This window comes from Castor canadensis, chromosome 14, assembly GCF_047511655.1.
Source record: "Castor canadensis chromosome 14, mCasCan1.hap1v2, whole genome shotgun sequence".
Lineage (NCBI taxonomy): Eukaryota > Metazoa > Chordata > Mammalia > Rodentia > Castoridae > Castor > Castor canadensis.
The window spans coordinates 5,157,811-5,282,546 of NC_133399.1; the positions used below are offsets into that span (position 1 = coordinate 5,157,811).

The 124,736-nt window shown below is 42.5% G+C and overlaps 2 protein-coding genes and 2 pseudogenes across 2 annotated transcripts; 1 reads left to right on the forward strand and 3 right to left on the reverse strand.

The window, feature by feature from the left end:
* Positions 1-7,240: 7,240 nt before the first annotated feature.
* On the reverse strand, positions 7,241-14,474 carry LOC109703306 (uncharacterized). The gene is made up of 4 exons (XM_074053693.1): positions 13,261-14,474; positions 10,902-11,028; positions 10,278-10,374; positions 7,241-8,918 (listed from the first exon to the last, which is right to left on the reverse strand). The coding sequence occupies exons 1-4, from the start codon at positions 14,152-14,154 to the stop codon at positions 7,895-7,897; spliced, it is 2,142 nt and encodes a 713-aa protein (XP_073909794.1). The 5' UTR covers positions 14,155-14,474; the 3' UTR covers positions 7,241-7,894.
* Positions 14,462-52,942, reverse strand: LOC141416625 (putative KRAB domain-containing protein ZNF788). The gene is made up of 3 exons (XM_074053702.1): positions 52,832-52,942; positions 16,553-16,679; positions 14,462-14,581 (listed from the first exon to the last, which is right to left on the reverse strand). Exons 1-3 carry the CDS (start codon positions 52,832-52,834, stop codon positions 14,472-14,474), a joined length of 240 nt encoding a protein of 79 aa, XP_073909803.1. The 5' UTR covers positions 52,835-52,942; the 3' UTR covers positions 14,462-14,471.
* Positions 52,943-67,557: 14,615 nt separating this feature from the next.
* LOC141416326 (anaphase-promoting complex subunit 15 pseudogene) lies at positions 67,558-68,296 on the reverse strand (annotated as a pseudogene).
* Positions 68,297-113,228: 44,932 nt separating this feature from the next.
* On the forward strand, positions 113,229-113,989 carry LOC109676914 (anaphase-promoting complex subunit 15 pseudogene; annotated as a pseudogene).
* Positions 113,990-124,736: the final 10,747 nt, after the last annotated feature.

The following is a 124,736-nucleotide window of genomic DNA, read 5'->3' on the forward strand; positions in this document are numbered from 1 at the left end:
TGATCATAATTTATACTTCTGTCACCATAGAAAAAATACATCATGCTGACATTAGTGTCCTCTTGGTATAGACCACAAGGACCATACCTTTGGTCAAATAATATGCAATATAAATTGTCCTGATAAATCTCTCCACACACCAGAACTGAGTGCAATCTCCATTCTCTTAATGCCTGGATAGGCATTTGTTTTGGGGGGATCAATAGCTATTAAATATAGTGAGGTGTCCCCCTCTCCTGGATGCACTGAAGACATGAATGCAAGTCTACCTTTGGGAATCATAATCATTCTTTCCTAGAAGGCTGTAATAGTCCAGAGAAGGGAAACCTAATTCTTGAGAAGTCCCACTCAGTTGCATTACTGAGAAGAGGACAATTCTGCTCCCTTTTCTCTCTCAGAATGTATTGTGTTTGACGATTTGGAGTCACATGTACAGGATGTCTTTGTCCATCCTATTTACTAAGGAGCAATATCTACCTTTGGAGGTGTGTGATGTGTCTCAGGCCAATTCCAGTCCTCCATAACCAATTTTCCAATTATGACTTAGTTCTGAACAGTTAAGTAATTTCTAGAATGCAGTGGATGCTGTTTTCCCACTAGTACCAATGCTTTTCCATTTGGTGCTGTTATATTGCCATAAACCCATGGTAGATGAATGTACACATACACAACCTTAGTTGACAATGCACAGAATACACTGAAGCACCAATCTTAATGGTAAAATAAGCTTACCCTCAGTGTGCTCAGATCACTCACATGAGGCTAGTTAAGCAAAATCACCTAAAGCACTAAGTACTGTATACAAAAGTGTTGACTATCACACATAATTGCTTCATATGGAATACTGTAGTGATACTTCATCTAATCCCATGTAATACCCTTATTCCACAGATTACTACAAAGTTGGACTGGTGGAGTGGCTCAAGAGGTTGAGAGTCTACCTAGCAAGCATAAGGCCCTGAGTTCAAACCCTAGTACTGCCAAAGTCCCTTAACCTCATCACTAGTTAAAAGTCTCACTTCTGAATGGCTACATTAGAGATGTAGTCTCCAACATATGACCATTGGACACATTTACTCTCATTGATGGTTACTGATTTGAAGCCTACATGACCCAGAAGAACAGCCACAGCAGACAGAAGTTGCCACCTACCCAAGGTTCTTTCATGAGAAGATACAAGAGCCCTCAGCCCCATCAGGCAACATTTATTGAGATGGAGACCAAGACCAGGGTAGGACACTCTCCTCTGGCATCACTCGGTTTACTTATGTGAAACAAAATGTTCTAACAGGGTGTGTGGCTCAAGAGGCAGATTGCATGCTTTCCCATTAGTCATACTTTACAAGTCCTGGATTGAAACCAGAGTTTTGTACATTATCGTATGGAAATCTCTGATGAGATTCTCCTCAAAGTATTTAACTGACTGATGGGTATATCACGGGATGTACATATAACATGTCTAATAACTGTCATATCATCCCTCCCTATTATGCAGTTGGTGAACAATGACTCTCTGTGGCTGGAACACTGTGCCAAGTGTAGCATTACACAGGGCACAGTGGGAAGGAGGGGTTGGAGTGAACCAAAAGCATCTGATGCTGCCCTTTTGTTCCCTTCTCAGTAAAGCTTTCTACACACCTCAGGTCCTGCCTGGTCTTTTGCAAACCTACACCCAGTGATTTTTTTCCCATTGGTGGGACTGGGGTTTGTACTCAGGGCCTCATGCTTGCCAGGCTGGCAATCACCAATGAAGATTTTCCCACATTGCTTTCATGCATAAGGTCTCTGTCTTAAATCATCCCAAAGATTTCCAGGAGGAATAATGGGACTCACAGCACTGGGCATCTACAATCAGTTCGTAAGCAGTTCTCATTATATGGTTCCTCTTACAGGGTCACTCCATGTCCTGATCATTCCACTTTCCCCTCTATCCATACTCATACCCTGTCTCACAGTGATCCTGATACTACAGAAAACCGATTTACAATACAGCAGACATTTTACAGCAGTACAAGAAATCAGAATCCCCCTTATTTACCGGGCAGGGACAAACTGGTATGTTCTTTTTGGAAACATGCACGCGTTACTCTTTTCCACAGACAATGTCAAATTGTACTTAAAACTTGATATACTGCTGGGCCCTGGTGGCTCAAGTCTGTAATCCTAGCTGCACGGGAGGGAGAGATCAAGAGGTTCATAGTTACAGGCCAGTACAGACAAATGGTTCTCAAAACGTTTATCTCCAATATAATTGGAGCAACAGGGCACCTATGTCTCACATCTGTAATCCTAGCTACTCAAAAGGCAGAGATCAGGAGGATGGCATTTTGAAGCCAGCCAGGGCAAATAGTTCTCTAGATTCTATCACAAAAAAAAAAAAAAACCACAAAACAGGTCTCAATGAGGCCCTGAGTTCAACTCTAGTAACACCAAAATAATAAAGGAAATAAATAAGTAGAGCAAAATGGAATAGATGTGTGGTTCAGGTATCAGTACCTGCTTTTCAAAGCAAAGTTCAAACCCCAGTCCCACCACCCACACAAAAAAGAGCCCCTGTGGAAATATAAAACTTGGTCGCCTTGACAAGCAGTACTTAAATACCTTTGGGATGAACAAATAAAAAAAGAAAATGATATAAGAAGCAGAAATATATGGGAGAGGCTGGCTCAGGGATGGCAGAATAGAGACTAACTGCACACTCTGGAAACTCAGGGAACAATTCCTGCTGAGTGCAGCTCTGACACCTGCAGCACCTCAGGTGGCTTAATTTCAATTTTCAGTTGAAAATAAATCTTTTGAGGTCAACATTGCTTTCGCCTGTTGAGAGATGAAAGGAAGGATGGTCCAGCTTGCAAATTGTTCATATGACCCCACAACTCCAAAATAACCAGAGCGTAATGCACTGAGGTATGGCTCAAGTGATAGAGTGCCTGCTTTGCAAGTGAGAACCACTGAGTTTAAACATCAGTCCCATTGACAAAAAAAGACATATGCTTGAATAATTAGATGGTTAAACCCTGAGAATCATTGATATTGTCTATTACATTTATCTACAACAAACCATGAATTTCCCCCAATTTGTATATAACATTTGATGCCTTCACACTTGGGGGCAAAAGCAACATGATATTGGCAACAGCATCAAAAATAAAATTCAGCCAGATGCATGTGGCTAATGTGTGTAATCCTCTCTACTCAGGAGTCAGAGATCAGAAGGATCTCAGTTCAAAGCCAGCCCAGCCCTGCAAATAGTTTGAGAGACCCTGTCTGGAAAAACACCCAGCAAAAAAACCTGCTTGCAGAATAGGTCAAGTCATAGAGGCTTGTCAAACAAGCCTGATGCCATAAGTTCAAACCTCAGGACAGCCAAACATAACTAAATAAATTCATATATAAATAAACAAACATTAAGCCAGTCAATCCACAAGGTCTGGGATAAGCAAATCCATCTGGTGGAACAGACATCACCCTGCAAGCAGCCCCTGTGCAGCAAAGAACAATTGAGAAAGTTTCTCAGCACAGTATTAATGGCATAGGAATGGAACTCTTGACTTCTTGAAAATCTGAAGGAGGCAACACAAATCAACTCTGCTTTGTGATAACTACAGGGTAAAACTAGAAAGAGCATCAAGATTTAGGAATAATACAAGGAAAAGAGAATGTCATAAATGTCACATGGTGCCTGAAGTCTATTTCCTTGGAAGTCATTGCTTAAATATAGTTTTGAAGTATTTGTTTTAAAATATTGCATATCTTTGTTTTATAATATATACATTGTTAACAAGGTAAGAAATGAGCTTATTTCAACAATAGGTGTATGAGAATGATGAAGGAATTTTAAGTTAAACTAAACATAGATCTGCCATATGATCCAGCAATACCACTCCTAGGGATATACCCAAAGGAATGTGACTCAGATTATCCAAAGGCACCTGCACACTCATGTTTATTGCAGCACTATTCACAATAGCCAAGTTATGGAAACAGCCACGATGCCCCACCATTGAGGAATGGATTAAGAAAATAGGGTATTTATACACAATGGAAATTTACTCAGCCACAAAGAAGAATGAAATTTTGTCATTCACGAGTAAATGGATGGAACTGGAGAACATCATCTTAAGTGAAGGTAACCATGCTCAGAAGACCAAAAATCATATTTTCTCCCTCATATGTGGACTTTAGACCTAAACAAATGTAGTAATATTATTGGATATGGGTCACATGCTAAGGGGAGAAGGCATACAATAGGAATAAGGAAACTTGAAAGGGTTTAATGTGCCCACTGTAAAGAAGTGAATAAAGTAATCTTAAACTGGACAGAGGACACTATGAGAAGGTGACCGGGAAGTAGTGAAGAGATCTGGTAGAGATGAACGAATTTGGGTTGAATTATACATGTGAATGGAAGCAATGCTACGAATTTCTCTGTATACCTATCTTTATCTCAAGCTAGCAAAAATGATGTCTTTCTTATTATCTCTTGTTTTCTCTTCAACAGAATTGAAGAACAAGGCAGAACATGTTCTGCCTGGAAGTGAGGGGGGTATGCACATATGAATAATTGAATAAACAATAATAAATAAATAAATAAATAAATAAATATTTTAGTCTCTGAAAAGAAAAAAAAAGAATTAATTAAGAATTTTGGGTATAGAGGAAGATGAGACCAGAGATCGCAGAAATGACATCAATCTAGATATTGATCTAGAGGGTAACTCATGGCTGCTTCCATTCTTACTTAAACTTACCATGAAACAATTTCAAGAATTCTCTTTGCTTCTCCAAGTCTCCTCATCACTGAAGTTTCAAACTAAAAAATTAAACTCTTTCATGCAAGTCATGGAAGAAAATTCTGAACTTCTTCACTACAGTGGAATGTTATGGCACAACAATACTACCAAGGCAACAAGAGGGAAGCAGTTCAGGAAGCAGCCAGCTTCATTCAGAGATCACAGGGAGCCACATTCAGAAGATAAAATGTGTTCCTCCTGAGCCTGTAATCCCAGCTCCATGGGGGCAGGCTGGAGCACTGAGTTGCAGGTTTTCAACTCAACTATGATACCACCCAGAGTTAACAGATCCTGTAAGGTCAGGGCTCAGTTCCCCACATTGTCCCCACTGCAGATGCCAGTCCCAAGCATGTGATTTCATCATAGGGTAACCAGTCCCTCTCATGAAGCTCTCAAGGGGTCTGCAGTATAATGTCATTAGCATGAACTCAGGTGTTGTCTGAAAAAGAGTTGGTTATGAACAACCAAAAGCATTCCTATCACTCTGCAAACTCCAAGGTCTCTAGGACCTCAGACCCACATGTTAGAGGGCTAAGAGATCAAATATATTTCCATTATACCACAGACCTGCAGAAACTATGAAGTTCAGAAAGCATTTGTTCCACTGGCAGAACCCAAACCTGTCTTTCTGTGCCCAACACTCAGATTTTCTCAGTGTGCACAACTTGCATCCTGACTCTGGCAACTCTGTGGAAACACCAAAGCACTGACAGTTCAATTTTACTCAACCTTACTGTCCTGGTAAATAGGAATGAGAAAAGAAACCGAGTCTCCTTACTGTGAGAAGAAACATCTCACTGCAATTGGATGGTGTGTCCTGCCCTTTACCCTGCAATCTAAGTCAAAACCAGGCAAAGGCTAAACAAACATTCTTCACCTTTCTCACCTCCCACAGGTCTCTGATTTCTGACCACTCAGTCTAGACAGCACACAACCCTATTTTTACTGTCACACACAGGACTGGTGACCTCAGGGACATGTCCTTTGTCTAGGAACTGATGCTTCCCCTCCATCACCCTCCTCTCCTTTCTTTCTCCTGTTCGCTCATCCCTAGAAAGCACAGCCCTGCTCGGCCTTGCCCTTGAGACCCTGCAGATCTTGCAACTGGGGCTGTCCCACCTTTTCACTAAGTCAGGTTCTGATGCCATCTGCATATCCTTTGTAAACACTGTCTACACACAGGAAAGGAGGACACCAATTATGACACAGAGAGCTGCATCTCCTCTTCTGCTCCCCCATGTTCCCTTTCTCATGAGGACCATGTGAGAAGTCCCTGAAAACAAGGGATTTCTTGCTGTTCTCTGAAGGCCTGGCTCAGGACCAGGTCACAGTGGAAATGCCAATTCCATCAGGAAACTTGAGGCACTCAGGTGTGCTGCTGGGATAGGGACACACACATGAGGATCACGAGGGGAAAAAAAGCTGTGTGGTCACAACCATCCAAATTGAAGAGGGAAAAGCAACAGGATACAAAATGGTGGCTTCACTAGACACACAGACGATGAAGGGGAAAGAAATTGTCACAACATCCCTATGGTTGAGCCATCAGCCCTGGTCCAGGCCCCAAGATGGGCACAGCCAATGCTCACTGCAATGCATGGGTGGCAGATGGCCACACAACAGTCACAGCAAATGACCATGAGCAGGCTGAAGTCAGATTATCACAATGTGAAGGAGAAGGAACTGTGTTCATCACAGGCCACAGGATGGTGGAGTGAAGAGGGCACTAGGATGGCCAGCATGCAAGAGGTGACTGGATCAGCAGAAAAAACTCTGAGATGGAGAGGGTACAGAGGATGAGGGACATGGGTGGGAGTCTGTGCTCAGCCCAGAGAACAGCCATGATGAGTGCATTCCCAGAAGTGTGCACAGGGACCAGCAGGTAGGATGGGAAGACGGGTGGTGGCAACTACCTTTGAAATGCCCAGGAAGCCAAGAAGGAAGAATAATGCCCTGGGCTCCAGCCTGCATTTGTGACATCAGACCTCAATAAATGCATGGTGAGCACACAGATTCTTGCACGGATCAAATGACAATTTAAGAACTTTGAGGGATTTTTTGGAGAGGGATGAGTTTGAATTCTAGACTCCATGCTTACAAAGCAGGCACTCATATTGGTTGAACCAGTCCTCCAGTCAATTTTGGTATGGTTATTTAGGAGATTGGATCTTGAGAACTATTTGTCCAGGATGGCCTGAAATCTCAATCCTCCCAATATCAGCCACAGAACTAGAAAGCATAACTGGTGTGAGGAATAAGCACCCAGTTCAGTGGGAATTTCTTAGGTTGTCAGGGATAATAACATGTGCAAAGTGATTGCTGAGAAGTGTCCTAATTCTGTCAGAACTCTCATGTCCTATGGTCCTATGTTGTGTTCAATGTCTAATACAAGGAAAGCATAGGAAAGGGGAGGGGAGAAGACTTAAAGATATTACACTCATGCACAATTGTCTAAACCTCAATATAATTAATCACTTCAATAATTATTTTTCTACACAAATTACTTTGAATGAAACTCTTTATATCATTAACATTTGTAGCATTCAATTGAATGAGGAATTTTCACAGGACTTTGAAGTCACTTGTTGCCACTGACAAGTTTGTTTTCCACACTCACAAATTTTGGGCTAGAGTACATCTCACATGTTTGCCATTAGGACACTTGTCCATCTCTTGTAATCAAGGCATGTTGCCAGAGTATGTTCGTGTGTATCTGTGGAGGGAATTATATTGATGTAATTCCTTACATAATACATTTTCTTGACTGTGAGTAAGGTCATGATATTTAAGTGTTCTATAAATATAGACAATTTCCCCAATATCAGTAACTGCATTTTTTTCTACAGGACTTGGAAGAAATTAAATTCTTATTTCGCCTTCCATACATAGGGTTTTCTCTCCAGTGTGAATTCTCTCAGGTAATTTATGAGAACCAAAATCAGTGAAGGTCTTCCCACACTGATTACATACATAAGGTATCTTTCCAGTGTGAGTTCGTACATGGCGTCGAAAGCTACTTGGATAAATGAAGGCTTTCCCGCATTGCTTACACACATATGGGTTCTCTCCAGTGTGACTTCATTCATATATTTGAAGGTATTTTAATGAATGCAAGGCCCTTCCACATTGCCTGCATTCATAGGGTTCTCTCCAGTGTGAATTTGTTTATGTCTCTTAAAGTTACTATGATCAGAAAAGGCTTTCCCACATTGCTTGCATTCATAGGGTTTCTCTCCTGTGTGAACCCGTTTATGCCTCTTAAGAGAACTACGATGGGCAAAGACTTTCCAACATTCCTTGCATTCATAGGGCTTCTCTCCTGTGTGAACTCGTTTATGTTTCTGAAGAGAATTATGATTGGCAAAAGCTTTCCCACATTGCTTGCATTCATAGGGTTTCTCTCCACTGTGAGTCCTTTTATGGCATACAAGCGAATTGTGACACACAAAAGCTTTCCCACATTCCTCGCATTCATAGTATTTTTCTCCACTGTGAATCCTTTTATGCTTTAGAAGTGAATTGTGACTCACAAAGTCTTTCCCACATTCCTTGCATTTATAGGGTTTCTCTCCAGTATGAATTCGTTTATGTCTCTTAAGGGACTGGGCTCGACCAAACACTTTATTGCATAATGTACACTTGAAAGGTGCTCCTCCACGATGAGTTACCATGTGTGTACGAAAATCTGTGAGCGTCATGAAGCCTTTCCCACACTGCTTACACATACGCACTTTCTCTCTAGCATGAAGTTTTGCATGTATCTGAACATAGCTATATCTGCTGAAAGCTTCTCCACATTGCTTACATTTATACAGTTTCTCTCCACTGTGAGTCCTTACATGCTTCAGAAACCATTCAGGGTGACGGAAGGCTTTCCCACAATCATCACATGTATGGGTCTTCTTTGTATATTCCTCATACTTGTACGATTGCTGTTCAGTCTTAACTGTGACAACCACATTTGAAGATGAAGCACCAGTGAGGACTTCTCCACACACAGGACTTTCCCATGGTTTTACTCCAGTAGGAGTTTTCCTGTTCGCTTTAGGATCTGAAATCCAGGTGCAGATTTGTCCACACTGACTCTCTTCTGAGGGTTCACAAGGTCTCTTGACTGCTTCACATCTGTGCAAAAAGGGAAGCACATTACTAAGATTTTGATTATTATTCAAATTACTGGTTGTATGCCCTCTTAACAATTCTTAAACATGAATGAGCTCAATGCTCTTCAGAACAGCCTAAGAACAGCTATTATGAAAAACCCTTACTCAGGTATTAGGGTCATAGCTCAGGTGGTAGAGAGCTCAGGTTGCCTAGCAACCATGAAGGTCTGTAAAAAATCTATGAAAACTCCCCCCCCTCACACACATACAACACACACACACACACACACAAGAAGGGGTTTTGGAACACAGTTTCAAGGTACCTACTTTGCAAACACTGAATGGCTGTTATTGCCTGTTCTCATCTCAGACTGTATGTCACTCAGTCTGGTCTCAAACACATGGCTCATGTGTATTAGCCTGTGACAACCATAAATTACAGGTACCTGCCACCAACCCTGATTCCCTATGTAATTGTTTTTAAACTGTTACCATGAATTAATTTCATTTAGGAGATTCATTGTGTATATACACAAATGTATTTAATGTAGATTGATCAAATTCACCCTGTCAATATTACTTTTTATCCACACGTCATAAATGTACAAGTAAAAACATTGTGTACCTTGAAATGTTTGCAAATGTAAAGTAAGATAGTATGACACAAAATTATCTTATTTTTGGCAGTACTGGGGGGTTGAACTCAGGGACTTGCACTTGATAGGCAAGCTCTGGAGTCACTCAACCACCTGTTTTTGCCTTGGTTATTTTTTGGGGGTGGGGAGGAGTAATATTGAGGATTGAACTAGGGACTCTGAATGTTCAAGAAAGTTGCTCAACTGGAGTTGGCTGTTTTTGAGATACTGTCTGTCTTTATGCTCACTAGTCTGGAACACAATGCTCCTCTTTGTGCTTTTTGGGATGCACATATGAGCCGTGTGCATAGCCTCTGCTTGAGATGGGGACACCACATAAATTATTGTCCAGGCTGACCTCAGAGAGCAGTACTATCTCTGTCTCCCAAACAGTAAGATTGGCTTGAGCCCTCGTGGCCTGTTGCAAAATTCAATTTTGTGTCACACACACTTTATATGCAAACTCTGAGAGTAAAGTCATAACTCCATAATTTTGTGAATGTAACAAAATTTGTGTACACTGAACCAAAGATGTGTGACATACAATCAGTTTTCAATAGTAGAACAGTTCAGATTTTGATTATTTCTGTAATATATGGTTAACCTGTATATAGTTTGAAGGAAAATCATCAGAGACTAAATCAATTTTGAAGCTGAACTTTTTATATCATTGACTTGCTTTTAAAATTTCTTGGCACTGCAGTATACTGTGGACACACTGCTTTATTGTGCTGTTTGCAAATTACCTTCGATTTCCCCTGCAGCTTTGGTAGTGACATGCAATATTTTTGTCTTTCTCTTTTTTTTTGTCTTTCTCTTTTTTTTTGTCTTTCTCTTTTTTCCCTAAAATGAGAACAGAAAAAAAAAATTATTGAAGTTCTATCGATTATAGGCAGGTTACCATTGTATAATGAGACCATGCTTGTAGGTTCACCAAATTTTCTTTACTTTTCTTGTTCTTTTTATTTTTTTAAACTGACATGGTGGTTACACTCAGGGCTTTGGGCATGGTATGCAGGAGCTCTACTACTCGATCCACTCTGCCAGCACTTTTTGTTGGTTGTTTTTGATTTTATGTGTGGGGTGGATAGAAATACTTCTATTTATGCTTCCCCCTTATACCTGGGATGACAGGAGCACACCACCATGTCCATTCATTGGTACATATCAAGTCTAGAGAACTTCTGCTCAGGCCAAGCTCAAACTGTAATCCTCCTGATCTCTACCTCACAAGTAGCAAGTAGAGGCTTGGAACATCATGCCCAACCCAATTTTCCCTTCTACATGCCAAACTATGGAACAGCACAGATGCCCACAAATCACTGGTTCTCTCACTGACTGACTCATTAAAGAAACACTGTCACCCTTACCTACAGCATCCAGGTTCCTCAAAGTTTCCCTCATCACATCTCTGTAGAGATTCTTCTGTGAAGGATCCAGTAAGGCCCACTCCTCCACGGTGAAGTTCACAGACACATCCTCAAAGGTCACTGACTCCTGAAACATCACACAGATTTCCAGGAGGAAGAATGAGAGTCACAGCACTGGAAATCTACATTCTGTTCATGAGCAGACCACTTAATGTGGTTCTCCTTATGGGGTCACTCCATGTACTTCTCCAGTCTTTACCTCCATCCATACTCACACCCTGTCTCATAGCAATTCTGATACTACTTGAGAACTCTGAGGTAAAATAACACAATAGGATCACCCCAACCTCTGTACACTAGGTCTATAGCATCTCTCATGATAAAGTCCCGCTACATAGTGAGCACAAGAGCATAACCACCAGCCGCCCAGAGATGGCATGTTCTTACTACTGCCTGAGAACAATGTTTGACCTTTGCCAGCATATTGGATCTACATAGGGATGGATGTCATCAGCCTGACACGAGGGCTCAGTGTTCCAAAGAGTTTCTGCAAGTAATATGCTACTTGTTTAACTCTGAAAGGCTTGTAAGTTTCTAACATGCTCAATAGAGGGAGCCCAACTGATTGACCCGCAAAATACACACTGGAAAATGACCCTTTAATGAGCTGGTGTAATAATAGTTAACACAGCTTTTCTTTTTTGATGCTGGGGTTTGAACTCAAGTCTTTTGCTTGCTAGGCAGGTAATCTCCTACTTGATCTACTCCAAATATAGTTTTAATTGTGTTGGGCATTTTGGAGCAAGGATCTCAAAAAATTATTTGCCCAGGCTGGCTACAAATCACAATCCTCCTGATGACTGCCTCCTCAGTGATTGCAGGCATGAGCCCACTGCTGTTTGTCTTTATTTAACACATCTTGTCACTACAGTGTTTTCATTATTTATGTAGTTTCAATTTTTAATATTCTTGTTATTTGGCCAAAAGTTCTCACTTCTAACTTATGAATAAGTGGATCTGATATTAAAAGAAAAGCACCACTCATGTGGCAAAGACAAAGAGGGAGGGGGATTATGTTTCATATAAGATGTAAGGCCACCTGGGAAACCGGAACAATGCCAGATGTGACCAATATAAGGAAGACATATTTTATAGAAATGCTGTCTAATAACACAAAAATAAATCACTTCAAGTGTTGGTGAATCACGTGATAAACACATTCATGAATGGTAGGATGATAAATACATATACTTTCACACTTTGCATACTAAATTTGATTTTGCCCATTGTCTACATAAGAGCACTTTCCCCTTCTGTAATAAAAATCTATTAGGCATTACCATTTAGGTATAAAAATCAAGGTCACCGACATCATCAAGCATGCATGTGTGCTCATGCACACACACACCCCAACAAACAAATAGTTGAAGCAATCAAACTACCTGGGACAGTGAAATGATCCATGTGAGCACAGCCTCAGACACCATCATATGTGGAATTATAAATCAATGACAGCAGAAGTGAACCCTTTCTGCAGAACCTAACTTTACATGTATGGTAGTATTACATCTCAAAACTCGAGACAAACCAAGTAAAACTCCATGACAGACACATGGTAAAAGAATAAACCATGTTCATTAACCCATCTTTGGTCACCTCTGGGTGCACAGCAGGAAGAGAGAACACAGCCCACCAAATTACTGTGGCCTACGTATTCATCTGCATGTGACCCCATTGTGTTTATGTTTAATTTAAATTTAGTATGAAAGATTTTTTTTCAAATATTCTCTGTGCTTCTAAGGACCTCTTCATTCTATTCAGTGAGACTGGGGGTGCTTTACAAATTGGCAATCAAAAATCTGACGAACGGCCTCCGCAGTGAATTATCCAAAAGTATGGTCCTGCCACTAGGGCAGAAGATGGGTCTTGGGGGTATCGCTTCCCTATATATATATGCTTAACCACATCATCAGGCTAAAGGCTGTTGTTGAAATTATAACTAATGAAACTTCAAGAGCTCTCTATTTGCTGGCAAAACAAACCACAAAAAAGCACAATGCTATCTATTAGAACTGCTTGTCTTTAGATTGTATGTTGGCCTCTGAGGGAGGTGTTTGTGGAAAATTTAACCTAAGCAACTGCTTCTTACAGATTGATGATGAAGGAAAGGTCATACAAGAGATAACAGAGAAAATGAGAAAACTTGATTGCAATGTAACTGCATTTTTTCTGCAGGATTTGGAAGAAATTAAGCTCTTATCTTGCCTTCCATACATAGGGTTTTCTCTCCAGTGTGAATTCTCTCATGTAATTTATGAGAACCAAAATCAGTGAAGTTCTTCCCACACTGCTTACATACATAAGGTGTATTTCCTGTGTGAGTTTGCACATGTCGTCGAAAGCTTCCTGGATAAATGAAGGCTTTCCCGCATTGCTTACATACATATGGCTTCTCCCCAGTGTGAGTTCGTTCATGTATTCGAAGGTATTTTAATGAATGCAAGGCCCTTCCACATTGTTTGCATTCATAGGGTTTCTCTCCACTGTGAATTCCTTTATGACATTGAAGTGAACTACGACATGCGGCTTTCCTGTATTTCTTGGATTCATAGGGTTTCTCTCCACAGTGAATCCTTTCATGGTATACAAGTGAATTGTGACAAACAAAGGCTTTCCCACATTCCTTGCATTCATAGGGTTTTTTTCCACAGTGAATCTTTTTATGCCTTAGAAGTGCATTGTGACGCACAAAGGCTTTTGCACATTCCTTGCATTCAAAAGGTTTCACTCCAGTGTGAATTTGTTCATGTCTCTTAAGGTTACTATGATCAGAAAAGGCTTTCCCACATTGCTTGCATTCATAGGGTTTCTCTCCTGTGTGAACTCGTTTATGTCTCTTAAGACAACTATGATGGGCAAAGGCTTTCCCACATTGCTTGCATTCATAGGGTTTCTCTCCACTGTGAATCCTTTTATGGGATTGAAGTGAATTGTGACTCAACAAGGCTTTCCCACATTCCTTGCATTCATAGGATTTTTTTCCACTGTGAATCCTTATATGGCATAGAAGTGAATTGTGACTCACAAAGTCTTTCCCACACTCCTTGCATTCATAGGGTTTCTCTCTGGTGTGAATTTCTTTATGTTTCTGAAGGGACCTGGCCCAACCAAACAATTTATTGCATACTGTACACTTGAAAGGTGCTCCTCCACGATGAGTTACCATATGTGTACGAAAATCTGTGAGCGTCATGAAGCCTTTCCCACACTGCTTACATACACGCACTTTCTCTCTAGCATGAAGTTTTGCATGTATCTGAACATAGCTATATCTGCTGAAAGCTTCTCCACATTGCTTACATTTATACAGTTTCTCTCCACTGTGAGTCCTTACATGCTTCAGAAACCATTCAGGGTGACGGAAGGCTTTCCCACAATCCTCACATGTATGCGTCTTCTTTGTATATTCCTCATACTTGCACAATTGCTGTTCAGTCTTAACTGTGACAACCACATTTGAAGATGAAGCACCAGTGAGGACTTCTCCACACACAGGACTTTCCCATGGTTTTACTCCAGTAGGAGTTTTCCTGTTCGCTTTAGGATCTGAAATCCAGGTGCAGATTTGTCCACACTGACTCTCTTCTGAGGGTTCACAAGGTCTCTTGACTGCTTCACATCTGTGCAAAAAGGGAAGCACATTACTAAGATTTTGATTATTATTCAAATTACTGGTTGTATGCCCTCTTAACAATTCTTAAACATGAATGAGCTCAATGCTCTTCAGAACAGCCTAAGAACAGCTATTATGAAAAACCCTTACTCAGGTATTAGGGTCATAGCTCAGGTGGTAGAGAGCTCAGGTTGCCTAGCAACCATGAAGGTCTGTAAAAAATCTATGAAAACTTCCCCCCCTCACACACATACAACACACACACACACACACACACACACACAAGAAGGGGTTTTGGAACACAGTTTCAAGGTACCTACTTTGCAAACACTGAATGGCTGTTATTGCCTGTTCTCATCTCAGACTGTATGTCACTCAGTCTGGTCTCAAACACATGGCTCATGTGTATTAGCCTGTGACAACCATAAATTACAGGTACCTGCCACCAACCCTGATTCCCTATGTAATTGTTTTTAAACTGTTACCATGAATTAATTTCATTTAGGAGATTCATTGTGTATATACACAAATGTATTTAATGTAGATTGATCAAATTCACCCTGTCAATATTACTTTTTATCCACACGTCATAAATGTACAAGTAAAAACATTGTGTACCTTGAAATGTTTGCAAATGTAAAGTAAGATAGTATGACACAAAATTATCTTATTTTTGGCAGTACTGGGGGGTTGAACTCAGGGACTTGCACTTGATAGGCAAGCTCTGGAGTCACTCAACCACCTGTTTTTGCCTTGGTTATTTTTTGGGGGTGGGGAGGAGTAATATTGAGGATTGAACTAGGGACTCTGAAAGTTCAAGAAAGTTGCTCAACTGGAGTTGGCTGTTTTTGAGATACTGTCTGTCTTTATACTCACTAGTCTGGAACACAGTGCTCCTCTTTGTGCTTTTTGGGATGCACATATGAGCCGTGTGCATAACCTCTGCCTGAGATGGGGACACCACATAAATTATTGTCCAGGCTGACCTCAGAGAGCAGTACTATCTCTGTCTCCCAAACAGTAAGATTGGCTTGAGCCCTCGTGGCCTGTTGCAAAATTCAATTTTGTGTCACACACACTTTATATGCAAACTCTGAGAGTAAAGTCATAACTCCATAATTTTGTGAATGTAACAAAATTTGTATACACTGAACCAAAGATGTGTGGCATACAATCAGTTTTCAATAGAACAGTTCAGATTTTGATTATTTCTGTAATATATGGTTAACCTGTATATAGTTTGAAGGAAAATCATCAGAGACTAAATCAATTTTGAAGCTGAACTTTTTATATCATTGACTTGCTTTTAAAATTTCTTGGCACTGCAGTATACTGTGGACACACTGCTTTATTGTGCTGTTTGCAAATTACCTTCGATTTCCCCTGCAGCTTTGGTAGTGACATGCAATATTTTTGTCTTTCTCTTTTTTTTTTGTCTTTCTCTTTTTTCCCTAAAATGAGAACAGAAAAAAAAAATTATTGAAGTTCTATCGATTATAGGCAGGTTACCATTGTATAATGAGACCATGCTTGTAGGTTCACCAAATTTTCTTTACTTTTCTTGTTCTTTTTATTTTTTTAAACTGACATGGTGGTTACACTCAGGGCTTTGGGCATGGTATGCAGGAGCTCTACTACTCGATCCACTCTGCCAGCACTTTTTGTTGGTTGTTTTTGATTTTATGTGTGGGGTGGATAGAAATACTTCTATTTATGCTTCCCCCTTATACCTGGGATGACAGGAGCACACCACCATGTCCATTCATTGGTACATATCAAGTCTAGAGAACTTCTGCTCAGGCCAAGCTCAAACTGTAATCCTCCTGATCTCTACCTCACAAGTAGCAAGTAGAGGCTTGGAACATCATGCCCAACCCAATTTTCCCTTCTACATGCCAAACTATGGAACAGCACAGATGCCCACAAATCACTGGTTCTCTCACTGACTGACTCATTAAAGAAACACTGTCACCCTTACCTACAGCATCCAGGTTCCTCAAAGTTTCCCTCATCACATCTCTGTAGAGATTCTTCTGTGAAGGATCCAGTAAGGCCCACTCCTCCACGGTGAAGTTCATAGTCACATCCTCAAAGGTCACTGGCTCCTGAAACATCACACAGATTTCCAGGAGGAAGAATGAGAGTCACAGCACTGGAAATCTACATTCTGTTCATGAGCAGACCACTTAATGTGGTTCTCCTTATGGGGTCACTCCATGTACTTCTCTCTCCAGTCTTTACCTCCATCCATACTCACACCCTGTCTCATAGCAATTCTGATACTACTTGAGAACTCTGAGGTAAAATAACACAATAGGATCACCCCAACCTCTGTACACTAGGTCTATAGCATCTCTCATGATAAAGTCCCGCTACATAGTGAGCACAAGAGCATAACCACCAGCCGCCCAGAGATGGCATGTTCTTACTACTGCCTGAGAACAATGTTTGACCTTTGCCAGCATATTGGATCTACATAGGGATGGATGTCATCAGCCTGACACGAGGGCTCAGTGTTCCAAAGAGTTTCTGCAAGTAATATGCTACTTGTTTAACTCTGAAAGGCTTGTAAGTTTCTAACATGCTCAATAGAGGGAGCCCAACTGATTGACCCGCAAAATACACACTGGAAAATGATCCTCTAATGAGCTGGTGTAATAATATTTAACACAGCTTTTCTTTTTTGATGCTCTGTTTTGAACTCAAGTCCTTTGCTTGCTAGGCAGGTATTTGATTTTTAATATTTTTGTTATTTGGCCAAAAGTTCTCACTTCTTACTTATGAATAAGTGGATCTGATATTAAAAGAAAAGCACCACTCATGTGGCAAAGACAAAGAGGGAGGGGGATTATGTTTCATATAAGATGTAAGGCCACCTGGGAAACCGGAACAATGCCAGATGTGACCAATATAAGGAAGACATATTTTATAGAAATACTGTCTAATAACACAAAAATGAATCATTTCAAGTGTTGGTGAATCACGTGATAAACACATTCATGAATGGTAGGATGACAAATACATATACTTTCACACTTTGCATACTAAATTTGATTTTGCCCATTGTCTACACAAGAGCACTTTCCCCTACTGTAATAAAAATCTATTAGGCACTACCATTTAGGTATAAAAATCAAGAAGGTCACCGACATCATCAAGCATGCATGTGTGCTCATACACACACATACCCCAACAAACAAATAGTTGAAGCAATCAAACTACCTGGGACAGTGAAATGATCCATGTGAGCACAGCCTCAGACACCATCATATGTGGAATTATAAATCAATGACAGCACAAGTGAACCCTTTCTGCTGAACCTAACATTACATGTATGGTAGTATTACATCTCAAAACTCGAGACAAACCAAGTAAAACTCCATGACAGACACATGGTAAAAGAATAAACCATGTTCAATAACCCATCTTTGGTCACCTCTGGGTGCACAGCAGGAAGAGAGAACACAGCCCACCAAATTACTGTGGCCTGAGTACTCATCTGCATGTGACCCCATTCTGTTTATATTTAGTTTAAATTTAGTATGAAAGAATTTTTTTGAAATGTTCTCTGTGTTTCTATCGACCTCTTCATTCTATTCAATGAGATTCCAAGCAAGAAATTCTCCATCTTACTCCCAAGTTATCAAGAAAATTATTATTGCTTTTGTAAATAAGGTTTTTTATAAATCTCCCAGGATGGCCTGGAAACTGAAATCATCTTGTCTCAACCTCTGCAGTCCTGGACTATAGGTATGTACCACCAAGCCAGGCACCAAAAAATGTTAAAATAAGAAAAAAAACTCCTATTTTGCAGAAACGAAATTATAGAAAGGAACTAGAGGGAAACCACATACGGAAGCAGCCTGCTACACCCACAGTTCATAAGGGACCCACATTCAGAAAGTTAAACAGGATTCCTAAGATTAGAGATCACCTGTCACTGTGCAAAGGCAGTCTAAGATGGCCTATTTCCAGGGGTGACAGAAGAAAACTGACCAGCCCCAATATTTCATCTGAGACTTTCCAACATCCTCCTTTCCCCTCCTCCCAGCGAGAAAATGCTCCTCCTACACAGAGTCAGATCTGTCCATGAACACTCTCCCATATTTAGCTGAAGGTTCTGACCAGTGCTGTTTCTGATATCACTTCTGACACCTAATCTATGCTTTTTACTGCATGCCAACCAATTCTCAAACATAATTCAAGCCTCCTGTCCCAGTGTTAGCAGAGATCCCACAAGTTCAGTGCTCCATTCAACCATACTGTCCCCACTGCAGGAGGCAGGCCAAACATGTACTTCTTCAAGCCTGTTCACCATTCCCTGATCTCAAAGTAATCTGGGGTGGCACCCTGAGTGACTACATTTTCATAAATTCAGATATTGCCTTATAAACAAAGACACATACAATAAACACAGACATTTCTCTTGCTAGGGAATATCAAGACGTTAATGTTCTCTGTGCTAAAACTGGACAAAGACAAAACAAAATTTTTATAACACTCTACACCAAAATGAAGCCTCCAAACCATAAACAGTTTCTCTGGCTCACTTAACCTGATAGTGAATATTTCTGTCTATCCTTAAGGATTTGTCATTTGGCACAAATGACATGCTGTCAAGAACAACCACCTGCATGCAAAACAACAGCTGAAGATACTAAGTTTTACTCAAGCGCTGGAATCATATTTAAACAGCAATGGTTAAAGAAGTCCCTCTTCACAAAGCTTTCTGTTTTGGGGAAGCACCAAGAGCAAGAAAACACCTGCCTGGGAACTCAGGGGAAGACCACTTTTTTTAACCTGCATTAAGGACATAATTTTCAAAATCCCACTTTCTGCATCAAAAGCATTACCTCAATTGATCAGCAGAAACAGAACTCTTAATAAAAACTTTACTGAACTTTCTCTCCTTTCAGGCCTCTCATCTTTGACCACCCCAGCCTAAGCCAGCATATGAGCCCTCCTTTATTGTCATCCTAAGGACAGGTGACCTCAGGGACACGCTCGCGGTCCCAGGAGCTGATGCTGCCCCTCCATCACTCTCCTCTCCTCCTTTCTCTTCCTCTTTGCTCTTCCCTAGAAAGCAAGGCCCATGCACTTGGGGCTGTCCCACCTCTGCAATTAGCTCAGGTCCCGCCGCCATCAGCGTTTCATTTGTAAACACTGTGTGCACACAGGCCAAGGACGACACCAACCATGTCAGAGGGACCCGATTCCCCTTCACATACACCCAACATGTCCCCTAGGTCCCTTTCACATGAAGGCCATGGCGGATGTCCCCAGAACTGAGGTATTTCCCACTGGCTCTCAGAAGACTGGACTTAGGTCCAGTTTGCAGTGGAGATGTGAATCCAACATCAGGAAACTCGGAGCTGTGGGCGCGGAGGGACAAAGGGGCTCCAGCGGGGACAGGAAGTTGGGTCTTGGTGGCGGCCTCGCCCGTGGAACAAGGGGACAAGGGGACTCTGCTCAGCGCCGACTGGGCTCAGGCTGGCGGCCCTGTTGCTCCACAGCTGCCTCCAGCCACTCTCAACAGCCCTGCCTGCCCCAGCTCACAAATCCACCTTCAATGCTCACCATTCTTGGCTGCCGGGGTGTCCTGCTGTCCCACACCTGCTCCTGGCAGAATGTGAGCCATTGAACATTTCACAACTGTCAGGTTAGGGACACAACAATGGTGGCAGAAAGGAAGCTCACTGACTAAGAAATCAGAGGCCAAAGGCATAAATGTATTTCCTTTATACAAAACTTATAGAAATGATGAAATTCATAAACCATTGTTCTCCAGGCATCATCCAAAGGTGCCCTTCTGGGTCTGACCTTCACACTTTCTCAATGGGCACAACTTGCATTATGACTCCACCAACTCTATGAATGTAAAAGCGGTTCAATTTTACCCAACCCTGCACTCCTGGTAAGTACCAACAAGAGAAAGCAAAGGAATCGAGTCCTGTCATTGTGCAAGGAAACACCTTCTCACTTTACTTGGATGATTTGTCCTGCCCTTCAACCTTTAAATCTAAGAGAAAACTGGGCACAGGCTGAGAAAATGTTCCTGTCCTCCCTTCTGATCTCTGATCTCTGTCCACACATAGCACGAGCTAGAAAAAGATGCCACCTTTACTGTCACCATAAAGACAGGTGACTCAGGGACACTTCATCTGTCCCCGGAGCTGATGATGTCCCCTCGTTGCCCTCCTCTCCTCTTGTTTAATCCTCCTTAGACAGCACAGCCCTAATCAGCCTCACCCTTGACACCCTTGACACCCTTGACCTTGCACTTGGGGCTATTCAGCCTCTTCAATAAGCTCAGGTCCTGCCTCCATCTGCATTTCATTTGTAAATGCTGTCTACACACAGTACAAGGACAACACTAATTATGTCAAAGACCTGAACCTCCCCTTCCACTCTGTCATCAAATATGTCCCATGGGGGATACCGCCGGGTGTCCCCGGAATTGAGGTATTGCTTGCCCGTTCTCAGAAGCCCAGCTCAGAACCAGATCACGGTGGAGACACAGCTCCCAACATCAAGAAATCTATGCGTTCAGGGATTGGGAGACGGGGATCCCATCCTGCTCCTGAAGTCAGTGGTCACAAAGTGACAGAAACTGAGCCACCAGACAACTCACAAATGCCAAGTCAGCTGTACAACTAGCAAGGCAGAAAGGAATCTCCTGAACCTATCTCAGCCAGGGCTCCTGACTGGACAGCTCCAGTGGCCCTGATTGGCAAGTGCTCAAGCTGAGTGACAAGAGGAGAGAGATCCCTACCTGGAGAGGAGGCAGACACAATTTATCCACAGCTCCTCCTGGGCTTCCTCATAGGCCTGGACCTGGCCACACCTGGGGGAAAAGTGCATTGAAGCTGACCTTCCTCCTGGCTCTCCAGAACGGCCTCCTGATCTTTCTGAACTGTGCTGGAAGTGGAGGCACGAGGGGGAATTTCAGACACTGGCCAATGAGGACATCCTTGGCAATGGCAACAAAGGCAAGCCAAGCCAGGTCAGGCCCCACACTGGAACAAGAGGAAAGGTCTGGTATCACACTGAGAAATGGGACATGAGGCAGTGGCTTCATGGACAAGGCTTTGTCAGCACATTTTCTAATGATTACCTATTTTCAGCCAAGGAAAGAAAAATAGCAACAAGGGACTTTAATTACCCAATGCATGGGGAAAAACTAGTTATATGGCAGCAATATCCTACAAAGGAATCCAGAGGAAGAAAAGTAAACATTGGAACCAGCTCACACAGGCAGCCTCTGCAGCCTAGTCAAAACAAAAACTGGAAAAAAATTCTAGTTTAATTGAGAAGATTAAACTCAAGTAGCTCAAGTGGTACAGCACCTGCCTTGCAAGCACGAGGCCCTGAATTCAATCCCCAGTACTTCAGACCTACAGCACCAGAGTAATCCATTCCTGGGCTGAGGCAAGGACCCCTAAGAATATCACTCTGGATGTCTTGGTGCATGCACTCCTTCCAGTGTCCTTCAAAATCTTAAAAGTCTCCAGAAGGAAGCTTCACTTGAAGTCACTTAAGGTCTCACCAAGGCAAACTGTCAAATTCATGAGCTCTTTCTTCCAGGGCAATACATGAATGAAACCTTCTCCAAGGTCTACCTTTATAGATTATCTGAACCTACTCAATTTAGATTGATCAGAGCACCTCTAACCATGGAAACACCAAAACAATGTCCAGAAAACAGTTTCATGACAACCAGGATCCATCTCAAAGATCAGAACCTCCAAATGCATCTGCTTGGGAGTTTCCTGCTCTCCACAGCTTCCCACTGTCACTCCTGTCCTCCTTCTGATCACATGGAGGCCACATGAAGGAAAGACAGCCAGCTGTCTGGGAAGCACCAAGGGGACTTCATGGTCCTCCCTTTGCAGACTAAAGATGGGCCTCAGCCAGGAATCACTGGCCTCTAACCTGAGCCCCTGATTCCAATTTATTCAACCACTTGACTGCAACATTGATGGGTGAAATGAGATGAGAAAACCGAATCTAATTCTTTGCATATGAAATGAGGACAATCTTACTTTCCTTCAAGGATGGTGAATACATAGAGGTGTTGGAAAATTGGGACCTCCAGGTGGGACATGCAAGGTCTTTACATTGCCTTGTCCTATGCTCCTGTTCCATGGAGCTGTTATCTTTTTTTCATAAACTGCTGATTAAGTATTGTCTGAGTCTCACTACTGATTTTAGCAATTAGCAAACATGAAGGGGTAGGATTGTGAAAGTGACAATGTACCCATGTTGTACAGAAATGTGTGTACTCTCAATACACAATGCTTTGACTGCCATCTGATGCCAGTGTGGTCTTGGGGACTGAGTCCATAAACCTTTAGAATGAGACACCAATGAGAGGTACTTTCAGAATTCAGTGGAATTTTTGGATACAGTCCACTGTGGATCTCTTCAGACTGTTGGTATAGAAAGAGCCCACACATTTGAGTCAGAACTGTACTGGGTAAACACAGCTTGCTCCCTCACTCCCTCTGTGCAATAGGGAACAGTGCTCATTCAACCTCTGGAGTCAGTCACAAATCTGATTACAAACCACATTTGAGAAACTCACACCTATGACAAAACACCCTGGATCTCTGCCAAACCTCTACAATTTAGTCTCTTCCCACCAGCTACAGAGAACTGTGTACACACAGGAAAGTGGCTACATATGCATGCTTAAAACCAAACCAACACTTTGGAATACTGGAAGTATATCTTCCAAGTTGGTGGAGGCCTTGCTATCATTCAACCATTACACTTCTACATTAAGACCCATTTGAAAATATTTAGGATCTCCCACAGTCTAGAAAGAAACCCTCCAAGTGCCCTTCACTGTCATGCATGACCTTGGGCTCTTCCTGTGTGCCTTCATGCCCCAGTACTCCCTCAACCACTTCCAACTGGCCAAGCTCAGTGAACTCAACCTGGTCCCTAAACAAAGTGGCCCCACACTTTCCCTGATCCTTCGCACTCACTATCATCTCTACCCAGAAATCTTTCATCCCCTTGCTTCCTCATCTGAATCAAAACTACACATTCCTTAGGTCGCACTTTAGACATCACTACCTCCAAATGCCATTTCTAAGCCCCGGTCTGGGCTGCTGAATGGCCCCGTGGTCTTGCAGACAACGGGTCTCCTCCAGGGCACTGACTACTCTAATAGCCTCCCAGGAAGAACCCTGAAAAGCTCAGGGCAGAGGATACCACTGTTCATAGTCATAGTTCACTCCCAGACCTACAATATTTCTATAGCAAATGAGCATGAAACTCACATTTGCTGAACCCCTGAGAAAACAAGATCACGATGCTTTGAGAACATGGCTGGGATTATAAACCCTAGGGTGCTTTGGGGATGGTTCTGAGTATGAAGAGACGGAAATCCAGAAATACAGATTGGAGACAGGTGGTGATTGTGCTTAAAGGCCCCAGGGAAGGAGTAGTACTGAGTCCACAGGAGCCCAGGTAAAAGGGGCATCCCACAGGGTGAAGCTAGATTCCACTAGGAATGAGGGAGCCATGACATTTATGTCCTCTAACATCCAGAAAGGTAAAATTGCCCTAGATCTACATTTGTCGGGAAACAGAATTTGCCTCATGTATGTTCACCGTGTGTTTGCTCAATTCAGCAGAACCTGGAAAGGACTGAGAGGGAATCAGATCCTAGGTCAAAATGACAATACTGGGCCTCATGATGTCACCATTTATTGATGCTCATGGTATCACCAGTGCTTATGGTACCCAGAAACCCAAGAGGAAAGGTATCTGGGCTCAGGCAGAGGGGTGCTGTGGAGATGGGCTATGGGGCATGATGTATCTGACAGATCTACTTTCCTGGGTACCCCCTCCCCATAGCATGTGATTCCCATGATCCCAGTAGAGAAAATGGATGCTGCTGGTTCCCTTAGGTTCCTATTTTTGTGAAAGACACAGACAGCACTAGGCTGAAGAAACATCTTTGTCTTGACTCAAGGATGACAAAGCTCACCTTTTCCCACCAAAGCAAGGATCAAGTCCCTTGGAAAGTTACAATGCCAAGGAGAATGTTAGCATTGGCTCCTATCTCAAAGGATCATCTGGTCAATCTCACTTACTTTGCAGAAGAAACTAGAAGCTCAGAAAGTGTGAATAATCAGGCCTAGTTATCCTGGTATGACTGCAGGGTCCTGGAAATACCATGGCCGCACTGTGGCCCCAGCTCTGATTGACTTGCACCTGGTTGTTGCTCCACCTATCATTTTGGTACAGTTGAACTGGCTCTGAAAATGCCTGAGTTTGGGGAAAGGCTTGTGGAGTTGGACAAGTGACAATTATGCTCTTGCTAACATCAAGGTTTGCAAATAAATGATTGGTATATAAGGATATAATATTCATTGCATATAGGACATATGGCAGAGAGTAAGTGATTTGTGTGACAATTGTGTCCCCTCCCATTCCCTCTAGTAGCACATATTTTTGCCAGGTCTACAGTACTCATTCATTTGAGATAATTCTCTGTGCCAGTGACTTCATGAGACATAGAAGTAAACCAGATCCTCCTAACTTTCAGAAGTCTCAATCCAGGGCTGAGTACATGGCCAAAGTGGTGGAGCACCAGCCCAGCAATCACAAGGACTTGAGTTCAAACCCCAGTACAAGAAGAAAAACCTTCTCAAGCTATAGGGATATGACCACAGACCACAGTGATAATAATAGGGCAGTCAAACTGGTAGGAAATAATTGTGAACACAGCCAGGTGCCACTATCTCAGGCCTGCACTGTGAGCTATGCAGGACGCAGAGATCAGGAGGATTTCAATTTGAAGCTACCCCACAGAAACAGTTCTTGAGATGCTATCTTGAATAAAACCATTATAAAAAATATGGCTGGTGGTTTGGCTCAAGATGGAAGTCCTGAGTTCAAACCATAGTACAGCAAAAAATAAGCAAACAAACAAACAAGAATCTATGAATATGACAGAGAGTAAGGTTGAGGGAAATACACAGTTTTACATATATTTATCAAGCACTGCATCCCAGAAAATAAACTGGGCTGGTGGCTCACTGGTGGCTCCCACCTGTGATCCTAGTAATGGAGGAGGCTGAAATCAAGATGATGCAGTACAAGGCCAGCTGGGAAAACAGTTTGTAGGATCCTTAAAAAAAAAAAAAAAAAGAAGGAAAAGAAGAGAAAAGAAATTGAACATCAACATGTGGCTAGTGAAAAAAAAAAAAAAAGGACTAGCAGCCAGCCATGGTGGTGCACACTTATAATCCCAGCACTCAGGAAGCTGAGGCAGGAGGATTATGAGTTCAAGGCCAGTCTGCCTACACAGACAGACCCTTGCTCAGAAGCAAAAACAAAGTGGGAATGAACAGACAATTCAAAATCAAGTATTGGTAAAAATGAACAAAATTTGGAACAAGGAGGATGTGCAAGAGCAAAACAGAAAATGAAAAACTGGCAATAATGACAAAGATCTTGGATCTCTTCAAATAAATTTTAAAAAACCTCTCACATAATGCTTTTATAAATTTGGACTATAGATGAACACAATGTTAGAAAAATATAAAATTCCAAACTTGATCCAAGTGCAATGAGGGTTTCTCACCAGTGTGAGTTTGTTCATGCTTTTGAAAGTGACTAGAATCAACAAAGCTTTTCCTGCACTGCTTTCATGCATTGGATTTCACTCCTAAAACATCCCAAAGATTTCCAGGGGGAAGAATGAGACTCACAGCACTGCAAATCTACATTCAAGCAGTTCACGTGATGTGGTGCTCCTTCCACAATCAATTCACGTCCCGATCATCCCAAACTCTTACCCTCCATCCAGACTCACACCGTGTCTCACAGTGATTCTGAAACTACATTAGAACTGTGTGGTGAAGCAACAGCACAGCAGGATCACCCCAACCTCTGTGCACTGGGTCCGCAGCACCTCTCATGACAAGGTGGTACTCTGAGCGCAGAGCATTAACAGCAGCCATCCTGAGAGGAATTCTCATGAATGCCTGAGGACAACGCTCAACCTTTGCCAGTACAAGGGAACTACCACAGGGATGGAGCTCATCAGCCGGAGTGTAAAGAAGGGCTCAGTGTTCCCAACAGTGTATGTCCACAATATGCTGCTTGTTGAACTTACAAGGCTTCAAAGTTTCTGCACACTCAATAGATGGAACCTACCTGATAAACCCTGAGGAAAGCCCGGAGCCCCATGTATTATGACCAGGAAGGCCAAATACAAGGAGGAGGACCGGTACTTGTCTATCAGCCCTTTACTACCACAGACCTACTCAACTGGAAGCATCATACGCCCTCCTTCACAGGAAAGCCTGAGGCTCTGATTGATCTGATGTAATCCATCATCCAAACTCACAAACCACCTGTACAGACCGTCAACAGTTCTCCTGATGCTATTCAATACTGAAGAGCAGCGCCATATAACACTGGCAGCTCTAAAGTGGCTAGAAGATTATGCCCCTGAGGGCACCCTAAATGCCCAAGCATATGCTCAGGCCTATTTCGCTTACCAAGACCCCCATTGCAACCCCAAAAATACCTGAGATTCCCAGCGACTTGAATGGTATCAGGAGGCATTATTGGTAGGCATGAAGGAAGGAGGGGAAAAGGCCATGAACATAAGCGATGCATCACAAGTCTCCAGGAGCCAGAGGAGAGTCCTAGCCAATTTCATGAGCATTTACATGAGGCCTTCCATTTATACACCTGCTTTGACCTGGAAGCCACTGAAAACTACAGGATGATAAATGCTACTTTTGTTGGCCAGGCCCAGGGAGACATAAGGCAAAAATTGCAAAAGCTGCAGTGATTTGCTGGAATGAATGTTAGCCAGCTCCTGGAGGTGGCCTGAGAGGTCTTTATCAACTGAGGTCAGGAGGCTAACCGGGAGGCTGACAGCAAGATGAAAAGAAAAATGGACCTCCTTGCAGCAGTCCTTGCTGGACAGTCAGGTGGGCCCAGGCAAGCAAATCCAGGCAGAAGCAAAGGTAATCCCTGAGGGAGACGACAAATGTCTTCAGGACACCACCACCCTGGGGAGGAACTAAGGTGAAACCAACATGCCTACTGTCAGCAGGAAGGGCATTAGAAGAATAAATGTCCCAAGTGGGCTGAGGACTCCCAAAAAGCCCCCAAGGCTAGAGGAAAAGGCCAGGTCACTGAAGGAAAATATTAGCCTACCAATAAGTGACCCAGCCCTGGGGTGGAAAATATTGTCGGTCTGGAAGGTCTGGAAGGCTATGAGGAAGCCTAGGACAGACTGGGCTCAATGCTACTGGGCCCCTAGGAGCCTATGGTCCAAATGAAGATAGGGGGCCATCCCGTTGATCTCATGATGGACTTGGGCACTGAACATTCAGTTGTGACCAAACCAGTGGGTCTTCTTTCCAACAAGCATACAACTATTATTGGGGCTACAGGGGACTGGGTTGGCTGCCCCTTCCTTATGACTAAACAATGCAATCTAGGGAGTGATGAAGTAAGGCATGAATTCCTCTATCTCCCAATTGTCTGTTAGGCAGAGACGTGCTACGAAAACTGAGGGCACAGATAACTTTTCATTCAGGTGGCACAGCAACCTTAAAGTTGAGAGGACCTGAGGCAAAGACTTTAATCCTCACAGTTGCACAAGAGGAGGAATGGTGCCTCTATGCCCCTGAAGGGAGGCCTCTTGAAATCCCAGAAATCCCCTTCAAGATTCCAGGTGTGGAGAATTCCAAGATGGCGGCTAGAGGTAGAAAGCAGAAAGCGACCCTCCTATAGTGAAATCTTGGAGAGATGCTGGAGACACACTTTGCAGGCATAATCACCGAGAAAAGGCATAACTTTGACTCCTCCACATCTCCAGCCGGCGCAGAGAATCTCCACTTCACGTTAAACGGAGAACCGAGGAGGGCCCCTGGGGCCGCCAGTGGCCAGCGCCCATACGGCTTGGGAAGATGCGGACCAGGTGAGCTTCGCGGTACCGCGGTTCCCCCACAGACAAGCCTGGGCCAGAGCAGCATAGCCCCCTGGACAGACTGACCTCCACCCGGGAAAAAAAGAGAAACTGAGTACTAAGCAATAACAACAATTAAGACACGCTGGAAAGAGGGTGGGGTGCCCTGAGCGCTGAAGATTGGGGGAAGGGAATCCTTCCCGGGACTGTAAAATAAACAAGCCGGGCGGGCCGGAGAGCCTCTGGCGGGAGTGGGGCGCGCCCAGCAACCAGGAGCGGGGACACTTGTGAGAGGAGGGAAGACCCACTTCCCACGTGAACTATAAATAAACACGCAGGCCTGACAACGCGGGGCAGTGTCACCTTTCCCAGTGCTTGGAAAGGGGAAAGCCTGTAGCAGAGACCCTCCGCACAGGAGAACTCTGAGCAAACAAAGCCTGTGGGACCAGGTGAGTGCTAAGCTCACCCAAGAGATCTGCATAAATAATGCCGCCAGCTACAGGCTGAGAGCAGCAGGCAGGCAAGCCACAGTTGCAGATACCACCCTCAGAACTGCCTCCAGACGCTTTTTTTTCTTTTTCTCCCTACCTTTGATGAGAGAACAACCGAATTACACCTGCAACCTGAAAAACTTACTGAAACTGTATTGCATTTGAACTGGGGACACCTGGTGGGGCTTTTTTTTTTTCTTCTTCTGTGTGTGTGTGAGTGTAGTTTTGTTCTACTTTATGCATACCCTTTGATGAGACAACTACAGAACAACATCTGAGGCACCAACTCCAGGAATGGAGATTGAGACAGACATCCAAATTATTAAGACTGAAATTGCATTGTATATAAACTTGGAAGTTTTTTGGTTTTTTTTTTTTGTTTTTAATTTTCTATTTTCCATTTTATTTTAATTCATTTTTATATATAGATATTACTTTCATTTACTTATTTTTTATTTTTTTTATCTTTGATTTTCAATCCTCTCTCTGTCTCTCTATTGTCTGTTCAGCTTACTGTCGATTAGTACACTAACACTCCCTGTTTATACCTTTTAAACTCTCTTGTCTGATACCTTGTTCTGCTTTCTCCCTCTTGTCTGTATATTTGTTTTCCACTTTTCTTTAACTTCTTGCTTTCCATCTCAGCTCACTCTTCCATTCTCAATATTACCATTGTTATTATTACAAGCTAGAAAATACTTAATTACACACAGTACAGGGACAGTAACAACACCAAGGACAATGACAGGAAGACAGAAAAAACAAGGAAACCAGTTTCCCCACAGCAAAAAATTAGTACAGGAACCAGAGGGGAATGAAGAGAACAGAAACTCAGATCCAGACTCCAACAAAATGAAGATAAACTATGCCAAAGGACCCAATGAAGCCCACAAGAATAATTTAAAAGAAGATATACTACAAGTACTCAATGAGAATTTTATAGAGATGATACTGGATAGGGTTAACCAAAATGTACAGGAGACACTCAAGAAATTCCAAGACAATAAAAATAGAGAATTTGAAAAAGCAAAAGAAGAAATAAAGGAAACCATAGAAGCACTGTATAAACACCAAAGTGAAAGAGAGAACACAATGAATAAATGGATAAATGAACTCAGGACAAAAATAGACAACAATAAAGAAGAAAACAGCCAGGATATGGAAAACCTCAGAAAAAAGAACGAAACAGAACTGCAAAACAAAACGGAAGGCCAATCCAGCAGAACAGAACAAACAGAAGACAGAATCTCAGAACTTGAAGATGAAATGGTGATTAAAGGAAAAATTGAAGAACTATTAATTAAACAACTCAAGACCTGTGAAAAGAAAATGCAAGAACTCACTGACTCCATCAAAAGACCAAACTTGAGAATCATGGGCATCGAAGAAGGAGAAGAGGTGCAAGCGAAGGGGATGCGTAATATATTCAACAAAATAATAACGGAAAATTTCCCAAATCTAGAGAAAGATATTCCCATACAAATGCAAGAGGCCTCCAGGACACCAAACAGACCAGATTAAAATAGAACTACTCCACGATATATCATCATTAAAACAACAAGTTCAGAAACTAAGGAAAGAATATTGAAGGCTGTAAGAGAGAAAAAACAAGTAACATACAAAGGTAAACCCATCAAAATCACAGCAGACTTCTCAACAGAAACATTAAAAGCAAGAAGAGCGTGGGGTGAGATCTTCCGGGCACTGAATGAAAATAACTTCAATCCCAGGATACTCTACCCAACAAAGCTATCATTCAAAATAGATGGAGCAATAAAAGTCTTCCATGATAAGCAGAAACTAAAACAACATGTGACCACAAAGCCACCATTACAAAAGATTCTGCAAGGGATCCTGCACACAGAAAGTGACACCCAACTTAACCAAGAAAAGGCAGGCAGCACCAAACCACAGGATAAGAAAAAGCAAGACAGTAGAGAGTAACATCAAGTTAGGTACACACAATCAAACCTTCAAACAACTAAGATAACTAAATGGCAGGAATCACCACATACCTATCAGTACTAACACTTAATGTTAATGGACTTAATTCACCCATCAAAAGACACCGTTTGACAAAATGGATTAAAAAAGAAGATCCAACAATTTGTTGCTTACAGGAGACTCATCTCACCGAAAGAAATAAGCATATGCTTAGGATGAAAGGCTGGAAGAAGATTTACCAAGCCAATGGCCCCCGAAAACAAGCAGGAGTAGCAATGCTTATCTCTGACAAAGTAGACTTCAAACCTACATTGATCAAACGAGATAAAGAAGGACATTCCATACTAATAAAAGGGGAAATAGACCAAAAGGAAATAATAATCATCAATCTGTACGCACCCAATGTCAACGCACCCAATTTCATCAAACATACCCTGAAAGACCTAAAAGCATATATAAACGCCAACACAGCGGTTGTGGGAGACTTTAACACTCCATTATCATCAATAGATAGGTCATCCAAACAAAAACTCAATAAAGAAATCCAAGATCTAAAATATGCAAAAGATCAAGTGGACCTAGTAGATGTCTACAGAACATTTCATCCAACCTCTACACAATATACATTCTTCTCAGCAGCCCATGGACCTTCTCCAAAATAGATCATATCTTAGGGCACAAAGCAAGCCTCAGCAAATATAAGAAAATAGAAATAATACCATGCATACTATCTGACCACAATGCAGTAAAAGTAGAGCTCAACAACAAAAGTAAAGACAAAAAACATGCAAACAGCTGGAAACTAAATAACTCATTACTTAATGAAGAGTGGATCATCGATGCAATAAAAGAGGAAATTAAAAAGTTCCTAGAAATCAATGAAAATGAAAACACAACCTACCAGAACCTATGGGACACAGCTAAGGCAGTCTTGAGAGGAAAGTTTATAGCCATGAGTGCATATATTAAAAAGATTGAAAGATCCCAAATCAATGACCTAATGATACATCTCAAACTCCTAGAAAAACAAGAACAAGCAAATCCCAAAACAAATAGAAGGAGAGAAATAATAAAAATAAGAGCTGAAATCAACGAAATAGAAACCAAAAAAACCATACAAAGAATTAATGAAACAAAAAGTTGGTTCTTTGAAAAAATAAACAAGATCGATAGACCCCTGGCAAACCTGACTAAAATGAGGAGAGAAAAAACCCAAATTAGTAGAATCAGGAATGCAAAAGGGGACATAACAACAAACACCATGGAAGTGCAGGAAATCATCAGAGACGACTTTGAGAACCTATATTCAAATAAATTTGAAAATCTAAAAGAAATGGACAGATTTCTAGATATGTATGATCATCCAAAACTGAACCAAGAGGAAATTAATCACCTGAATAGACCTATAACACAAAATGAAATTGAAGCAGCAATCAAGAGTCTCCCCAAAAAGAAAAGTCCAGGACCTGATGGATTCTCTGCTGAATTCTATCAGACCTTTAAAGAAGAACTGATACCAACCCTCCTAAAACTGCTCCATGAAATAGAAAGGGAAGGAAAACTGCCAAACATTTTATGAAGCCAGTATTACACTTATCCCAAAACCAGGCAAAGACACCTCCAAAAAGGAGAACTATAGGCCAATCTCCTTAATGAACATTGATGCAAAAATCCTCAACAAAATAATGGCAAATCGAGTTCAGCAACACATCAAAAAGATTATTCACCACGACCAGGTAGGCTTCATCCCAGGGATGCAGGGGTGGTTCAACATACGAAAATCAATAAACGTAATAAACCACATTAACAGAAGCAAAGACAAAAACCACTTGATCATCTCAATAGATGCAGAAAAAGCCTTTGATAAGATCCAACATCATTTCATGATAAAAGCTCTAAGAAAACTAGGAATAGAAGGAAAGTTCCTCAACATTATAAAAGCTATATATGACAAACCTACAGCCAGCATTATACTTAACGGAGAAAAATTAAAACCATTCCCTCTAAAATCAGGAACCAGACAAGGATGCCCACTATCTCCACTCCTATTCAACATAGTACTGGAATTCCTAGCCAGAGCAATTAGGCAAGAAGAAGGAATAAAAGGAATACAAATAGGTAAAGAAACTGTCAAAATATCCCTATTTGCAGATGACATGATCCTATACCTTAAAGACCCAAAAAACTCTACTCAGAAGCTTCTAGACATCATCAATAGCTATAGCAAGGTAGCAGGATATAAAATCAACATAGAAAAATCATTAGTATTTCTATACACTAACAATGAGCAAACGGAAAAAGAATGTATGAAAACAATTCCATTTACAATTGCCTCAAACAAAATCAAATACCTAGGTGTAAACCTAACAAAAGATGTGAAAGACCTCTACAAGGAAAACTATACACTTCTGAAGAAAGAGATTGAGGAAGACTATAGAAAGTGGAGAGATCTCCCATGCTCATGGATTGGTAGAATCAACATAGTAAAAATGTCGATACTCCCCAAAGTAATCTACATGTTTAATGCAATTCCCATCAAAATTCCAATGACATTCATTAAAGAGATTGAAAAATCTACTGTGAAATTTACATGGAAACACAAGAGGCCACGAATAGCCAAGGCAATACTCAGTCAAAAGAACAATGCAGGAGGTATCACAATACCTGACTTCAAACTATATTACAAAGCAATAACAATAAAAACAGCATGGTACTGGCACAAAAACAGACATGAAGACCAGTGGAACAGAATAGAGGATCCAGATATGAAGCCACACAACTATGAGCAACTTACCTTTGACAAAGGAGCTAAAAATGTACGATGGAGAAATAGCAGCCTCTTCAACAAAAACTGCTGGGGAAACTGGTTAGCAGTCTGCAAAAACCTGAAACTAGATCCATGTATATCACCCTATACCAAGATTAACTCAAAATGGATCAAGGATCTTAATATCAGACCCCAAACTCTTAAGTTGATACAAGAAAGAGTAGGAAATACTCTGGAGTTAGTAGGTATAGGTAAGAACTTTCTCAATGAAACCCCAGCAGCACAGCAACTAAGAGATAGCATAGATAAATGGGACCTCATAAAACTAAAAAGCTTCTGTACATCAAAAGAAATGGTCTCTAAACTGAAGAGAACACCCACAGAGTGGGAGAAAATATTTGCCAATTATACATCAGACAAAGGACTGATAAACAGAATATACAGGGAACTTAAAAAACTAAATTCTCCCAAAACTAATGAACCAATAAAGAAATGGGCAAGTGAACTAAACAGAACTTTCTCAAAAGAAGAAATTCAAATGGCCAGAAAACACATGAAAAAATGCTCACCATCTCTAGCAATAAAGGAAATGCAAATTAAAACCACGCTAAGATTCCACCTCACCCCTGTTAGAATAGCCATCATCAGCAACACCACCAACAACAGGTGTTGGTGAGGATGCGAGGAAAAAGGAACCCTCTTACACTGTTGGTGGGAAAACAATTTGGAGGCTACTTAAAAAGCTGGACATCGATCTACCATTTGATCCAGCAATACCACTCTTGGGGATATACCCAAAAGACTGTTACTCCAGAGGCACCTGCACATCCATGTTTATTGCGGCACTATTCACAATAGCCAAGTTATGGAAACAGCCAAGATGCCCCAGCACTGACGAATGGATTAAGAAAATGTGGTATCTATACACAATGGAATTTTATGCAGCCATGAAGAAGAACGAAATGTTATCATTCGCTGGTAAATGGATGGAATTGGAGAACATCATTCTGAGTGAGGTTAGCCTGGCCCAAAAGACCAAAAATCGTATGTTCTCCCTCATATGTGGACATTAGATCAAGGGCAAACACAACAAGGGGATTGGACTATGAGCACATGATAAAAGCGAGAGCACACAAGGGAGGGGTGAGGATAGGTAAGACACCTAAAAAACTAGCTAGCATTTGTTGCCCTTAACGCAGAGAAACTAAAGCAGATACCTTAAAGCAACTGAGGCCAATAGGAAAAGGGGACCAGGAACTAGAGAAAAGGTTAGATCAAAAAGAATTAACCTAGAAGGTAACACCCACACACAGGAAATCAATGTGAGTCAATGCCCTGTATAGCTATCCTTATCTCAACCAGCAAAACCCCTTGTTCCTTCCTATTATTGCTTATACTCTCTCTACAACAAAATTAGAGATAAGGGCAAAATAGTTTCTGCTGGGTATTGAGGGGGGGAGCAGGAGGGGGTGGAGTGGGTGGTAAGGGAGGGGGTGGGGGCAGGGGGGAGAAATGAACCAAGCCTTGTATGCACATATGAATAATAAAAGAAAAATGAAAAAAAAAAAAGATTCCAGGTGTATGGGCTGAAGATAACCCCCCAGGTCTGGCCCGAAATGTGCCTCCAGTAGTGGTAGAATTAAAGCTGGGAGTCACCCCCCTCCCCCACCCCACTCAGCCAGAAACAATACTTCATTCTTTGGAAGGCCCAAGTTGGAATTCAAAAAAACTTTGACAGACTCTTATTATGGGAACCTCCAACCATGTCAGTCACCCTGGAACACACCCTTATTACCAGTCCAGAAACCAGGGACTGAGGATTTCAGGACTGTTCAGAACCTCCGGGCAAAAATTCAGCAACTGTCACTTTGCACACCATAGACCCAAAGCCATACACACTTTTAGGCCTTGATCCACCTGAGGCAAAGTTTTTTACTTGCCTAGATCTTAAAGATGCAGTTTTCTGCATCTGCCTGGCACCACAGAGCCAGCCCGTTTTTGCCTTCCAATGGGAAAACCGTGACACTGGGGAAAAGGGACAGCTAACCTGGTCTCCGTTGCCTCAAGGTTTCAAAAATTCACCCACTATTTTTCGAACTGCCCTGGCATCTGTCCTAAAAGCCTTTTCAGCTGACCAGCACAGCTGCATACTCCTCCAGTACGTAGATGATCTTCTGCTGGCTGGCCAACTTAGGAGGACTGCATGGAAGGGACATGCCTTCTCCTTCCTCTTTTATGGGAGTCAGGATACAAAGTTTCTAGGAAAAAGGCCCAGATTTGCCAAAGCACTGTCAGATACTTTGGCGTCCACATGTCCCAGGGGCTATGCAAGCTCGGCCCTGAGAGGAAACAGGCTGTATGTTCCATCCCAGCCCCTAAGACCCAACTGCAGACAAATCAGAAAATTTTGGGGAGCTGCAGGTTTCTGTCAAATCTGGATCCCTAACTACTCTCTCTTAGCCAAACTCCTCTATGTGGCCACAAAATGGGGAGGACAGGAGCCTCTGGTATGGGAAAGGCAACAAGAAAAAGACTTTAAACAATTAAAAAGGCACTCACAAACACCCCTGCTCTGGGCCTGCCAGATGTGATGAAGCCCTTCTTCCTATATGTACATGAGAGTCTGGGAACAGCTGTAGGAGTCTTGACCCAGCTGCTAGGATCCTGGCACCACCCTATTTATCAAAGCAACTTGATGGGGTATCTGGAGGCTGTCTGTGGGCATTGGCAGCTACCATAGCTATGGTAACAGAAGCAGATAAGCTCACCCTGGGGCAAGAACACAAAGTCAAGAGTCCCCTACTCTGTCCCAACACTTATGGAGTATAAGGGAAATTATTGGCTGACTAACTCTCAGATGGTCAAATACCAGCGTATGCTTTGTGATAACCCACACATCTGGCTAGAGGTTGTTAAGACTCTAAACCCAGCTATTCTATTGCCAATTGACTCTGCTCCCCCGGAGCATGACTGACTGCTTAGATGTTATGGATGAGGCTTTCTCAAGCCAGCCAGATTTACCCGATCAGCCAATCAGCAATCCAGATGTTGAATATTTCATAGATGGCAGCAGCTTTGTCCAGAACAGCACACTCTTGCCTGGATATGTGGTGTTAACTTTGGACTCGGTAATTGAGGCACATTCACTGCCAGTAGGGACTTCTGCACAAAAGGCTGAACTTGTTGCCCTCACGTGGGCACTCCAGCTTGCTGAAGAGTACAGGTGAACATATATACTGACTCTAAATATGCTTTCACAACCATTCATGCTATCGGGATTTTGTATAAAGTGAGATGACTCATTATCTTAGGAGGAAAAAGTATCAAGTATGGGCAGGAAATCCTGAACTGCTAGATGCTGTGTGAGCACCTAAACCTGTGTGGCAATTACGCACTGCTGAGGGCACCAGAAGGGAGATAAAACAATTGCTCAGGGAAACTGAAAAGCTGACAGGAAAGCCAAAAAGTGGCCCTCATGAGGGGACCAGCAACAACTGTTCTGACAGCTGCCTTTTTCCCATGCTCCCTGGCTGAATGGGACCCACGGTACACAACACAAGAACGACAATGGTTTAAGACTGAGGGAGGAAATTTTCTACCAAATGGATCATGGAAATTTACTGATAATTGTATTGCTATCCATGAGACACTGGCCCCTACATTTGTTAACAAGTTCCATGAAGGAACTCATTCAGGGAAAACAGCCCTTGAGACCACACTGGCCCATATTTGTATGCCCCTAGTCTCTCCAGCATAACTAAGACAGTATGTAAGAGATGTGCCTTATGTGACAAGGTCAACCCCAGACAAGGGCTAAGAGCACCCCCTTGTGCCAGAGTCTTGGTGGAACTCCCCTGGAAGACTTAATCCTGGACTTCAGTGAAATGCCATGAGTTCAAGGATACAAACATCCATTGGTGTTTGTTTGTACCTTCTCAGAATGGGTGGAAGCCTTTCCCACACAGACTGAAAAGGCCCTGGAGATGGCCAGAAGTCTATTAAAGGAAACCATCCCTTGGTTTGGAACACCTGTGTCTACTGGGTCAGATAATGGGCCAGCCTTTGTAGCTGAGGTGGTACAGCTAATGGCAAAGGGCTTACAAATCACCTAGAAGCTGCACATGGCCTACTGCCCCAAGAGTTCAGGAAAAGTGGAGCACATGAATAGAACCTTAAAATCACAGTTAGGGAAACTATGTCAGGAAACCAATCTGCAATGGGATCAATTACTGCCTATAGAATTACTAAGGATTAGATCTAATCCCAAGAAATGGACCGGGCTCTCACCCTTTGAAGTCCTCTATGTATGCCCATCCCCCTTAATCAAGGGCATAAGGGGGGACCTTAAGGAAATAGGTGACCTCACCCTGAGGCAACAGATGCAGGCTCTCGGGTGAACTCTTTCAAAGATTAATGACTGGGTCTAGGAGAGACTTCCCATTAGCATAACAACTCACACACTCCCATACAGGCTAGGACATGCAGGCACGGAATATCCAACCATTAAAGCCTCATTGGAAAGGCCCTTTTGTTGTTATTTTGTCTACTCACACGCACCTAACATAAAGTAGCAGACTGCTTCTTGGAGAACCACAGTCAAGTCAAACCAGCTTCTCTCAAGTGGGAGTGCATCCCTCATCCGGCTTCACCATGTAGGATCACCCTCCAGAACCTGAGTACCCTCCCTCAGCAGAACTCCACTTCCCAGGAAACAACAGGGGACCAAGAATGGCACTGAACTAGTCATTCCCCAGAAGCTGACTAGTCTATGCATGGCAGAAGCTTGAGAAGTCGACTCCCCAATGGAACAAATGGACTGTTTTATACCACTTATCTCTCTGTGATGCATTGTCACCCCTTGTTTGTATCTGTTGCTGTAATTCTCACTATAGTCTTTGCCATAGGCTTGGCAGAAACTGACCCCTGCTGATTGGTCTCATGGTGAAAGGTTTTTATTTGCTTTCTTGTATCTCTTTAGAAGGATACACAATTGCTGTTTATTGTTACTGATGTGGTTTCCTTTCATGGCCTCTGCCTCCTCCTGTGACCTATATATGCACACTACAATGGCAGAAATATTGTCACTAGGACTTTGCTATTCTATACTTACTATTCCTGTGCAGGGACTGTCATTGGGTCATGCACTCACAACCATATCATCTATTCAGTGTGTTCCCATAGTAATCAGTGTATTTGCTTCAACCATACTTTCTGCCCTCGGGAGCAATGGTTACAGATCAGGAGTGTCCAAAATCCTGGGAACCTTATCAGCCGCACCCAGGTGTTTAGCCCTGACAAACCACTGTCAGTGTTCTTTGATGCATGTGCAGGCATAGACAAGGGTTGATGTGGAAGTATAGGCTGTAGATATGAGGGACCACCTTGGGAATGAGCCTATACATCAAACATTAAGTATATATGTGGAGGAGACAACTCTTAGCCCTGTGATGATGTGGGTTCTTATTTTTGCCCTTATTGGGGTTGTGTTTCATGGGCCACATGGCAAAGGGCTAAATATACAGCCCTCCTTCACAAGGGTAAAGCTGCCCCTGACTGCACCTGTGGCACCTGTAACCCTGTAAACTTCACTGTACTTAAGCCGTCCGATTGGACTTGGGGACATGTAATTAGCATAAGGATAGATGGAAAGGGCCTTGACCCTGGGAGTGTGATGCACCTCAAATTAGTAACTATTACCCATGAGAGCTGCTCATACCAAGTTTTCCACTGCTTTTATGAGGAGATGAGGAGTGAATTTTCCATCTCTGCCAAAGCTAAAAACTTGTTACTCTCACTGGCTGAGTCTACACCCTAGATACTAAATGTCACTTCATGCTGTGTTTGTGGAGGGACCAACATGGGAGACCACTGGCCTTGGGAAGCAAGCTAGACCCATGGGAGTCTTTTAATGAGACTGTCTTTCCAAGACACAGGAAAGGCACCTGGGTCCTAAAAAGTTCCATCATCGGAAATAATTGTATCTCCCTCTCAGAAGACCAATTCTCCATCTCAGTGGGGGATTTAACTTGTTTAGTACAAAAGCTTTACAATGATACTGCCCAAGAGACCCAATGGAGGAGAGCTCAAAAACATACAGAACCCAATTCCCACCCACTGGCCAACTTTTGTAATCTCTAGAGAGCATGGAACAATTTTACCACAAACACAGTTTGGCAGGCACCCAGGGGGCTATACTGGATCAGTGAGAACCAAGCTTATACGGTGCTACCTAGCAACTGGTTTGGATCTTGTGTGCTAGGCTCAATCAGACCATCTTTCTTCTTGCTTCCCCTCAGACAAGGTGAAAAACTGGGAGTCCCCATATATGAAGAAAGGTTAAGTGCACAAAAACGGAGTGCTTTACAAATTGGCAATTGAAAAAATGACGAATGGCTTCCAGAGTGAATTATCCAATACTATGGTCCTGCCACTAGGGCAGAAGATGGACCCTGGGGCTATCGCACCCCTATATATATATATATATATATATATATATATATATATATATATATATATATATATATATATGCTTAACCACATCATTAGGCTAAAGGCTGTTGTTGAAATTATAACTAATGAAACTGCAAGAGCTCTCAATTTGCTGGCAAAACAAACCACAAAAAAGCGCAATGCTATCTATTAGAACTGCTTGGCTTTAGATTATATGTTGGCCTCTGAGGGAGGAGTTTGTGGAAAATTTAACCCAAGCAACTTCTGCTAACAGATTGATGATGAAGGAAAGGTCATAAAAGAGATCACAGACAAAATGAGAAAACTAGCCCATGCCCACGTCCAAACGTGGAGATGATGGGATCCTAATGACGTGTTTGGAGGATGGTTTTCTGCCCTAGATGGATTCAAAACTCTGATAGGGGAAATAGGCCTAATCCTAGGAGTAAGCTTAATATTGCCTTGTCTGTCTCCCCTGGTGCTATGGCCTATCAGGACTATTATGGAGGTCATTATCGAAAAACAAAACAAAACAAAAAAAACGGCCACACATGTAATGATGCTATGGAAATACAAATCCCTAGATCAAGATGATGCTCTTTGACCCTGGGTGGGTCCGAGCATCAAAGGGGAAAATAATGTAGCAAGAAAGGGGAGGCTGGACAAGAAACAGACAGGCTGTGTTCTGAGGATGAGACAGGGGGAGGGGATCACAAAGTAGAGAGATAAAACTTAAAGAGTTGAAACATGAAGGTCACATAGCTCTGGAGAAATGAAATTGCCAATGATGTCACATACAGCCACATGTGGGTTGAGCTTTGCTTTCTGCTTCTGTAACCTGCTTGCAAGGGAATAGAAGGTGAGACCCCTTTGTTCTGGGGGCTCAGCCTTTGGACATGAGTCTCTGGGTCTGTGCCAGCACAATAAACCTTGCTTCCTGCTAATCTGCCTCAGAGTCCTTTCAGCTCATAATTTCTTGCAACAGTTTTCCTCAGCTATCTTCTCACAGTGACAGAAAGCTAACACAATTCACTACTGAAGACACTTTACTATAATATATGGACTAACTTGTAGACCACGGAGAAAGAAAATGGTCTTCAGTGGGTCCACAAGTGAACAGAAAACTGATTCACAATACAGTCACAGATATTGCACAGCAGTAGATGTCATAATCTTCTTTGTGAAGACACAGGGTAGGGACAAACTAGAATATACTTTTTGGAAACATACATGTATTCTTTTCCACAGAAAACAATAAAATTATACATTAAAACAGGACATATTGCTGGGTGCTGGTGGTTCTAGTCTGTAATCCTAGCTACCTGGGAGGGGAGCCAAGAGGTTCACAGTTGCAGATAGTTTTCAAGCCCTTATCTCCAATATAACCAGAGAAACAGGGCACCTGTGGCTCACACCTCTAGTCCTAGCTACTCAGGAGGCTGTAATCAGAAGGATCATACATTGAAGCCACTCAGGGCAAATAGTTCGCTAGAATTGTTTCAAAAAAAACCAACATAGAACTGGCCTGGCAGAGTGGCTCAAGTGGTAGAGTGCCTGCCTAGCAAACATGAGGACCTGAACTCAAACCATTCTACTGCCAAAATAAATGAATAATTAATTAAAGAACAAAATGGACTAGGGGTCTGGTTCAAGTGGCAGAGCACCTGCTTTGCAAAGTGCAAAGTCCTCTGTTCAAGGCCAGTCCCACCAAAGACAAAAAGGGTCCATGTAGAAATATAAAACTTGGATGCTTTGGCAAGCAGTAGTTAAACACCTTTGGGATGAAAAAATAGAAAAAGAAAAGGACATAAGGGGCAGAAATATATGGGAGAGGCTGGATCCAGGATGGCAGAATAGAGATGCACCCTGGAAACTCAGGGAACAATTCCAGCTCAGTGAAGCTCTGACACCTGGTGCATCCCATGGGGTACAGTTTAGGATTCTAGACACAAAATAACTCTGCTGAGGTCAGCATTGCTTTCCCCTGTTGAGAAGTGTGGCAAAGCGATTTTTTAGCTTGCTATCCACTCCAACTTCTTTTGTGGAACCTGAGGGAAATTATAACAAGTTCTACCCCAATACCTGGTAGAACTCAACCTCAGAAAAACTGGAGAAGTGTTTCCAAGCAACTCGCCTAGGAGGAATGGAGTGCTCTACCACTTGAGATTTTCATTTCTATTGCTTATTTTGCTGCCACTGCGGTATGAACCCAGTGCCTCCCGCATTGTAGAAAGGAACTTTTACTGCTTGAGCCATTCTGCCAGCCCTTTTTTGAGATAGAGTCTCTCAAACTATTTGCCTGCTCCTGGCTTCCATCTGTAATACTCCTGATCTTTTCATCCTGAGTAGATAGGATTACAAGAGTGAGCCACTGACCCTGGCATCATTTTCATTTTGTCTTTGAATAGGTAACTGCTAACTTTGCCCCAGCTGGCCTCAAATTTGTGATCAATCCATCAGCCTCCATCTCCCAAGTAGCAAAGATTACAGGCATGAACCACCACATCTGGCCAATAGGGAATTCTTGACTCCTCTTTCCATCTATTCTCTTTTTCATTATTCTTATTGCTAACTTTTATGGATTTTTTTTTATTATTTAATTTCAGTTCTCTCATTTTTCCCCTTTTTTTTCTTTTTTCTTTATTTTCCAGTCCATGTCCATTTTTTTCTCTTCATTTTCCTTGGAAAACTACTTACCATGACCTTGGCACCAGTGGCTCATTCCTATAATCCTAACTGCTCAGGAGGCAGAGATCAGGAGGACTGAGGTTCAAAGCCAGGCCAAGGCAAATAGTTTGCCAGACCGGATCTCCAAAGTACCCAACACAAAAGAGGGCTGGCTGAGTGGCTCAAGTGGTAGAGGGCCTGCCTAGCAAGCTAGAGGTCCTGAGATCAAACCTCAATACCAAAAAAAAAAAAAACAAACAAAAATTTACAATGGTAGGTGATGACTGTAATCCTAGGTCCTGTACGACTGAGAATGGGAAGGTCAGGGTTCAAGGCAAACGCGGATAAATAGTTCACAAGACTCCAGCTCCAAAGTAACCAGTTCAAAATTAACTAGAGGTTTGGCTCAAGTGGTATAGCTGCTTTCCACATATGAAACCAAGTTCACACCCCAGTCTCACCAAAATAAATAAAATACTTATCTATTTTCATTCTCCCTTGATTTTATTATTGCTCTGTCTTTTACAACCTTTTCTTTCAGTGATGGGGATTGATCCAAGGGCCTCAGGACACTGTGCAGGTCACCTGAGAGAAATTAAGTCCAGCTCACCCCATACACTAGTGCCACTTTAATCCGGTGGACACTTCTGCTTAAGTAAATGGGGAGGCACAGAGGTATACACCCCAGGGGTACAACACATTGCCTAGCATTCAGGAGGCTAAGTGTGATAAGCATAACTGGAAAAAAGAAAAAGGAATGTAGGAGGGAGGGAAGAGGAGAAGGAGGACAGAGGAACAGAGGTAAGTGCAGAGGACTGGAGAGGAGAGAAAAGAAATGAAAAGAAAAAAGAAGAGCAGTGACATAAGTGTTTAGGTGTTCAGGCCCTTCGCCACAAAAAAAACAGTCAACACCAGAATCACTGACCAGTAACAGAGCCAATACCAACAGAGCCAAGAGACCCTCCCCCTCAACACCTAAAAGCATTTCTATTCCCAGTGTGTAGAAGTAACCACAAAGAGAGCACCCCACATACTCTGCCTTCCACTCAACACCAGCCTGAACAAGCAGAGGGCCTCCCACTCTTGCAAAACCTACAGAGAAAGCAGGTCCCTCAGGCTCTGAAACAGTAAGCATTGTGCCAAAACCCACTTATCACAGTTTTAGAAGCCACAGGGAGATTTCACTACCAAGTCCAACTGGAAGAAAGCTACTCATGGGGGAAGACCTGGAGGAGAGACTTTCAAGGTCAGCATAAGCCAAAGGTTTTCCAGACTCCATGCCAATCGATGGCTGTATACCATAACACACACCTACCATCCCAGCTACAGGGAATCACAAATAGAAAGATCTCAGTCCAGGCTGGCCTGGGCATGAAGGAGACCCCACCTTAAAATAACCAAAAACAAAGTATGGCACGTAGCTCAAGTGGCAGATCAGATCTGTTGCCAAACAAGTGCAAGGCCCTGAAATGACAAACAAAACTTTAGCTAAATTAATCAAGAGAAAAATACAAATAAATAAGAGATATTTTGAAAAACTGCATGCCAATACATTGAAAAATCTAGAATGGACAAGTCTGAAGGCTGATAGGACCTATAAAATTCAATCATGAGGAGATCAATAACCTAAATAGATAAGTAACAAATAATGAAATTGAAACAATAAGAAGTCTTCTAACACAGAAAACTCCCAGAAGACAGATTTCTTACTGAATTTTTTGCACACTTTTCAACAAGAACTAATACCAAGGTTCTTCAAAATGTTTTAGGAAATAGAAAGGGAAAGAATCCCTCCAAACTTATTCTACAAAGCCAAGACTGCTCTACTACCCAAAGGTAAAACAGACACAGAGGCACACACCCACAAACAGACACACAAAAGATATCATACATCAACAGCCCTGATGAACAGAAAGACAAAAGTTCTCAATCAGATTTTGGTAAATCAAACTACACAACACATTAAATGTTGACAAGTAAGAAATCAACAAAGGAAATCAATGAAATCAAATGCTGGTTCTTTTGAAAGGACATCAAAATTGATAAATGTTAGTTCACAAAATGAATGAAAAGAAATGAGAGCACTCAGATTGTTAACATCCACAATGAAAAGAGATACTGTCCTTACAAGAGGGACTTTCAGAATTGCTATGAGAAATTCCACACACATACATTAACTTAGAGAAAATCAACTAATTCCTGGAAAGAATCGATTGATAAAAACTCACTGGAGGAGAAATCAACAATACAAATACAGCTACATGTATTTCAGAAATTGAAACAATAAGGAATAACTATTCAAAACAGGAAGGACCAGGCCCGCATGGTTTCACTGGTTATTTTACCTAACAGTTAATGAACATATGACACCAATCACAGAAGGGGCACAGTGGCTCATGCCTGTAATACCAACTATGGTGAATAATAAGGTCAGTTTTACAGAAAAGTGAATGAGAACTATGGAAGGTCAGTAAGTTATTTAAAAAGCAAGAGCTCTGCTGAGGTCTGGTGGCTCAGGCCTGTAACCAGAGCTACTTGGGAGGCTGAGATCAGGAGGATCATACTTGATTCAAGGCCAGCCAGAGAAAGTATTTTGGGAGAACCCAGCTCCAAAATAACCAGAGTAAAATGGACTAGAGGTGTGACTCAAGTAGTAGAGCCCCTGCTTTGCCAGTATGAAGAAATTTGTTTTATCATACTACACACCCAAATAAAACTTCAAATTAATAAATTATTTCCCCAGCTCAAGGAACCCAACAGTGAATATCTATCTCTGACTGTCCCTCGCAGGTGGCCAATTGGTACAAATGACATTGTTCCCTACCCCACATGCAGGAAAAAGCAAAGAACTGATGATGTTGAGTTTCATCCAAGTGCTGGAACCTGGCTAACACCAGTGATTAAGGGAAATTTCAAGTTACAAAGTTTTCTCTCCTTGGGGAAGCACCATGAGCAAGCAAACATACCTGTCTGGGAACTAGGGGAAGCCCACTTTTGTAACCTACAATGAGGCCACAGACCACCCAAATTCCCACTTTCCATGTCGAAATCATTACTTCAATTGATAAGCAGCTTTACTGATGACCCAGACCGGTACATCAAGCCTTTATTACTGTGATCCAAACTTTTGAACTGGCTTCGAAGATGTTATGATGCTCCTAAATGAAACCCTCACTTCCCTGAAGCGGTAGAGTCCTGGATTAGGCCACTCAGGCTGGCAATAATTATCACCTACAAAAGTCCTCTGTTAAGCCCGTACCCATAGAAGGGGAAGCTGAGGACCCTGGAGTCCTGACTGGGGCCCAAGAGGCTGATGAATGGGCTAGACACCATTTCATTCACCTCACCATTGAAGGTTTAAAGAGGGCTAGAGTCAAACCCCTTAATTTTTCCCAGGTTACTTCTGTCCAACAAGGACCCGATGAATCCCCCACAGCCTTCTTACATCACAAAACACACCACAGTGGATCCTGAGTCACAGGTCATGGAGATTCTCCTAAAAGGTAAATTCTTTACCCATTAGGGAGGTTGAGCTTTTCCTGGGAAACAGCCACAACCAAAGTTAGAGGTGGATAACAAAAAATTCAGATCCATAGAGGGAGATTCCCAAGAGAACAGATGCATCATCAACCATTCCATCAGATAACCCTCTGGGTATAATTTGAAAGATTTTTTCTTTTTTTGAGAGTGCACGCTAATGTTGTATGTGTCAGTTTGTTTAAAACATTGAGCAATTTTTAATTTACTCCTAGAATTCCAGATCATCTTATGAATGCTTCAGTTGACATTTTTCCCAGCATGATTAAGTTATAAAACTTGTGTGTGTGTGCAAGCATCTTCAAAATGGTTCTTAAACTGCTACTGTAAGGTTTACACTCAAGGTAACAAAAAAACTATGGTGTTCATTTTAAGGTCTCTGTTATAAACTGCTTAGGCTTTTTACAGATAAATATGGCTCTTACTATAGAGTCAATGTAAAAAATTATTCTGTTCTACTGGTACATTTTACAAAACTGGTTTTCAAACTTATTTCAATCAGGTCTCACTAGGATGCAGACATTCGGGATTAACACTGGCTCAGACTAGAGGAGAAAAAAAAGGAGGGGGGTGCATAGCCTAAGCAGAAATCTTATACTTGTATTTTTAAAAACTGACCTTAGCCTGTTTCATTATGTCATAAATATAATCTGGGACTTAATTCTCTCTTATAATACATAGGCCTATTAACAAATGGGCTTTCTATAAATTGTTTTCATACAAAAAATAATTTTAAGGTTGCTTTCTTTTTTCATACAAATATAACATTCTAGGATAAAAGGGTTTATGAGTGATTTTCAACAAGTAATATATATGTATACACACATAGATATCTATGGTGTTAAGGATATGGTTTTTAAAAGATAAAAGTTTAAAAAAACCTTCAAAATAAAAGAAGGATAAAGACAAGCTCCACCAAAAGATACAAAGTAAACTGTCACAAAAGTACAGATTAAGTTGTCGTAAAAAGATGGGGCTTATAAATACTTATGTAAGTAAGTTGACCAAAATCCAGTTACATTAAAGGTTTTGTAAGGTCAAAATTTAATGTACTGAAGTAAAACTAAAACTTAATTCTCTAAGCTCATAACAACAATGCTATCAAAAAATATATTGTTATTGAAAACATTTACAAATAAAACTATCTTAAAAATGGTTTTTGTTTAGTCAAGATAACTGTCAGGAAGTTTTGGTGCTATATGTTAATCCACAAATTTGTCAAGAAAACAAGAGTTTATTAAGACACAGAGAGGAAAGAGGCAGCTGAACACAGGGAGTAGCACTACACAGAAATGAGGGCTGCAACAGATTTACTTAGGTAAAACAAAAAACAAAAAAAGCCAAAGTACACGCTCCAGTTAAGATTAAAAACAAAACTCAAAAAGGAACACTACCTGGGAGGTCAGACCTCTAGGTTTTTTTAGAGTCAACAGAGTGGGGATGTTAGGCCTACTCCTTCCACAGGGCAGACAGAGGAAATTTTTGGCCTGGGATGGCCAGATTGGGACTGTTATTTTATGGGGGCTCCACTGACACATTGGTGGGATCCTGCTGTATGTCATGGGCCATTTGTTAATGTCAACAATATGGGATGTGATTCCTTATCAACATCAGAGCCAGGATTATGGCCATGAGGTTTCCTAACGTCACACTTAGTCCCATAAATAGTTACGTGTGTTCTTCCTCTGGTGATTTTTGTCAGGGTTTTGACTACTAAAGTAACTGAGTCATGTTTATGTAAAATTTTCTAGATGACTTCATAGTAAAACAACTGTTGTCCTGGTTGATTCTAATACAGTCAGTACCCTATAGGTGTCTGTGACTGGGCTATTTGGAGTCAATGACACTCTTCTCTGCCCCCATCTGATGAGAAAATCTAAGGTTTTACTTAAAGAACAACAATGAAACTAATATGTATATATAACCTCTATAGAGCTGTGATGTTGTTGCTGGTCCTTGTTAACCAAACATATTTATGTTTTTCTCAAGTATATCAAGAGTTCTAAAATACAAAATTTAGATAAACATGGCAACAAAAAGTTAATGGTACTGATATACTATTCTGCTAGATACTAAATTGTCCATCAGAATTTTAACCATGACTCTTAAGTTTTTGCCATTACACTTCTGATCCTTCTGAGGTATTTACAAGTCCATTAAAAAATGACTCTAATAATTACTTATGTGTCAACCAGGTTAGCTTTTTAGACATCTACTTTTGTTACATTTTGTTTTGTATTGATCTTGTCTAAAAGCTCACTGCCTAAGCCTCTTTGTTGCTTAAATTTGGCCAAAAGGGTCTAGTTGGCACTGACTCCCACCTGATCTGCTCATTACATCCCTACTGATGTGGGACAAAAACAAACAAACAAACAAAATCCAGAAAAGAGCAAATCCTCCTGATGAAAAAAAAATGACCAATCAAGAAAGATCTTCAGTAATGGCCATACGACGCTGAACACACCCCATCTCAATGGTCTCAGCAGCTGAACAGGGTCAGGTCTGGTTAGGACTTGGATGGGAGACAGATCTTCAGAGAAGACTGCTCAGAGACAAACAGTTTGGGATAAGAGGGGAAATGCTATCAAAGTTCAATGGAGTCACTCATTACAGACCTCTCAAAAATAGCCAAGGCCGCGAGGATGAAAGAAATGGTTCTTATGCATGTATGACTATCTAGCATTAAAGCCCTTCCAGACACAAACTCACATTTTTAGACAGGGTCTTCTACTTAAATAGAGACAAAATGACTATTTATTAGTGGCTTTAAACATGCCTTTGATACTTAAAGATGGTGATTTTAACTTTAGTAAACAATGCATTTTCTTAGACGTATATACTGATAATATACTGTTGCCATGATAATTCTACTCAGTTTAAAAAAAATCCAAAAGACATTGTCTGGGTAAAAAAAATAAAATGTCTAACCATTAAGACCCCATTGGAGGGGCCCTTTTGTTGTTATCTTGTCTACTCCCACTGCAGTAAAGTAGCAGAGATTGCTCCTTAGATTCACCACAGTAGAGTCAAGCCAGCTTCTCTCAAGTGGGAGTGCAACCCCAATCCAGCTTCACTGTGTTAGATCACCCCCGAAATGTCAGCACCCTCCCTCAGCAGGTCTCTACTTTCCAGCAAACAACAGGGGACCATGAACAATGAGATGACACACCTGCTCTAGTCACCATCGAAAGCTGACTAGTTTATGTACAGCAGAAGCTTGAGGAGTCAACTCTCCAGTGGGACAAACAGACTGTTTTCCTTATCAGTTACTGCACTGTAATACACTGTCACCTTTGTCTGTATCCTTTTCTGTAGTTCTCACCCTAGTCTTTGCCACAGGTTTGGCAGAAACCACCCCCACCTACTGGACTCAGGGTGAAAAGTTTTTATTAGCTCTCTTCTACCTCATTTGGGCAGGATGCTTAATTACTGTTTATTATTACTGGTATGGTTTCCCTTTGTGCTCCCAGAGCCCTCTTCCTGTGACCTATGCATGCACACTACTCAGGCAGGAAGTGTTGTCAGCAGAACTTTGCTTTTCCATACTTACTATTCCTGTGCAGACTCTGTCGTTGGGTCATGCACTCACAACCACACCACCTATCTAGTGTGCTCCATGGTAATCAGCATATCTGCTTTAGCCCCACTTACCACCCTCAGGAGCAAAGATTAGAGATCAGGAGCGTCTGCCACTTGGAACCTCATCATCTGCTTCAGGTGTTTAGCCCTGATAAATCAGTGTCTATGTTCTTTGATGCCTGTGCAGCCACAGACCAAGCCAGATGTGAAGGTATACACTACGGCTGTGGGGGCCTATCTTGAAAAAGAGCCTATACATCAAATAATAAGTATATGTGCTGGGGAGACAACTCTTGGCCATGTGATGATGTGGGTTCTTATTATTGCCCTTACTGGGGTTGTGTTTCATGGGCCACATGGCAAAGGGATAAATATACAGCCTCCTTCACTAGGGGAAAGCTGCACCTGACTGCACCCGTGGCACCTGTGACCCTGTAAACTTCACTGTACTTAAGCCATCCAATTGGACTTGGGGACATGTAATTAGCATAAGGATAGATGGAAAGGGCCTTGACCCTGGGAGTGTGATGCACCTCAAATTAGTAACTATTACCCATGAGAGCTGCTCATACCAAGTTTTCCACTGCTTTTATGAGGAGATGAGGAGTGAATTTTCCATCTCCGCCAAAGCTAAAAACTTGTTACTCTCACAGGCTGAGTCTACACCCCAGACACTAAATGTCACTTCATGCTATGTTTTTGGGGAGACCAACACGGCAAACCATTGGCATTGGGAAGCAAGCGAGCTAAATTTACAGGAGCCTTTTAATAAAACTGCTTTCTCAAAACACAGAAAAGGCATCTAGCTCCTAAAAACTTGTACCATTGGAAATTATTTTATCTCATGCCCAGAAAGCCAATTCTCCACCTTGGTGGGGGATTTAACTTCTTTAGAACAGAAGTTTTACAACGACTCTGCCCAAAAGACTCAGTGGTGGTGAACTCCAAACCACAAAGATCCCCAGCCCGACCCACTGGCCAACTTTTCAAATCTCCACAAAGCTTGGAACAATCATACTGCAAACATAGATTGATGGGTGCCCAGGGGCTGCATTAAATTTATGAAAAGGAAGCTTGTACAGTGCTACCTAGTGGCTGGTCTGGGTCTTGTGTGATAGACTCAATCAGACCATTCTTTTTCTTGCTTCCCCTCAGACAAAGTGAAAAACCCCATATATAAAGAAAGATTAAGTAGACAGTATGGGGTGCCTTAAAACTTGACAATTGAAGAAGATAACAGGGGAAAGAGGGGAGAAATGACCTAAACTTTGTATGCAAATATGAGTAAAAAAAAAAGAGAAAGAAAAAGATAACAAATGGCCTTCCAAGCAAATCATCCAGTGCTATAGCCCTGGTACTTGGGCAGAAGACAGATTGTGGAGCTATCACACCCCTATATATCATCAGGCTGCAGGCTGTTATTAAAATAGTATTTGCTTGCTTCTGAGATAGGAGTTTATAGGCTGTTATTAAAATAGTATTTGCTTGCTTCTGAGAGAGGAGTTTATAGAAAATTTAACCTGGGCTACTGCTGCTTACAAATTGATGATAAAAGAAAGGTCATTAAAAAAACCACAGACAAAATAAAAAAGCTTACCTATGTCCCCATCCAGACTTGTTTAGAATGACCTGTTTAGAGGATGGTTGTCTGTCTTAGGTGGATTCAAAACCCTGACAGGGGCAATGGGTTAGTTTATGAGCATGCTTAACACTGCCCCTGCCTGGTTCCCCGGTATTGCCATCTTTCAGGACTATTATGGAGGCCATTATGGAAAAAAAATGGCCACTGATGTTATGATGCTATAAAAATAAAAACCCCTAGATCGAGATGATACGCTTTGACCCTGGAAGGGTCCGAGTATCAAAGGGAGGAATAATGTAACAGAAAGGAGGATCAGAAAAAAACAGTCTAGGCCTGAGTTCTGACAAAGTAACAGGGAGGTAGGGATGACATAACAGAGATAAAACCTGAGAAATCTGAACATAAAGAGGATCATGTAACACTGGGGAGGAAGAAAGTCATGTAGCACAAGGGTAAAGTAGCCAATAAAATTGTATATAACCATATATGGATTAGACCTTGCTTCTTGCTTCTGTAACCTGCTTGCAAGGGTATGTAAGGTGAGACCCCATTGTCCTTGGGGCTCAGTCCGCTGGGTCTATGCTGGCACAACATAACTGCCTCAGTGTCCCATATCTCAACTTGTGATTCTTCCAAAGTATATATATGTGTGTATTTCTCGTGACATCTCTTGCCTGTGACACCAGGGAGGTGCTCTACCACTAGAGCCACACCGCCAGTGCAGTCTGCATTCCTTTTAAAACACCAACTAGTAGCAATGCTGTCACAAGGGTCACATGGCTCCTCTTCCACCTGACCCACAAACGCACGTGGGTGTGTTAAGCCTTCCAGTGCACGGGCAACTCGGGGGACACAGGCAGTTCAGGGACTTTGCCAAAGCTAAGGAGCACAGGACAGGCGACCTGATCCTCATTAAAGACGATGCGTCAAAACATAAGGAAAATTCTTTGCACTCAGGTCTTCACTGAGGAAACTGGGGTCCGGGGCCCCCAAGGACCCCGCTCCTCCCGCACGGACCCCGCGGCCACTCGGGAGCCTCCCGCCACCTCCGTGGACACCGCATGATGGGGGGAGACGCGGGGCTGCGGGCGCGGAGGGACAGGGGGCTCCGGCGGGGACAAGGGACAGGAACTTGGGGTCCCGGCTGCGGCCCCGCCCCGCCCGGGGACCGAGGGGACGAGCGGAGCGGCGCCGGCGGCGACTCTGCCGCAGACTCCGGGACTCACGCGGGGCCCAGTCGCTTTCAACAGCCCCTCCTCGCCCGTGTCACAAACCCGCCCCACGCTCACCATTCCTGCCTGCCGGGTGTCCTGCTGCCCACACCTGGTCCAGGGGACAGTGTCACAGAGCGATGGGTGCTGAGTTTCGGGACACCTCAAATCGCCAGGTGACCCACGCAACAATCGCCAAGTCAGAAAGGAAGCAGGCTGGCGAGGGGCGGGCCTTTCCCCCCTCAGGCGCTCCTGATTGGACAGCTCCTGTGGCCCTGATTGGCTGGTGAGCCTCCCGTCGGCCTTAGTGAGGAGGAGCGAACCTCACCCAGCGGAGAGGAAGCGAAATGCCACACTGCAGCCCAGTTTAGTCCCAGGTACTGCAGGCAGTCGTGTCAGACTCGCCGAGTGCCTCATGCTGGCTGCTGGAACCAATGTTTTCTTCCAGCTTGGGGACAGCGTTCGTTAATTAACACTGTGCTCTATACCTGAAACATGTCTATGTATTCAGATTATAGAATTTTCCTTGTGCTCATGTGAAAACTTCTGCTTGCAGATCCCTGAAAAATGTGTGTCCTTGTCACCGGATCCAGAATGATGTTAATGCTGGCTTCACCACGGCATGACTGTGCCTTCAAATGTATTGCTGAATCCTTCCAACTTACTTTTCCTCACCTCAAAAACGTGGATAATAGACATGCATTGGGGGAGGGGTCATATTGGTAATGCTAGGTACTTGGGAGCTGATAGTGGGAGGATCAAGGCTTCAGGCTGGTAGGAAAACGCCCCACACGGCACATAAAGGAGGCTCACGAGAGTTATCTCATGTCCTAATGTTTAATAAGTAGGCCGGCTGGCCAAGAGAAAATGATGCAGCAGCTTCTCTGGGCACTTAATGCTGACCTTAAGTAGCATTTGGGAGAAAGCAAGGGCAAGGGATGGACAAAGAGAGTGGGTGGTCGATAAGGTACAGTAGGCTTTGATCTGCAAAGGATGAGACCTGCTGCAGGAGCAAGGTCTAAGGGCAGGCAAAGGGAGGTGGCGGGAGATAAGGGACAGTGGGCTTTGATATGCAAGGGATGAACCCAGCTGCATGTAGGCTTCAGAAGGGGCAGTTCTTATCATTCCCCCATCTTTTGTTTAATAACGATGAGGGTAGGGGCTGAGGATCAGGAATTGAGGCAAAGCATCAGTCTCTTTAGCTGCTTCCTGCTCTCAGGGGGTGTTGTATGGGGCAGGATCCTCAGGCTCCTGTGGCGTCCTGGATGGGGCCTTCACGGTAGTTTTTTCAGGCAGTTTTGGAGATGTTGATATCCCTGGAGGTACAACTAGCTAAATATTTGATTAACAGTAGCAGACATGTAGTATGACACAAGGGAGGAAGCTTAAGAATAGGAGAGCAAGAAATATAAGCACTAGGATGGGCATTGGCCAGGAGAACCACTGTAAAATGTTGTTCTCTAGAGGGTTTTAAGAGTCAGTTCCTTAAAAGGTGCTGCCACTGGGGGATCCCATTGAGCCTGACAGCAGTGGATGTAGTGAGAATGACCAGATGAGGGCTGGTCCACTGAAGTCCCAATGGAGAGAGTAGAGGATCCTTTAAGAGAACAAGATCCCCTGGTTTAATAGAAATTGTTATAGGGTGGGGCAGGATCTGATCTGTACGTTTTTTTTGAGAAGTTCCTTGAGAAGATTAAGATAAGGTAGTAGTCAGCCAGAGGAGCAGAGTCTGTTGGAGTCAAGTTTTCTAAGAGAAATGGTTGGCCATACATTATTTAAGACCCAAATAGGAATATTAGGAGGAGCATAAAAGGTGTCCGCTAAGGGACTGCATACCTAGGGATCTAAATTTTGTAAAATTCTATAACTACCAAGCTTGTTGTAAGCTGTCTTAAGGTATTGGGGGGAGGGGAATGGAAGATTGGGTTGATTTACTCATGACTCGGGCAATGAGTCTGTCCCTTTAAGAACACATCTAGGTAGGTGACCTGAGGGAGACATAATTGAGTGTTTTCCTTAGAGACTTTGTATTCCCGGAGGCCAGAATGTTTTAAAAGGGACTCAGTTGCATTGTACATAAGGGGCTCTGTGACTCTGCATTGAAGAAGGGTGACCTCTGGTAGTGCCAATCTAATAAATCTCTGATTAGGGCCTGTCCACAAAGATGAGGCCTGTCTTTAAATTTTTGTGGCAAGACTGACCACATTAGTTGTTATGAAGCATTTGTGGGACCTCTAAAGGCAAATAGAGGCTGACTGTCAGGATGCAGGTTAAATGTAACACTTTTGGATAAAAGAGAGATTTAACTCATCATTTTACATAAACTGACACTTTTAACTCTGTAAATATTTGTACCACATTTAGATTAATCTAGATATTAAACACAGTTATAAGGTGGTCATTTAAGAGACCGTTGCATGAGCAAATATGTAAATGAACTCTGATTTAGTAGTACTTAAAGTTTGACAAGATCAACAGAAAACATAAATAATTTCTTTGATAAAGTTTTTTCTTGTAATTTTTTTTGTAGATGTTACTCAGAGCAGAACAATATTAAAATAACCTCATTATTTTATAGACAGAGGATTTGATTTTAGTTTGACATGACTCTAAAAATCTTGTAGGCAACTCTTAGATTATACTTAACTTTAACTTTATTACATATTGAAACTTATTATTATACATTTTTAAAACTTACTCAGACCTTTATATAACATACTAAACCCTTTGATGGCTTGTCTTTATCCCTCCTATTTGAAACAATATTTAGGACAAACACTTCTTTATAAAATCCTTTTTTATTTAAAAACGTTTTTTCCTTTAATTTCTTAAAAAATATATTTACTACCTATTTATATATCTTTTAGTTGTTTACCTTGTAACTTGTATTTTAAAATTAACTTTTATGAGAATTTTAAATTTATTATATGGGCTGGAGCACCTAGTTAGTAGCCCTTGTTTTTTAAGGAATTTATGACAGGCATAAGGCCTTATCATTTTCAGAGGGGCTTGAGGGGATATTATTTTGGGTGTGGAAATTGTGAGAGATTTTTGAGTTTTATTTGAATAGGGAGGGACATCAACTCTCGCCCTACACTCATCAGCCCACACTGTGGAATGTCTTTGTTCCTGAGGGAGGGGGCAGCAGAGATAGCTGCCTGGGGGAGGAGAATTTAAGTTTTTAGTTGTGATAGTAAATCTTGTCCCAGCAGGGACATTGGAGTTTTAGGTATTATGAGGAAACAGTGACAGAAGAGGAGTTCTCCCAAAGAGCAGGCCAGAGGCCAGGTAAAATAGTGCTCTAGGGGCTGGACAGATTTGTCCTGAATGATAACCTTGTCATTGGACTTGGACTAGGAGAGAAAGATAAGACAGAGAAATGAGCTCCACTGTTTGGCCGGAAAATGATCTTTTCTTTTTTTGTCATAATGGCTATCATGAGGATCCTCAACATTGATGCCAAGAAGTGGAGCACAGACAGGAGGCCAGGACCCATCAATCCACAGGAGGTGGCACCTCGTCTTCCATCTGGAGACGGGGGCACTTAGACCTCCAGTGGTTACCTTTGCAGAGAGGGTAGGGTCTGGGGCTGTCCTTCATGCTGTCCCCCCTTAAGCATTCTCTGTAGAAGTGCCCTCCTGTCCACCATGGTAGCAAACTCGAGATGTAGGCCCCAGTCAGATGGGAGGCAGCAATGAAATCATGTCTCTTATCTTTCTATCTGTTAGTAATGTCCCATTTATAATATACAGATATGGCTAGTTGTATTAGTTGATTCAATGACTTTTCTCCTTCAGCCATAGACTGAGTTTTCTACAAATATCTGGGGCTGACTGTTAGAAATTTATCTTTGAGGAGAACCTCTCTCACCTGTGACTCTGGGTCCATCATGGTATGTTTTCTGATAGCCTCCTTAAGATTTTGTAGAAAGGCAAGGAGATTTTCTTTTAGGGCATTGCTGTAAAACAAAGTTGTTATTTTACATTGGCACCTGACACTCTGGAGAGCAGGTCTCTGAACCGTTCTGGGCCTCAGTTTCCTCATTTCTCAGTGTCATTAGTATTGGGGCTTATTGTAAATGGTAATCATTTTTAACCTGAGTGGCTTGGGCCAGAACCCATTTTTTTAAATGAGAAAAGAGTCTGGTCTAGTAGAAGCATAATATCCTTTTATGTTAATTGAAAGGCTTGGACCTCTTCCTACCATTACCTGTCAAAGGGGGAAGCACACATTAGGACATTTTGGATATTGGGGTGGCTTAGAAAGTAGGACAGATGGTGGAGCAGTAGGGGTGGGCCTTGACATTGATAAGGGGCTTTTCTGGTCCTCCTTTCCATGTTTATCCTGTGGCTTACAAAGAATTGCCAGCGTTTGAGTATCTAAATAGTAATTCTGGAGCCAATCTGAGATGGAAGAATATTTGAATGGGGAACTCAGTTTACTTTTTTCCCTTTTATAGAAAAGGTCTAACTGGAGTATGGTATTGTAATTTAAGGAACCCTGTGAATGCCACTTCTCTTGGTCACCCAAGGCATACTGAGGCCAGGCCTCAGTACAAAGCTTTTAACATCTACAAGCCAGAAGACTGGAAGGTGCAGATCCCATCTAGAAAGAACAAAATGTTAGGATCCTGTCTTTTAGCTAACAGCAGGCAGCCTATTTAATAAAGTCTACTTTTTAATAAAGGAATAAATCATGTGTAAAGTTAGAGAAGGGCATTCAGAGGGCATTTTGGGCCAATAATAGTACCATATGGGACAACTAGTGTTAATATTTGGAGGGAAAAAACTTTGTTGAGGCCAAAAGTATAAAAAATTTTAAATGAGAAGTTTAGAGACCACAGTAATGTCTATTTTGTTATTTTTGGAACTATAACCTTGAGTTAACAATTGGCTTACAAGGGCTGGGTGTGGTGCCAGGTGTGAGGTGGGACTAGGAGCAGGGCTTGTGTAAGATGCCACTCCCTCTGGGACATGTGAGCCTGTCTGCTTAGGCCTGATGCTGAAGCCTGTTGCCCTTCCCCCCTTCCTGTGTACTCTGTATGCATTTATTATAGGGGAAGTGGTGACAGGCCACAGCCATTGCTACATGTGGCTGGTGGCCCAGGATGTGCTGGGTCTTCTCTATGGATTTTCTTAGCTTTGGCAGGTGTTTTCCCTGTGCCCAGGAGCCGGCATCCTGTGCACGAGCACACCTGTTTGTTTTCCTTCCTCCCCTTGTTGGGGTGGACTTATGGCGTGAGTGTGGCAGCTGCAGTTTTGTAAGCACTTTTGTAAAGTAACTTAAAGTTACTTTAGACTGAGAGGCCTGGCAAATTAGTTGGAATAATTTACGTCATAAGGTACCATGTTTGAAGTTTTTTATGTGAGGCAGGGTCCCAGTAAGCCCAGAGAGGGGAAGGCAGACAGAGACAAAGGACATGCAGTGAGACCATGGAGGAAGCAGAAAAGGTGTCCTGACATCTTAGGTAAGGGAGGGGAAGGCAGAGCCTGGAGGCACAACACACACCTGAGGGATTAACCATCACCTGTGTCTCTAGGTTGCTCCCATTGACTGGTACTGGAAATTTTTCAGCAAAGGAAACCTCCATTCTCTGGTTGCTGTCTCAGGAAAAAGGGACATTAGATGGAGGGGAAGAGAAGCAGTCATCAGATGCCATAATTAAACAAGATTCTTCCAATGTAGCATAAGGCATACTGAATAAACTTGGGGCTTGGTCTCAGCCCACAGGGAGGGAGCATGAGCTTCCCACAGCCAGAATCACCTTGAGGCCAGAGTTGGCAAGGAGTGACTTGTTTAACTCCATGCTGGGAAAGTTTTTCAGGAAGATAGGAAAAGACAAGCAGTGTGAGTAGCTCAAGAAGTCTGCTTACATGGGGAAGGAGGAGGTTAGGGAGAGGATTTGGTTTGTTGGCAGGGTCAAAGAAAGGGAAGGTTTTTAGAGTAAGGGACGTTAATTGGAGTTTTTATTGCCAGAAGGACTTGGGCAGGGGAGCAAGAGGTGCAGAGAGAAGGCTTAGAACGGAGATAAGAGAAAGCCTGGACATAGGGAATCTCCTTTCATTTTCCAGTGTGTTCACAGAAGGTTTAGAGATCCCTGAGAATGTTAGGGTCAAGTGTGCCATCTAGTGGCCATTTAGAGTTATTGTCCAATTGGTATTGTGGCCAAGCCTGGTTGGAAAGAAAAATGAGCTTTTTGTCTTTAGATCAGGCAAGAGCCTTAGGAGCTCAAGGTTGGCCAATAGACAGCCCAGAGGGGTGTCTGAGGGAATTTTGGGAGGTCCAGCCCCCATGGTGAGACCCAGTCTGAGGAAGAATATGGCAGGGATCCCCAAGATACTGCTTTCCTGGACAAAACAGAGGAGTGGAGCACCTCAAGGGAACATCTTCACTGAGAGGATCATCCATGCCTCAGGAACCCGGTCCTGAGGTGAGTGAGCCAGGACCTAGTACTAGGATTTTCAACCAACTGAGAGAGAGAGAGAGAGAGAGAGAGAGAGACAGAGAGAGAGAGAGAGAGAGAGACAGAGAGAGAGAGAGAGAGAGAGAGAGAGAGAGAGAACTACGACTCATGGCATGGCAGCTTGAGGGAACTCACCAAAGGAGGACCGAATAAATCAGCCAGTGGTGGGCACGTTACAAGAAGCGCACTGGCCTTGAAGAGGTTCCCTGTGAGCGAGAGTGGCAATGGCAGCAGTAGTCTGGGATCAGGGGTCCTGGCAAAGCAGCTCAGATCCCAGTAAGTTTATCCAGGCTTAAGGAAGGCAGCTCCCACCTACGTAGCATTGGCAGGCTGATATAATCCCTCAGCCAGGCACCCCTATACAGGGGATGTCTGCCTTGTGGCCAAAGTAGGCTTGGGAGTGCAGTATATATCAGGATGGCCTGAAGTCACTGACTGGAAGAGCAAGATCAATGCCAGAAGCTCACGTGTTCCTGGCCAATGCACCAAATGTTAGGAAAACATGGCACACCACACACAAAGGAGGCTCACAAGGGTTATCTCATGTCTAAACATTTAATAAGCAGGCTGTCTGGCCAAGAGAAGATGGTGCAGCAGCTTCTCTCAGCAGGCATTTGAGAGAAAGCAAGGGCAAGGGACAGACAAAAGAGAGGTGGTGGGAGATAAGGTACAATAGGCTTTGATCTGCAAGGGATGAGACCAGCTGCAGCTTAGGCTACAGAAGTGGCAGTTCTTATCACAGGCCAGCCAGGCAAATAGTTCACATGAACCCAACTCCAAAATAGTCAGAGCAAAATTGACTGGAATCCTGGCTCAAGAAGTAGAGGGCCTGCTTTGCAAGCAAGGCCTGTAGTTCAAACCCTAGCCTCCCACCAAAAATGTGGATAGTAACATATATGCCTTTTATGTAAAGGAGGATATGTAATAATTTGAGACTTATAGGTGCCACATTACATGAATGACTGTGACAACATTGGGTGAAACACAGACACTGAATGTTTCAGCCATCTCAGGTTTATCATAAAACATATCCTGCTCCTGCACAAGTATCCCACTGCACTTTTCAGAGGATGAGGTACATGCCACATGAGCCTCCCTTATTGTATGTGCTGTGTCATGTAGTGTTCACAGGGGAGTTCCTGAAAAGTTGAGGAAGTTTGCTAGCTGAGATACAGGTCTCTTGAGGCAATTAGCAGGAAGAAACGTTTTATTTCTCCAGCACAGACTCAGCAGACTCATGTTCAAAGACTGAGCCCCAAGAACAAAAGAGTCTTACCGTATATACCCTTGCAAGCAGGTTACAGAAGAAAAAGCAAGGACTAATCCATATATGGTTATATTTAATTTTATTGCCTACTTTATCCTAGTGCTATGTGACTTTCCCTTCCCTGGTGCTACGTGATCTTCCTCGTGTTCAGATTTCTGAGGTTTTATCTCTGTATGCCGTCCCTACCTCCCTGCTACTTTCTCAGGACTCAGGCCTAGTCTGTTTTCTTCTGATCCTCCTCCCTGCTATAATATGGCTGCTTCATTCACGAGCTGACATCAACCAACACTGCTCATCTGCATATTGCAGACCCCGATAGCTATCCCATGATAATCCCTTTTGCCAGATTGCACTCCAACAGGAACCATCTTAGTCTTTTCTTCATTTTCTCTTTGTTTTTTGATGATGGTGGGGTGTGACGTCAGTCAGGCCTTTTAACACTTAAGCCACACCATCAGTCAATTTTTGCTTTAGATATTTTTTAGGTAAAGTCTGACGTTTTGTGCCAAGGCTGGCCTCAACCATGATCCTCATACATATGCCTCCCATGTGTTAGGAAAACCGCTGCTCACAAAGAAAGCTCATGAGAAAAGTCTCACATCCAAGAGCAAAGTTTAATGGCAGGCTCAAACTGCCAGGCTGGCCAGGGAAAGATGGCGCAGCACAGACTCTGGGCCAGGCATGGCTTTTATAGAAGGTGGAGGTTAAGGAAGTTAGAGCATGCGTGGTATTCCCTGGTAGAGGTGGGGCTGTCTTAGAGCACAGGAATTTCTGTTAAAGGGCGTGCTGCCACTTTGCCACCAATTCACACAATGGCAACATTATTACTCTACCATTCCCCCATTTTTTCTTTAATAATGATGAGGGTAGGGGCTGAGAATTGGGAATTGGGGTGAAGCGTTGGCCTCTTAGCTGATTCCTGCTGACAGAGGGTGTTGAATGGGGTGAGATTCTCAGACTCCTGCGTCGTGGTGGGGGCCCTCTCATAGCAATCTTCTCGATGTTTTGGGAGATGTTGATATCCCTGGAGTTACAACTGGTTAAACTTTTGATTAGCAATGGCAGACATGAAGAATGATACAAGGGAGGAAGCTTAAGAATAGGAGAGCAAGAAGTATAGGCATATCCCTTCTCCATTTTTCTAACGGTTCCTTGAGAGGTGCCACCACTGTGGGATCCCATTGAGCTTGACAGCAGTGGGTGTTGTGAGAATGACCAGATGAGGGCTGGTCCACCGAAGTCCCAATGGAGAGGGAAGAAGATCCTTTAGGAGAACAAGATCCCCTGGTTTAACAGAAATTGTTATAGGGTGGGGCAGGATCTGGTCTGCATGCTCTCTGAGAAGTTCCCTGAGAAGGTTAAGATAAAGTAGATAGTCAGCCAGAGGAGCAGAGTCTGTTGGATTCAAATTTATTAGAAGGAGCATAAAAGGTGTCTGCTAAAGGACTACATATCTAGGGATACAGATTCTGCAAAATCCTGTAACTCCCAAGAAAGCTCTAAGCTGCCTTCTGGTATGGGGGAGAGGGAAACAGAAGATTGGGTTGATGCACTCATCATTCAGGGACTGAGTCTGTCCCTTTAAGGCCACACATAGGTAGGTGACCTGTGGGGGCAGGGTCACCTACCTAGGTGTCAGGATTTAGGTTAAGTGTAACACTCTTGGATAAAAGAGAGCTCTGTCTCATTTTTAAAATAACTTTGTAAATGTTTATATCACATTTAGATAAAGTATAGACACAACACTGTTACAAGGTGGTCATTTAAGACACATAAGCAAATATGTAAATTAACTCTGATTTAGTAGTACTTAAAGCTTGACAAGATCAGCAGAAAACATAATTTCTTTGATAAAATTTTTTCCTATAACAGTTTTTTGTAGATGTTACTTACAGCAGAACAATATTAAGATAACCTTGTTATTTTATAGACATAGAGAATTTGATTTTAGTTTGACATGACTTAAAAATCTTTTCAACTTTAATTTTATTACACACTGAAGCTTTTTATTATACACTTAAAACTTACTCAGACCTTTATATAACATACTAAACCTTTGATGGTTTGTCTTTATCCCTCATATTTGAAACTATCTTTAAGACAAACCCTTCTCTACAGAATCCTTTTTCCTTTTACTTCTGAAAAAATACATTCACTACCTATCTATATCCTTTCCAGTTTACTTTGTAACTTGTATTTTAAAATTAACTTTTGTAAGAAATTTGAATTTATTATAGGGGCTGGAGCAACTAATTAGTAGCCCTTGTTGTTTTGATAGGCTTAAGGCCACATTGTCCTTCAGGCTTGAGGGGATATTGTTTTGGGTATGGAAACTATGAGGAATTTTTGAGTTTTATTTAAATAGGGAGGATCAACCTGGCTCACTCTGCACTCATCTCATCAGTCCACACTGTGGAATCTATTTTTTCTTGAAGAAGTGGGCAGCAGAGATAGCTGCCTGGGGAGAGGAGAATTTGAGTTTTAGTTGAGATAGTACATCCCATTCCAGCAGAGTCGCTGGAGTTTCAGGAACTAAGGGTGACAAAACAGAAGGTCTCCCCAAGAGAAGGGCAGAGGCCAGGTAAACTAGCGCTCTAGGGGCTTGCCAGATATGCCTGGAATGATAATTTTTGTCATTGGACTGGGGACCCAGAGAGAAAGGTAAAACAGAGAAATGAGCTCCACTATCTAGCTGGAAAATGATCTTTTGTTTTTTCTGCCACAATGGCTACCATGAGGCTCCTCAACATCAATGCCAAGAAGTGGAGCATGGACAGGAGGCCGAGACCCATCAATCCACAGGAGGTGGCACCTCACCTTCCATCTGGAGGTGGGGACACTTAGACCTCCAGTGGTTACATTTGCAGAGAGGACAGGGTCCCAGTTGGGGCTAGGGCTAACTCCCAGGCTGTCCCCCTTAAGCATTCTCTGCAGAAATGCCCCTCCTTCCCATCATGGTAGCAAGTTCAGGATACAGAACCCAGTCAGTTGGAGCCCTCTCTGAGAGCAGCAATGAGGCCATGGTGTCCCTTATTTTTTCTCTCCTGTTAGTAAGGTCCCAGACATACAGACATAGCTATACATACAGACATGGCTAGCTGTATTACTTGGTTCAATGACTTTTCTCCTTCAGCCACAGACTTTGAGTGTTTTACGAATATCTGGGGCTGACTGTACTAGAAATTTATCTTTGAGGAGAATCTCTCTCACCTGTGACTCTGGATCCACTCTGGTATGCTTTCTGACATTGTCCATAAGATGCTGCAGAAAGGTAAGGGGATTTTCTTCAGGCTGTTGCTGTAATGCAAAGTTGTTATTTCACATTGGCACCTGATACTCTGGAGAGCAGGTCTCTAAACCGTTTTGGGGCTCAGTTTCCTCACTTGAAGAATGAGGGATCTGGTCTAGGTTAAACTACTTTCTGCCACTATGAGATGGCTGAAGTGACATTAGTGCCACTTATCTTTCTTACCATGTCTTTTATTTAGCAATGCTGGGAATTAAATGCAGGGCCTTGCACATGCAAACACTCCCATATACTCACTCCCACTGAGCTACGTCCTCATCCCCAAAATTTTTTTCCCTTTGGCTGTACTGGGGCTTGAACCCTGGACTTTGTGCCTGCAAACTGGCACTCTACTGCTCGAGCCATATCACCAGCCCCTTTTGGTGTGGATCTGTCAAAGGGACTGCCTGTGCCCCTCTAGGTAGGTAAATTTATTCCCTCATTTCCAGGTGCCATTAGTATTGGGGCTCATTGTAAATGGTAATCATTTCCAACCTGAGTGTCCTGGGCCAGACCCATTGCTTTTCTAATGAGACAAGAGTCTGGTCTAATAGAAGCATGAGCTAACAATTGGCTTACGAGGGCTGGGTCTGGTGCCCCTAGGTGTGGGGTGGGGCTAGGAGCAGGGCGTGTGCAAAGCACTGACCCCCTCCACACACACCCGGGACAACCAAGCCTGACTGCCTAGGCCTGATCCTGGGGCCTGTTGCCCCTCCTCCATTCCTGTGTACTCTGGGTGCATTTATTCTAGGGGAAGTGGCAGTGGGCCTTGGCCACCACCATGTGTGGCTGGTAGCCTAGGATGTGTGTTGGGTTGGCCTATGGATTCTATTAGCTATGGCAGGCGTTCCTGCTGTGCACAAGTGCGACTATTTGCTTTCCCTCCTTCCCTTGTGGGGGTGGAGTTAGGGCATTAGCGTGGCAGCTGCAGTTTTTTTTTTGTAAGCGCTTTTGCCTACCAGCTGATTTAATGTTACTTTACACTGAGAGGCCTGGAAAACTAGTTGGAATAACTTAAGTTATAAGGTACCATCCTACACGTTTTTCATGGGAGGCAGGGTCCCAGTAAGCCCAGGGAGGGGAAGGCAGACAGAGAGAAAGGACACGCGTTGAGACCATGGAGGAAGCAGAAAAGGTGTCCTGACATCTTAGGTAAGGGAGGGGAAGGCACAGCCTGGAGGCATGAAACATGCCTGAGGGATATGCTATCACCTGTGCCTCTAGGTCGCTCCCATTGACTGGTACTCGAACACTTTCAGCAACAGGAAACCTCCACTCTCTGATCACTAAATAAACCCCAGGTTTGGTCTCAGCACACAGGGAGGGAGCATGAGCTCTGCCAGAGCTGGAATCACCTTGAGGCCAGGGTTGGCAAGAACTGACTTGACACCATGATGGGAAAGTCCCTCAGGAAGATGGGAAGAGACAGGCAGCGTGAGCAGCACAAGAAGTCTGCTTACATGAGGAAAGAAGAGGTTCCGGAGAGGATTTAGTTCATTTAGAAGCTGGTTTAGAGGCTAATAGAACATCCCTTAAAATACTGGGATTGAAAGTGCCATTAAGTGGCCATTTGGAAGCATTGTCTAATGGATATTGGGGCCATGCCTGATTACAGAGAAAAATGAGCTTTCATGGCTTAAGATGAGGCATTAGGCAGAGGGGCCCAAGTTTGGCAAGGAGACATCCCAATGGGGAGACTGTAGGAATTTGGGACAGCCCAATCTCCACGGTGATGCCTGACCTGAGGAGAGATATGGCGGGAGTCCCCGAAATATCAGTTTCTCAGGAGAGAGTAGATGTGGAATACCCAGGAGGAACACCTTCATCACAGGGGTCCACAGTCCTAGGGAACCCGGTGTCCAGGGACAGGAATGAGCAGAGACCTAGTGCTAGGATTCTGAGGAAAGGAGAAAAAGATCACTGCTCTGCATGTGAGGAGGGCTCACCAAGAGAAGACCTTGAGGGATGATTGGCCACTGGTGGATGGCAATTGGAGGCATGCTGGGGCAGAGGAAATTCCCTGTGAGCAAGTGAGGGAGCGGTGCTTTCTAGGATCAAGGGTTCTGGCAAAGCAGCTCAGATCCTGGAGGAAGGGAATGGGAGTTGAGAAAGAGACAGAGAGAGAGTGGGATGGGGTGTCAGAGGCTGGGAGAGCAAGGTCAGTGCTGGGAGTGCACCCAATCTGAGTCACGGCACCAAAATGTTAGGAAAAATGCCACTCACAAAGAAAGCTCAGGAGAAAAGTCTCACATCCAAGAGCAAAGTTTAATGGTAGACTCGAACCACCAGGCTGGCTGGGAAAATATGGCACAGCACAGATTCTGGGCCAGGCGTGGCTTGTATAGAAGGGAGAGGTTAAGGAAGTTAGTGCAAGCGTGGTATTCTCTGGTAGGAGGGGGGCTGTCTTAGAGCACGGGAATTTCTGTTAAGGGGCAGGGCTGCCAATTTGCCAACGATTCACAAAATGGTGACATTATTGCTCTATCACCATGTAGCTGTGATAAATGTATGCCAGCACACCTGGCTTGTTTTTGACATGGGGTCTCAATGCCTTTTGACTTGGGCTGACCTTAAATTGCAATCTTTTGGCCTTCACTTCCTGAGGAGGCAGAGGTAAGTATAGCCCAATGTTTGGAAGGGACTGTGTTCATTACAGGCCACAAGATAGTGGATGGATGGGAGGACCACATGCCAACCAGCATGCAAGAGGTGGTGGGATCAGTAAGAGTCTCCGAGAGGGAGAGGGCACACAAGGTGAGGGGCAGGGGAGGGAGTCTGTGCTCAGCCCAGAGAGAAGCCATGATGAGCTGGATCCCAGAAGTGTGCATAGGGACCAGCAGGTAAAGCGGGAAGAAGGGAGGTGGCAGCTGCCGTGGAAATAGGATGGAAGCCGAGCTGAAGAATCCTGCATCGCGTTCCAGACTGATCAGGCTCGTGCAGCATTGTAACACCAGGTCTGAATGAAGGCACGGGTGTGAACACGGGCTCTGGCACAGATCCACCTGCAATTTAAGAGCTCTGTGCTTTTTATGTTGGCGAGCAAAGGTCGGCCCCTCATCATGCATTTGCTTTCTCCAACTGCCATCTTTGCTTCGCAGACCTGGGTATTAATTATGATGTGTCCAGTGGCTCGGCTGCTCCTGTCGTTGAGGGCTCAGGGTAACCACTAGCCAATCAGGATCGAGGAGCTGTCCAATCAAGAGCGTGGATGGGAAAGGCCCGCCCCTCCTCCACCTTGTCTTGCATTATGATTCAGCTGTTGTTGCGTGGATGACCTGGCTCTTTGACGTGTCCAGTGGCTCAGCTCCTGTTGCTTTGTGACCAATGGCCCCCAGAGCAGGTGTGGACAGCAGGACACCCGGCAGTCAGGAATGGTGAGCATAGAGGTTGATTTGTGACACAGATGAGGAGGGGCTGTTGAGAGCGCACTGTGAATGAATCATTCTAGACAGAATCGAGCCTGTGAATGAGGAGCCTGTTTTCAGTGGGAGAAGGAAAAGCCAGGTGTAGGGAATTCCCAGAGTGAATTACCATGGTTGGCTAGTCCCTCAGTCATTCCTGGGAGTTAGCCACCATGGGTTGCCTCTGCACAGTGACAGTGATCTCTAAGCCTAGGAACCAGTTTAACCTTCTGAGTGTGCGTCCCTTTTAAACTGTGGGTAAAGCAAGCTGCTTCCGTGTGTGTTTTCCCTCTAATTCCTTTGTAGAATTCTAGAATCTACAACACCAGCTGACTTCCTTATTTAACAATTTTCTTTCTTTTTTCTTTTTTTTTAAAATCAGTCCTGTATCTTTATTAAAATAGGGTTAGAAAGGGATCCAACCTGGCAACCAAAGGGTGAGGTACCAGCCAGGAAGGTGGGGTAGACTCAAGCGCTGGGGATTCAAGAGCAGAATGATGACTTGGGAGGGGCCAGGGAGACCAGGTTCTGGCAGCAGCTGAGGAAGTGCCTGGGGATGAGCTTTTAGGCAGTAGGTCCATCAGCTGGTCCTGTGGGCTAAGGAGTTGGGGTTAGGGTGCAGGGTAGGTTAGGCTGGCCTGGAATCTCCCTGAGGCCATCTTGCCTTGTCTACCTAGATCATCCACTGGTCCTGATCCTGTTCGTTGCCTTCCATGTCCACCTCATTGACCTCTCCATCATCAGGTGACTCATTATAGTCATTCATCTCATCCATGTCCTGCATGTCCTCATCATCCTCTGAATCCTCTTCACTGTCTTCATCATCCTCATCATCTTCCTCTCTGAGGCTGGCTTGCCAATAGGTACCAGGTTGTTGTCTTTCTCTGCGATGCTTTGGAGCCAGGCTTGATGCTGCTGTTCTTGCTGCTGCAGCTCTGTCTCTTCCACACAAGGTCAGTCCAGATTAAACCAAAGTGTCTCAGTCACATGGGGGAAGAGTGAAGGAAACAAGGTGGACATGGCTCCTGGGTTTGAGTCCTGGCTCCACCACTTACTAGATGTTTCACTTTGGCCAAGTCACTTAACCTCTCTCGGCCTCAGTTGCCTCATGGCCCCGGGAGGCGGCAGCCGGCAGAGACCCAGCAGTGCTTCACCTGGCCTAAGTGGAAGGACCCACCAGAATCCGGGACCCACCAAACTCATACGTCCTTCGTTTCCTTTTGTTTATTTAACAATTTTCAAAGCCTGGCATGTAGGTGCCCACCTGTAGTCCCAGCAGTAGAGAGGTTGAGGCAAAATGTCAATTTCCAGGCCACCCTGGGGGGTACATATGACATGCTGTTAAAAAAGGAATAATTTTCTTGCATGAGTTCAGTGTTTGATTTTTTTGGCTGGTATCTTCAGTGGGTGGGATGAAGAAGTCCAAAGAGAAAAGGAGAACATTTGAATAAAAATTCTTTCATGTTGAATTTAAGTGAAAATGTAAACACAGTGGAGTGACAAGTAGATAAGAATAGAGGTCATGTTGATTCTAGCGTGTTCATTTTCCTGTCTTCCTGCTATGCACCCAGAGGTGACCAAGGATGGATTATTGAATATGGTTTATCACTTTACCCTGTGTCTTTTATGGAATACACTTGGTTTGCCTCTTGAATTTTGACTGACTTAATATGAACGTACATGTACTGTTAGGTTATGCAGAAAGGGTTTTTCTTGTGGTTTCTTTCGTTTATCTGTTGTACATGTGATGGTGTGTGAAGCTGTGGTCATACAAGTCACTCCCTCTATCACTGACCCAGGTACTTTGGTTGCTTCAACTCTGTCTTTTTTTTATGATATTGGTAATGTTATTCTTGATTTATATACCTACATGCTAATGCATGATAGATTTCACCTACAGAATGAGAAAAGGTATTATGTATTCAATGGAAAAAAATCAAATTTAGTATGGAAAGATTGAAAGTGTATGTATTTATCATCTGACATGAATATGTTTGTCATGAAATTTGCACACACTTAAAATGATTTATTTTTGTCTTATTAGCATCTCTATATGATGTCTTGCTTATATTGGTTACCTCTGACATTGCGTGGGTTTCACACGTGGTCTCACCTCATATAGGAACATAAGTCCCCTCCATCTTTCTCTCTCCCATCTCATGTTTGTGCCATGTTAATGTTGGTATTCTTTTCATTTCAAATTCACTTATTCATAAGTAAGAAGTAACAAATGTGACAAAATACTAATAAAAGTTGAAACTCTCTAAAAAATGAAAAATCAGTTGTGAAAAGATGTGTTGAATAAAGCCAAGTAGCGGTTGCAGATGCCTTTAATCATTCAAGAGGTAGATACCAGGAGGATTGTGATTGGAAGCCAGCTGAGGCAAAGAGTTTATGAGACCCTTGCTCCAGAATACCCAACACAATAAAAGTGCTGGTGGAGTGCTCAAGTGGTAGAATACCTGCTTAGAAGCATGGGACCTGAGTTCAAACCCTAGTACCAATAAAAAAGATGTGTTAAATATTATCAGATGAGCTCATTAGATGTTCATTATCCAGAGTGTATTTTGAGGGTGTATCAATTAGGCTTCCTCTACTGAGCATTACAGAAACTTGAAAGCCTTTGAGAGTGAAGTAAGTAGCATATTATTCACAGAAACTGCTTGGAACACTGATCCCCTCTTGTCAGGTTGATGATGTCCATCCCGATGTAGATACAATACACTGGCAAAGGTTGAAGATTGTTCTCAGGCATTCATGAAAACACACCATTACAGGATAGGGGGTGTTTATGCTTTTGTGCTCATTACATAGTAGGACTTTGTCATAAGAGGTTCTGTATTCTCAGTGTACAGAAGTTGGGGTGATCCTGTTCTACTGTTGCTAAACCACATAATTCTACTGTATTATCAGAATTGCTGTGAGAAAGGTTTTGAGTATGGATGGAGGCAAGAGTGGGGTGACCCAGGCCATGGAGTGACCTCGTAAGGAACACTGCATCATGTGAACTGCTCATGAATTGAATGTAGATTTCCGGTGCTGCGACTCTTATTCTTCCTTCTGGAAATCTGTGGGATGTTTCAGGAGTCAGTGACCTTTGAGGATGTGACTGTGAACTTCACCATGGAGGAGCAGGCCTTGCTGGACCCTTCAGAGAAGAATCTCTACGGATATGTGATGTGGGAAACCTTGATAATCCTGACTGTTGTACTTAAGACTGACAACATACTTTTAATGAGTTAATGAGACAACCAGTGGTTGTGGGCACCTGTGCTGTTCCATAGTTTGGAATGTGGGCAGAGAAAATTCAGCTGAGTACAATGGTCTAAGCCTGACCTCTAGCTACTTGGAAGGTGGAGATTAGGAGAATTGCAATGAGTTTGGCCTGAACAAAAAGAATGCCTACCTTTAGAATATGGCATTCTTCAATATCATGACCTTATTAGCAATCATGAGAATACATTGTATAGGGAATCACATCAGTGTAACATGTGGGAATGCCTACAGGTGTGTCCTTCTACTTCCCAGATACACAGGAACATAGTTTTACAGGAAGCCTTGATTAGAAAAGATGGGCAAAGTTTCCTGATGGCACATATGTAAGAATGCACACTGGATGAAAATCTGTGAGTGTGGAAAATAAAGAATGCTTTCGGTGGTGACAGATAGTTTCAAAGTCCTGTGGAAATTCCTCATGCAGTGGAATCCTATAACCGTTAGTGATTTGAAAAGTTTGATGCAAAATAATTTGTGTAGAATGCTTCAGAAAATACAAACCCGAATTAAATTTTCTAGAAGTTGTCTTACTCAATAGGTTTTCTGTATAAAATTGATCTCCTGAATAATGTATTTATTTCACTCTCGGTTTAAAAAAATAACACCTTTAAACCAGGCATGGTGGTTCACCCCTGTAATCACATCACTCAGGAGGCTGAAGTAGGATAATAGTGATTCCAGGCCAGCTTGGGATGTATAGGTAGACCCATCACCAAAACAACAACAAAAAGTCCCAGTAAAAACAAAAATCATTACTGCTTCAAAAATTTTCTTGGGAGCACTGGCATTTGATCTCAGGGCCTCATGCTTGTTAGCACTAGAGCCACTCGACCAGAATTTTTTGGGATGGATTTTTTGATATAGCTTCTTCTGAAGTGTTTGCCTGTGACAGGTTTTTAATTAGGATTCTCCTGATCTCTGGCTCCTGAATAGCTAGGATTACAGGCATAAACCACCAGTCCCGGCCCAAAAATAATTATTGAATTCACATAATTATTGAGGTGACACAATTCCATTGAGGTTTACACAATAGTGTTTGAGTGAAATAGGTTAATTGGTCCTCTCCTCCCTCGCCTTTTCTGTCCATTCCTTTCCCTCCTTGTACTGGGGATTGAACACAAGCCCTTGTGCTAGTTAGGCAAGTATGCCACCACTTCTGCTTCATCCCATTCCTACTGTTTTTATTTCCTCTTAAAAAGGATCTCACTACCTTTGCCCAGGCTGGCCTCAAACTCAACAATCCATCTGCCTCTGTGTCCAAAGTAGCTGAGACTACAGGTTTATACCACTGCACCATAATTGTAGTGTCCTTTTAAATGAACGTTTTTTTCTCCTTTCATTTTGAACCATGTTGAATCCATAGGTGAATTGCAGTGTCTCTCTAATGTGCCAGTATGCTCTCTTTTCATTTGGTTTTTATGCAGTTGTGGTTAATGGCCATTGAAAAGTGAGTTTTTGTTCCTTTGTGTTTTCTACTGGCCTCAGTTCTATGCTCTTATCTTTCATATACATTGTCTTTGTTCAGAGGAAATGACACTTTTATGTACATTTCATATTTTTTGTTTTTGGTGTATACTCAAGCAAGATTTCTGTACAGCGAACATGGTACCATATACCTGTATTCCCAGAACTCAGGAGATTAAGGCAGGAAAATCAATAGTTCCATGTCAGCCTGAATAACACTGTGAGACCCTGTCTAAAATTTTTCTTCTATACACCTTTCTTCTGGTAGAATTTTTTATTGGTGGCACAGAGGTTTGAACTCAGGTCCTTATGCTTGCTAGGCTTGTGATCTTACCACTCGATCCGCACGGTCAGCATTTTTTTGTGATGGTATTTTTTTGAGAGAGTCGTGCAAAGTGTCTGCCTGGACTGGCTTCACACAATGATCCAGATTTCTGCCTCCCTAGTAGCTAGGATTACAGGTGTCAGCCACCATCACCCAGCTGGAAAGAATTTCTTAACTCTTTCAGAAAAAATGTTTGCTCAGGCTTTCCTCAATCTCAACCTCCCTAGTGGCAGGATTTAAGGCATGAGCCACTGGTGCCAAGCTAATTGCATGTTTTTGTCATTTTAAAAAGCAAGATATGAAAGACTGAGAAATCCTACTTGGCATAATGTAATTTTACTTGAAACCATAATTTATTTGGGAAGAAAATATGTCATTCATTCCTTTGTCACCACAGTAATATCCAGTTCAAGAACAATAGCACAAGCTTTTATCAAAAATCACTTAGTAAGGGGCCAGGTGGTGGTGTCTTTTACCTGTAATCTACCTACTTTGGAGGCTGCAACTGGGAGGATTGCATTTAGAGGCCAGCGTGGACTAATGCTTTGAGTGACCCCATTTCAAAAATAACAAGAGCAAAGTGGACTGAAGGTGTGGCACAAGCAGAAGAGTGCCAGCTTGCAAGCATGAAGCCCCAAGTTCAAACCCCCGTCCCACCCACAAAAAAATAGACTCTTGTCTCCTTTTCTGAATTTTGTTCATCATATGCTAATATATGGCCCAGTGTTCTTAGCATAGGCCAGGACCCGTTTCATAGACCCCTTGTGTTCACTCTGTACAGTGAATGTCATTTCTCTCCATTTCTACCTTGAAATGCACTTGATGGAATTCAGAGTTGGGGCCTGTGACAGGTTATGACAGGTGTTTGAGCACACAGATTGAGCCGTCATGATAGAATTCGCCTCTTGAGAAGATTGTGGAGAGTGAGATCACCCTGTTATGGGTGAAGGCAGCAAAACTTGCCATCTGAATGTCATGAAGATGGCTATCAGTAGGAACCAGAAAAGCTAATTGAATCTCTGGCCTGGAGGCTCCAGATCTGTGAGCATTACGTGGTCTCTGGGTGAGATCCTGAACTGTTGCTATTTATTATAGCAACTTGGCTAAGACAATTGTCCAGCCTCATTTCCCCACATTAGCCATACACTGTATTGTGTGATCATTGCATATGTGTCACCCAGAGGTGACCCAAATCCTCCATTTTTCCTCCCCACTCTTTGTCCTTACAAACTTACTAAATCTGTCCTGGAGAACCTTGTGTTTTGGACAAGGTTCAGGGAAACACACAATTTGGTTAGTGACTGACATGTGAGGGGTCTGCTGACAAGTGCAAATAGTATTTCGGAAAGCCCATGTGATATGTACACCATTGAGAGTATTCTTAGGATAATTGTCCTCACTGGAAGGATGGAAGCTCCAGGTGGCTCCAGTTCATTGTCATAAAGATATTGTCCTTTTTGGAATCCATGGTAACTAAAAAGTGACTGTAAAGGGAAGGGCTTAGAGCAAAGACAGATTAAAAAATGGAAACAGAGATGCCAAACTTCCCCTGTTTTTAGTGAATTTGTGGGCCAAGTAAGGAGTCAAGAAGCTACTTGAGCACTTCTTACAACAGGAAAAAGGAAAGCTGGACACCAGTGACTCATGCCTATAATCCTAGCTACACAGGAGGCAGAGAATAGGAGGATGGCAGTTCAAAGCCAGCCTGGGCACATAGTCCACAAGACACTATCTCAAAAAAACCCATCGCACAAAAAGGCTGGTGGAGTGGCTCAAGGTGTTGATGAGACCAGCAAGAGCAGGGGTGAATATTTATCACTACCCCATAGGAGCAGCAGGGTAAAGTTACCACAATTCTGTGAGACCCTGAATTTTACCATGATGTGAATGCTAATTCAGTAGGAGCTGTGGTCTGTGACAGAAGACAGCATGACTGCCCCTTCTCAGGACAGCAGGCTGGCAGACATGAAAAAATAGCCTGATATCTCTTCCTGCTGGCTCCTCTCATTGGCCAAACCAATCAGAAGTAAGTCAGAAGCAGAGCACCAGTGGCTCATGCCTGTAATCCTAGCTACTCAGGAGGCAGAGCCCGGGAGAATCAATTTGAAGTCAACCTGGGCAAATACCTCACAAGGACCTATCTCAAAACAATCCCATCACAAACAGTAAAGGGCTTGCAGAGTAGCTCAAAGTGTAGGCCCTGAGATCAAGCCCCAGTGCCACAAAAATGTCAGACCCTGAGTGGTGGGGCATTTACTGGTCTAGTTGGTGGGTCACAGGGCAGAAATAATGAGTATATCTACCCAGGTCTATTAAGTGCCTACAGCCCTGAGCTGCCTCTGATTCTCTCAGAGATTCAATAGAGGTGACATAGATAGTGTCAAAATTCAGTGAAACTGTTGTACATAGTCCAATGTAGATAGCTACTGAGTGTTGGTGTGGAAACAGCCCACACACTTGGTGTCAGATGTGGCCTGGGTAAACATAGGTCACTGCTATACTTCCTCTGTGCAATGTGGATCAGTGTCAGTTCAAACACTGTAGTGAGTCCTAATCTGATTACTTCCCCCATTCCAGAACCCCACACCTACCACAGCCAAACCTCTACAGCCTGTTCTCCTGCAGCAGCCAAGGGGAACTCTCTACACACAGCAGCAGGGGCACATACTCATGCTTTCAACCAACACAACACTTTGGAAAACTGGAAATATATCCTCCTAGTTGGAAGAGGACTAGGGGAGTTCCCTGGGACTAGGGAGTCACAAAACTGTTACACTCCTATGTGAGAAGCTATGAGGAGCTGTGAATATTATACAGTAACTGAGCACTGGTGCTTCATACTTGTAATCCTAGGTCCTCAGGTAGCTGAGATAAGGAGGATGGTGGTTCAAGGACAGCCCAGACAAATAGTTCAACAGACACTATCTCAAAAATTCTCAACATAAAAAAAAGACTGGCAGTGTGATTCAAGTCATAGAGTGCCTACTTATTAGGCATGAAGTGCTAAGTTCAAACCCTATTATCAAAACCAAAAAGAGGACATACCAGATGTTATGTGAGTTCCAAATGAGAAACAAGTCAAATACCCACTATGTGATCACCTGCTGGAAAATTATTCAAAGTTTTGTGGCAAGCATTCAAAAATACTTCCCATTTCTCACTTCCCTAGGAATAAACTGTTCAAGTGCACTTCATGGCCATTCATGACCTTGCCTTCCCACCTGTGTGTCTTCATGTCGCAGAACTCCCTCAGACTCTTCCCACTGGCCAGGCTCAGAGGAGACACCATGTCCCCAAACACCGTGGCCCTCTGAGCTCCCGATCTTTTGCCTGCTGTCACCTTTACCTGGTAACACCTCATCCGCTTGTCTGGCTCACCTGAATTGCAATTACATTTTCTTTAGTATCACTTTAGACATCACTGCCTCTAAATGTATTGTCTTATCCCCTGGATGGGTCTTTGAATGATACTATGATCCCCCAGACCCTTGGGCTTCCATTGTAACAGCTTTGAGCACTCTAACAGCCTCTCAGAAAGAACCATGAGTAGCACACAGTAGAGGACACTTTTGTTCATACATTCTGTTCCCCGCATCTAGAATATTTCCATAGCAAATGAGCATGAAAGTCACATTTATTGAGTCCATAAGAAAACAAATAGATCAAGACATTCTGAGAACATAGAAGGGTCTGTGAAAGGGCCTGTGAAACAGTCAATTCATACAAGTGGCATTTGAACTGAGGGTCTTTGTAGGCATTCTGAGCATGACAAGAGGGAAACCCCAAAACACAAACTGAAGATGGATGGTGATGGAGTGTAAAGGCTCCAGGTAATGACCAGTGTTGGTCCCATAGGAGCCCAGGTAAAATGCAGGGACATCCTTCAGGTTGAGGCCAGATTCCATAAATGGAATGAGGGAACCATGTCTTTACATCTCTATGCCCCAGGTAGGTCTGCCCCCGATCTGGATTTGTAGGGACACAGAATTTGCCTCATGTGTGTTCACTGTGTGTTTGCTCTTCTCAGCAGGAACCTGGAGAGGACTGAGAGAGGGAGAGACCCTTGGCCAGCATGATAGTGCTGGGCCTCATGATCTCACCCTTTATCCATGCTGATGATACAGCAGGTGCTTATGTTGCACAGACACCCAAGAGGAAAGGGGTCAGGGCTCAGGCAGTGGGGTGCAGTGCAGATGGGCTGTGGGCCGTGATGCGTCTGACAGATCTACTTATATGAGTGTCCACCGTACAACATGTAATTGCCATGACTTTCGTAGTGTATATGGCTGTTGGTTCCCCTAGGATTTTCCTGGTTGGGATCTCGTTGGATAGAAACTTGAGGTCTGGAGAAGCAAAGAAAATTATTGAAATTGTTTCATAGTAAGGTTAAGTAAAAATGGAAGCACCATAGAGTGACCATCCAGATCAATATCTAGGCCATCATTACTTCTGAGATCCCTGGTCTCATCTTCCTTTATATCCAGAGGTGACCGTCCTTTCTAATTCTTTTTCCTCTTTTTAGAGACCAAAATGTTTTAAAATTTTAATGTAGAATACTTGCATAATCCTCATAAATATATAGTCTTGGAATAACCCCATTTGTTACCTTATTAGCAATGTATATACACTCTAAAGTTAGTGTGTACAATATTTTAAAACAAATACATCAAAAGTACATTGCTTAAATCAAAAGTACATTTAAGCAATGACCTCCAAGGAAACAGATTTCAGGCACCATGTGGCATTTAGGAAGTTCTCTTTGCTTACATCATTCCTAATACGTGATGCTCTTTCTAGTTGTACCCTGTAGTTATCACAAAGCAGAGTTTTGCTCTGCGTTGCCTTCTTCAGATTTTCAGGAAGTTAGAGTGACATTCCAGCACCTCTAATACAGTGCTGAGGAGAATTCTCCCTGGTTCTTTGCCTGTGTGCTGCATACGGGCTGCTGGCTCAGTGATTTCTGCTCCACCAGACTCACACATCTCACCAATTATGATCTGGGTGGTTTGAAGGTTATATTTTCTTCTTGTTTTTAATATCATTCTTTTTGTCTTCAAGTGCCAAAGCATCATAAATTTTTCACACAATGGGAAAAATCCATGTTTTTCTTTCTTTTCTTTTTGTTGGAACAGGGGATTGAAGTCAGGGCTTCACACTTGCAGATCAGGCATTCTACCACTTTGTCACACTCCCGGCCCATTTTACTCTGGTTATTTTGGAGGTGGAGTTTTGCAAACTATTTTCTTGTACTGGCCTGGAACAAATACACTCTGGAGCTCAGCCTCCCAAGCAGCTAAGATCGTAGGCATAAGCCACTGGCACCTGGACCAGCGACAGGCAGGTATTATTTTTTTTAATATACTCTATCCAATTTTCTTTTGAATTTTAGCAAGGGATTATTTTATAAAACAAGATAAAGTAGGATGAAGTGAAGAGGGAATAAAGGGAGGAATATTTTCTCTTCCCCACACAGAATATGGGCGACTCGTGTTATTTTTTATGTGACTATCCAGAATTTGGATTTGTTTGTGTCTTTCTCTCTTTTTTTCTTTTGTAGCTTTTCAACATGCATTTAACATACTTTGATCATAGTCATCATACCCTTTCCCCTCCCCCATCCCCTTTATTTGTCCTGGTTGTCTCCATTCCACGTTCATGTCATCTTTCCCCTTCCATTCTATATGAGAAAAAACTTCTGCAATAATTGTCTTTCTGGGTCTGGTTTAATTTGCTTAACATCGTGCTCTCTTTTTCTGTCCATTTGCCTGCAAGTGACATGTTTCTCTTCTTCATGGTGATTAATATTCTATTGTGTCTACATGCCACATTTTCCTTATCCATTTATCCATTATGGGCACCTAGTTTCATTCCACAGTTGTGCTGTGTGAATTGTGAGTATCACAGCATGGTGTGCATACAGGTGTCTCTTGCGTGCTGACTTATATTCCTTCATGTGAGACAGTAGGGGTGTTATGGCTGGATTCACTATCTTCTAATTACTGTGTTTAGATTATTCACATTTAAAGAGATTATTGATATAGTGGATTAATAACTATGTCATTCCTAATTGTTTTCTATTTTCTTTTTTTGCTTTTCTTTCTTAATTTCTTTTTTTTTTTTTGGTTTGGTAGTACAGTGGTTTGAATTCAACCCCTCATGCTTGCTAGACAAGCGTGCTACCACTTGAGTCACATGTTCTGCTTCCTAAGTGTGCCTTTAGACAATGCTGTGGTTTGTATATGCTTTGAGTGTGTCCTCAAGGGTTCAGGTGTTGGAAATTTGGGCCACAATGTGGAGGTGCTGAAAGAGGGTGGGGTCTTTTAGAGGCAGGGACTAGTGGGAGGGGTCTCAAGACTGGCCTTTCTCCCCTTCTCTGGTTTCCAGTCAGGACATGTGATTGCTTCCTCTGTCTCAAGCTGCTGCCAAGTTGCTGTCTGCCATGCAGTCCTCAGCAGAGCCCAGCTGATGCCAGTGCCATGCCCTTGAACCCTCAGAGGTGTGAGCTAAATAAACCTCTGTTATTTAGGAAGTTCCCATTTCATGTCTTCTGTGCTGGGGAGAAATGTATTATGATTCATATTGGTTGTCAACGTGACTGGGTTGAGCAAAGCCCAGGGCAGTTGTAGGGCACAGCTATGGGGGTGTTAGGAGAGAACTGGATCCTGAGGGCTCTGGCTGATTTGATGGAGATGATTATCTCCTTAAGTTTCTCGTGGTGCTTGGATCCTCTTCAATTCTTTTTTCATTATTTTACTCATGTATCCTCTCCCTAGTTTTCTTTTGCTCTTTTACTCTGTCTATACACATTTTGGCATTAACACACTTTTTAAAAAGGTCTTGTGTAGTATCTCACTGTCTGAGATTTCTCAAAGATGGTATATTAATGAGCCATGTCTTCATCATTATCTGTATTCTGTGATTTTGGTGTTGGAGAAAAGAGAACATTTGAATATTCTAACTGTATAAACTGGAAATCAGATTCTCCTAGTTTTTCTTGATGGCTTTTGTTGAAGGTTGCAGTTGTTACACTGTTTAGAGACTTTTGTATGGTACTTTTGGCAGTGATAGTATTCCCTTTGCTGTGTATCTTTGAAGTTTTTCCCTTAGCTTCTTATTTATTTAGTTTCTTTATTTTTTATTGTTGGTACTGGGGTTTGAACTCAGCAGCTTACACTTGCCATGCAGGTGCATGAGTGCATGAGACACTCTACCAGACCTTTCTGTGTTGATATTTTTGAGATACGGTGTCTTGAACATTTTGCCCAGGCTGGCTGCCTACCACAATCCTCCTGATCTCTGTTTCCTGAGTATGTAGTGTTGTAGGGATGTCACTGGTGCCTGGGTATTTGTAACTTCCATATGATTGTTCATTTTATTAATGCATAGTTTTCTCCAGTTCCACCCATTTACTTCTCAACAACAAAATTTCATTCTTCTTCATAGCTGAGAAAAATTCCCTTGAATATCAATTCCATATTTTCTAAACCCATTCATCATTTGTAGGGAATCTGGACTGTGTCTATATCTGGGCTGTTGTGAATAGTGTTGCTATGAATATGGGTGTGCAAGTTTCTTTATTGTAACCTGCCTTGCGTTCCTTTGGGATATACCTATTTGTGGTATTGCTGGATCTTATGGTAGTTCTATTTTTAGTTTTCTGAGGAGCCTGCATACAGTTTTTCTATAATGGTGTTCTAATTTACATTCCCACTAGCAGTGTATTAGGGGTCCTTCCCCCCACATCCTCACCAATATTTGTTGTTGTTTGTGTTGTTGATTCTAACAGTAGTGAGGTGGAATCGTATCCTGGTTTTGATTTGCATTTACTTTTTGTCCATGTTGAGAAATTCTTCATGTGTTTTTTGACCATCTTTATCCTTTGTAAAATTTCAGTTCAACTCATTGCTCATTTCTTCATTGTGTCATTGATTCTTTGGGAGTTTCTTTTTTTTTTTTTTACCTCCCTGAAAATTCTGGTTATTTATCCTTGTCAGATGTGTAGGTGGCAAAGATTTTCTCCCATTCTGTGGGTTGTGGTGGGAATCCTTGGGGACTCTCGATGTGATTATGTGGTGCACTTTAGTCCCTAACAGTAGGACCCTTCTTACAATGGGTTCTTGCTGTAGCATGAGATGTTTGCTGAGAGGTTCAGTGAATTTTCTCTAAACTGGTTTGTTGTGCATGCTCTCCACCACCTGTTCATTTAAAGTCTTTCTCTGTAGGGTGCAGACTTCTGTACCACGTGGGATTCTTTCCTTCTCCCTTTCCCCCTTGGAGGAGAGATCTCCTTCCATTCCTACCACAGTGCCCAACCCCAGGAACTGGGGCACTCCACTCTCTTACCTTCTTCTCCCTGGTCTGTTTTCTATGCGCAGTTTCCATGTTCACCCACAGCCTCTCACTCCAGGAGCTGTGCCTCCTCTGTGGTATTTTTTCTATCCTGCAGAGGACCAAACTCATGGTGTTTGTCTCTATTCTGCCATCCTGGAGCCTCTCCCTTATGTCTTTGTCTCTTTCTTATGGCTTTTTTCTTTCCTTTTCTTCCATCACAAAGATATTTGATTACTACCTATTAAGGAATTCAGTTTTGTATTTCATGTTTTAATGCATAATTTTATTATTGTCTGTGGTATAGAAGAATCTGCATTTTTCCAAAAAGTAACATAACAGTTTGTCCTCACTCAATGTATAAAAGACCTGGTTATCTCATCTACTACTGTACAATGTGTGAACCATGTTTCTTTTTCCATCTGGGCCCACTGAAGACTGCTTTCCTTTCTGTGATCTGTGTTCATCTCCACATTCAAAGTGTGTCTTCAATAGTGGATTGTGTTAGTCACCTTTCTTTTATTGACACAAGATACCTGAGAGAAACAATTGAAAGGTGAAAATTTTATTTTGGTTCCTGGCTTCAGAGGTTTTGTTTGCTGGTCCTATTGTTTTGACCTATGGTGTGGCAAAACATCATTGTGGTGTCAAGGTGTCATGGATGTCACCATTGCAAGCCAGGATGCTAATTGAAATTAAGGGGAAGGGGACAAGATACCCTTGCAAGGAATACCTCTATGTTCTACAGTCTCTATGCACTCCCTAACTCCTGCAGTTTCTACCACCTCCCTATATTCTACTTAATTATGAACCCATCAGTAGATTGATCCCTTTATGAAATCACAGTCTACGTGGTACAGTTTCTTCCCTAAAGCTGCACTTCTGAGCATTGATGCATTGGAGACCAGGCCTTCAATGTATGTGTCTTTGGAGGACATTCCAGATACAAACAATAATAGTGAGTTTCCAATTTTTGTGTGTCTACTAGGCACCTGTCACATTCTTCCTTAAAAACAGATTTTTCGTGGTTTTTATTATTTGCTTGTTTATTTTTCTCTGTTTTCTTTTGAAACAAGTCTTCCTGTGGTAGTCCAGGCAGGTAGCAAACTCTGGATCCTCATGCCCCATCCTACACTGTTATGATTGCACCATGTGACAAGTGCCTGGTTCTCCAAAACCTTACATTTCAGACATTCACTATTTATCCTAGATTTGGTAAAATAGTTTTTGCTGGACTAATTAAAAGTACATTTTGTAATTAGCATTTTATAAATGTGTGTGGAAGGTGACATGGTGGTGACATTGAGTTCTTTGTAGAACATGTCTCATCCTTTCCACTGTGTCATTGTCCTTGGACATTTTCCAATAAGAGCCATGGCATATTTCCATTAACATAGTGAATTATCATTCATGAATCGTTTTTAGTCATAAGGTTGGTCTGTAAGTAACCCAGAGCTGGGTGTTTGTGGCTAATGCCTGTATGCTTGCTACTCCAGAGGCAGACTTCTAGGGGATCATGGTTCAAACCTAGCCCCAAGGCAAATAGTTTGGGAGACCCTATCTGGAAAATACCCACACCAAGGCAGGACTGGTGCAGTGGCTCAAGCAGTACAGTGTCTGCCTAGTTTAAACCCCAGTTGATCCGCTCCCACAAGAAGAAGAAGAAGAGGAAGAAGGAGAAGAAGAGAAAGAGGAAGAAGAAGAAGAAGAAGAAGAAGAAGAAGAAGAAGAAGAATACAGCTATAGAAAAAAAAGAAAGCAAAACCAAAAAATGTGACAAGCTGTGTTAAATATTGTCAGACCAGCTGATTAGATGTTCATTGTCCAGAATATATTTTGAGGCTCTTTCTATTGAGCATGACAGGAATTCCAAGACTTCCTGAGTTAAACAAGTACCATGTTGTTGACATAAACTGTTTGGAACACCAATCCCCTATTGTCAGAGTGGTGAAGCCCATGTCTATGTATTTCCCATACACTAGCAAAGGTTTAACCTTGTCCCCAGGCATTCATAAGAATGTGCCATCTCAGGATGGCTAGTGTTTATGTTCTTGTGCTCACTCCTTAGTAGGATTTTGTTATGAGAAGTCCTGAAGACCCAGTGTATGGAGGGTGGGGTGATCTTGTTCTGCTGTAGCTTCACCACGTAGTTCTAAACTACTATCAGAATTGCTGTGAGACAGGGTGTGAGTATGGATGGATGGTAAGAGTTGCACATTGCAAAAATAAATCAGTGTGCCTAAAGAATCCTGTAGTGACAATATTTTTTTGTTATGTTGGGACTTGGGTTTGAAATCAAGGCTTCATGATGGTTGGGCAGGAAATCTACCTCTTGAGTCACCCCGTCAGCCTTGTTTGTGTCAGGTATTTTCAGAATAGGGTTAGATACCTATTTCCGGGGCTACCTTTGAACACATATCCTCCTGAATCACTAGTATAATAGGCGTGATCCACCTGTATCCCATTAGTGACAAGAACTTTGGAAGGCAAGATAGTGAACTAATATGTTCAGTTTCCAACTGACCTAACCCAAGAAATTTTCTACAAAAATGCATATAAGTTGAAAATACAAGTTGGATAATGAACTGAATTGTTCTAATATTGAAAACATGCCACATGGGACATTTATTATGTACACAAATGTTGTTACAAGCACAAAAAATTATAGCATGACAAATATACCTTAAAGCTTTTGGTTATAAGATATGTATGATACAAAAGTGAATATTGTAGCTGGATGCTGGGACTAAAGTCTGTAATTCTAGTTCCTTGGGAGGCAGAGATCAGAGGATTGCATTTCAATGCCAGCCTGGTCAAAATTAACTCGATCCTATCTGAAAAATAATCAAATCTAATAGTGCACCTTCCTTGCAGGTTTGAAGCACTGAGTTCAAACCCAATGTCCCTTCCTGCACCCATAAATACAGCAACCAATGCAAAATGGCTAGTGGAATACCTCAAATGTTCAGCACCTGCCTAGAGAGTACAAGCCCCAGAGATCAATCGCCAGTACCCTACCTCACCCCACCAAAAAAGTGAATTTTGAGTTTAGGATGTCTTCACAATATCTCATTTTATATTTGCAAGTGTTTCAAGGTAATCAGTGGTTTTAGTCCCAAGAATTTTGTGTGAAGAATACTACAGCACATTTAAAAGGACATACAGAGAAAGAGTAATGTAGATGGTGTAAATTTGATCAAACATTATATGCCTTTATGTAAACATCACAGTGAATCTCCTATGTGCAATTATTTTATCCTAATAATTTTTATAAAAGGTAAAATATGTGTTGGGGGCACATGTCTGTATTTCCTGGTAGCCATAACAATGACACACATGGGTCAGGAGTTGGAGACCAGCCCAAGCAACACAGAAACAGTCTCTAAACTAAGTAAACAGATGTAACATACCCTTTCAGCATTTTCAAAATCATTACTTTGTCAACAGTATTAAGAAACACTCTATGAATACCATTTTCCCAGCTGGTACTGCGGTGAGAATTGAAGGCTTCATTCTTCCTAGATAGGTGCTATTTCACACGAGCTGTACACCTAAGACCTCATTACCATCATTTTGATAATAATTTTTCTCAGGCCATTGTGCAGAGCATTCAGTCCACTCATGTTCAGAAACTGTTGGAGTACATAAAACAGTAAGTTAAATAATGAATGAAATCTTACCAATGGGCTTCCCATTTTGCATAGATGTGAAGCAGTCAAGAGACCCTGTGAACACTCATTAGGGAGTTACTGTGGAGAAATCTGCACCTAGATTGCAGATACTACTATGAGTAGGAAGACGCTTCCTAGAATAAAACTATGCAAAGCCCTGTGTGTGGAGAAGTCCTCACTGGTCATTCATCTCTAAATGTGGCCATCACAGTTCAGACTGAACACAATTTACGTGAGTATGGGGAGTATTCAGAGATCCTCTATAAATATAAGGAATACAGGAAAGCCTTCAGTCACCATGAGTGCTTTCAGAAACATGTAAGAAACTCACAGTAGAGAGAAACTCTACAAATGTAAACAATGTGGAGAGGATTTCAGTAGACATAGCTTTGTTCAGATATACACAAAACCTCATCTTGGAGTGTGCATGTGTAAGCAATGTGGGAAAGGTTTCATGACTCTAACAGATTTTCACAGACACATGGTAACACACATTGGAGGAGAATCTTTAACATGTAAGGTATGCAGCACAGCCTATGGTCATGTCAGTGTCCTTCAAAGACATGAGCAAATTCATATGGGAGAGAAATCATATGAATGCAAGGAGTGTGGGAAACCTTTTGGGCATCACAATTTACTTCAATACCATTAAAGGTGCATAGTGAAAAGAAACACTATAAGGTTGGAGGCATGGTTCAAGTGCTAGAGCATCTGCTAGTAAGCATGAGGCCCTGAGTTCAAACCCCAGTACAGCCAAAAATAAAAGTTGCAAAAAAAAAAAAGAAAAAAAAAAAAGAAATGCTATGACTGCCAGCAATGTGGGAAAGGCTTCAGTGTGTCCCATAATCTTCAAATACATGAAAGAATTCACACACAGGAGGAGATTCTATACATGTAAATTATGTGGTCAAGCCGTCACTTATTCTAGTAACATTAGAAGACATGAAAGGGCTCATACTAGAGAGAAGCCCTATGTTTGTCAGCAATGTGGGAAAGGCTTCAGTAATTCTAGTGTGTTGGGAAGACATTTAGATAGTCACACTGAAAAGAAACCTTATGTATATATGTAAGCAGTGTGGGAAAACCATCATTCATTACAATAACGATAAAAGACATGAACAAACATACACTGGAGAAAGATCATATGAATGTGAGGTTTGCAGACATCCTTCAGTTATTTTGGTCTTCTTTGAGTTCATGAAAAATAGCAGGTAAGTTATGTGGTGAATCTCAGTTCTTCCAATAACTGTTGAAAACATACAAGGAACCACGTTGGAGAGAAACCTTATGAATGCAAACAGTGTGGCAAAGATTTTAGTGATTGTAGTACCTTTCAAGAACATGAATGCATTCACAATAAAGAGAACCCCTATGTATATAAGCAGTGTGGGAAAACTGCTTTATTCTGCTTCTTTCCAGATGCATAAAAGAATTCATGCTGGAGAGAAGCCATATGTATGTAAGCAATGCAGGAAAGGTTTATTTATTCCAATGCCTCTCAAGTACACAGATGAACTCACACCGGGGAGAATCCCTATGGCGGTAAGTGGAATGGGAAGACTTCACTTATTCTAGTGCTCTTTGAATACATGAGAGAAATCACAGTGGAGAGAAACTGCTTGTATGTAAAACATGTGGTAACCCTTCATTTCCTCCAGTGACTGTACAAAACATACAGGGACTCACCCTGGGAAGAATGCCTAACTTTAGAATAAGGAACACATAACCCTAGTAGCAATATGAGACCACTGTGACGAGAATAACATCAATATGACGTGTGTGGGAATGCCTTCAGTCATCTTATTTCACTTCCCAGATACATGGTGCATACTGTGTCAGGAAGCCTTGATTAGAAGAGATACATGAAGTTCTCCTGATGGCACATATAAAAGATGCCCTCTGTACCCAATCTGAGTGTGGAAAATAAAAGTATGTTGCCATTGGTGACTGATAGTTTTAAAGTCCTTTGAAAATTCCTCATGCAGTAGAGGAATATTCACTTCACTATAAATGTTAGTGAAGTGAATATTTTAATGCAAAGATATTTGTGTAGAATGCTCCAGAAAACAGATGCCTGAATAAAATGTTTTTCAAGTCATAAATGTCTTGTGTTCATCAGTGGTTATTTATAAAATAGATAGGCAGAATAATGTTTCAATGTAGATCTTTTCCAATACCTGACATGCAGTACAGTGCTCTTCCAATTGCACATTTCTGATTAGGAAATGGTAAAGAACTGATACTGCACAGGGCAATGCATTTGATATATTACATGAGCTATTCAAAAATTAATTAGAAAATCTCGCTTAAATACCCTTCCCAAATGAAGGCACTGGGAGTGCTTTAGAATACTTTATGTTTGGCTATGATATTCACTAGATTAAGTTTGTTTATTAGGGTAAGCAAACTTTCAATTAACGATATTTTCAACACGTGAATTGGAGAGACATCTGTCAACTTCTTCTATTTTTAGCAACAACTTGGGAAGAATTCTGTCTCTTCTCGGCGTTGTATGCAAAAATGGTACATTGAATGATTAGTAAATACTGGGCTCCTTTTGTTGCAGTACTGGGGTTTGCACTCATGGACTTCCAGTTGATAGGCAGGCACCCTATAGTTTGAACCATGCCTGTAGTCCTTTTTGCCTTAGTTATTTATCAAATAGTGTCTTGCATTTGGCCCAGGTCAGCTGGATCCTTATTCTTTCTATTTATCCTTCCTAAATTTCTAGGATGACAGATGTGAACAACTGTGCTCAGTTATTGGTTGAGATGGGGTCTTGCTAAGTTTTGTATTGCCCAGGTGTCCTGGAACTGTGATGCTCCTGATGTCTTCCTCCCCAATAGTTATGATTACAACCATGATATTCAGGTTTGCTAGGCATGTGCTGTGCTGCTTAAGCTGTAACTCCGGCCCAAATTTGACAGAGTTATAGTCTATACAATATTTCTGGATTGCAACTCATAGAAATTTTATGATGTACTGATATCCGATGAACATCTGTAAAAGGTGTATGTTTGCTTTTTATGATTTAAATTCCATGTTTTCTAAAGAGCTTAAAATATTCATTAGCCTATTTATAAATAGCATTAACTCCACAGGAATCCATTGTTGATAAGGAGTATTTCCAAAATCTGTGTTAAAATTTCACACCCACACTTATAATTTCTAGCTTTTTATGGTTTAGCTACTTTTATTTTTACATAGTTGAACTTGTGTTCATTACTTCTTACTTGATATTCCAGGGAAATATTGTATACATTTGTGATTTCATACTCACAATTTTTATTCTTTTCTAACAAGCATAAGCATTATTATTTGTCAAGTCAGTAATAATAAAACAGAATGAAAGGGCTAAGGACATAAACTGGTGGTAAAGCACTGTTTTCTAGCCTTGCTAAATTATCAGGAGAGGTGGACTGCCATTATCCATGCCTGCCTCCAGTGGCTCCAAAGGTAGGCACATTTTTTAACTTTCATCAATATTAATAAAAATGCAAATATTACCTAAACTATGTCTCTGTTTTGGTGTTGCTAGGGCTTGAACTCAGGTTTTCATGCTTGCTAGGCAGGTGCTCTACCACATGAGCCAGCACTAAACCATGTCTTAAACTATGTCTTAAAACCTTAATGTGTTGGTCTATTTATCTTTGTCACTGTGATCAATAATAAGATCCATTATCCTTTTATAGATGAGGAAAAGGAGGCTCATGGAAATTCAGCAAGTTGTTTAAAAGCACAGAGTTGTGCTGGGTACCAGAGGCTCGTGACTGTAAATCCACCTACTTGGGTGGCTGAGAACACAAAGATTGAGGTTTGAGTTCAGCTCAGGCAAATTGTTCACCAGACCCCATCTCCAAAATAACCACAGTAAAATGGACTGGAGCTGTGGCTCAAGTTGTAGAGCACCGATTTGCAATTGTAAAGCCCACAATTCAAACCCTAGTCCCACACAAAAAGTACAGAGTTAAGATTTGCAGTTGGATCTATGCCAGAGCCTGTTCTCTTCCATGCATTCAATTAGGTCTGGTGTTACAGATGCAATATGGTACCCGATCAGACTGGAGCCAAGGGCAGGATTCAACCTCCTTGATTTCCTTGGCATTTTCATGGCAACTGCCACCTCCCTTCTTCCTGCTCTACCTGCTGGTTTGTGCACACATTTCTGGGAACTTGCTCATCATGGCTGCTCTCTGGGCTGAGCACAGACTCTTGCCCATGTCCCATTTCCTGTTCACCCTCTCCATCTTGAAGATCACATCTTGCATGCTGGCTGACCTGCTCTTCACCCATCACTCTACCATCTTGTGGCCAGTGATGAACACAGGTCCTTGTCCTTCACATTGGGCTAAACTCACCTCTGCCTACTCACAGTCTTTAGCTATGATGGCTCTATGGCCATCTGCCACCTGTGCATTGCAGGAAGCATTGTTGACTAGCTATGTCCATCTAAGCCATGTAAGATGGCTCATCCTTGGGTATGATGCAACAATTCCTTTTCACTTGATCTTCTGTGAGTGCAAGGGAAGTCATCATTTGTCTCCTGTGCATTTTGTCTTTTGAATCTGGATTGTTAGGACCATGGTAGTCACCATGGTTGTGATCATTGTGTCTCTTCCAGAACTGACAATGATGTTTAAACATCATTGTCCTCATACAGCCTGCCACTTTGAGAATCTCCACTGTGGATGCCTGCACAAGACATTCTTTACATGTGCACCCCACCTCCATGATTGTTGTGCAATATGGTTTATACAACTATTACCTACCTCAAGTCTAGAGGTTCCTGTTAGACTTACAGTGTCACCCTGTTGCCTACCACAGTGGCACTTACCACTCCCTTGATGATCAAGAAACCAGCAAATCAACCCCAAGAATAGAAAGTGAAGGATGCTTTAAATAAAAGCTTCTGCCTAAAATTCTGTTCTCAAAGCTGGTGTTGGTGAATTTCATGGGGAGCCTGATCTCCATCAGACTCTTTTTTGTGTTGCTGGGGATCAAATCCAGAATGTTCTTCATTCAGGACAAGTGCTCTGCCTCTGAGTTCCACTCTCAAGGCCTCCACAGGACTGTTGAAATGATTCAGGTATCAGAAAATACATACATCAGTATTTGTTTGATTCACATCAGCTGTTTGTCTCCTCAGCTTCTTCCTTTGGCTCTGGCCATAATGATCCATTGTGTGTGACCTGGTGTGATGAATCCCTACTGTTTTCTGTGCCTAGGAATATGGCATCTATCTATGAGCAGGATGGGATTAGCATAGGGATGTGGGAGGAGTTATGTACATGGTTCTGAACTGATCAATTATGAAAAATCACAAGCAGGACGCAGTGGCATGTGCCTTAACCACTAGTACTCAGGAAGCAGAGATGAAAGGGTTGCAATTCCAGGCCAGACAAAGTTAAGAGTTAGTGAGACCCCATGTCAATTACAAGCCAGGTGTGGTGTCATACACCTGTTATCACAACTACAAGGGAGACATATTAGGAAGATCATGATCCATGTCAGCCTTGGCAAAAAATGTGAGACCCTATCTGAAAAATAACTAAAGCAAAAACGAATGGTGGTGTGACTGAAATGCTAGAGGGCCTGACTGACTTCAAACCCACTACTAAGAAAAGAAAGTAAACAGAGGGGAAGATGGTTCCTTCTGCAATGAGTTAAAGGGAAAAGTGCAATCTAGCACAAGGGATCATTATGGAATAGGTATAGATATCTTCAATATGCAGATGAGAAGTGTTTGTTGATGTCAGCTCATGAGTGAATCAGCCATATGGGTCCTCCCTTGTGAGCACTACATGACACAGTACATACAGCAAGGGAGGCTCATGTGGGATGGACCCTATCCTCTGAAAGAGGGAGTTGCATGTTTGAGCAGGAGCAGGATGTATTTTATGATAATCCTGAGAAGACTGTCACATTCAGTGTCTATGTTTCATCCAATATTGTCATAAGTCATTCATATATTGTGACACTCATAAATCTCAAGATAAATTCTTACATATCCTCATTTAGATAATATGCATATATGTTATTATCCACATTTTAAGGGGTTTGGGGCAGGGTTTGCCAAGCAGGAACTGTCACTTCAGTCATTTTTCTGTAGTCATTTTGGAGATGGGTTTTTGTGAACTATTTGCTTGGACTGGCCTCAATCCTTGATCCTCTCTACCTCAGCTTCCCAAATAGCTAGGATTACAGGCATGACCCTCTCTGCCCCTGTGCCTGTTTCTTATCCAAATTGTAGATGTGAGGAAAAAGTGAATTGGATAGATTAGGCAATTAATTTGAAAACACACTGCCATGCCTTCATGAAGCAGCTATTAAAGAATTTCTGGATCCATATAGATCCATCCCAAGTGGGCTAAGAATTTTTCTTTTCCTTTCTATCCTTTGTGGTACTGAAATTTAAACTCAAAGCCTAGCACTTGCTAGGCTTGTGCTCCATCACTTGTGTCACAACCATAGCCCTGGATTCAGCCTTCTTGAGGTTAGAGTGTGGTTCTGGCTTACTTCTGAGTCCCTGAAGCCACTCTAGGAGCCTGAACCTGACATGATTTGTCAAATGAATTAGTGCTGTAGATGTGGCAAGAGGATGTTGGAGGAGAGGGAAGCAGAGGCACTCCATTGTCAGACATATCACTCATTCTACAACATATGTCCTATGCCTTGAATATTATATCCTTCTACACTGATCACTTGTTTGCCAAAGCTAAAAGTGAACAATAGCAAAATTGTCCTTGCCCAACTTCATAAGCCTGTCCCCAGACTCAGGCTTTTGCAGAGAGTTGAAGAAGGTGTATCAAAATGAAAGGGGAGGCAACCAGGTGTTGGTCAATTACAGATGGGTCCATGGTGCAGTCATGGTTTTTCCAGAACTGTTCAGACATACCAGGACACCTAGGCCTCATTACTTCCTGTTTCTGAGTCTCAGTTTCTCCTTCCATAAAGTGAGGTTGACCAGATGGTCCTCTGACATGTGAGCTGATGCTGGTATTCCCCTTGGTATCTTAAGTGTCCAAGGGACTTGATGCTTGCTTTGGTGGGAAATGGTGAGGTCTATCATCCCCGAGCCACAGAAAAGATTTTGCTATTTGAGCTCAGCCTAGGTAAATAGTTTGTGAGACCCTATCTGTAAAATACCCAACGAATATTTTTTTAAAAATATGATGGGGGGTAGGGGGGTAAAAGCTGATAGAGTGGCCCAAGTGGTAGAGCACCTGCCTCGCAAGTGTGAGGCCCTTAGTTCAAACCTCAATACCACCAAAAAATAAATAAATAAAGGGTAAGGTTTGGGGCCCATGATTTTAGTGGTAAACAAAGGTCTGTCCCTCTCTCGTTCCTTTCCAGGTTGCTGCTTAGATGAGGAAACTACTGGTGGTGAACTGGAGGGAGCTTTTCCCTCGCTCCTTTGTTACAGTGAGCTTTCTCTCCCTCCTGGTTATTACTGATCCTAACAGGGGCTAACTGGGAGTGACTAGAGATTCAGAAAAGACACAGGATAGACAGACAGAAAATGGGATCAGGTGAGATGGGCTCTCAGGTGGAGATGCACAACCCTCATTGCTTCTTTTCTCTATCTTTATTCTTTAAGGCCTTACTCCTTTGCAGTTCTTTAAAACCTTAATTCTAAAGTCTTTCCTTAAAACCTTGTTTTAAACCTCTTTCCTTAGACTCACACTGTCCCATGTTTTCTCTTAGCTGTTCCTTAGCATAATCTCTCTTAAAGTCTTTTGCCCCCAGGCTTGCACTGTCCCATCTCTCTTTAGCTTTCTTAAAGCCTTCGTGCTCAGACTTGCAAACAAAAACAGCCACGACTAAAAACTGCATATGCGTAACTCTTAAAGTCTTGGTCCTTAGACTTACACTGTCCCATCTCTTTTTGACTTTTCTTTAGCTTAACTTTTCTAAAGCCTATGTTAAAGTTCTCGGTGCAGACTTTCTATCCACCCTTCTTTAGCAATTCCCCTTTAGCAATTATTTTCCCTTCAGCAGTCTTTTCCCTTCAGCAATTCTTTTCCCTTCCAAAATCTTCCCACACCAAAATGCCCCAAAGCAAAAACCAAAAGCCCAGAGCAAAAGCCCAAGGCAAAATGTCTTACATCCTCCTTCAGAGGGTCTCTTAAACCCAGTGTAAAACCTGAGAAGGCTGTCATGTACAGAGTCTGTGTTTCAGCAAATATTGTCATAAGTCATTAATGTACAGTGGCACCTAATAAGTCTCAAGATAAATTATTACAAATCCATACATAGATAAAAGGCTTATACATTATGCATATTTTGGAAGGATGTAGGTCTGGGGTTTGAATTCAGGGCTTCAACGTGCAAAGCAAGTGTTCCACTGTTTGAACCAAAGCACCAGTCCAATTTGCTGTGTTTATTTTGGAGATGGAGTATCATGAACTATTTGTCTCGGCTGTCCTCAAACTCAGTCCTCCCTAACTAAGCCCACCAAGTAGCTAGGATTACAAGTTTGACAAAATGCACAGGAGACAAATGATGACTTCCCTTGCACTCACAGAAGATCAAGTGAAAAGGAATTGTTGCATCATACCCAAGGATGAGCCATCTTACATGGCTTAGATGGACATAGCTAGTCAACAATGCTTCCTGCAATGCACAGGTGGCAGATGGCCATAGAGCCATCATAGCTAAAGACTGTGAGTAGGCAGAGGTGAGTTTAGCCCAATGTGAAGGACAAGGACCTGTGTTCATCACTGGCCACAAGATGGTAGAGTGATGGGTGAAGAGCAGGTCAGCCAGCATGCAAGATGTGATCTTCAAGATGGAGAGGGTGAACAGGAAATGGGACATGGGCAAGAGTCTGTGCTCAGCCCAGAGAGCAGCCATGATGAGCAAGTTCCCAGAAATGTGTGCACAAACCAGCAGGTAGAGCAGGAAGAAGGGAGGTGGCAGTTGCCATGAAAATGCCAAGGAAATCAAGGAGGTTGAATCCTGCCCTTGGCTCCAGTCTGATCAGGTACCATATTGCATCTGTAACACCAGACCTAATTGAATGCATGGAAGAGAACAGGCTCTGGCATAGATCCAACTGCAAATCTTAACTCTGTACTTTTTGTGTGGGACTAGGGTTTGAATTGTGGGCTTTACAATTGCAAATCGGTGCTCTACAACTTGAGCCACAGCTCCAGTCCATTTTACTGTGGTTATTTTGGAGATGGGGTCTGGTGAACAATTTGCCTGAGCTGAACTCAAACCTCAATCTTTGTGTTCTCAGCCACCCAAGTAGGTGGATTTACAGTCACGAGCCTCTGGTACCCAGCACAACTCTGTGCTTTTAAACAACTTGCTGAATTTCCATGAGCCTCCTTTTCCTCATCTATAAAAGGATAATGGATCTTATTATTGATCACAGTGACAAAGATAAATAGACCAACACATTAAGGTTTTAAGACATAGTTTAAGACATGGTTTAGTGCTGGCTCATGTGGTAGAGCACCTGCCTAGCAAGCATGAAAACCTGAGTTCAAGCCCTAGCAACACCAAAACAGAGACATAGTTTAGGTAATATTTGCATTTTTATTAATATTGATGAAAGTTAAAAAATGTGCCTACCTTTGGAGCCACTGGAGGCAGGCATGGATAATGGCAGTCCACCTCTCCTGATAATTTAGCAAGGCTAGAAAACAGTGCTTTACCACCAGTTTATGTCCTTAGCCCTTTCATTCTGTTTTATTATTACTGACTTGACAAATAATAATGCTTATGCTTGTTAGAAAAGAATAAAAATTGTGAGTATGAAATCACAAATGTATACAATATTTCCCTGGAATATCAAGTAAGAAGTAATGAACACAAGTTGAACTATGTAAAAATAAAAGTAGCTAAACCGTAAAAAGCTAGAAATTATAAGTGTGGGTGTGAAATTTTAACACAGATTTTGGAAATACTCCTTATCAACAATGGATTCCTGTGGAGTTAATGCTATTTATAAATAGGCTAATGAATATTTTAAGCTCTTTAGAAAACATGGAATTTAAATCATAAAAAGCAAACATACACCTTTTACAGATGTTCATCGGATATCAGTACATCATAAAATTTCTATGAGTTGCAATCCAGAAATATTGTATAGACTATAACTCTGTCAAATTTGGGCCGGAGTTACAGCTTAAGCAGCACAGCACATGCCTAGCAAACCTGAATATCATGGTTGTAATCATAACTATTGGGGAGGAAGACATCAGGAGCATCACAGTTCCAGGACACCTGGGCAATACAAAACTTAGCAAGACCCCATCTCAACCAATAACTGAGCACAGTTGTTCACATCTGTCATCCTAGAAATTTAGGAAGGATAAATAGAAAGAATAAGGATCCAGCTGACCTGGGCCAAATGCAAGACACTATTTGATAAATAACTAAGGCAAAAAGGACTACAGGCATGGTTCAAACTATAGGGTGCCTGCCTATCAACTGGAAGTCCATGAGTGCAAACCCCAGTACTGCAACAAAAGGAGCCCAGTATTTACTAATCATTCAGTGTACCATTTTTGCATACAACGCAGAGAAGAGACAGAATTCTTCCCAAGTTGTTGCTAAAAATAGAAGAAGTTGACAGATGTCTCTCCAATTCACGTGTTGAAAATATCGTTAATTGAAAGTTTGCTTACCCTAATAAACAAACTTAATCTAGTGAATATCATAGCCAAACATAAAGTATTCTACAGCACTCCCAGTGCCTTCATTTGGGAAGGGTATTTAAGCGAGATTTTCTAATTAATTTTTGAATAGCTCATGTAATATATCAAATGCATTGCCCTGTGCAGTATCAGTTCTTTACCATTTCCTAATCAGAAATGTGCAATTGGAAGAGCACTGTACTGCATGTCAGGTATTGGAAAAGATCTACATTGAAACATTATTCTGCCTATCTATTTTATAAATAACCACTGATGAACACAAGACATTTATGACTTGAAAAACATTTTATTCAGGCATCTGTTTTCTGGAGCACTCTACACAAGTATCTTTGCATTAAAATATTCACTTCACTAACATTTATAGTGAAGTGAATATTCCTCTACTGCATGAGGAATTTTCAAAGGACTTTAAAACTATCAGTCACCAATGGCAACATACTTTTATTTTCCACACTCAGATTGGGTACAGAGGGCATCTTTTATATGTGCCATCAGGAGAACTTCATGTATCTCTTCTAATCAAGGCTTCCTGACACAGTATGCACCATGTATCTGGGAAGTGAAATAAGATGACTGAAGGCATTCCCACACACGTCATATTGATGTTATTCTCGTCACAGTGGTCTCATATTGCTACTAGGGTTATGTGTTCCTTATTCTAAAGTTAGGCATTCTTCCCAGGGTGAGTCCCTGTATGTTTTGTACAGCCACTGGAGGAAATGAAGGGTTACCACATGTTTTACATACAAGCAGTTTCTCTCCACTGTGATTTCTCTCATGTATTCAAAGAGCACTAGAATAAGTGAAGTCTTCCCATGCCACTTACAGCCATAGGGATTCTCCCCAGTGTGAGTTCATCTGTGTACTTGAGAGGCATTGGAATAAATGAAACCTTTCCTGCATTGCTTACATACATATGGCTTCTCTCCAGCATGAATTCTTTTATGCATCTGGAAAGAAGCAGAATAAAGCAGTTTTCCCACACTGCTTATATACATAGGGGTTCTCTTTATTGTGAATGCATTCATGTTCTTGAAAGGTACTACAATCACTAAAATCTTTGCCACACTGTTTGCATTCATAAGGTTTCTCTCCAACGTGGTTCCTTGTATGTTTTCAACAGTTATTGGAAGAACTGAGATTCACCACATAACTTACCTGCTATTTTTCATGAACTCAAAGAAAACCAAAATAACTGAAGGATGTCTGCAAACCTCACATTCATATGATTTTTCTCCAGTGTAAGTTTGTTCATGTCTTTTATCGTTATTGTAATGAATGAATGTTTTCCCACACTGCTTACATATATACACAAGGTTTCTTTTCAGTGTGACTATCTAAATGTCTTCCCAACACACTAGAATTACTGAAGCCTTTCCCACATTGCTGACAAACATAGGGCTTCTCTCTAGTATGAGCCCTTTCATGTCTTCTAATGTTACTAGAATAAGTGACGGCTTGACCACATAATTTACATGTATAGAATCTCCTCCTGTGTGTGAATTCTTTCATGTATTTGAAGATTATGGGACACACTGAAGCCTTTCCCACATTGCTGGCAGTCATAGCATTTCTTTTATTTATTTATTTATTTATTTTTGCAACTTTTATTTTTGGCTGTACTGGGGTTTGAACTCAGGGCCTCATGTTTACTAGCAGATGCTCTAGCACTTGAACCATGCCTCCAACCTTATAGTGTTTCTTTTCACTATGCACCTTTAATGGTATTGAAGTAAATTGTGATGCCCAAAAGGTTTCCCACACTCCTTGCATTCATATGATTTCTCTCCCATATGAATTTGCTCATGTCTTTGAAGGGCACTGACACGACCATAGGCTGTGCTGCATACCTTACATGTTAAAGATTCTCCTCCAATGTGTGTTACCATGTGTCTGTGAAAATCTGTTAGAGTCATGAAACCTTTCCCACATTGCTTACACATGCACACTCCAAGATGAGGTTTTGTGTATATCTGAACAAAGCTATGTCTACTGAAATCCTCTCCACATTGTTTACATTTGTAGAGTTTCTCTCTACTGTGAGTTTCTTACATGTTTCTGAAAGCACTCATGGTGACTGAAGGCTTTCCTGTATTCCTTATATTTATAGAGGATCTCTGAATACTCCCCATACTCATGTAAATTGTGTTCAGTCTGAACTGTGATGGCCACATTTAGAGATGAATGACCAGTGAGGACTTCTCCACACACAGGGCTTTGCATAGTTTTATTCTAGGAAGCGTCTTCCTACTCATAGTAGTATCTGCAATCTAGGTGAAGATTTCTCCACAGTAATTCCCTAATGAGTGTTCACAGGGTCTCTTGACTGCTTCACATCTATGCAAAATGGGAAGCCCATTGGTAAGATTTCATTCATTATTTAACTTACTGTTTTATGTACTCCAACAGTTTCTGAACATGAGTGGACTGAATGCTCTGCACAATGGCCTGAGAAAAATTATTATCAAAATGATGGTAATGAGGTCTTAGGTGTACAGCTCGTGTGAAATAGCACCTATCTAGGAAGAATGAAGCCTTCAATTCTCACCGCAGTACCAGCTGGGAAAATGGTATTCATAGAGTGTTTCTTAATACTGTTGACAAAGTAATGATTTTGAAAATGCTGAAAGGGTATGTTACATCTGTTTACTTAGTTTAGAGACTGTTTCTGTGTTGCTTGGGCTGGTCTCCAACTCCTGACCCATGTGTGTCATTGTTATGGCTACCAGGAAATACAGACATGTGCCCCCAACACATATTTTACCTTTTATAAAAATTATTAGGATAAAATAATTACCCATAGGAGATTCACTGTGATGTTTACATAAAGGCATATAATGTTTGATCAAATTTACACCATCTACATTACTCTTTCTCTGTATGTCCTTTTAAATGTGCTGTAGTATTCTTCACACAAAATTCTTGGGACTAAAACCACTGATTACCTTGAAACATTTGCAAATATAAAATGAGATATTGCGAAGACATCCTAAACTCAAAATTCACTTTTTTGGTGGGGTGAGGTAGGGTACTGGCGATTGATCTCTGGGGCTTGTACTCTCTAGGCAGGTGCTGAACATTTGAGGTATTCCACTAGCCATTTTGCATTGGTTGCTGTATTTATGGGTGCAGGGAGGGACATTGGGTTTGAACTCAGTGCTTAAAACCTGCAAGGAAGGTGCTCTATTAGATTTGATTATTTTTCAGATAGGATCGAGTTAATTTTGACCAGGCTGGCATTGAAATGCAATCCTCTGATCTCTGCCTCCCAAGGAACTAGAATTACAGACTTTAGTCCCAGCATCCAGCTACAATATTCACTTTTGTATCATACATATCTTATAACCAAAAGCTTTAAGGTATATTTGTCATGCTATAATTTTTTGTGCTTGTAACAACATTTGTGTACATAATAAATGTCCCATGTGGCATGTTTTCAATATTAGAACAATTCAGTTCATTATCCAACTTGTATTTTCAACTTATATGCATTTTTGTAGAAAATTTCTTGGGTTAGGTCAGTTGGAAACTGAACATATTAGTTCACTATCTTGCCTTCCAAAGTTCTTGTCACTAATGGGATACAGGTGGATCACGCCTATTATACTAGTGATTCAGGAGGATATGTGTTCAAAGGTAGCCCCGGAAATAGGTATCTAACCCTATTCTGAAAATACCTGACACAAACAGGGCTGACGGGGTAACTCAAAAGGTAGATTTCCTGCCCAACCATCATGAAGCCTTGATTTCAAACCCAAGTCCCAATATAACAAAAAAATATTGTCACTACAGGATTCTTTAGGCACACTGATTTATTTTTGCAATGTGCAACTCTTACCATCCATCCATACTCACACCCTGTCTCACAGCAATTCTGATAGTAGTTTAGAACTACGTGGTGAAGCTACAGCAGAACAAGATCACCCCACCCTCCATACACTGGGTCTTCAGGACTTCTCATAACAAAATCCTACTAAGGAGTGAGCACAAGAACATAAACACTAGCCATCCTGAGATGGCACATTCTTATGAATGCCTGGGGACAAGGTTAAACCTTTGCTAGTGTATGGGAAATACATAGACATGGGCTTCACCACTCTGACAATAGGGGATTGGTGTTCCAAACAGTTTATGTCAACAACATGGTACTTGTTTAACTCAGGAAGTCTTGGAATTCCTGTCATGCTCAATAGAAAGAGCCTCAAAATATATTCTGGACAATGAACATCTAATCAGCTGGTCTGACAATATTTAACACAGTGTGTCACATTTTTTGATTTTGCTTTCTTTTTTTTCTATAGCTGTCTTCTTCTTCTTCTTCTTCTTCTTCTTCTTCTTCTTCTTCTTCTTCTTCTTCTTCTTCTTCTTCCTCTTTCTCTTCTTCTCCTTCTTCCTCTTCTTCTTCTTCTTGTGGGAGCGGTTCAACTGGGGTTTAAACTAGGCAGACACTGTACTGCTTGAGCCACTGCACCAGTCCTGCCTTGGTGTGGGTATTTTCCAGATAGGGTCTCCCAAACTATTTGCCTTGGGGCTAGGTTTGAACCATGATCCCCTAGAAGTCTGCCTCTGGAGTAGCAAGCATACAGGCATTAGCCACGAACACCCAGCTCTGGGTTACTTACAGACCAACCTTATGACTAAAAACGATTCATGAATGATAATTCACTATGTTAATGGAAATATGCCATGGCTCTTATTGGAAAATGTCCAAGGACAATGACACAGTGGAAAGGATGAGACATGTTCTACAAAGAACTCAATGTCACCACCATGTCACCTTCCACACACATTTATAAAATGCTAATTACAAAATGTACTTTTAATTAGTACAGCAAAAACTATTTTACCAAATCTAGGATAAATAGTGAATGTCTGAAATGTAAGGTTTTGGAGAACCAGGCACTTGTCACATGGTGCAATCATAACAGTGTAGGATGGGGCATGAGGATCATGAGGATCCAGAGTTTGCTACCTGCCTGGACTACCACAGGAAGACTTGTTTCAAAAGAAAACAAAGAAAAATAAACAAGAAAATAATAAAAACCACGAAAAATCTGTTTTTAAGGAAGAATGTGACAGGTGCCTAGTAGACACACAAAAATTGGAAACTCACTATTATTGTTTGTATCTGGAATGTCCTCCAAAGACACATACATTGAAGGCCTGGTCTCCAATGCATCAATGCTCAGAAGTGCAGCTTTAGGGAAAAAAACTATACCACGTAGACTGTGATCTCATAAAGGGATCAATCTACTGATGGGGTCATAATTAAGTAGAATATAGGGAGGTGGTGGAAACTGCAGGAGTTAGGGAGTGCATAGAGACTGTAGAACATAGAGGTATTCCTTGCAAGGGTATCTTGTCCCCTTCCCCTTAATTTCAATTAGCATCCTGGCTTGCAATGGTGACATCCATGACACCTTGACACCACCATGATGTTTTGCCACACCATAGGTCAAAACAATAGGACCAGCAAACAAAACCTCTGAAGCCAGGAACCAAAATAAAATTTTCACCTTTCAATTGTTTCTCTCAGGTATCTTCTGTCAATAAAAGAGAGGTGACTAACACAATCCACTATTGAAGACACACTTTGAATATGGAGATGAACACAGATCACAGAAAGGAAAGCAGTCTTCAGTGGGCCCAGATGGAAAAAGAAATATGGTTCACACATTGTACAGTAGTAGATGAGATAACCAGGTCTTCTATACATTGAGTGAGGACAAACTGTTATGTTACTTTTTGGAAAAATGCAGATTCTTCTATACCACAGACAATAATAAAATTATGCATTTAAAACATGAAATACAAAACTGAATTCTTTAATAGGTAGTAGTCAAATATCTTTGGGATGGAAGAAAAGGAAAGAAAAAAGCCATAAGAAAGAGACAAAGACATAAGGGAGAGGCTCCAGGATGGCAGAATAGAGACAAACACCATGAGTTTGGTCCTCCAGGATAGAAAAAAAACCACAGAGGAGGCACAGCTCCTGGAGTGAGACGCTGTGGGTGAACATGGAAACTGAGCATAGAAAACAGACCAGGGAGAAGAAGGTAAGAGAGTGGAGTGCCCCAGTTCCTGGGGTTGGGCACTGTGGTAGGAATGGAAGGAGATCTCTCCTCCAAGGGGGAAAGGGAGAAGGAAAGAATCCCACGTGGTACAGAAGTCTGCACCCTACAGAGAAAGACTTTAAATGAACAGGTGGTGGAGAGCTTGCACAACAAACCAGTTTAGAGAAAATTCACTGAACCTCTCAGCAAACATCTCATGCTACAGCAAGAACCCATTGTAAGAAGGGTCCTACTGTTAGGGACTAAAGTGCACCACATAATCACATCGAGAGTCCCCAAGGATTCCCACCACAACCCACAGAATGGGAGAAAATCTTTGCCACCTACACATCTGACAAGGATAAATAACCAGAATTTTCAGGGAGGTAAAAAAAAAAAAGAAACTCCCAAAGAATCAATGACACAATGAAGAAATGAGCAATGAGTTGAACTGAAATTTTACAAAGGATAAAGATGGTCAAAAAACACATGAAGAATTTCTCAACATGGACAAAAAGTAAATGCAAATCAAAACCAGGATACGATTCCACCTCACTATTGTTAGAATCAAGAACACAAACAACAACAAATATTGGTGAGGATGTGGGGGGAAGGACCCCTAATACACTGCTAGTGGGAATGTAAATTAGAACACCACTATGGAAAAACTGTATGCAGGCTCCTCAGAAAACTAAAAATAGAACTACCATAAGATCCAGCAATACCACAAATAGGTATATCCCAAAGGAATGCATGTCAGGTTACAATAAAGAAACTTGCACACCCATATTCATAGCAACACTATTCACAACAGCCCAGATATAGACACAGTCCAGATTCCTACAAATGATGAATGGGTTTAGAAAATATGCAATTGATATTCAAGGGAATTTTTCTCAGCTATGAAGAAGAATGAAATTTTGTTGTTGAGAAGTAAATGGATGGAACTGGAGAAAACTATGCATTAATAAAATGAACGATCATATGGAAGTTACAAATACCCAGGCACCAGTGACATCCCTACAACACTACATACTCAGGAAACAGAGATCAGGAGGATTGTGGTAGGCAGCCAGCCTGGGCAAAATGTTCAAGACACCGTATCTCAAAAATATCAACACAGAAAGGTCTGGTAGAGTGTCTCATGCACTCATGCACCTGCATGGCAAGTGTAAGGTGCTGAGTTCAAACCCCAGTACCAACAATAAAAAATAAAGAAACTAAATAAATAAGAAGCTAAGGGAAAAACTTCAAAGATACACAGCAAAGGGAATACTATCACTGCCAAAAGTACCATACAAAAGTCTCTAAACAGTGTAACAACTGCAACCTTCAACAAAAGCCATCAAGAAAAACTAGGAGAATCTGATTTCCAGTTTATACAGTTAGAATATCCAAATGTTCTCTTTTCTCCAACACCAAAATCACAGAATACAGATAATGATGAAGACATGGCTCATTAATATACCATCTTTGAGAAATCTCAGACAGTGAGATACTACACAAGACCTTTTTAAAAAGTGTGTTAATGCCAAAATGTGTATAGACAGAGTAAAAGAGCAAAAGAAAACTAGGGAGAGGATACATGAGTAAAATAATGAAAAAAGAATTGAAGAGGATCCAAGCACCATGAGAAACTTAAGGAGATAATCATCTCCATCAAATCAGCCAGAGCCCTCAGGATCCAGTTCTCTCCTAACACCCCCATAGCTGTGCCCTACAACTGCCCTGGGCTTTGCTCAACCCAGTCACGTTGACAACCAATATGAATCATAATACATTTCTCCCCAGCACAGAAGACATGAAATGGGAACTTCCTAAATAACAGAGGTTTATTTAGCTCACACCTGTGGAGATTTAAGGGTACAGCCTTGGCATCAGCTGGGCTCTGCTGAGGACTGCATGGCAGACAGCACCTTGGCAGCAGCTTGAGACAGAAGAAGCAATCACATGCCTGGACTGGAAACCAGAGAAGGGGAGAAAGGCCAGTCTTGAGACCTCTCCCACTAGTCCCTGCCTCTAAAAGACCCCACCCTCTTTCAGCACCTCCACATTGTGGCCCAAATTCCCAACACCTGAACCCTTGAGGACACACTCAAAGCACATACAAACCACAGCAGTGTCTAAAGGCACACTTAGGCAAGCAGAACATGTGACTCAAGTGGTAGCACGCTTGTCTAGCAAGCATGAGGGGTTGAATTCAAACCACTGTACTACCAAACCAAAAAAAAAAAAGAAATTAAGAAAGAAAAGCAAAAAAAGAAAATAGAAAACAATTAGGAATGACATAGTTATTAATCCACTATATCAATAATCTCTTTAAATGTGAATAATCTAAACACAGTAATTAGAAGATAGTGAATCCAGCCATAACACCCCTACTGTCTCACATGAAGGAATATAAGTCAGCACGCAAGAGACACCTGTATGCACACCATGCTGTGATACTCACAATTCACACAGCACAACTGTGGAATGAAACTAGGTGCCCATAATGGATAAATGGATAAGGAAAATGTGGCATGTAGACACAATAGAATATTAATCACCATGAAGAAGAGAAACATGTCACTTGCAGGCAAATGGACAGAAAAAGAGAGCACGATGTTAAGCAAATTAAACCAGACCCAGAAAGACAATTATTGCAGAAGTTTCTTCTCATATAGAATGGAAGGGGAAAGATGACATGAAAGTGGAATGGAGACAACCAGGACAAATAAAGGGGTTGGGGGAGGGGAAAGGGTATGATGACTATGATCAAAGTATGTTAAATGCATGTTGAAAAGCTACAAAAGAAAAAAAAGAGAGAAAGACACAAACAAATCCAATATTCTGGATAGTCACATAAAAAATAACACGAGTCGCCCATATTCTGTGTGGGGAAGAGAAAATATTCCTCCCTTTATTCCCTCTTCACTTCATCCTACTTTATCTTGTTTTATAAAATAATCCCTTGCTAAAATTAAAAAGAAAATTGGATAGAGTATATTAAAAAAAATAATACCTGCCTGTCGCTGGTCCAGGTGCCAGTGGCTTATGCCTACGATCTTAGCTGCTTGGGAGGCTGAGCTCCAGAGTGTATTTGTTCCAGGCCAGTACAAGCAAATAGTTTGCAAAACTCCACCTCCAAAATAACCAGAGTAAAATGGGCCGGGGGTGTGACAAAGTGGTAGAATGCCTGATCTGCAAGTGTGAAGCCCTGACTTCAATCCCCTGTTCCAACAAAAAGAAAAGAAAGAAAAACATGGATTTTTCCCATTGTGTGAAAAATTTATGATGCTTTGGCACTTGAAGACAAAAAAAATGATATTAAAAACAAGAAGAAAATATAACCTTCAAACCACCCAGATCGTATAAGTGGTGAGATGTGTGAGTCTGGTGGAGCAGAAATCACTGAGCCAGCAGCCCGTATGCAGCACACAGGCAAAGAACCAGGGAGAATTCTCCTCAGCACTGTATTAGAGGTGCTGGAATGTCACTCTAACTTCTTGAAAACCTGAAGAAGGCAACGCAGAGCAAAACTCTGCTTTGTGATAACTACAGGGTACAACTAGAAAGAGCATCAAGTATTAGGAATGATGCAAGCAAAGAGAACTTCCTAAATGCCACATGGTGCCTGAAATCTGTTTCCTTGGAGGTCATTGCTTAAATGTACTTTTGATGTATTTGTTTTAAAATATTGTACACACTAACTTTAGAGTGTATATACATTGCTAATAAGGTAACAAATGGGGTTATTCCAAGACTATATATTTATGAGGATTATGCAAGTATTCTACATTAAAATATTAAAACATTTTGGTCTCTAAAAAGAGGAAAAAGAATTAGAAAGGACGGTCACCTCTGGATATAAAGGAAGATGAGACCAGGGATCTCAGAAGTAATGATGGCCTCGATATTGATCTGGATGGTCACTCCATGGTGCTTCCATTTTTACTTAACCTTACTATGAAACAATTTCAATAATTTTCTTTGCTTCTCCAGACCCCAAATTTCTATCCAACGAGATCCCAACCAGGAAAATCCTAGGGGAACCAACAGCCATATACACTACGAAGGTCATGGCAATTACATGCTGTAGGGTGGACGCTCATATAAATCGATTTGTCAGATGCATCACGGCCCACAGCACATCTGCACTGCACCCCACTGCCTGAGCCCTGACCCCTTTCCTCTTGGGTTTCTGTGCAACATAAGCACCTGCTGTATCATCAGCATGGATAAAGGGTGAGATCATGAGGCCCAGCACTATAGTGCTGGCCAAGGGTCTCTCCCTCTCTCAGTCCTCTCCAGGTTCCTGCTGAGAAGAGCAAACACACAGTGAACACACATGAGGCAAATTCTGTGTCCCTACAAATCCAGATCGGGGGCAGTATAGACCTACCTGGGGCATAGAGATGTAAAGACATGGTTCCCTCATTCCATTTATGGAATCTGGCCTCAACCTGAAGGATGTCCCTGCATTTTACCTGGGCTCCTATGGGACCAACACTGGTCATTACCTGGAGCCTTTACACTCCATCACCATCCATCTTCAGTTTGTGTTTTGGGGTTTCCCTCTTGTCATGCTCAGAATGCCTACAAAGACCCTCAGTTCAAATGCCACTTGTATGAATTGACTGTTTCACAGGCCCTTTCACAGACCCTTCTATGTTCTCAGAATGTCTTGATCTATTTGTTTTCTTATGGACTCAATAAATGTGACTTTCATGCTCATTTGCTATGGAAATATTCTAGATGCGGGGAACAGAATGTATGAACAAAAGTGTCCTCTACTGTGTGCTACTCATGGTTCTTTCTGAGAGGCTGTTAGAGTGCTCAAAGCTGTTACAATGGAAGCCCAAGGGTCTGAGGGATCATAGTATCATTCAAAGACCCATCCAGGGGATAAGACAATACATTTAGAGGCAGTGATGTCTAAAGTGATACTAAAGAAAATGTAATTGCAATTCAGGTGAGCCAGACAAGCGGATGAGGTGTTACCAGGTAAAGGTGACAGCAGGCAAAAGATCGGGAGCTCAGAGGGCCACAGTGTTTGGAGACATGGTATCTCCTCTGAGCCTGGCCAGTGGGAAGAGTCTGAGGGAGTTCTGCGACATGAAGACACACAGGTGGGAAGGCAAGGTCATGAATGGCCATGAAGTGCACTTGAACAGGTTATTCCTAGGGAAGTGAGAAATGGGAAGTATTTTTGAATGCTTGCCACAAAACTTTGAATAATTTTCCAGCAGGTGATCACATAGTGGGTATTTGACTTGTTTCTCATTTGGAACTCACATAACATCTGGTATGTCCTCTTTTTGGTTTTGATAATAGGGTTTGAACTTAGCACTTCATGCCTAATAAGTAGGCACTCTATGACTTGAATCACACTGCCAGTCTTTTTTTTAAGTTGAGAATTTTTGAGATAGTGTCTGTTGAACTATTTGTCTGGGCTGTCCTTGAAGCACCATCCTCCTTATCTCAGCTACCTGAGGACCTAGGATTACAAGTATGAAGCACCAGTGCTCAGTTACTGTATAATATTCACAGCTCCTCATAGCTTCTCACATAGGAGTGTAACAGTTTTGTGACTCCCTAGTCCCAGGGAACTCCCCTAGTCCTCTTCCAACTAGGAGGATATATTTCCAGTTTTCCAAAGTGTTGTGTTGGTTGAAAGCATGAGTATGTGCCCCTGCTGCTGTGTGCAGAGAGTTCCCCTTGGCTGCTGCAGGAGAACAGGCTGTAGAGGTTTGGCTGTGGTAGGTGTGGGGTTCTGGAATGGGGGAAGTAATCAGATTAGGACTCACTACAGTGTTTGAACTGACACTGATCCACATTGCGCAGAGGAAGTATAGCAGTGACCTAATTTTACCCAGGCCACATCTGACACCAAGTGTGTGGGCTGTTTCCACACCAACACTCAGTAGCTATCTACATTGGACTGTGTACAACAGTTTCACTGAATTTTGACACTATTTATGTCACCTATGCTGAATCTCTGAGAGAATCAGAGGCAGCTCAGGGCTGTAGGCACTTAATAGACCTGGGTAGATAATACTCATTATTTCTGCCCTGTGACCCACCAACTAGACCAGTAAGTGCCCCACCACTCAGGGTCTGACGTTTTTGTGGCACTGGGGCTTGATCTCAGGGCCTACACTTTGAGCCACTCTGCAAGCCCTTTACTGTTTGTGATGGGATTGTTTTGAGATAGGTCCTTGTGAAGTATTTGCCCAGGTTGACTTCAAACTGATTCTCCCGGGCTCTGCCTCCTGAGTAGCTAGGATTACAGGCATGAGCCACTGGTGCTCTGCTTCTGACTTACTTCTGATTGGTTTGGCCAATGAAAGGAGCCAGCAGGAAGAGATATCAGGCGATTTTTTCATGTCTGCCAGCCTGCTGTCCTGAGAAGGGGCAGGCGTGCTGTCTTCAGTCACATACCACAGCTCCTACTGAATTAGCATTTGCATCATGGTAAAATTCAGGGTCTCACAGAACTGTAGTAACTTTACCCTGCTGCTCCTATGGGGTAGTGATGAATATTCACCCCTGCTCTTGCTGGTCTCACCAACACCTTGAGCCACTCCACCAGCCTTTTTGTGCAATGGTTTTTTTTGAGATAGGGTCTTGTGGACTATGTGCCCAGGCTGGCTTTGAACTGCCATCCTCCTGTTCTCTGCCTCCTGTGTAGCTAGGATTATAGGCATGAGCTACTGGTGTCCAGCTTTCCTTTTTCCTGTTGTAAGAAGTGCTCAAGTAGCTTCTTGACTCCTTACTTGAGCCCACAAATTCACTAAAAACAGGGGAAGTTTGGCATCTCTGTTTCCCTTTTTTTAATCTGTCTTTGCTCTAAGCCCTTCCCTTTACAGTCACTTTTTAGTTACCATGGATTCCAAAAAGGACAATATCTTTATGACAATGAACTGGAGCCACCTGGAGCTTCCATCCTTCCAGTGAGGACAATTATCCTAAGAATACTCTCAATGGTGTACATATCACATGGGCTTTCCGAAATACTATTTGCACTTGTCAGCAGACCCCTCACATGTCAGTCACTAACCAAATTGTGTGTTTCCCTGAACCTTGTCCAAAACACAAGGTTCTCCAGGACAGATTTAGTAAGTTTGTAAGGACAAAGAGTGGGGAGGAAAAATGGAGGATTTGGGTCACCTCTGGGTGACACATATGCAATGATCACACAATACAGTGTATGGCTAATGTGGGGAAATGAGGCTGGACAATTGTCTTAGCCAAGTTGCTATAATAAATAGCAACAGTTCAGGATCTCACCCAGAGACCACGTAATGCTCACAGATCTGGAGCCTCCAGGCCAGAGATTCAATTAGCTTTTCTGGTTCCTACTGACAGCCATCTTCATGACATTCAGATGGCAAGTTTTGCTGCCTTCACCCATAACAGGGTGATCTCACTCTCCACAATCTTCTCAAGAGGCGAATTCTATCATGACGGCTCAACCTGTGTGCTCAAACACCTGTCATAACCTGTCACAGGCCCCAACTCTGAATTCCATCAAGTGCATTTCAAGGTAGAAATGGAGAGAAATGACATTCACTGTACAGAGTGAACACAAGGGGTCTATGAAACGGGTCCTGGCCTATGCTAAGAACACTGGGCCATATATTAGCATATGATGAACAAAATTCAGAAAAGGAGACAAGAGTCTATTTTTTTGTGGGTGGGACGGGGGTTTGAACTTGGGGCTTCATGCTTGCAAGCTGGCACTCTTCTGCTTGTGCCACACCTTCAGTCCACTTTGCTCTTGTTATTTTTGAAATGGGGTCACTCAAAGCATTAGTCCACGCTGGCCTCTAAATGCAATCCTCCCAGTTGCAGCCTCCAAAGTAGGTAGATTACAGGCAAAAGACACCACCACCTGGCCCCTTACTAAGTGATTTTTGATAAAAGCTTGTGCTATTGTTCTTGAACTGGATATTACTGTGGTGACAAAGGAATGAATGACATATTTTCTTCCCAAATAAATTATGGTTTCAAGTAAAATTACATTATGCCAAGTAGGATTTCTCAGTCTTTCATATCTTGCTTTTTAAAATGACAAAAACATGCAATTAGCTTGGCACCAGTGGCTCATGCCTTAAATCGCGCCACTAGGGAGGTTGAGATTGAGGAAAGCCTGAGCAAACATTTTTTCTGAAAGAGTTAAGAAATTCTTTCCAGCTGGGTGATGGTGGCTGACACCTGTAATCCTAGCTACTAGGGAGGCAGAAATCTGGATCATTGTGTGAAGCCAGTCCAGGCAGACACTTTGCATGACTCTCTCAAAAAAATACCATCACAAAAAAATGCTGACCGTGCGGATCGAGTGGTAAGATCACAAGCCTAGCAAGCATAAGGACCTGAGTTCAAACCTCTGTGCCACCAATAAAAAATTCTACCAGAAGAAAGGTGTATAGAAGAAAAATTTTAGACAGGGTCTCACAGTGTTATTCAGGCTGACATGGAACTATTGATTTTCCTGCCTTAATCTCCTGAGTTCTGGGAATACAGGTATATGGTACCATGTTCGCTGTACAGAAATCTTGCTTGAGTATACACCAAAAACAAAAAATATGAAATGTACATAAAAGTGTCATTTCCTCTGAACAAAGACAATGTATATGAAAGATAAGAGCATAGAACTGAGGCCAGTAGAAAACACAAAGGAACAAAAACTCACTTTTCAATGGCCATTAACCACAACTGCATAAAAACCAAATGAAAAGAGAGCATACTGGCACATTAGAGAGACACTGCAATTCACCTATGGATTCAACATGGTTCAAAATGAAAGGAGAAAAAAACGTTCATTTAAAAGGACACTACAATTATGGTGCAGTGGTATAAACCTGTAGTCTCAGCTACTTTGGACACAGAGGCAGATGGATTGTTGAGTTTGAGGCCAGCCTGGGCAAAGGTAGTGAGATCCTTTTTAAGAGGAAATAAAAACAGTAGGAATGGGATGAAGCAGAAGTGGTGGCATACTTGCCTAACTAGCACAAGGGCTTGTGTTCAATCCCCAGTACAAGGAGGGAAAGGAATGGACAGAAAAGGCGAGGGAGGAGAGGACCAATTAACCTATTTCACTCAAACACTATTGTGTAAACCTCAATGGAATTGTGTCACCTCAATAATTATGTGAATTCAATAATTATTTTTGGGCCGGGACTGGTGGTTTATGCCTGTAATCCTAGCTATTCAGGAGCCAGAGATCAGGAGAATCCTAATTAAAAACCTGTCACAGGCAAACACTTCAGAAGAAGCTATATCAAAAAATCCATCCCAAAAAATTCTGGTCGAGTGGCTCTAGTGCTAACAAGCATGAGGCCCTGAGATCAAATGCCAGTGCTCCCAAGAAAATTTTTGAAGCAGTAATGATTTTTGTTTTTACTGGGACTTTTTGTTGTTGTTTTGGTGATGGGTCTACCTATACATCCCAAGCTGGCCTGGAATCACTATTATCCTACTTCAGCCTCCTGAGTGATGTGATTACAGGGGTGAACCACCATGCCTGGTTTAAAGGTGTTATTTTTTTAAACCGAGAGTGAAATAAATACATTATTCAGGAGACCAATTTTATACAGAAAACCTATTGAGTAAGACAACTTCTAGAAAATTTAATTCAGGTTTGTATTTTCTGAAGCATTCTACACAAATTATTTTGCATCAAACTTTTCAAATCACTAACGGTTATAGGATTCCACTGCATGAGGAATTTCCACAGGACTTTGAAACTATCTGTCACTACCGAAAGCATTCTTTATTTTCCACACTCACAGATTTTCATCCAGTGTGCATTCTTACATATGTGCCATCAGGAAACTTTGCCCATCTTTTCTAATCAAGGCTTCCTGTAAAACTATGTTCCTGTGTATCTGGGAAGTAGAAGGACACACCTGTAGGCATTCCCACATGTTACACTGATGTGATTCCCTATACAATGTATTCTCATGATTGCTAATAAGGTCATGATATTGAAGAATGCCATATTCTAAAGGTAGGCATTCTTTTTGTTCAGGCCAAACTCATTGCAATTCTCCTAATCTCCACCTTCCAAGTAGCTAGAGGTCAGGCTTAGACCATTGTACTCAGCTGAATTTTCTCTGCCCACATTCCAAACTATGGAACAGCACAGGTGCCCACAACCACTGGTTGTCTCATTAACTCATTAAAAGTATGTTGTCAGTCTTAAGTACAACAGTCAGGATTATCAAGGTTTCCCACATCACATATCCGTAGAGATTCTTCTCTGAAGGGTCCAGCAAGGCCTGCTCCTCCATGGTGAAGTTCACAGTCACATCCTCAAAGGTCACTGACTCCTGAAACATCCCACAGATTTCCAGAAGGAAGAATAAGAGTCGCAGCACCGGAAATCTACATTCAATTCATGAGCAGTTCACATGATGCAGTGTTCCTTACGAGGTCACTCCATGGCCTGGGTCACCCCACTCTTGCCTCCATCCATACTCAAAACCTTTCTCACAGCAATTCTGATAATACAGTAGAATTATGTGGTTTAGCAACAGTAGAACAGGATCACCCCAACTTCTGTACACTGAGAATACAGAACCTCTTATGACAAAGTCCTACTATGTAATGAGCACAAAAGCATAAACACCCCCTATCCTGTAATGGTGTGTTTTCATGAATGCCTGAGAACAATCTTCAACCTTTGCCAGTGTATTGTATCTACATCGGGATGGACATCATCAACCTGACAAGAGGGGATCAGTGTTCCAAGCAGTTTCTGTGAATAATATGCTACTTACTTCACTCTCAAAGGCTTTCAAGTTTCTGTAATGCTCAGTAGAGGAAGCCTAATTGATACACCCTCAAAATACACTCTGGATAATGAACATCTAATGAGCTCATCTGATAATATTTAACACATCTTTTTTATTGGTACTAGGGTTTGAACTCAGGTCCCATGCTTCTAAGCAGGTATTCTACCACTTGAGCACTCCACCAGCACTTTTATTGTGTTGGGTATTCTGGAGCAAGGGTCTCATAAACTCTTTGCCTCAGCTGGCTTCCAATCACAATCCTCCTGGTATCTACCTCTTGAATGATTAAAGGCATCTGCAACCGCTACTTGGCTTTATTCAACACATCTTTTCACAACTGATTTTTCATTTTTTAGAGAGTTTCAACTTTTATTAGTATTTTGTCACATTTGTTACTTCTTACTTATGAATAAGTGAATTTGAAATGAAAAGAATACCAACATTAACATGGCACAAACATGAGATGGGAGAGAGAAAGATGGAGGGGACTTATGTTCCTATATGAGGTGAGACCACGTGTGAAACCCACGCAATGTCAGAGGTAACCAATATAAGCAAGACATCATATAGAGATGCTAATAAGACAAAAATAAATCATTTTAAGTGTGTGCAAATTTCATGACAAACATATTCATGTCAGATGATAAATACATACACTTTCAATCTTTCCATACTAAATTTGATTTTTTTCCATTGAATACATAATACCTTTTCTCATTCTGTAGGTGAAATCTATCATGCATTAGCATGTAGGTATATAAATCAAGAATAACATTACCAATATCATAAAAAAAAGACAGAGTTGAAGCAACCAAAGTACCTGGGTCAGTGATAGAGGGAGTGACTTGTATGACCACAGCTTCACACACCATCACATGTACAACAGATAAACGAAAGAAACCACAAGAAAAACCCTTTCTGCATAACCTAACAGTACATGTACGTTCATATTAAGTCAGTCAAAATTCAAGAGGCAAACCAAGTGTATTCCATAAAAGACACAGGGTAAAGTGATAAACCATATTCAATAATCCATCCTTGGTCACCTCTGGGTGCACAGCAGGAAGACAGGAAAATGAACACGCTAGAATCAACATGACCTCTATTCTTATCTACTTGTCACTCCACTGTGTTTACATTTTCACTTAAATTCAACATGAAAGAATTTTTATTCAAATGTTCTCCTTTTCTCTTTGGACTTCTTCATCCCACCCACTGAAGATACCAGCCAAAAAAATCAAACACTGAACTCATGCAAGAAAATTATTCCTTTTTTAACAGCATGTCATATGTACCCCCCAGGGTGGCCTGGAAATTGACATTTTGCCTCAACCTCTCTACTGCTGGGACTACAGGTGGGCACCTACATGCCAGGCTTTGAAAATTGTTAAATAAACAAAAGGAAACGAAGGACGTATGAGTTTGGTGGGTCCCGGATTCTGGTGGGTCCTTCCACTTAGGCCAGGTGAAGCACTGCTGGGTCTCTGCCGGCTGCCGCCTCCCGGGGCCATGAGGCAACTGAGGCCGAGAGAGGTTAAGTGACTTGGCCAAAGTGAAACATCTAGTAAGTGGTGGAGCCAGGACTCAAACCCAGGAGCCATGTCCACCTTGTTTCCTTCACTCTTCCCCCATGTGACTGAGACACTTTGGTTTAATCTGGACTGACCTTGTGTGGAAGAGACAGAGCTGCAGCAGCAAGAACAGCAGCATCAAGCCTGGCTCCAAAGCATCGCAGAGAAAGACAACAACCTGGTACCTATTGGCAAGCCAGCCTCAGAGAGGAAGATGATGAGGATGATGAAGACAGTGAAGAGGATTCAGAGGATGATGAGGACATGCAGGACATGGATGAGATGAATGACTATAATGAGTCACCTGATGATGGAGAGGTCAATGAGGTGGACATGGAAGGCAACGAACAGGATCAGGACCAGTGGATGATCTAGGTAGACAAGGCAAGATGGCCTCAGGGAGATTCCAGGCCAGCCTAACCTACCCTGCACCCTAACCCCAACTCCTTAGCCCACAGGACCAGCTGATGGACCTACTGCCTAAAAGCTCATCCCCAGGCACTTCCTCAGCTGCTGCCAGAACCTGGTCTCCCTGGCCCCTCCCAAGTCATCATTCTGCTCTTGAATCCCCAGCGCTTGAGTCTACCCCACCTTCCTGGCTGGTACCTCACCCTTTGGTTGCCAGGTTGGATCCCTTTCTAACCCTGTTTTAATAAAGATACAGGACTGATTTTAAAAAAAAAGAAAAAAGAAAGAAAATTGTTAAATAAGGAAGTCAGCTGGTGTTGTAGATTCTAGAATTCTACAAAGGAATTAGAGGGAAAACACACACGGAAGCAGCTTGCTTTACCCACAGTTTAAAAGGGACGCACACTCAGAAGGTTAAACTGGTTCCTAGGCTTAGAGATCACTGTCACTGTGCAGAGGCAACCCATGGTGGCTAACTCCCAGGAATGACTGAGGGACTAGCCAACCATGGTAATTCACTCTGGGAATTCCCTACACCTGGCTTTTCCTTCTCCCACTGAAAACAGGCTCCTCATTCACAGGCTCGATTCTGTCTAGAATGATTCATTCACAGTGCGCTCTCAACAGCCCCTCCTCATCTGTGTCACAAATCAACCTCTATGCTCACCATTCCTGACTGCCGGGTGTCCTGCTGTCCACACCTGCTCTGGGGGCCATTGGTCACAAAGCAACAGGAGCTGAGCCACTGGACACGTCAAAGAGCCAGGTCATCCACGCAACAACAGCTGAATCATAATGCAAGACAAGGTGGAGGAGGGGCGGGCCTTTCCCATCCACGCTCTTGATTGGACAGCTCCTCGATCCTGATTGGCTAGTGGTTACCCTGAGCCCTCAACGACAGGAGCAGCCGAGCCACTGGACACATCATAATTAATACCCAGGTCTGCGAAGCAAAGATGGCAGTTGGAGAAAGCAAATGCATGATGAGGGGCCGACCTTTGCTCGCCAACATAAAAAGCACAGAGCTCTTAAATTGCAGGTGGATCTGTGCCAGAGCCCGTGTTCACACCCGTGCCTTCATTCAGACCTGGTGTTACAATGCTGCACGAGCCTGATCAGTCTGGAACGCGATGCAGGATTCTTCAGCTCGGCTTCCATCCTATTTCCACGACAGCTGCCACCTCCCTTCTTCCCGCTTTACCTGCTGGTCCCTATGCACACTTCTGGGATCCAGCTCATCATGGCTTCTCTCTGGGCTGAGCACAGACTCCCTCCCCTGCCCCTCACCTTGTGTGCCCTCTCCCTCTCGGAGACTCTTACTGATCCCACCACCTCTTGCATGCTGGCTGGCCATGTGGTCCTCCCATCCATCCACTATCTTGTGGCCTGTAATGAACACAGTCCCTTCCAAACATTGGGCTATACTTACCTCTGCCTCCTCAGGAAGTGAAGGCCAAAAGATTGCAATTTAAGGTCAGCCCAAGTCAAAAGGCATTGAGACCCCATGTCAAAAAACAAGCCAGGTGTGCTGGCATACATTTATCACAGCTACATGGTGATAGAGAATAATGTCACCATTTTGTGAATCGTTGGCAAATTGGCAGCCCTGCCCCTTAACAGAAATTCCTGTGCTCTAAGACACCCCCCCTCCTACCAGAGAATACCACGCTTGCACTAACTTCCTTAACCTCTCCCTTCTATACAAGCCACGCCTGGCCCAGAATCTGTGCTGTGCCATATTTTCCCAGCCATCCTGGTGGTTCGAGTCTACCATTAAACTTTGCTCTTGGATGTGAGACTTTTCTCTTGAGCTTTCTTTGTGAGCGGCATTTTTCCTAACATTTTGGTGCCGTGACTCAGATTGGGTGCACTCCCAGCACTGACCTTGCTCTCCCAGCCTCTGACACCCCATCCCACTCTCTCTCTGTCTCTTTCTCAACTCCCATTCCCTTCCTCCAGGATCTGAGCTGCTTTGCCAGAACCCTTGATCCTAGAAAGCACCGCTCCCTCACTTGCTCACAGGGAATTTCCTCTGCCCCAGCATGCCTCCAATTGCCATCCACCAGTGGCCAATCATCCCTCAAGGTCTTCTCTTGGTGAGCCCTCCTCACATGCAGAGCAGTGATCTTTTTCTCCTTTCCTCAGAATCCTAGCACTAGGTCTCTGCTCATTCCTGTCCCTGGACACCGGGTTCCCTAGGACTGTGGACCCCTGTGATGAAGGTGTTCCTCCTGGGTATTCCACATCTACTCTCTCCTGAGGAACTGATATTTCGGGGACTCCCGCCATATCTCTCCTCAGGTCAGGCATCACCGTGGAGATTGGGCTGTCCCAAATTCCTACAGTCTCCCCATTGGGATGTCTCCTTGCCAAACTTGGGCCCCTCTGCCTAATGCCTCATCTTAAGCCATGAAAGCTCATTTTTCTCTGTAATCAGGCATGGCCCCAATATCCATTAGACAATGCTTCCAAATGGCCACTTAATGGCACTTTCAATCCCAGTATTTTAAGGGATGTTCTATTAGCCTCTAAACCAGCTTCTAAATGAACTAAATCCTCTCCTGAACCTCTTCTTTCCTCATGTAAGCAGACTTCTTGTGCTGCTCACGCTGCCTGTCTCTTCCCATCTTCCTGAGGTACTTTCCCATCATGGTGTCAAGTCAGTTCTTGCCAACTCTGGCCTCAAGGTGATTCCAGCTCTGGCAGAGCTCATGCTCCCTCCCTGTGTGCTGAGACCAAACCTGGGGTTTATTTAGTGATCAGAGAGTGGAGGTTTCCTGTTGCTGAAAGTGTTCGAGTACCAGTCAATGGGAGCGACCTAGAGGCACAGGTGATGGCATATCCCTCAGGCATGTGTCATGCCTCCAGGCTGTGCCTTCCCCTCCCTTACCTAAGATGTCAGGACACCTTTTCTGCTTCCTCCATGGTCTCAACGCGTGTCCTTTCTCTCTGTCTGCCTTCCCCTCCCTGGGCTTACTGGGACCCTGCCTCCCATGAAAAACGTGTAGGATGGTACCTTATAACTTAAGTTATTCCAACTAGTTTTCCAGGCCTCTCAGTGTAAAGTAACATTAAATCAGCTGGTAGGCAAAAGCGCTTACAAAAAAAAAAAACTGCAGCTGCCACGCTAATGCCCTAACTCCACCCCCACAAGGGAAGGAGGGAAAGCAAATAGTCGCACTTGTGCACAGCAGGAACGCCTGCCATAGCTAATAGAATCCATAGGCCAACCCAACACACATCCTAGGCTACCAGCCACACATGGTGGTGGCCAAGGCCCACTGCCACTTCCCCTAGAATAAATGCACCCAGAGTACACAGGAATGGAGGAGGGGCAACAGGCCCCAGGATCAGGCCTAGGCAGTCAGGCTTGGTTGTCCCGGGTGTGTGTGGAGGGGGTCAGTGCTTTGCACATGCCCTGCTCCTAGCCCCACCCCACACCTCGGGGCACCAGACCCAGCCCTCGTAAGCCAATTGTTAGCTCATGCTTCTATTAGACCAGACTCTTGTCTCATTAGAAAAGCAATGGGTCTGGCCCAGGACACTCAGGTTGGAAATGATTACCATTTACAATGAGCCCCAATACTAGTGGCACCTGGAAATGAGGGAATAAATTTACCTACCTAGAGGGGCACAGGCAGTCCCTTTGACAGATCCACACCAAAAGGGGCTGGTGATATGGCTCGAGCAGTAGAGTGCCAGTTTGCAGGCACAAAGTCCAGGGTTCAAGCCCCAGTACAGCCAAAGGTAAAAAAATTTTGGGGATGAGGACGTAGCTCAGTGGGAGTGAGTGTGTGGGAGTGTTTGCATGTGCAAGGCCCTGCATTTAATTCCCAGCATTGCTAAATAAAAAACATGGTAAGAAAGATAAGTGGCACTAATGTCACTTCAGCCATCTCATAGTGGCAGAAAGTAGTTTAACCTAGACCAGATCCCTCATTCTTCAAGTGAGGAAACTGAGCCCCAAAACGGTTTAGAGACCTGCTCTCCAGAGTATCAGGTGCCAATGTGAAATAACAACTTTGCATTACAGCAACAGCCTGAAGAAAATCCCCTTACCTTTCTGCAGCATCTTATGGACAATGTCAGAAAGCATACCAGAGTGGATCCAGAGTCACAGGTGAGAGAGGTTCTCCTCAAAGATAAATTTCTAGTACAGTCAGCCCCAGATATTCGTAAAACACTCAAAGTCTGTGGCTGAAGGAGAAAAGTCATTGAACCAAGTAATACAGCTAGCTATGTCTGTATGTCTGGGACCTTACTAACAGGAGAGAAAAAAATAAGGGACACCATGGCCTCATTGCTGCTCTCAGAGAGGGCTCCAACTGACTGGGTCCTGTATCCTGAACTTGCTACCATGATGGGCAGGAGGGGCATTTCTGCAGAGAATGCTTAAGGGGGACAGCCTGGGAGTTAGCCCTATCCCTAACTGGGACCCTGTCCTCTCTGCAAATGTAACCACTGGAGGTCTAAATGTCCCCACCTCCAGATGGAAGGTGAGGTGCCACCTCCTGTGGATTGATGGGTCTCGGCCTCCTGTCCATGCTCCACTTCTTGGCATTGATGTTGAGGAGCCTCATGGTAGCCATTGTGGCAGAAAAAACAAAAGATCATTTTCCAGCTAGATAGTGGAGCTCATTTCTTTCTCTCTGGGTCCCCAGTCCAATGACAAAAGTTATCATTCCAGGCATATCTGGCAAGCCCCTAGAGCTCTAGTTTACCTGGCCTCTGCCCTTCTCTTGGGGAAACCTTCTGTTTTGTCACCCTTAGTTCCTGAAACTCCAGCGACTCTGCTGGAATGGGATGTACTATCTCAACTAAAACTCAAATTCTCCTCTCCCCAGGCAGCTATCTCTGCTGCCCACTTCTTCAAGAAAAAATAGATTCCACAGTGTGGACTGATGAGATGAGTGCAGAGTGAGCCAGGTTGATCCTCCCTATTTAAATAAAACTCAAAAATTCCTCATAGTTTCCATACCCAAAACAATATCCCCTCAAGCCTGAAGGACAATGTGGCCTTAAGCCTATCAAAACAACAAGGGCTACTAATTAGTTGCTCCAGCCCCTATAATAAATTCAAATTTCTTACAAAAGTTAATTTTAAAATACAAGTTACAAAGTAAACTGGAAAGGATATAGATAGGTAGTGAATGTATTTTTTCAGAAGTAAAAGGAAAAAGGATTCTGTAGAGAAGGGTTTGTCTTAAAGATAGTTTCAAATATGAGGGATAAAGACAAACCATCAAAGGTTTAGTATGTTATATAAAGGTCTGAGTAAGTTTTAAGTGTATAATAAAAAGCTTCAGTGTGTAATAAAATTAAAGTTGAAAAGATTTTTAAGTCATGTCAAACTAAAATCAAATTCTCTATGTCTATAAAATAACAAGGTTATCTTAATATTGTTCTGCTCTAAGTAACATCTACAAAAAACTGTTATAGGAAAAAATTTTATCAAAGAAATTATGTTTTCTGCTGATCTTGTCAAGCTTTAAGTACTACTAAATCAGAGTTAATTTACATATTTGCTTATGTGTCTTAAATGACCACCTTGTAACAGTGTTGTGTCTATACTTTATCTAAATGTGATATAAACATTTACAAAGTTATTTTTAAAATGAGACAGAGCTCTCTTTTATCCAAGAGTGTTACACTTAACCTAAATCCTGACACCTAGGTAGGTGACCCTGACCCCACAGGTCACCTACCTAGGTGTGGCCTTAAAGGGACAGACTCAGTCTCTGAATGATGAGTGCATCAACCCAATCTTCCGTTTCCCTCTCCCCCATACCAGAAGGCAGCTTAGAGCTTTCTTGGGAGTTACAGGATTTTGCAGAATCTGTATCCCTAGATATGTAGTCCTTTAGCAGACACCTTTTATGCTCCTTCTAATAAATTTGAATCCAACAGACTCTGCTCCTCTGGCTGACTATCTACTTTATCTTAACCTTCTCAGGGAACTTCTCAGAGAGCATGCAGACCAGATCCTGCCCCACCCTATAACAATTTCTGTTAAACCAGGGGATCTTGTTCTCCTAAAGGATCTTCTTCCCTCTCCATTGGGACTTCGGTGGACCAGCCCTCGTCTGGTCATTCTCACAACACCCACTGCTGTCAAGCTCAATGGGATCCCCCAGTGGTGGCACCTCTCAAGGAACCGTTAGAAAAATGGAGAAGGGATATGCCTATGCTTCTTGCTCTCCTATTCTTAAGCTTCCTCCCTTGTATCATTCTTCATGTCTGCCATTGTTAATCAAAAGTTTAACCAGTTGTAACTCCAGGGATATCAACATCTCCCAAAACATCGAGAAGATTGCTATGAGAGGGCCCCCACCACGACGCAGGAGTCTGAGAATCTCACCCCATTCAACACCCTCTGTCAGCAGGAATCAGCTAAGAGGCCAACGCTTCACCCCAATTCCCAATTCTCAGCCCCTACCCTCATCATTATTAAAGAAAAAATGGGGGAATGGTAGAGTAATAATGTTGCCATTGTGTGAATTGGTGGCAAAGTGGCAGCACGCCCTTTAACAGAAATTCCTGTGCTCTAAGACAGCCCCACCTCTACCAGGGAACACCACGCATGCTCTAACTTCCTTAACCTCCACCTTCTATAAAAGCCATGCCTGGCCCAGAGTCTGTGCTGCGCCATCTTTCCCTGGCCAGCCTGGCAGTTTGAGCCTGCCATTAAACTTTGCTCTTGGATGTGAGACTTTTCTCATGAGCTTTCTTTGTGAGCAGCGGTTTTCCTAACACATGGGAGGCATATGTATGAAGATCATGGTTGAGGCCAGCCTTGGCACAAAACGTCAGACTTTACCTAAAAAATATCTAAAGCAAAAATTGACTGATGGTGTGGCTTAAGTGTTAAAAGGCCTGACTGACGTCACACCCCACTATCATCAAAAAACAAAGAGAAAATGAAGAAAAGACTAAGATGGTTCCTGTTGGAGTGCAATCTGGCAAAAGGGATTATCATGGGATAGCTATCGGGGTCTGCAATATGCAGATGAGCAGTGTTGGTTGATGTCAGCTCGTGAATGAAGCAGCCATATTATAGCAGGGAGGAGGATCAGAAGAAAACAGACTAGGCCTGAGTCCTGAGAAAGTAGCAGGGAGGTAGGGACGGCATACAGAGATAAAACCTGAGAAATCTGAACACGAGGAAGATCACGTAGCACCAGGGAAGGGAAAGTCACATAGCACTAGGATAAAGTAGGCAATAAAATTAAATATAACCATATATGGATTAGTCCTTGCTTTTTCTTCTGTAACCTGCTTGCAAGGGTATATAAGGTAAGACTCTTTTGTTCTTGGGGCTCAGTCTTTGAACATGAGTCTGCTGAGTCTGTGCTGGAGAAATAAAACATTTCTTCCTGCTAATTGCCTCAAGAGACCTGTATCTCAGCTAGCAAACTTCCTCAACTTTTCAGGAACTCCCCTGTGAACACTACATGACACAGCACATACAATAAGGGAGGCTCATGTGGCATGTACCTCATCCTCTGAAAAGTGCAGTGGGATACTTGTGCAGGAGCAGGATATGTTTTATGATAAACCTGAGATGGCTGAAACATTCAGTGTCTGTGTTTCACCCAATGTTGTCACAGTCATTCATGTAATGTGGCACCTATAAGTCTCAAATTATTACATATCCTCCTTTACATAAAAGGCATATATGTTACTATCCACATTTTTGGTGGGAGGCTAGGGTTTGAACTACAGGCCTTGCTTGCAAAGTAGGCCCTCTACTTCTTGAGCCAGGATTCCAGTCAATTTTGCTCTGACTATTTTGGAGTTGGGTTCATGTGAACTATTTGCCTGGCTGGCCTGTGATAAGAACTGCCACTTCTGTAGCCTAAGCTGCAGCTGGTCTCATCCCTTGCAGATCAAAGCCTATTGTACCTTATCTCCCACCACCTCTCTTTTGTCTGTCCCTTGCCCTTGCTTTCTCTCAAATGCCTGCTGAGAGAAGCTGCTGCACCATCTTCTCTTGGCCAGACAGCCTGCTTATTAAATGTTTAGACATGAGATAACCCTTGTGAGCCTCCTTTGTGTGTGGTGTGCCATGTTTTCCTAACATTTGGTGCATTGGCCAGGAACACGTGAGCTTCTGGCATTGATCTTGCTCTTCCAGTCAGTGACTTCAGGCCATCCTGATATATACTGCACTCCCAAGCCTACTTTGGCCACAAGGCAGACATCCCCTGTATAGGGGTGCCTGGCTGAGGGATTATATCAGCCTGCCAATGCTACGTAGGTGGGAGCTGCCTTCCTTAAGCCTGGATAAACTTACTGGGATCTGAGCTGCTTTGCCAGGACCCCTGATCCCAGACTACTGCTGCCATTGCCACTCTCGCTCACAGGGAACCTCTTCAAGGCCAGTGCGCTTCTTGTAACGTGCCCACCACTGGCTGATTTATTCGGTCCTCCTTTGGTGAGTTCCCTCAAGCTGCCATGCCATGAGTCGTAGTTCTCTCTCTCTCTCTCTCTCTCTCTCTCTCTCTCTCTCTCTCTCTCTGTCTCTCTCTCTCTCTCTCTCTCTGTCTCTCTCTCTCTCTCTCTCTCTCTCTCTCTCTCTCTCTCTCTCTCTCTCTCTCAGTTGGTTGAAAATCCTAGTACTAGGTCCTGGCTCACTCACCTCAGGACCGGGTTCCTGAGGCATGGATGATCCTCTCAGTGAAGATGTTCCCTTGAGGTGCTCCACTCCTCTGTTTTGTCCAGGAAAGCAGTATCTTGGGGATCCCTGCCATATTCTTCCTCAGACTGGGTCTCACCATGGGGGCTGGACCTCCCAAAATTCCCTCAGACACCCCTCTGGGCTGTCTATTGGCCAACCTTGAGCTCCTAAGGCTCTTGCCTGATCTAAAGACAAAAAGCTCATTTTTCTTTCCAACCAGGCTTGGCCACAATACCAATTGGACAATAACTCTAAATGGCCACTAGATGGCACACTTGACCCTAACATTCTCAGGGATCTCTAAACCTTCTGTGAACACACTGGAAAATGAAAGGAGATTCCCTATGTCCAGGCTTTCTCTTATCTCCGTTCTAAGCCTTCTCTCTGCACCTCTTGCTCCCCTGCCCAAGTCCTTCTGGCAATAAAAACTCCAATTAACGTCCCTTACTCTAAAAACCTTCCCTTTCTTTGACCCTGCCAACAAACCAAATCCTCTCCCTAACCTCCTCCTTCCCCATGTAAGCAGACTTCTTGAGCTACTCACACTGCTTGTCTTTTCCTATCTTCCTGAAAAACTTTCCCAGCATGGAGTTAAACAAGTCACTCCTTGCCAACTCTGGCCTCAAGGTGATTCTGGCTGTGGGAAGCTCATGCTCCCTCCCTGTGGGCTGAGACCAAGCCCCAAGTTTATTCAGTATGCCTTATGCTACATTGGAAGAATCTTGTTTAATTATGGCATCTGATGACTGCTTCTCTTCCCCTCCATCTAATGTCCCTTTTTCCTGAGACAGCAACCAGAGAATGGAGGTTTCCTTTGCTGAAAAATTTCCAGTACCAGTCAATGGGAGCAACCTAGAGACACAGGTGATGGTTAATCCCTCAGGTGTGTGTTGTGCCTCCAGGCTCTGCCTTCCCCTCCCTTACCTAAGATGTCAGGACACCTTTTCTGCTTCCTCCATGGTCTCACTGCATGTCCTTTGTCTCTGTCTGCCTTCCCCTCTCTGGGCTTACTGGGACCCTGCCTCACATAAAAAACTTCAAACATGGTACCTTATGACGTAAATTATTCCAACTAATTTGCCAGGCCTCTCAGTCTAAAGTAACTTTAAGTTACTTTACAAAAGTGCTTACAAAACTGCAGCTGCCACACTCACGCCATAAGTCCACCCCAACAAGGGGAGGAAGGAAAACAAACAGGTGTGCTCGTGCACAGGATGCCGGCTCCTGGGCACAGGGAAAACACCTGCCAAAGCTAAGAAAATCCATAGAGAAGACCCAGCACATCCTGGGCCACCAGCCACATGTAGCAATGGCTGTGGCCTGTCACCACTTCCCCTATAATAAATGCATACAGAGTACACAGGAAGGGGGGAAGGGCAACAGGCTTCAGCATCAGGCCTAAGCAGACAGGCTCACATGTCCCAGAGGGAGTGGCATCTTACACAAGCCCTGCTCCTAGTCCCACCTCACACCTGGCACCACACCCAGCCCTTGTAAGCCAATTGTTAACTCAAGGTTATAGTTCCAAAAATAACAAAATAGACATTACTGTGGTCTCTAAACTTCTCATTTAAAATTTTTTATACTTTTGGCCTCAACAAAGTTTTTTCCCTCCAAATATTAACACTAGTTGTCCCATATGGTACTATTATTGGCCCAAAATGCCCTCTGAATGCCCTTCTCTAACTTTACACATGATTTATTCCTTTATTAAAAAGTAGACTTTATTAAATAGGCTGCCTGCTGTTAGCTAAAAGACAGGATCCTAACATTTTGTTCTTTCTAGATGGGATCTGCACCTTCCAGCCTTCTGGCTTGTAGATGTTAAAAGCTTTGTACTGAGGCCTGGCCTCAGTATGCCTTGGGTGACCAAGAGAAGTGGCATTCACAGGGTTCCTTAAATTACAATACCATACTCCAGTTAGACCTTTTCTATAAAAGGGAAAAAAGTAAACTGAGTTCCCCATTCAAATATTCTTCCATCTCAGATTGGCTCCAGAATTACTATTTAGATACTCAAACGCTGGCAATTCTTTGTAAGCCACAGGATAAACATGGAAAGGAGGACCAGAAAAGCCCCTTATCAATGTCAAGGCCCACCCCTACTGCTCCACCATCTGTCCTACTTTCTAAGCCACCCCAATATCCAAAATGTCCTAATGTGTGCTTCCCCCTTTGACAGGTAATGGTAGGAAGAGGTCCAAGCCTTTCAATTAACATAAAAGGATATTATGCTTCTACTAGACCAGACTCTTTTCTCATTTAAAAAAATGGGTTCTGGCCCAAGCCACTCAGGTTAAAAATGATTACCATTTACAATAAGCCCCAATACTAATGACACTGAG

Coding starts and splice junctions, on each gene's coding strand:
- LOC109703306 (XM_074053693.1), bottom strand. CDS start 14,154: ATGACGCTCACAGATTTTCGTACACATATGGTAACTCATCGTGGAGGA. Junction 11,029..13,260: donor ACACAGGAAATACACCTTAT/GTATGTAAGCAG, acceptor GTGATGTTTCAG/GAGTCAGTGACCTTTGAGGA. Junction 10,375..10,901: donor GAGGAACCTGGATGCTGTAG/GTAAGGGTGACA, acceptor TTCTCATTTTAG/GGAAAAAAGAGAAAGACAAA.
- LOC141416625 (XM_074053702.1), bottom strand. Junction 14,582..16,552: donor GAGGAACCTGGATGCTGTAG/GTAAGGGTGACA, acceptor CTTTTTGCACAG/ATGTGAAGCAGTCAAGAGAC.